Here is a 144,179-nt window from a genome sequence, read left to right on the forward strand (position 1 = left end):
AGATTTACAAGATGACCATAGCTTGCTTCATACCGACAATCTCCGTGGGATCGACCCTTACTCACGTAAGGTTTATTACTTGGACGACCCAGTTCACTTGCTGGTTAGTTGTGCGAAGTTGTGAAGAAGAACTAAGATTATCAACGTGCGTATTAAGTCGTTACCAAGGAATGAACAATCACGATTCGTGCACCACCCACCCCGCATAACGGCGGGCTGGCGGGCCGGCGGATTAAGCCTGCCAAATAACCTCTTTTTTTTTCTTTTTTTACTTTTAACTATTAAATAATATATATAAAGGCATAAAAAATCTCTTCTATTTAACTATTATAATTTTCAAAAGTATAAACAAATTATAATTTTTATATTCACAAACATTAAAGTCTTTGTAATTATAAATATCTAATAAATATAATTATAAACCAAGTTTTCATCCAAAACATAATTATAAATATTGTTCCCAAAGCAAAATAAACATAATCCAAAATATAATTATAAATATTGTCTCTAAAACAAAATAAATATAATCCAAAATAGTCAATTTTCATCTTCATTCTCTTGTAAGTTGGGTTGGGGGAAGTTGGGTTTCGGTAAAAAAATTGTAAAAATATCCCTTGCTAAAAAAATTCTAAGCCCGGCGGGGAAGCCCGCCCCGCCCCGCCAAAGCCTGCGGTTTAAGCGGTGCGGGTTAGGCGAGCTTTTACTATTTGGCGGTCCCAATTTTTCAGCCCAGCCCGCCTTTTTTGGCGGGTTACGCGAGCCGATCCGGCGGGTTTAGGCCCGTTTGCCACCCCTAGATATACCTAATTACAAACATTTTTTTGTAATCCTCAATGTATTTACCTGTTTTATATTGTCAAAAATGCCCCTACCTTAATAAAGGAATAACCCTTGATCTTCAGTAATGAAAAATTAACCCTTGATCTTCCTCCCTTTTCACTGAGGCAAAAGAAACCCTTCCTCTTCACCCCATCTCAGTTTCTGATTGTTCGATAACACATTTGCATTCCACCATTGTGTGATCGAGGTTTGTTATTGTCTTTCGTGGCCTCCTTTATCGAAGGAGCTGCTGTCGTCGTTGTTGCAAAGGTACGAGTTACACTTTTTTACACTTTTTTCCATTCTTCATTCTTCCAAAAGTTGCCGAACGTTATGGCGTTAAAGTCCTTAGCATTGTTGGTGATGTTTGATTAGGGGATGACTAATCAGCATTTTTCGTTTTTTGTTGTGTAGCAATGGGAGAATCAGAGTTCACAATAGAGCTCCATCACGGAGAAAAATTTATTGACACGGGACATGGACTAGAATATTTAGGTGGGTTAGTTGTGGAAGACTTGCATTATGAACTAGATGAATGGTCTCTGCAAGAGATAGTGAGTTTGCTGAAGGGTCTAGGCTACAAGGGTTATGCGAAGCTATGGTGGAACGAACTTGGAATGGAGTTGAAGTTAGGTCTCACAGAGTTGAAATCAGATGGGGATGCCGTTAGAATGGCTAGGGCTTTAGTTACTGATTCTGTGAATCATGGTATAATGTATGTTGTTGATGGTTACAGAGAAGGTAATGGGGTTGAAATCACATCAATGGATCCATATTATGTCCCAGATGAAGGCGAAGATAGTGGACTGATAGAAGTAGAAGTCGATGCTGAGTCAGAACCCTCTACTGAGGAGGATAGGTTTGATGACAGTGCTAATGATAGTGAATATGAGGATTACTTTGGGTTCGATGTAGAGGATGGTGTTGATGGTGGACAATCAAATGCGTTTGGTGGGTTCAATGGCCTGCTAAATTAAGAAGGCACAACAGATAAGGGTGCTGACAATAATGAAGCTGCTGGAGAGATGGATGAACAAATTGGAGATATTTTGGATGGTTATGAAACTAAAGACATAGATAGTTACGAGAGAGATTCTAATGACATGATTAAGAAAAAAAGGTTTTCTAAGTATGATGAGGCAGAAATGTGTAGAGAGTATGAGTTTAAGATTGGGTTGAAGTTCAAAACACTGTCCCAGTTTAAAAATGCAATTAAGGAGCATGCCTTATTGAATGGGAGAGCCGTTAGGTACAAGAAGAACAACAAGTTGAGGTGTAGAGTAGTGTGTAAGGGACAAAAAGGAAGGTGCAAGTGGATTTGCTTTGCAAGTAAGGTAGGAGGATCTGATTGTTTTAGGATAAAAACCTTGAAGGGCAAGCATACCTGTGAAGAAGTTATAGTGGTAGGCTTGCTTCTAGTGAGTGGATATCAAAAAAGATTGGGAGCGAAGAATGAATCTGCTCAAGGAGAAAAATAGAGACTGTTATGATAAACTGATGGGAGTGGACCCAAAGTTGTGGACAAAGAGCCATTTCACGTTTATGGAAAAGAGTGATATGCTAATGAATAACATATCAGAGGCTTTCAATGGCAGGATTCTTGAGGCAAGAGACAAGCCCATTCTGACGATGTTTGAGTGGATCAGATGCTACTGGATGTCAAGATTTACAGAAAAGAAGAAGAAGGATGAGAAGTATGAAGGATCCATTCTGCCTAAACCAAAAAAGAGGTTGGATGTCATTGCAACCAGAAGTATGGAATGGCAAGCTAGATGGGCAGGTGAGCTGAAGTTTGAGGTACATCACAAAAATAGGATGATCATGGAAAGGTTTGTGGTGGATCTGTTAGCTGGTACTTGCAGTTGTCGATTTTGGGGTTTGAGTGGTATGCCATGTCCACATGCGTGCAGTGCCATCTTTGAAAAGGGTGATAATCTTGAAGAGTATTGTAGCAACTACTATAGTCCAGCAGCATACCTTGCAACATATGGGAACTCAATTGCTCCAATTAATGGAGAGAACATGTGGCCGAAAGTGAACTGTGATACCATCATACCCCCAATTTTCAGGGTTAAACCTGGTCGACCAAGAATGGTGCATATTAGAGAACCGGATGAAAATAGATCTCAAACGAAGTACAGAAGAACGGGTACCTCTGTGACTTGCAGCAATTGCGGCCAGTATGGACACAACAGGAGGCACTGCCCAAATCCTATTGTCTCAGGTACATCTTATTTTGTTGTTGTTTCATAATTGTTGATTGCACCAGTTCCTTTCTGTAATGTTGCCTCGATTCAATTGAACTTGCATTAGCTCCTGAACCCGCTGCTGCTGCATCTGATGTTGCAACTGACTCAGCTGCACCTGAAAATAGTGCACATGATGCTGGAGCTGCTGTAAGGGGGAGAGGCGGAGGAAGGGGTGCGGGACTGGATAGAGGAAGGGGCAAAGGAAGAGGAACTGTTGTCACAGGTAATTCTAGAATTTGTTGCTACATACTAGACGATTGAAAATGTTCTATTATGAAATGTGTTAACCATTATACTTTTGTTCCATCAGCCTCGGCACCAATTACTACTGCTGCTGAATCTGCTGCTACGAATGGCACTGCTGCTGCTGGATCTGGGGGGAGAGGCAGAGGGAGGGGTGTGGGACTTAGTAGAGGAAAAGCAACTAGTTTCACAAGTATAACTATATTTTGCTATTTCATACTCCATAATTGAAAGGGTTTAGTGATGGAATGTTTTAAAAATTTGGCTGTTGTTGCATCAGCCCCTGCACCAAATACTCTTGCTGCTGAATTTGGATCTACAACTGTGTCATCCCTTACTGGATCTGGTTCTGAAAATGGCTCACCCCTTGCTGGATCTGGTTCACCTGCTACTGGAGTTTGTGCAAATCCTCCTCATACACCAGCAACTCAACCAACTCCCTTTATTGAACCACTCATTCAGCAAACTCCACAAGTAGCACCAGTTACACAGCCTTTGCCTAAGACTAAGACTTTTGGGATGAGAAGAAGTGAAAGATTGAAGATGGGGATAAGAAAGGGAGCAGCCAATTCTGCTGAACACATAGACCTCACATATGTTTGAAGTTTTTAGGGTTATGTAGCTCCTCCTACTGTGGATTTATGTAGGGCTTTTTTGTGTATTATAGTATACTGTGGATGTATTTTAGTATTGGGAACATCACTTTTTTTGTTTATTTTGCTTTGTGGTGGACCACTTTTGATAGTACATTTTAGGTGGAGCATTTATCTTGTGACTAGTGCAAGTTGGATCCACTGAACTTATCTAATGTGTGGAATATGTTAAGGACCACTTTTGTGAATTATATTATTCTAATGATGCATCTGTGATAGGCTGATAGCAGTTGTTTTTAGTTGTGTACATTTTCATTCAATATCACAACATTATATTTATAGCAGCAATAAAAAAAAGTTTCATCCATTCAATCTAAATAACATAACATACACTTTTTATAACTGCTCTGTTTAAAACCAACAATGACCACTTCATCAATAAATGTTACCACATAGCACTGCAACTATTAGGATTACAAAACAAAAAAATAACATCATCTACATCTTGCTCTGCTTCTTCATGTTTTCTTCCAACTTTCGAAGTTCCCTCTGGACCAAATTCAATTCTACACAGATTCTTCCAACACAATCATCAACTTCTCCAATCTCCACCTTTAACCTCTCCGTGTCAATACTAAGTCTATCAACCCTCTTTTCTTGTGCATTTTCACCCCTAATTTCACCCTCTACCTGACCAGAGTGATACTGTGAAGATAATAAGCAAACATCGCCAACCTTCTTTTCTTCATCAACCCATTCAAAAAATTTGCATCTTCTACTTGGGCAAGACATAAACCTTCTATTTGGATTCTTGGGTGTATTAGAACTTTTCAGAATCAGAGAGTCTCCACAGAAGCAACGACTTCCTCCTCTCCTTCTGCTTCAACCACTCACCTTTCGTATCATCTTCATTATCAATCCACTCAAAAAAACTACACCTTAACACTCGTCCACAAGCTACATACCTCCTTCCATGGCTGGCCACCTCAGAAGAAGACAGAACAACAACTGCCTCCCCACAATAACACAAATGTCTTCTCTTGTTGAGACTTCTTGAACTCGAAATTCTCGAAGAATGTTGGGTGGAATCCATGCAAGATGAAAAAATTTCAGCAACAAATAAGAAGAAAGGGAGAAAAGGAGAACGACGAACAGAATAGGGTTCTGGAGTTTTAGGATGAGGGCAAGGATTATGTAGGGTTATACACATGGGTATTTTGGTAAATTTACCACAGGTCAACGTTTTATTTAACGTTGACTGCGAATAGGGACCCAATTAAAACAAAAAAATTGGTATAGGGACTCAATTAAAAGGAAAAAAAACTATAGGGACCTAATTAAAAATTTGGCCAAACTATAGGGACTAACAGAGTAATTAAACCTTTTTTTATCATACAAAATTTATGTTATAGAAATAGTTTGTTTAGTAGTTAATTTTTTATTTTATTTTAGTTAAGTCTACTTTAGTTAATTTTTTATTTTAATTGTTTAGTTAAATTTGTTTTTCTTATTCTACAAGGTTTATGTGCTAGGAGTAGTTAGTTAATTAATGGCATTAATGTTATGTTTTGAAAGTATTGTTTACGATAAATTCTAGGGTGTATTTTTTCGTATGATTTCTAAGTAATAATGTTATCATTGAGCGTGTTTTTAGGAGAACTTGTTTTTATTATGTTTGTATGTCTAAATGGGTTTTGTTACAAAAAAAAAAGTAAGTCATACAATTTTATAGAGACTTAGGTGTTTCAATTGAGGCGGATTAGCCACACCATGGCACCTCTCAAGACTATATTGTCATACTTCAAGGAGGCCGACTTCAAGCATGTGACATAGCTTAAGGATTTTTTCTTTGACAGCACCCTGATCTCTGCCATTGTCGAGAAATGGTGCCCAAAGGCATACATATTCCACCTACCCTTAAGGGTACTGTACGTTCGCACGCTAAGATGTGACATATCACTTATGGTTGCGTACAGATGGAGATCTGGTTGGTAGATGCTTGAGGAATTTTCAGACCTACCATTAGCATCTTTAGTAGTGATTCCCTACTCTTTTCTATGGCTACAAGGAGATGTTGTGATAACTTTGCTAAACGGCACCTTACAATACTGGAATGGATATTGAAAGGTTAGCTTGGATGATAGGCATGATGACTCTACTTATCATCGTGCTATCTAGCTGGGCATGATCTGCAGACATCATTGGTGCCAGACAAGTATGAGACCCACCGAACTTACGAACGTCCCTGAAGTACAACATCATTATGAACATGTAAGTTATTTCTAAAATTCAAATTTCATATTTAACAAAAAGATAAAGGGAGACTAATCACTTACCAATAGCCAAGATTTTATCTCAATGAGACTTGTATGCTCAAAGGACACCCAGCTAAGCTTTGCTTGTATTGACAATAATACTTCAGATAATTAGACTCTACAATCTTGTACTCCACATCTTGTCGAATACTATAATACTTTACCTTATATAGTGATATGTGTGTGATACAAATAAAGAAAGTCTTTCTTAAGATAAAGATAGATAAACCATTATTTATAATAAGTTTAAGTATTATTTTGGCTTTTATGGTTGTGAGTGAAAATCAAAATCGTCCTTTACATTTAAATTATTTTTAATATTAATTTAGACAAATTACCTCTGATACAAATGATTATAAAATAAAAAAATTGCTCCCTACCTAAACCCCCAAAACTCATCGCTCTCATCCCCAACCCCTAGCAACATTCATCTTCAACCCTAAACCTACAACAATAATTTTATTACACCCACCAACACCAATCAAATCATTCTTAACACTACCAAAATTTCTCCTCCACTATCACTACCTTCAACAATAGATAATTAATTTCTTTTGGTGTACGAAAAAAGCAAAGAAAGAACAAAGAGAAAGCAAAAAAAAAGAACACCCTAAACGAAGAGGAAAGAGAGAGAGAAAGAGATTGAGGATGGTGATGGTGATGGTGTTGAGGATGAAGATAAAAGGATAGATGATTGGAAATGTGATAGTGCTAGTTTATGATCTGATGCTGGGATGTGATATTTTTTTTTTATAATTATAACAAACTTTTTGGCTAAGAATTTATATTTGGAGGAGATAAAGAAGGATGTCTCTCACCTTGTTGTGACTTGGGTGAGGAACAGAGTAGATTGTACTAAAGGGGAATAGTTATTTTGTTTCTTGCATATCATAACTATCTTCGTTCTTAGTTCTGAGGTTGATTTGTTATTTTAACTTTGGAGTTGTGCTTCTTTAGTGATAAGTAGCTACTATTGTTGTAATCGTCGTATGTTATTACTCTTTTCTCATCATGTAGTTTGGACTTGTGAGTGATAAATCATAAAAAAAATTATAATTATTATTTTTGTTAGGGAAAACCTTGTGAAAACAATAATATTTTTAACTAGAAGGTCATTTTAATAGTTTATAATGACCTTAGGGATAATTTTAAAAACAAAAAACGTTAAGGATCATTTAGACTTTCACCTACAACCATAATAAAGACTAAAATAGTACTTAACTCTTTATAATATCATAACTTATAGAAACTGTAACAAGAAAATGATACCTCATTAGAAAAATTGAGCAGCTAACACCTCAAAACCACTATGGAGCTTTTTTCCTGTTATAGCAACATCTTAACTAGAGATTTCAATTCATCATTTCTTGTTGAATCAAACTAACCTTATCTAGGAATGGTATGTAAGTATATGTACATGTAGAATCAATTAACATTATTCCAAGGTATAGATGTTTTCAATACTAATGAAGTTGAAAGCATATATAATATATAGGATGGATCATAATTATATGAATGGTATTTGAGATATTATCTAAAAGAAAAGTAGTATATTGTTCAGTACTAACTACTTGGCATAAGTAGGGGTTGATCTTTAAGGAGACCAAGTTTTCCAATCAGCTACAATTTATGAGCTGAATGTAGGATGGTAGTTACAAAGGACTCCAATGATTAAGTCGGTGGTCATCCAAGAGGTATAAGGAATAGAAACAAAATAATATATCTTAGGGTAGTCATTCCACATTGTATTTATAATGTGTCCATATGAATTTGGGATGGTTTTGAGATGGATTCTTGCCAAATTTGGCGAATATGATCTGAGTTGAGTATCTTATAGTCCAATTATACCCCTAGAAGATGAGTTTATATTGAGAGGGTGCCTTAGTCCCAGTTGATTTCTAGTGCATTCAATTAATAATGAATATTTTCTTGGATATTTTATCAAATACAAAATTTCAATAAAACCATTAATATGCATATGGATAGTTTTTTAACTAATTTTAAGGAGTGAACTACCATTTCTATTCATGAAAGTTTTAAATACTGAAAAATCTACCCATGAAAAAAAGAAATTAAAATTGTACCCATGAAAAATGGGTTCTGTATGACAAAAATTCTCCAAACACAAAAAAATTACCAAAAAATAATAAATTACCCTTTTCCTAACCCTAATCTCAACTCCATCTCCCAAATCACAACCCTTCATTCGTTGTTTTCATGGATTTTACCACCTCATTCACCACCACCACCACTACCACCACCACCACCAATCGTTACCACAACCATGAACATTAACAATTGCAAGCAATCAAACCACAAAATTATTGTGATTTTCTTTTTTAGAAGAAAGAAATAAAAGAATAACTCCATTTGGGTTTAGGGTCCAGGGAGCAATAAGTGTTCTGAGAAGAAAAGAAGAAAGAAGAGTTATGGAAGCAAAGAGAAGCATTGCGAGAGGGCCTCTAATCCAACCAAGCTGCATTATGCTCCATGGGAGTGAGAGCACTCCTGAGCCTATGACACCTGTCACTATGTGCGCCATTGCTATCCACGCTATCCCTGTTCCTTTTAGTTCCGATTCCACATTTTGGGTTTGCAACAAAGGTGTGTTGTTGTTTGATGCACAGTCCTTTGCCCTGGCGTTTGATGTTATTAGTTAGAACTGATTATTGATGATTGAATCAAAATGGGTGGTATGGGATTATGGAATTGGTGGATTTTTGTGGATTGGAAGCAGAAAAATCAATTAGTTTATTCCAATGGGTGAATGAAGGATGTAGATCACGAAGAACGCCGACAATAATCCCATCGGTTCGACGGTGGAGCTGTGGCAATTTCGATTTCTCAGGAGGTGGTGGATTTAGATTTTGATATGGCTGGTTCTACAAAACTCTAACCCTCTCAGCTCATGTTTTGAGGAAGAAGATGATTCCAAACCAAGATGAAGAAGAAGGTCAAGTGAAACAAGTGTTGTTTTGTCGTCGCCATGCTCGATCATCACTGCCATGTTTTCTTCTGTCCTTTTTTCTTTAAAGAAAATATGAATGCTTGTGATTTGATTGCTTGCAGTTGTTGTTGTTGTTGTTGTTACAATGGAAACAAAGAAAGATGAGGCTGATAGTTGGTGGTGGTAGTGGTGGTGAATGAGGTGGTGAAATCCATGAAAAGAACAATGGGAGGGTTGAGATTTCAGGGAGGGGATTGAGATTAAGGTCAGGAAAAGGGTAATTTGGAATTTTTGGTGATTTTTGTCGTAGGAAGCCTGTCTTTCATGGGTATAACTTTACTTTTTTTTTTCACAGGTAGATTTGTCAGCATTTAAAACTTTCATAGGTAAAAAATGATAGTTTACTCAATTTTAAGATATTTAGAAACCTAAAAAAATTGTTATAAGATAAATTAATCCTTTTTAGCAACGATCTGTCTCTGCATTCTTACAAACCACGCTATCACGTTTTGAGAAAGAGACATTTGTCTTTGTTTTAACATGTGACAAATAACAGACATGTTAGCAAATTGACTGTAACGTGTGATGACATAATTCTGCTAGTTGTCAGCAGAAAGGATTAATGAAAAGACATTCATCAAATATATAGAAACAATCATTGTGGATGTGCTTAGAAGACATTGAGTTTTGTGAAGACCTAAATATTCTGTTATAAATTATTTAAAACTAATTTATGATGTTACTCAAAATTTACATGCTATATTCTAGTGACTTTTAGGTTTAAATAATAGAAATATGTTTTATGAAGAGTAAAATTAGGTGAAAAGTAAAGATTTTTACTAAATTTATAAAAAAATATGTGCATTGTACATTATAAAATTTGTCTAGTAGGCTTTTTCGTTACCAACACTTCACTGTTCATCATATAGTTAATACTCAAATGGCTCCAGAAAATGGACTCTTGATTTAATTTCGCCTCTATCCCCTAATTTCCAATTGACCAAAATTGTATCCTGAAACTTTAAGGCATGGGTCAAGTTAGCCCTTCTATTCATCTCCATCACTGGAGAGCTAACGTGGCATGTTTAGTTGACACCTGGTAATTTCAACGGTCATATGACGTGGCCAAAATATTTTAGGCATTAATTTAGCCCTCAACAACTTGAACTTAAAAACCTAGCAAGAGCCCTAAATCTCCCAAATCAAAGTCGTTTCTGGTGAGTTGGGAAGAATATTGGGGAGCAGTAGCCAAGCTTTTAGGAGCTCCAATAGATCTCATTCACATGGTTGTTGGGTGAGGAATGCACATCGTACTAGAGGTGAGAAGGTTCTGTATTGGTGCGGTTGTAGGATGTAACCCATTCTCTATTGGTCTAGGACGGATACAAATCTAAATAGACTATTTTATGGATATCCTAACTATAATATGAGTTGAGTAAATGCTTGCTACTTGATTCTACGCCTTATTTCCCTAGTGCTTCTTGATTTTGTAATTGTTCTTCCTCTTATTTTTTTTGGATTTTTGGTGTTAGAGACTGTTGATAAGAGATGGTGTGATTTTTTTTTGTATGGACAGATGTTAAAGAAGAAGGAATGGTTGGAAGAAATGAAACTCCAATTAGTGAAGATCATTAGAAGATCAATCTAGGATAGAGGATTAGTGCGGTTGAAGCTAAACTTAGAGTTTTAAGAATATGGAATATTGTCCTGTTTGTGATTATTGTTCTGTTTGGATTTGTAATTATAGGTTATCGACTAGGTGGGAGAAAGTAGTGAATGAAACATGTGAATATATGTAATGTTCTATTTATTTTTTGCAATAAATTGGAAGTTGATGACAAATTGTAAATTAGAATTGTGAAGTTGATGAAGTATGCAAATTACATTATAAAATGAAGTATAAAATGTCAAAGCTGTATTTTTTATATGGATCAACAATGTATAAAATGAAGTATGCAAAATTACATTATGTAAAATAAAAGTTATACTTAAATTTAGTAATTCATAGTAATTAATCATTATCATCATAATAAGCAGTAGTAGCAGCAACTGCTAACTGATGTCTAGAGTATCATCAACTACAAACAATTACAAACACATCGAAAATTATCCAAACCAAAATACAACCCTACATAATAGAGTCTCAAAATAACATACTTTCAAAAGCTTTCTGCAAAATATGTCCTACATAATATATTCCCGTTAACATTCAAAATTATAATCTATTTCTTTCTTGGTGGTCTGAAGTTTGGGGTGGGGGCAAATTTCATAAATTCTATGCAACTATCCCAAAACTTGCTCCTTGCCACATGCTATGGAGGTGGTGGGTCTAATGGAGGCACCTAAGAATAACTTGCATACCACAGTAGGCATATCAACATGTAAAATTACAAATTTTATGTTTAATATTACATGTTCCTGAATTTCTAACTGTGAATAAGAAGATTAGGTGAGTTCAATCTCTGAAGCTTGTGCATCATCACCAATTTGTATGAGTGCATCTAAAGCATTAGGCACATTATTAACATCACCATATTGTGTGTCAATAATAGCAGCAATAGGGTTGACAACGAGTCACCATGGGGTCGGGGACATGCCCCTACCCCACCCTCAAAAACCATTCCCGTCCTCGCCCCATCCACATGACGGGTAACGAGGACCCCATACCCGCCGGATATTCAGATCTCTGTGGTTATCTGCAAATTTTGAAAAAAGAAAAAATATTGACAAAAATTATAAATGAAAGAAAAATGAGACACAAATCATTCAACTCACACAATAAAGTACAAGGAATGAATAGAAAATAATTGAAGGCGTACCTAACAATTGAAATTTGAAACTCTGTATGCAGCAATACCAGCCAATAAGAGTAGTGTAAGCAACATGCAAATCAAGTAAATCATCTTATGTTTAACTTAGAATTTGAATTGAAAATAAAAGTACTACAAAACAACCCTCGGCCCTCACTCCCAAAAAAAAAAAAAAAACAAAATAGCAAGCCAATGATAATAGAAAGTTCCTATGCATTGCCAGGAAAAACTTATCGACAATAAGAACCAAATTACCTATCTATCATAGGGAATAACTTATGCACCTAATTTCTATACTTATCCAATTCCATTTTAGATAGACAATAAATAAATACTTTACAAACATTGTCAATTTTCGTCTTCCTTTTTATTAAACAGAGAAACAGACTCAGAGGATCTACCAGAAGGAATGATGACGAAGATTCTGTTGGCAACTGTGAGGAATCTGTAGGACACTGGACATATAGACACTGCTGCTAGAGGACAAGAATCTACTGGTGGCAGTGAGGTGACCGCAAGATAAGACGCATAACAGTGACACCACGGGGAGTCCATTGACGAGGAATTCGCAGGATGCGGCGACATTACTGCTGGAGGAGAAGAAACTGCTTGTGGTGGCGAGATGACCGCAAGACACAATGCCAAACAGCGACACAATAGGGAGTCTGCCGGCACAGAATCTTTAGGGCACGGCGATGCTACTACTAGAGGAGAAGATTCTGCTGGTGGCGGCAAGGTGGCCACACGACGCAGCGCCGAACATCGACGCGATGGAAAATCTGTCGGCGAGGAATCTGTAGGACATGGTGACGCTGCTACTGGAGGAGAAGATTCTGCTGGTGGCGGCGATGTGACTGCAAGATGCGGCAACGAACAAGGACGCGATGGGAAAACTAGCGACGAACAAGAACGACGATGAAGGAGAACAAGGGCGTGATAGAGAATGGCAGTGAGAGTGAGTCAAGGAGGCAGTGGCTGGCGGTAACCTCATAGATATCTGCCCCATTGGAAAAAATTGCCTTCCCTAAGCAGCATTGACACCTTTTGATTTTGCAACAACAGCTGCTACTGCAGCAGCAAGAGCACTAGCAACATCATCTGGCTTTCTCCTAATTTTGGATGCAAGAGGCCTATTGTATTGAGATTTCTCCCAAAGATCATGCCTTGGTATTGGATTCAGAAAGTGCATATATCCATAGTCAACCAATGATGACAATAATCCTCAGGATTTTTGTTAACCCTAAAAATGGCTGCACATGCATGTTTTGATGGACATATGGCATGCTTACAAAGACAAATCCTAATTAGTGATAATACAACATACACAACGAAATATACCAAACTCAAAATTATTTAAAAAAATATTACCTATTATTTGTCAAAATCTACAAGTATAAATGCTCTTTCCTAAGTCAACAACTATGTTGGTAGGCTAGCCATGAATCTTAAATCTCTAATACTGTTCATCTCCACACTAGACTGGTGTCTATTTTTGGGATTCTTTTTCAGTCTTCTGTAATTTATTGTACTATATTGGTGGGAGCGTACCAACATGATGAGAGTCATGGGAGTTACTGCTACTGCTGCCTTCAAGGCCACTATCATGGATTTCCATCACTTTGCCTGCTAATCTTGCAGATAAATGACTTGATTGTGGTAGGAGTTGATTTGGTTGAAGTGGGTTTAGGTGAAGTAAGTTTAGATGTAATGGACAATGTTTTGGTTGTAGACTTGGATGGTGGTTTGGGTATGGACTTGATGGTGGTTTGGGTTTGAATTTGGGTGTCGGCTTGGATGGGGGTTTAGGTGTGGATTTGGGAGCAGATTGGGTCGGGGGTTTGGGTGTGAAATTGGCAACAACCAACTCAATATTATTTTTACTATCGAATAGTATTGCTATTAATATTCTCATACCCAAAACATCACTAACTGTTGATCATAGCTCAAATACATAAAAAAATTTAAACCCTAGCATACAAGAACCCTAACACTATCAACTAATGTAATCAACCCAAGTCCTCGAACAATTTACCGATCAAATAGAGCAAAAAAACTATGAACAGCAAACCTTAACCAACAAAAGCTAACAAAACAGAGCATTGAAGGTTGAGAGTGATGGTTTTATTACTGACACATTCTTGAAAAAATGGTGGTTCCCAAGTTTTTCGTCTTTACTATAGGCAAACTAAACAAGTGCGAATAGCTTGCAACTTGGCCTACAACAACAACATTGGTTCGTCCTTATCAGAGCATACAAAAAAGGAGGAAGAATAGTGAATTTGGGTTCTCTCTAACCCCCTTGAAGTGTCACAACTCACATGATGTCATTTTGCAAAAGTTTAGGCACCAACAGCAAAATGACGTCGTCTAATTAGTACCATACATCAACTAAACGTGTCACGTCAGTTTTTTGGTAACGAAGATAGATAAATGATATTTATTGGGATAGTTTTTCGGTAACCAAACTGTCCCTAATCATGTGCTTGTGGCGTGAAGGTGTCAAGTTAAAAGCTTGAGACTGAGCGGTTAAAGTCGAGGTCTAAAGCAAAAATAGAGTGTGCTTAAGAATCCTAGATACCTCTAATTGGGGACTTTAGCAAAGCTGAGTCACAATCTAAAAAGGTTCACCCAATTATGTGTCTGTGGCATTTATGTATCCGGTGGTAATACTGAAAAACAAAGTGCTTAGGGCCACGGCCAAAACTCATAAAGTAGCTGTGTTCAAGAATCAACATACTGAACTAGGAGAATTAATAACACTATCTGAATTCGGAGTTCCTATAGATTCCAATCATTCTGAACTTCAAGGGATGAAGTGAGATGCCAAAACTGTTCAGAGGCAAAAAGCTACTAGTCCCGCTCATTTAGTTGGAGCTAAGTTTCATTGATATTTTGGAGTTTATGGTATACTCTCTCCTTTTTATCCTATTTGATTTTCAGTTGCTTGGGGACAAGCAACAATTTAAGTTTGGTGTTGTGATGAGCGGATAATTTATACGCTTTTTGGCATTGCTTTTAGGTAGTTTTTAGTATGATTTGGTTAGTTTTTACTATATTTTTATTAGTTTTTATTCAAAATTCACATTTCTGAACTTCACTATGAGTTTGTGTGTTTTTCTGTGATTTCAGGCATTTTCTGGCTGAAATTGAGGGACCTAAGAAAAATCTGATTCAGAGGCTGAAAAAGGACTGCAGATGCTGTTGGATTCTGACCTCCCTGCACTCGGAATGGATTTTCTGGAGCTACAAAAACTCAAATGATGCGATCTTAATTGCGTTGGAAAGTAGACATCTAGGGCTTTCCAGCAATATATAATAGTTTATACTTTTCTTAAAGATAAATGACATAAACTGGCGTTCAACGCCAGTTCCATGTTGCATTCTGGCGTTAAACACCAGAGACAGGTTACAAGTTGGAGTTAAACGCCCAAAACAGGCTACAACCTGGCGTTTAACTCCAAAACAGCGTAGGCACGTGTAAAGCTCAAGTCTCAGCCCCAGCACATACCAAGTGGGCCCCGGAAGTGGATTTCTGCACTATCTATCGTAGTTTACTCATTTTCTGTAAACCTAAGTTACTAGTTTAGTATTTAAACAACTTTTAGAGATTTATTTTGTATCTCATGACATTTTAGAACTGAACTTTGTATCTTTGACGGTATGAGTCTCTAAACTCCATTGTTGGGGGTGAGGAGCTCTGCTGTGTCTTGATGAATTAATGCAATTATTTCTGTTTTCTATTCAAACACGCTTGTTTCTATCTAAGATATTCATTCGCACTTCAATATTATGAATGTGTTGATCTGTGACACTCATCACCATTCTCAACCTATGAACGCGTGCCTGACAACCACCTCTGTTCTACCTTAGATTGAATGAGTATCTCTTGGGTTCCTGGTTCATGAGTCTGAGCGCCTCTCCTGACAACAGAACTTTCAGATCCATGAGACCAGAGTCTTCGTGGTATAAGCTAGAATCCATTGGCAGCATTCTTGAGATCTGAAAAGTCTAAACCTTGTCTGTGGTATTCCGAGTAGGATCCGGGAAGGGATGACTGTAACGAGCTTCAAACTCGCGAGTGCTGGGCGTAGTGACAGACGCAAAAGGATCAATGGATCCTATTCCATCACAAGTGAGAACTGATAGATGATTAGCCATGTACATGGACCTTTTTCACTGACAGGACGGATGGTAGCCATTGACAACGGTGATCCACCAACATACAGCTTGCCATGGAAGGAGCCTTGCGTGCGTGAAGAAGATGACAGTAGGAAAACAGAGATTCAGAAGACAAATCATCTCCAAAACTCCAACATATTCTCCATTACTGCATAACAAGTATTTATTTCATGCTCTTTTATTTTTCGCAATTCCAACTGATAATCATAATTGATATCCTGACTAAGAGTTACAAGATAACCATAGCTTGCTTCAAACCGACAATCTCCATGGGATTCGACCCTTACTCATGTAAGGTATTACTTGGACGACCCAGTGCACTTGTTGGTTAGTGGTACGAATTGTAAAAAGTGTGATTTACAATTTCATGCACCATTTAGTGTTCTCTTTTTAGGGATAAAAAAAAGAAAAATAAAAAATAAACATTATCTTATGGCATATGTAAATTTTTACTCGAATATAAATTTATTAAGATATTATTATAGCTTTTTTGCACTTTATCCACTTCGATGTGTTTATAAATAGATTCAGTTTTCCTTGATTTAATCACAGCTGTCTAAGTTCTTTTTACTTCCTTGGTGTTGTTAATTTAAAAAGTTTGTTATTGTTTTAGTAATAGTTAGTTTACCAATTCTCTTTGTCCCTTAACTTAGACGAGAACATACATACCAAAAATGAAAACATATTATTCTTTTAAGTAAAAAAATTACTACCTTGAATTTCAGTTGCCTAATAATTTTTTAATAAGCAATGACGTGATCTTTTATTATTTCATTCACTATTGTCATTATAAACTTTTTTTTTGTCTGGTTTGTGTTTTCGTATGTTAATTGGTAGGTGAAAAAAAGTTTTCAATTATTTTTACCTCAATATTAATTGCTGGAGGTTGAGGTGAGTTTCATTATTTTTTAGTTTTTTATTTTTTCCAAAATTTGATTCTGTTTAGGTGGGAGCAAATTTCTAATTTTTGACTTTTGCATATCTCTGAATTTTATTTTATTATTTGATAAATAAAATCTTGTGAGAGTTTGCTTTGATTGAATTTTTGGTATGGTGGTGTTATTTATTTTATTTTTATTTATGATGCTAAATTAGTTTTTCATCTTTGAATTATTGATGCCCTATTTCTTTTTGGGTCTTTAACTAAATAAATAATTAGTGTTGCTGTTCAGCTTTTTTTTTTCACCATTTGCTTCGCACTGGAACTCTTAACTCTTTTGTTTTAACTCTTAAAATTATATATTTTTAGACATTTAATTTTAAAAAGCTTCTATGGTAAAAGGTGAAAATTTCTATAAAATTCAATCCAATGCACTTTCTCTCTATTGAATCTAACCATCAAGGATCTCATCTTTGCCTTTCCATCTACTCCTTTCATATCACTTACATATTCTGTTTTCCTCTTTTTTGAATTAAAATTAGTGAGAAGCTTATCCTTATTTGTATTATTATACACCACTTGAATTGAACTTGCATGTTATTTAGATTTAGTTATTTATTTTTTGTAATTTTTGGTACAATTGATTGAGTTATTTAGATTTAGCTTTTAGTTTTAGAATTATTGATGTCGTATTTATTCTTGTGTATTTAACTAGATAAAAGATTAGCTTGTGTGCATTTTCATTAGAAATATGATATATTTTTCATTGGAAATCTAAATATATTTGAAGCTTACTAAAATAATGATATCTAAACTAAAAGGTGTGCTCATTGCATGAGTTTACCATTCCTGGATCTAGGCATAGGCTTTTTTCTTATTCTGGTTATTGCATTTCCCTTAGTGTCACCTCATGTTTTTGTTAACTTCCACTTCCCTCTCATTTTATTCTCTTTCTATTCTCTTTCTTACTCATCTATATTGCTGCTAGCTTAGGATCTATAGAAAAAATTACTGATAGGGGCGGCTGTTTACTACATATCTCTAGATTTATATCTATTGTTCTTAGTTTAGTATCTATAGAGAAGATTATTTATTGGGGGCCGTGAATATCTTTCGCTAGATGTCTAGATATCTGAGGTCACTAATTATCTTTTAAATTTCCATGTTACTTACTTCGTCCCCCCCACCCCAAAGTAAAGATTCTATGTATTTCAAAATTCAAATCTCTTAATTGATATATGTTTATACATAGAGCCATAACCCATATGTTGATTCATAGTTTTTTCACATTTGTTTGGCCTATTGTATTACTTTTTTACAGAGTTTGTTTTATTAACTGAAATCTATTTTTTCTTTCACCCTTTTAAATGTATATCTTTTTTTCTTTTGAGCTCAATTTTTGAACTTTATTGATGGCCACTTCGTTTTTGGTATTTCATTACATAGATAGATAATTATCTTGTGTGTATCTTCATTGAGAATATGATATATTTGTCATTGGAAATATAATTATATAGGAAGACTAATCAAATAATGATATCTATACCAAAAGGTGTCATCATCTAAGCCTACCACTCCTAAATCTATGCATAGGTTTTCTTTTTATTTTTAGTTCTCGCTTTTCTCTAGGTGTTAGCTCATATTGTCTTTGTTATTTGTCTCTTCTCTCTCATCCTCTTCTCATCTCATCCTCTCTTCTCCTATTAACTTACAATTTATATAGAAGATAACTTAGGGTTAATATAGCTTACCATTTATACACCTTATTTGTGTTTTAATTGTTGTTAGCTTAGGTCCTATATATAGGATTATTTAGTGGGGCCCGCAAATATCTTTTGATTGATATCTAAGGTCATTCAACACCAATATCTTTCAAATGTCCATCTTGCTTTTTTTTTTCCTCCCAAAATAAGGGTTCTATAGATTTCGAAATTCAAATTACTCAATTGATTTATGTTTATAAATAAAGGCAGAATCCATTGATCATGGCAGATTTTTCTCACATTCATGTTGCTGTTGCATGTGTTTCTTAGTTGCTGTTTGATTGACTGAAATCTGTTTTCTCTTTCATCCCTTTAATTGCATTTCAATATGACAACTGCCATGGATATGGTTAATAAGATTAATCCTGAGAAAGAAGCACGGAACCTCAAAGTTAAGGTGATTAGGCTTTGGACTGTTCCAACTTTCACGGGTCAGCTTCTCCCAAATTCCATGGAGATGATTTTGGTTGATGAATCTGTGAGTTATAGTGGTCTAAATCTATTAAAATTTTTTGGCTGTTTATTTTTTGTATTTAAATGTGTTTCTCCTTGCCTTTTTTATATCGAGGTCTAAAATTTTGTTTCATTTAAATTTGTTTTTCTCTGTATTCGATTTGTCATTTATCGGATTTTTAGTATAATTTATGTTAATTGGAAGGGGTGGAAGATACAAGCTATTGTTCAGAAGACTATGATTTACAGGTTCAAACAACTTCTCTTCGAGGGTCGAGTATATGTAATGAAGCTCTTCTCTGTTGTGCCAAACCAAGGATCTTATAGGGCCACTAGGCATCAGTTTAAGTTGATTTTTCAATTCAGGACCATTGTTAGGGATGCTATCTGCGATTTTATTCCAAAATCTGCTCTTACAATCTCTCCATTCACTGAACTTTTGGAAACCAAAGAGGATTCCAATTTCTTAGTTGGTATGTTGTGCTATTTGCTCATACTTTTTTTGTCTGGAATGATTGCAGTCTTGTTTCTTTGTGATTTGTAGAATGTTGCTTTGTTGTCATTATTTCCTTATAGTTTTTTTAATATATATTTCAGATGTGGTGGTGATGAGCGGATAATTTATACGCTTTTTGGCATTATTTTTAGGTAGTTTTTAGTATGTTTCAGTTAATTTTTATTATATTTTTATTCAAAAATCACATTTCTTGACTTTACTATGATTTTGTGTGTTTTTCTGTGATTTCAGGTATTTTCTGGTGGAAATTGAGGGACCTGAGCAAAAATCTGATTCAGAGGCTGAAAAAAGGACTGCAGATGCTCTTGGATTCTGACCTCCCTGTACTCGAAGTGGATTTTCTGGAGCTACAGAAGCCCAATTGGCACACTCTCAATTGCGTTGGAAAGTAGATATCCTGGGCTTTCCAGCAATATATAATAGTTTATACTTTACCCGAGTTTTGATAACGCAAACTGGCGTTTAAACGCCAACTTTCTACCCTATTCTGGCGTTAAACGCCAGAACTAGCAAAAAAGCTGAAGTTAAATGCCCAAACTGGCACAAAAGCTGGCATTTAACTCCAAGAAAAGTCTCTACATGTGAAAGCTTCAATGCTCAGACCAAGCACACACCAAGTGGGCCTGGAAGTGGATTTCTACATCATTTACTCATTTTTGTAAACCCTAGGCTACTAGTTCATTATAAATAGGACCTCTTACTATTGTATTTTTGTCTTGGTCATTCTGGTTCCCCCTATAGGGCCGAAGCCAATGAACACCATTATCACTTATGTATTTTCAACGGTGGAGTTTCTATACCCATAGAAAAAGGTGTGGAGCTCTGCTGTTCCTCATGAATTAATGCAAAGTACTATTGTTTTTCTATTCAATTCAAGCTTATTCTTATTCCAAGATATTCACTCGCACTTTAACCTGATCAATGTGATGATCCGTGACACTCATCACCATTCTCACCTATGAACGCGTGCCTGACAACCACTTCTGTTCTATTTGCAATAGCTTGAGTGTATATATCTTAGCCTCCTAGTTCACTACACATGGTTGCCTCTCCTGAAAACAGAACCCTTCATTCCGTGAGATCAGAGTCTTTGTGGTTTAAGCTAGAATTGATTGGCGGTCATTCTTGAGATCCGGAAAGTCTAAACCTTGTCTGTGGTATTCCGAGTAGGATCTGGGATGGGATGACTGTGACGAGCTGCAAACTCGCGAGTGTTGGGTGTAGTGACAGACGTAAAAGGATCAATGTATCCTATTCCAACATGAGTGAGAACCGACAGATGATTAGCCGTGCGGTGACAGTGCATTTGGACCATTTTCACTGAGAGGACGGACGGTAGCCATTGACAACGGTGATCCCCCAACATACAGCTTGCCATGGAAAGGAGTATGAATGATTGGATGAAGGCAATAGGAAAGCAGAGGTTCAGAAGGAACAAAGCATCTTCATACGCTTATCTGAAACCACTACCAATGAATTACATAAGTACCTCTATCTTTATTTTACGTTTATTTATCTTTTAATTATCTAAACTCCATAACCATTTGAATCCGCCTGACTGAGATTTACAAGATGACCATAGCTTGCTTCAAGCCGACAATCTCCGTGGGATCGACCCTTACTCACGTAAGGTATTACTTGGATGACCCAGTACACTTGCTGGTCAACTACACGGAGTTGTGTGAAAAGTGTGCGATCACGATTTTGTGTACCATATTTTTGGCGCTGTTGCCGGGGATTATTCGAGTTTGGACAACTGACGGTTCATCTTGTCACTACAAGAAAATGAAATATTTGTAACAAAAAATTTGTATCAAATTTAAAATTGTTACAAATTATGATTTTTTTGTAACAATAATTAGTTATTGTTACAAAATAAGAATATTTTGTAACAACAAAAAAAATTGTTACAAAACATTTCAATATTTTGTAACAACGTGATTCTTTTTGTTACAAATTATGTTGGCTTTCGTATCGAATCGTTGTTTTGTTGCAAATTGTTATAATGTTTTGTAACAAAAGATTATATTGTTGCAAAAATTTAAAATATTTTGTAACAAGAAGTTAATTTGTCACAAAATACAGTATTTTTGTAACAAGTTATTTATTTGTCACAAAATTCAAAGATTTTATAATTAATAAAATTTTTGTTTCAACATATTAAAAGTAAGATTTCGAATTTTTAAAAATTAACATAATGAGTTATTAATGATTTATTATATTTATTTAAGATTTTATATTTAAAAATTTATTTTACTAAAAATATTTAAGTTAAATTAATGATACTTTGAGTTTAAAAATATTTTAAAAATTAAATAATAAATTATTTATAATTTATTATATTTATTCAAAATAAATTTTTAGATATTTTTATATTAAACGGGATATTTTTTATTTATAATTTAAAATGTTAATATTTTAAAAAATATAAAAATTTTATATAATTTAATTTAAATATTTAAAATTTTTGAATTCAATACTTTAATTTTTATAAATAAAAAAATTTAATTTGATTATCTCTAATTTTATCTTAATTAATATTTATTTAAAAAAATTTATAAATTAATAACAAAATAATAGTTTAAAAATAATTAATTTAATTTTCTCTAATTCTTAAAATTAGTGTATTTATTTAAAAATACTTTGAGATTTTATAGTTAAATAATATTTTTATATAATTATTATTAAATTAAAATTAATTTTTTAATTACTATACTACCCCCATTTTTATTAAAAATACTTAAATTATCTAAACATTAACCCTAATACAACTCTCTCTCACTCCACCCCCTAAACCTAGCCGCCAACCCCCCTTCCCAAAACACATTTCCCCAGCGAAAAGGAAAGTAAGAGAAAGGGAAACAGAAATAGGGGAAACTGGAAAAGAGAAAGAAGAGAAGGAGAGGGGGAAGGAGGGGAGGACGACGCCGGCGGACATCACTGTCGCTGTGCCGTCGTGTCACACCCAGAGGAGAGAAGGCGCCGTCGGGCAAGTGCCAAGGAGAGAGAGAGAGAGAGCGTCGTGCCTGTCGCGAGCCTGCTGTTAGAGGAGTCGTCGTCGCGCCCAGCCATAATCGTCGCTGTTCAAGCCGCCAGACTGCCGCATGCAAGGAGCTTTCCGTTTCGCCGCTGTCTTGCCGAGTCAGGGGAGAGAGCGCCGTTGAGAGATGAGACACTGTAATAGAGAAACCGTGCCGCGAAGGATGAGACCGTTGTCGCCGAGGCTCCGCCACCACCCAACCGTCGTCGCCGAAGCCGTGATGCCGTCTCTGCGCCAGCAGGGAGAAGCAGCCTTTGAGTGTGTAAACCTAATAACCCTTCCTTTTCCATTTTAATATCAAGTTTCTTATTATTTTTAATTTTTGGGGATGAAATTTCTTTTGTGATTTAAAGACCATAACTTTGATTTCTTTTGAACTTTTTGGCTGCAAGCTCTAATTCATGCCATTCTGAAGAATGAGTTTATTACTGATGATGAATAGTGAACATTATTGAAGATTATTAAACTGTTATTATTATGAGTAATGATTTTTTTAGGTTTTTCTGTTATGAGTAATTTAGATTATTTTATTGTACAGTAATTATGGAACTGTTCTTGTTGTTCACATGTTGTATTTTTTTTATTTAATTATGAAATTATTCTTGTTGTGTTTATTCAGTATTGTGTTTATTTAATTATTTAGTGTTGTGTTTAGCTTGATCAGATTTGGCCTAGTGCATCTGTGCGTGTAGGAAGTGAGCTATTATCTTGTTGTCAGAGTTTTTCTTTTTCTTTTGTCCTAACTCTAAAGATGATCTTGAATTTCAAATTTATTATTAAATTACTGGATAAGTAATCAACATATATTATATATTGTTATAATTGTGAGATGATCGATTTTGTTGTCATCACATGTCAAATCTGTCTTATGAAACTTTATAGTATGATTCTGTAAAAATATGAGAAGAATCAAATTTTGTGGTTCATCTTATTCTTATTTCCATTCTCATTTATGTTTCTGTCAACTATCCCACTTTGGCTGCTTTGCACCAAGTGATAAAGAGTTTTTGTTTGAGGGAGGGGGATGATTTACATTATTTGTTTACCTGAAAGGACTTTGATATTGCAAACATGTTGACTTATGTGTTTCTTAGCTTTCTTTTCCTTTATTAAGTGTGCACTATGAAGCTTTGCATCTTGTCCCTATATTATGCTGCTTTATGATAAATAATTGTTACTGAGAATAACATGTTATTTTTCTTTTGATAGTTTGTAATATTATCTTTCACATCTTGTCCCTAATTTATCTACATATTTTTAACTTTGAATAAAGTCTAGTATATATATTTTGTTTTGCATGAAAAACTCAGTACAAGGGAAAAGTTGGCTAGACTTGACATCATTTTGGAAGAGTTTTCAATTTGTGTTTTGTGTGGAGAGGTCATAAAAACTGTCCACTGTCTCTTTTTTCAGATGTAAGATTTCATAGAGTATTTTGGGAGCAGCGTTGAAGGAGAAAAAGTCTGGTGTGGCTATGGTTAGGGAATGCTTTGTCATGTTTTGAAACATGGCTAGAACTAAAAATGCCAAATAAAGTAAAAGAGATATGGTGCTTTGTCTTTTATGCTATAATTTGGTGTTTTGACATGAATCTCACTTTCTTTATATGGAACTTTGTGAGTGTAAAAGCATGAAAAGCATTATTAGAGTTTACATTATGTTATTTTGCATATTTGATCTTGTGTTCATGGTGTCATGGAGCAGACTTTTGTAATGTTATGATTGGATTTATCTATTTTTTTGGGAAAAAAAATGTTGGACTGGGTTTCTTGAGGGATAAATTACTGCAATATGCGGTATATGGGAGTTTATAGGGAGGGGAGTTAAAGGATAGGATATAAGCTTGATACTATATTGAATTTTCTGTTGGTGCAGCATAGATTGAGATTGGGGAAGTACAAGAGAGATTTGCATTCTTTGCAAAAGGAAAGGAAAAACTTGTAGGCTGTGTGGAGCCCTGAAGGCAAATTAATCACCATTCCTGTAAGTTAGTGGAAAAAACTTAGTGAAAAAATTATAATTAGTGTTATATCTTGTTTCTAACTTTTTTGTTTCGGTTTTTCATATTTACAGGAGTGCTGAAATGGTGACCATATGCTACCTTGAGGGCTCAAGAATGTTTTGATGCATAGAGACACTAATCTATGTTAGAACTTTTATGTTTTGGTTGAACTTTTATGTTAGAACTTTTATGTTTTGGTTGAACTAATCAATGTACTCACTAGTTAATGTTATTTTGTTTCAAGCAATTTTAGCTAAAAGGATCTTGTTTGACTTATGTATGTTTTTGCATATTATATACATGTAAACTTGTTTATTAAAATCATTAATATATTAGTTAATTTAAAAAACAATTTAGCAAATTATGCATGTAATTTGTAATAAAAAAAGTTACAAAATAATTAATTTGCTTTCGTAACTAAAGAAAAAAATGTTACAAAATCATGTTACATTTTGTAACAAAATTTTTTGATAGGAAAAAAATTGACTGTCACGAAAAATACCTTCAAAATCAAAATTTGTTATTACTTTTGTAACGGTTTCTGGATTTTTGTATCAGAAAAAAATATTACAAAATATGGTACTGAATTGTAATAATTCCATTTTTCGTTACAAAAACTTTTTGTAACGGGACTTACTGCAATGGACCCTTTTTTTGTTACAAAAAACTTTTGTTTCAAAATTTTGACGTTTTGTAACAATATTTTTTGTTACAAATACGCATTTTTCTTGTAGTGTGTTGCTTAGATTGGATAATTTTATTTTATGTTTAAACTTTTTATTTTTAATTTCAAAAAATTCAAAAAAAAAATTAAATATATTTTTCTTCAAAATTTTTAAATGACTTCTAGAGTTTCATGATGATCTGTTGAAATCTGGCTGGCTGTGAAGCTATGTCTAATCTTTTGGACCGAGGTTTCAACTTATCATCACAAGAGCTTGTTGATTTCTATCAATCTTGCTGTTGAATGTAATGACCTGCTAATGCTTGGCTGGCCATTGGCCATGTCTAGTGTTTTGGACCGAAGCTTTCACTAAAAGCTTGGCTGGTGATGACAAGTCATCTGAACCCATTTTAGCTAGTCTTTTTCTTTAGTTTTCATTAGAATTGTGCACTTTCTTGAGCTACAAGCAAGCTAATTGAGTAGATTTTCATGTTTCCCTTGATTGAACCAACCATATGTGAATTCATGCCATTTCATGAGGTTCTGAGCTATAATTGTTGCATATTGTGGAAGATTGAATACCTCATGATTTTGAGCAAAGCTTTGATTAGTTTGGTTGATCAATGATAGGTGAAGAAGGCTTGGAGAAAGGTTGAAGCAAAGAGGAATGGCTAGAAGTGAAGAATGAAAGTTGAAATTGAACTTGGAGGCTTGAAGTTAGCCCCAACGTTAGCCCCCTAACTTGGAGGCTAACGTTGGGCATGAAGTACTCCCTGGGCTCCCACGTTTGAGCCAACGTTAGCCCCCTAACTTGGAGGCTAACGTTGGCAAGAGAAACTTCATCCCTGGGCCACCAACGTTGGCACTTAAATCACAATGGGGGAGTAGGCAACGTTTGCGCCAACGTTAGCCCCCTAACGTGGAGGCTAACGTTGGCGCCAATCACACCAAGCAAGGCCAACGTTAGGGTCAAAGTTAGACCCCTAACGTTGGCGCCAACGTCCACACCAGAAGGATGTGGTTTGCTGATATGAAAAGTTGGGGTCAAAGTTAGACCCCTAACTTTGGCCCTAACGTTGAAGACCAACGTTGGCTAACTCCATTTCCGGTTCAATTGGTTCACTTCGGTTCTTCTTCAATCTTCAAGAGCAATCAACCAAGGCCTCTTTCAACCCAATTCCACCAAGAACAAAGGCCCAACTCAAGGCTTGAAGATCATTTTGGAAAGTGTATAAATAGGATAGAATTCAATTTGTTTAGAGAGCTTTTTCGGGAGAGTTTTCTTTTAGAGCTTTCCTTTTAGAATTTTCATAAGAGTTTTTGGGAAGCTTTTGTCACTGAGTGAACTTTAATTTCTTGTTTTCATTTGCTTTCAATTTCATTTTACTTTTGTCTTGGATCTTGGATTGGAGAATTGAAGAAATTCTGTTTCAATCTCAATCTTGGATCTCTCTGTTTATTTACTGCTTAATTGAATTTCCGTTTCTGTTACTTACTTCATCTATTCTCTTTGCAATTTACAATTTCCTTGCTATTGTTCTTGTTGGATCTAGGAAGGCATTGAGATCTAGACTTGGTTTTCTAGTCTCTGGGTCCTGAGATCTGAATTTCTCATTTCAATTCCCTGCTTATTGCTTTTTCTGTTCATTTACTTTACTGTTTCAAGATCCGGTTTAATCCCAATTCCCTTTCCCTCTTCTGTTTGATGCAATTTAGTTTTTCCTTGTTTAAATTCTGCAAATCCATTCCCCAATTCCCTTTACATTTCAAGCAATTTATATTCCTTGCACTTTAAGATTCCGCAATTTACATTTCTTGCACTTTAAGTTTCTGCCATTTAATTTCTTGTTCTTTAAGATTCAGCAATTTAATTCCCTGCTTTCTTTAATTTCATGCAATTTACATTCTGCAAGTCACAAATCACTCAACCAACACTTGATTCGCTTGACTAAATCAACCACTAAACTAAAATTGCTCAATCCTTCAATCCTTGTGGGATCGACCTCACTCCCGTGAGTTTTTATTACTTGATGCGACCCGGTGCACTTGCCGGTTAGATTTGTGGTGTTTTGGGAGAGATTCGTTTCTCATCAAAATATCTCATCAAGTTTTTGGCGCCGTTGCCGGGGATTGATTAGATTGACAATGATTAAGTGAGGTGGTAATCTAGATCAAGCACTTTTTCTTTATTTTTCTTTAACCTTTGATTAACCCACTAACTGTTTGAATTTTTGCTTAAGCTAACTAAAACTTCATTCTAGCAGTAGATTGAAGTATCACTGGTTTGTGTGCTCTTATGTTCTGCTTGTATGTCAGGTACACAAAGAGCCATACCCAATTTTCATGAACAAGACGAAAGAACTCTCAGGAGGTTAAGAAGAGCCGAAAGAGGGAAAAGTATTGTTGGAGAAGAAGAATCTGAGGAAGAATACCACGAGATGGAAGGAGATACATCTAATCCAGGAGAAGGAGTTAATAATCCACCACAACAGAGGAGAGTATTGGCTTCCTATACTTTTGCAAATGCTAGACATTGTGGAAGCAGCATTCTCACCCCTAATGTCAATGCAAATAACTTTGAACTGAAGCCACAACTCATCACATTGGTCCAGAATAACTGCTCATTTGGAGGAGGACCATTGGAGGATCCAAATCAACATCTATCTACCTTCTTGAGGATCTGTGACACTGTCAAATCCAATGGTGTGAATCCTGAGACTTACAAGCTTCTGCTGTTCCCGTTCTCATTAAGGGATAAGGCTGCACAATGGCTTGAAACTTTTCCCCAAGCAAGTATCACTAGTTGGGATGACTTGGTGGCTAAATTTCTAGCCAAATTCTATCCACCCCAGAGAGTCATCAGGCTGAAAACTGAGGTGCAGACATTCACACAATTAGATGCTGAATCCTTGTATGAAGCATGGGAGAGGTACAAAGCCTTAATCAGAAAGTGCCCTCCAGAGATGTTCAATGAATGGGATGTGCTGCAAAATTTCTATGAAGGCCTGACATTGAAATCTCAGGAGGCATTAGATCATTCTGCTGGAGGTTCACTACAACTAATGAAAACTGCTGAGGAAGCTCAGAATCTTGTGGACATGGTGGCCAACAATCAATATTTCTTTGCTCATCAAAGAAGCCGCCAACCATCACAAAGAAGAGGAGTAATGGAACTAGACGGAGTGGATTCAATCCTAGCTCAAAACAAGATGATGCAGCAGCAATTTCAACAACAATTTGAGCAAATGGCTAAGAGGATTGACAGTCTCCAAGTTGCAGCAGTCAACACTAGCCAGCCATCAACCACATGGGGTCAGAGTGAAGAGACTCAAGAGGAGCAACAACAAGAACAAGTCCAGTACATGCACAACCAAAATTCTGGGCCAAATGAAGTATATGGTGACACTTACAACCCTTCTTGGAAGAACCACCCAAACCTTAGGTGGGGAGACAATCACAACCAAAATCAACAACCATGGCAGAGAAACTCAAACCAAAACACTTTAAGAAACAACCAAAACCACAACCAGCAGCAAACCAACCAAAACCCCTACAGAAAACCTCAAAACAACTACTCCAACCCCAACCATTACCAATCTAATAACCAACCCACCAACCAAAATGTCTACCATCCACCATCCACATTTCACAACCCACCACAAGCATCACCTGAATCTCACAGACTCACCAACTTGGAAACCTTGATAGACAAAATGTGGAAACACCAAGAAATGACAACCAAGAACCATGAAGCCTCCATGAAGAGCCTAGAGAGGCAAATTGGGCAAATCTCCAAACAGATTTCTGTTGAGAAATCTTCAAGCTCACTGCCAAGTGACACAATCCCAAATTCTAAGGAAGAATGCAAGGCAATACAATTGAGGAGTGGAAAAGTCTTGGTGAAAAATGAAGAAGCAACCAAGAAGCCAAAGGAAAGTGACAAGAAACAAGCTGAAGAAGAGAAAGTCAATGACAAGAAGGAGGCAGCAAGCAAGCCAACTCAGGATCAAGCTCAAGAAAAAGAAGATCAGCCACAAAAATCAAGAAAGGGAAAGGAAGTAATTGAAGAGCCAACTGAGGACCAAAGGCAGGGAAATAACTTCACTCCTCCCTTGCCATATCCTCAAAGGTTTAACAAGGAAACTAAGGACCAACACTTCCCAAAATTTCTTGAAATCTTCAAGAAGTTAGAAATCAATATTCCCTTAACTGAAGCACTTGAGCAAATGCCCCTGTACGCAAAGTTCTTGAAGGAACTTATCAACAAGAAGAGGAGTTGGCAAGTTAATGAAACTGTACTGCTCACTGAGGAATGCAGAGCACTAATCCAGAAGGGACTTCCTCCCAAACTTGAGGACCCTGGGAGTTTCTTTCTACCCTGCGCCATTGGCAGTATGACTATCAAGAAGGCGATGTGTGACTTGGGAGCTAGTATCAATCTGATGCCTGCTTCTCTAGTGAAAAAGTTAGGCATAAAAGAGGTAAAACCGGTACAGATGTCTCTAGAATTGGTGGACAAATCAGTGATATGCCCCAGTGGTATAATTGAGAACCTTCTAGTCAAAGTAGACAGATTCATCTTCCCAGCAGATTTTGTGATCCTGGATTCGAATCAGGATGAGGGCGATTCCATTATACTGGGAAGACCGTTTTTAGCCACTGCTAGGGCCATCATAGACATAGAGCAAGGAGAATTAACCCTCAGGATGCATAATGAAAGTATCACTCTGAGTGTACTACCAGAAACACCGAACAGTAATGAAAAGAAGGATGGTACAGAAACAGACAAGGAGAATCTGCAGTGGAGGGAGGAAATCAACAAGACAAACAACAACTGCCCTCCCAAGCAAGAGATAGACGATACAGCAGGCCAAAAAGAGAAAGAGACTGTGCAAAGTAATGAAGAAGCTCAAGGGAACATTGTAGTATTGGCAACTAAGAAAAGGAATTTCAAAAGGGAGCCTGTTTTCAAAGAAGAAGAATTAACAAAAGGAAGGAAGAAAAACAAAAACAGAATCAAAAAGGGGTGGAAGAACAAAAAAATCCCAACAGAAGGGCTCTTCAAAGGTGACAAAGTGCAGTTAGTCTATCAACAACTGGGAACAGACCAACAGACTAACGATTACTACACTGTGAGCAAAATATTATCACTAGAACATGCTGAGATAGAGCACCAAGGAACAAAGAAGAAGCTCACGATCAGAGGGGACAAGTTGAGGCACTACAGTCATCAACCACCATAAAAGAAAGCTTCAATGTCAAGCTAGTGACAATAAAAGAGCGCTTGTTGGGAGGCAACCCAACCGGAGGTACTTTTCTTTCATAGTTAGTTCAATAAAAAGGTTAAATGAGTAGTATGTATTGCAAGGAGCTAAGTTTGGTGTTTCACACCAAAACATATTAAGGGAGAATGAAGGATTCTAAGTTTGGTGTTCCACCAAAATCTTACTTAAAAGCACATTCTCACTTTCTATATAAAGAGCTACCAGCTCCAAGCAATCTGACAAATCATTTAAGCATTGTCTGTTTCTAGTTTTCAATTTTATTACCTTTAGCGAAGATTTAAGCTTTCACATATGGTTATGGATAAGAAACATGGCAAGAGACTGAGTTTGGTGTTCACACACCAAAGTAAGTTCAAACGCCTACAAGAAAGTCTTGCACACTAACAAATCACATAAGGGCTTGAGAAACAAGCAACTTCCATTAACACTGCAGAAAATCAATCACTCTTATGGGAGGACTACTCACCATTAGCTGAGATGAAAGAAGAAGGAGCCACCAAGAGGTTGTATTGTCATTTAACTCCATCAGTATTGAATTGCTCAAATTTGGAAGTATGAATATGCCCATTTTAACAGAAACTGTTAGTGTAGTATGCATCAATTATGTTTTTGTAGGCTGGTTTTTTATGTGTTGGCTTGTGTGTTCATTTTCACTTAACAAGAAGTATGTGTTGTCCCCTGCATCTTTAAATTTAATAAAAGAACAGTTTGAATGTGAAGTGAAATGGTCTCTGTTAGTTAGAAGTGGAATAAAAGTAAGTGGTGGTGTGTGTGATTGCATTATAACTCACTTTAGTGAATAAAGAGCTAAGATATCTCCTTCTAAGTAGAGAGTGGCCTATTGTCTATGAATCTCAATTGAATAGAATTCCTTGGTTAGAAAGAAAAACAAAAAAAAAGAAAGAAAGAACAAAGAAAGCTAAAAGGTGGCAAAACAAAAGAAAAACAAAAAGAAATAAAGCTGGACACCAATAGCTTGAACTCTGAAATATATGCCTGTGATGTTTTTGTACTAGGATCTGCTTGGATTAGTAAGCTCTTAGGAGTGCCTCAACACTTGGTGACTTGGGTTAACTAACCCGGGATCATCAGCTGAAAATCCACTATCAAGAGCAACCTAACTACAAAGCATTTAGTAGCCCAAAGAGGTGCTGGGCATCAATGTTTTAAGAAGGAATGTGAGCCAAGTGTCTATGGTGAATAATGTGTCAAGTATAAAAAGAAAATGAACTTGCTACACATGACACTCAAATAAAGCTTTTGAATAAAGTAATAGCCAAGGATAAAGGAATAATGAGAGGTCATAGCAGTATGTCACTTGAAACTTGAAGGAAACTTTCTAGGCCTAGGAGTCAATAAGAAGTGAGCATTTGCATATCCACATAAAACCCCATGAACTATCAATAACACTTTGCTAGCATGAACTTCCTCTTCCATTTCATTCTTTCTTCTTAATAAATTTATTTCTTGCTTGGGGACAAGCAAGCTTTAAGTTTGGTGTTGTGATGACAAGTCATCTGAACCCATTTTAGCTAGTCTTTTTCTTTAGTTTTCATTAGAATTGTGCACTTTCTTGAGCTACAAGCAAGCTAATTGAGTAGATTTTCATGTTTCCCTTGATTGAACCAACCATATGTGAATTCATGCCATTTCATGAGGTTCTGAGCTATAATTGTTGCATATTGTGGAAGATTGAATACCTCATGATTTTGAGCAAAGCTTTGATTAGTTTGGTTGATCAATGATAGGTGAAGAAGGCTTGGAGAAAGGTTGAAGCAAAGAGGAATGGCTAGAAGTGAAGAATGAAAGTTGAAATTGAACTTGGAGGCTTGAAGTTAGCCCCAACGTTAGCCCCCTAACTTGGAGGCTAACGTTGGGCATGAAGTACTCCCTGGGCTCCCACGTTTGAGCCAACGTTAGCCCCCTAACTTGGAGGCTAACGTTGGCAAGAGAAACTTCATCCCTGGGCCACCAACGTTGGCACTTAAATCACAATGGGGGAGTAGGCAACGTTTGCGCCAACGTTAGCCCCCTAACGTGGAGGCTAACGTTGGCGCCAATCACACCAAGCAAGGCCAACGTTAGGGTCAAAGTTAGACCCCTAACGTTGGCGCCAACGTCCACACCAGAAGGATGTGGTTTGCTGATATGAAAAGTTGGGGTCAAAGTTAGACCCCTAACTTTGGCCCTAACGTTGAAGACCAACGTTGGCTAACTCCATTTCCGGTTCAATTGGTTCACTTCGGTTCTTCTTCAATCTTCAAGAGCAATCAACCAAGGCCTCTTTCAACCCAATTCCACCAAGAACAAAGGCCCAACTCAAGGCTTGAAGATCATTTTGGAAAGTGTATAAATAGGATAGAATTCAATTTGTTTAGAGAGCTTTTTCGGGAGAGTTTTCTTTTAGAGCTTTCCTTTTAGAATTTTCATAAGAGTTTTTGGGAAGCTTTTGTCACTGAGTGAACTTTAATTTCTTGTTTTCATTTGCTTTCAATTTCATTTTACTTTTGTCTTGGATCTTGGATTGGAGAATTGAAGAAATTCTGTTTCAATCTCAATCTTGGATCTCTCTGTTTATTTACTGCTTAATTGAATTTCCGTTTCTGTTACTTACTTCATCTATTCTCTTTGCAATTTACAATTTCCTTGCTATTGTTCTTGTTGGATCTAGGAAGGCATTGAGATCTAGACTTGGTTTTCTAGTCTCTGGGTCCTGAGATCTGAATTTCTCATTTCAATTCCCTGCTTATTGCTTTTTCTGTTCATTTACTTTACTGTTTCAAGATCCGGTTTAATCCCAATTCCCTTTCCCTCTTCTGTTTGATGCAATTTAGTTTTTCCTTGTTTAAATTCTGCAAATCCATTCCCCAATTCCCTTTACATTTCAAGCAATTTATATTCCTTGCACTTTAAGATTCCGCAATTTACATTTCTTGCACTTTAAGTTTCTGCCATTTAATTTCTTGTTCTTTAAGATTCAGCAATTTAATTCCCTGCTTTCTTTAATTTCATGCAATTTACATTCTGCAAGTCACAAATCACTCAACCAACACTTGATTCGCTTGACTAAATCAACCACTAAACTAAAATTGCTCAATCCTTCAATCCTTGTGGGATCGACCTCACTCCCGTGAGTTTTTATTACTTGATGCGACCCGGTGCACTTGCCGGTTAGATTTGTGGTGTTTTGGGAGAGATTCGTTTCTCATCAAAATATCTCATCAGCTGGCTAGTAAGCTATGTCTAATTCATGGACCGGAGTTTTAGACTAACATTGCATGATTCCTGGAATTCTCATTAAGAATTTTGAATTCCTTATTTTCTTTTTCCAAATAATTTTCGAAAAATACCAAAAAATTTTTAAAATCATAAAAACCAAAAAATTTTTGTGTTTCTTGTTTGAGTCTAGTGTCAATTTCTAAGTTTGGTGTCCTGCGTGTCTCTATTTTCTTGAAAATCTTCAAAAATATATTCCTGATGTTCATCATGTTCTTCAAAGTGTTCTTGATGTTCATCTTGACATTCAAGATGTTCTTGCACGCATTATCTGTTCTGATCTTGATTTTTCATGTTCTATCTTTTTTCGTTGTTTTTCTTTCTCATCATTAAAAATTCAATTTTTTTTTTCAAAATTATGCCTTTTTCAAGTCAATAGTACAGAGAATTGAAGATTCGGAACATACAGCAGAGGAATCACAGAGAAAAAGATGGGCGTTCAAAACGCCCAGTGAAGAAGGAAATGCATTTAAACGCCAGCCAGGGTACCTGGCTGGGCGTTAAATGACCAAAAGGGTAGTATTTTGGGCATTAAACGCCTAGAATGGTATCCATTCTAGGCGTTTAACGCCAGGACAACACAAAGGAGGTAAGTTAGTTTTTAATTCAAATCTTTTTCAAATTTTCAAAATCTTTCAAAATCAAATCTTTTTCAAATCATATCTTTTTCAATCATATCTTTTTCAAAATCAAATCTTTTTCTAATTTTTTTACTATTTTCGAAAATCCTTGCTAACAATTAATGATTTGGTTCAAAAATTTCAAGTTTGTTGCTTCCTTGTTAAGAAAGGTTCAATATTTGAATTTTAGAATCATATCTTTTAAATTTCTTGTTAGCCAAGTCATTAATTTTAAAATTCAAATCTTTTTAAATTGTTTTTCAATCATATCTTCTCAATCACATCTTTTTCAAAATAATTTTCAATCATATCTTTTTGATTGCTAATTTCAAAATCTTTTTCAAAATAACTTAACCACTTTCTCAATTTTAATTTTCGAAAACCATCAACCACTTTTTCGAAAATCTTTTTAATTATTTTCGAAAACCATCACCTCCTTCTATTTAAGGACTAACACTCCTCCTCAATTAGCAATTCGGACTCTCTCCTTCTTTATATGTTCGAATTCTTCTTTATCTACCTCATCCCTCTGTTCCTATTTCCTCTGACACCTCAAGGAATCTCTATACTGTGACATAGAGGATTCCATACTTTCTTGTTCTCTTCTCTTTCATATGAGCAGGAACAAGGACAAGGGCATTATTGTTGAAGCTGATCCTGAACCTGAAAGGACCTTGAAGAGGAAGGTAAGAGAAGCTAAAGCACAACTCTCTGGAGAGGACCTAACAGAAATTTTCGGAAAAGAAGAAGACATGGTAGCCGAAAATAACAACAATGCCAACAATGCAAGGAAGGTGCTTGGTGACTTTACTGCACTTACTCCCAACTTCTATGGGAGAAGCATCTCTATTCCTGCCATTGGAGCAAACAACTTTGAGCTTAAGCCTCAATTAGTTTCTCTGATGCAACAGAATTGCAAGTTTTATGGACTTCCATTGGAAGATCCTCATCAGTTTTTGGTTGAATTTTTGTAAATCTGTGACACTGTTAAGACCAATGGAGTTGATCCCGAGGTCTACAGGCTATTGCTTTTCCCCTTTGCTGTAAGAGACAGAGCTAGAATATGGTTGGACTCACAACCTAAAAAAGCCTGAACTCTTGGGAAAAGCTGGTCAGTGCTTTTCTGGCCAAATTCTTTCCACCTCAAACGTTGAGCAAGCTTAGAGTGGAAATCCAAACCTTCAGACAGAAGGAAGGTGAATCCCTCTATGAAGCTTGGGAAAGATACAAGCAATTGATCAGAAGGTGTCCTTCTGACATGCTTTCAGAATGGAGCATCATAGGCATATTTTATGATGGTCTGTCTGAACTGTCCAAGATGTCATTGGACAGCTCTGCTGGAGGCTCTCTTCATCTGAAGAAGACGCCTGCAGAAGCTCAGGAACTCATGGAAATGGTTGCAAATAACCAGTTCATGTACACTTCTGAAAGAAATCCTGTGAACAATGGGGCAACTCAGAAGAAAGGAGTTCTTGAAATCGATACTCTGAATGCCATATTGGCTCAGAACAAAATATTGACTCAGCAAGTCAATATGATTTCTTAGAGTCTGTTGGAATGCAAGCTACAACAGGCAGTACTAAAGAAGCTTCATCTGAAGAAGAAGCTTATAATCCTGAGAACCCAGCAATGGAAGAGGTGAATTACATGGGAGAACCCTATGGAAACACCTATAATCCTTCATGGAGAAATCATCCAAATCTCTCATGGAAGGACCAACAGAAGCCTCAACAAGGCTTCAACAACAATAATGGTGGAAAAAATAGGTTTATCAATAGAAAACCTTTTCCATCATCTTCTCAGCAACAAACAGAGAACTCTGAGCAGAGTCGTTCTGGCTTAGCAACAATAGTCTCTGATCTATTTAAAACCACACTAAGTTTCATGAATGAAACTGATGACAAGTCATCTTAGCCTAGTTTTACTAGTCTTTTTCCTTTGTTTTTAATAAGTTTTATATACTTTCTTGAGTTACAAGTAAGCCATTTAGGTAGAAATTCATGTGCAATTGGATTCAATCAACCATGAGTAAATTGATGCATTTTCATGAGAATTATACTAGAATTGTGTGTATATTAAGAATGATTAGAATTCTCATGACTTTAGCAAGGCTTTGATGCATTTGTTGATTGATGATAGGTGACCAAAAGGCTTGGAGGAAGGTTGAAGAAAGGGGATGGCAGGAATGGAAATAAAGGCAGCATTGAGAAGATCACGTTTGAGTTCACGTTTGCCTCAAACGTGAACTCAAACGTGGATAATAGCACAGCCACCCTAGAGGAGCTCAACGTTTGCGCCAACGTTTGCCTCAAACGTGAGGTCAAAGATTGGCTTTAACGAATACCCTGGAGGACTCAAAATTTGCGCCAACGTTTGCCTCAAACGTGAGGTCAAACGTTGGCTTAAGAACCACCCTAGAGGAGCCATGTTTGCGCCAACGTTTGCCTCAAACGTGAGGTCAAACGCTGGCTGAAAATTTGCCTTGGGAAGGATCACGTTTGAGCTCACATTTGACCTCAAACGTAAACTAAAACGTGAACTCAAACGTGAGTGACAGCAAGCAGCCGTTCTACATGATGCCATTACACGCAAACGTTTGAGTCAACGTTTGCCTCAAACGTTGACTCAAACGTAGATGATTCCAAAGTCCATAGTGCAAACGGATTTCTTCTCAAGACCAAGAGCAATCAACAGAGGCTATCTTGAACCCAATTCCATCAAGGCCAAGGGCCCAAATTCAAGGCTTAATGATCATTAGAAGGAAGTGTATAAATAGAAGCTAGTTTGATTTAGGGAAAGACCTTTTTCTTCTTTTAGAATTTTGAGTTGTAATTTTGAGAGTTTTGGATCTCGGAGAATTTGGAAGGAGAATTGATCTCTCTTCTTTCATGTTCTTGTTTCTTCATTCTTTACTCTTAGTCTTGAGTCTTGGGTGTTGAGAATTGAGGAAATTCTGTCTCAATCTCACCTTGAGATCTCTTTGTTTCTTTCTCTGCATAATTCAAGATTTGGTGATTTGAATTCAAGTTTCTTTACTGTCTTGATCTTTAATTTGTTTGCAATTGTTCTTTGAGTTGGATCAAGGAAGGCAATTGTTCTTTGAGTTGGATCAAGGAAGGCAGTGAGATCTAGACTTGGATTTCTAGTCTCTTGACCCCTGAGATCTGCATTTTCATTTTAGTTCATCTGCTGAATGCTTCTTCAAGCTAATTTACTTTTCTATTTGAGATCTACTTCAATTCAACTCATCTTCTACTCTTCTGCTTGTTGCAATTCACTTGTGATTGTTAAATTTCTGTACTCCCAGTCCCCAAATCCTTTTATTATTCAAGCCATTTACATTTCTTGCATTTTAAGTTTCATTTATTTACATTTCTTGCAATTTAAGTTTCTGCAATTAATATTACTTGCACTTTAAGATTCAGCTCTTTTAATTCTTCTGCACTTTAGATTCTTGTCAATTATCCCTCCCCCTTTAAATTTCATGCAATTTAGCTTCTGTTGGATACAAATCACTCAAATCAACTCCTGTTTGCTTGACTAAATCAACCACTAAACTAAAATTGCTCAATCCTTCAATCCTTGTGGGATCGACCTCACTCACGTGAGTTATTATTACTTGATGCGACCCGGTAGACTTGCCAGTGAGTTTTGTGTTGGATTGCTTTCCATACATCAAGTTTTTGGCGCTGTTGCCGGGGATTGATTAGATTGACAATGATTAAGTAAGGTGATAGTCTAGATTAAGCACTTTTTTCTTTGTTTTTCTTTATTTCTTACCAAGCACATTAACTGTTTGACACATTGTATCACCTAACCCTCTAACCACATTCCAGCATAAGAATGTCCAGCTTTTATTTTGTTTGTTTATGATTTTTGCAAGTCATGGAGGCTGAGGTGCGTAAAGAGGGAGTGAGCAACAATGCTCAACCTTCAAGAAGGGTGTTGGCTTCTTACACTATCCCCAATCCCAGACATTATGGAAGCAGCATCCTCACCCCAAATGTTCATGCAAATGACTTTGAGTTGAAGCCTCAACTAATCACTTTGGTGCAGAACAATTGTGCTTATGGAGGTGGCCCTCTTGAAGATCCCAACCAACATTTGTCTATTTTCTTGAGGATTTGTGAAACTCTCATGACAAATGGTGTGCATCCCGATACTTACAAGCTGCTGTTATTTCCATTTTCCCTTAGAGACAAAGCTACCCAATGGTTGGAGGCATTTCCAAGAGAAAGCATCAACAATTGGGAGGATCTAGTGAACAAGTTCCTAGCCAAGTTCTATCCTCCCCAAAGGATCATCAAGCTGAAAACAGAAGTGCAAACATTCATTGAATCGGATGGAGAGTCACTGTATGATACCTGGGAGAGATACAAAGCTTTAATTAGGAAGTGCCCACCAAAAATGTTTATTGAATGGGATAGACTCCAAAACTTCTATGAAGGATTGACACTGAGAGCTCAAGAAGCTTTAGATTATTCAGCAGGAGGTTCATTGCAACTTATGAAGACAGCTGAAGAAGCCCAAAACCTCATAGGCACAGTAGCAAACAATCAATATTTCTATGCTCATCAAAGACAACGCCAATCAGCTCAAAGGAAAGGAGTATTGGAATTTGAAGGTGTTGACACTATCTTGGCACAAAACAAACAGATGCACCAACAACTTCAACAACAAATAGAGAATATGGCCAAGAAAATTGATGGACTGCAAAGTGCTGCAGTAAACACACAAAGCCAATCTCAAACCACACATAGGTGGAATCAATCTGAAGAAAGTTTTGGGACATTCAATTATGAGCAACAAAGCCCTGAGCAGGTGCAATACATGAACAACACCTCAAGTTCATTCCAACACAACTTCCATGGTGATGCACACAAGACACCCTGGAGGACTCATTCTAATTTAAGGTGGGGTGAGCATCAGAATCAAGGACAAAGGGACTTCAACTCTGGCAGCCTCAGCAACACAAACAACCAAAGCCATTCATCCAATAATACTAACCAATTCAAAAACCCACAAAACACATACCACCAACCCCATAACAACTCACAAAACCACCAAAATAACTCTTCCACATCCACATTCCACCCACAAAATATTCCCATAGATAATTCAAACAACCTTCAGCAACAACCATCTCATCTCACACAACCACAACCAAATCCAGACTCTCAGAGAATCTTTAGTTTAGAGATATTAATGGAGAAACTCATCAAAACTCAAGAGATGGCCAGACAAGATCAAGAAGCAACAAGAAAAGATCAAGCCATAACAAGCAAAAACCAAGAAGCTTCAATCAGAAATCTTGAGAGGCATATAGAGCAAATGGCTAAATGAATTGCAGAGATGAGTGAGAAGCAATCAAATGCATCCCCTAGTGCCACTCGAGACCACCCAAGGGACAAAGGAAAAGCTACAAAGTGAGAGGAGTGCAAGGCAATCATAGTTGGAAGTGAGGAGACTGGGGAGAAGGAAGCCATCAATCAGAAAGAACACAACAGAGAAGTTCCATAAGGAGAGATAGAGGGGAGAATTGAAGAGGATCAGAAAACGAAGAAGGCACAAATTTCAAAGGGAGACAAGAACATCCTCGAGCCACAACTACAAGAGAAGAAGGAAGGGGTGAAGCCATATGTCCCCAAACTCCCATACCCTCAGAGGTTCAAAAAAGAAAATGAGGATAAGCAATACTCAAAGTTCCTGGACATATTCAAGACACTCAGCATCAATATTCCTTTCTTAGAAGCACTTGAACAGATGCCATTGTATGCCAAGTTTATGAAGGAAGTGCTGACAAAGAAAAAGTCCCTAAAAGAAGGACAAATTATTGAGATGACAATGGAATGTAGTGCTATTCTCTAAAGAGAGTTGCCAGAGAAGAAAGATGATCCTGGGAGTTTTTATATACCTTGCACCATAGGAAACATAACAATTGAGAAGTCATTATGTGACCTTGGTGCAAGCATAAACTTGATGCCTTTGTCTCTAATGAGGAAACTCCAGATTTTCGAGCTGAAATCCACACGAATACTTCTTCAAATGGCTAACAAGTCCATTCAGCAAGCACTTAGAGTTGTAGAGAATGTGCTGGTGAAAGTGGGGAAATTCCTTCTCCCAACTGATTTTGTCATCCTGGATATGGAGAAAGACCATAACACTCCCATCATTCTGGGGAGGCCTTTTCTGGCTACGGGCAGAGCATTGATAGATGTTGAAAAAGGGAAATTGTTGCTGAGAGTGCATGATGAGCACCTAGCATTCCATGTTTTTAAAACCCTGCTTGAGCCCACTTAAGAAGAATGTATGAAGGATAAGGCCAGAGATCAAAGCTTGAAGGAGGCATTTAATGAGTTAACTCTAAGACTTCTAAATCCATGCTTGAAAGAAGTAGAGATGGTGCAACAGACCAAAGAAATCAAGGAGAAACTAGATCTAAAACCTCCAGATAAAGAACCACCAAGGCATGAATTATCTCCTGAGAAAGAAGAAAAGAAGAAGAGGCCAAAAGGGTGGAGAAACAAGAAAATCCCCACTGAAGGCTTCTCACCAGGGGATAAAGTGATGTTGAACACCCAACCAATGAAGGTGTCTTCACAATTATCTGAGTACTATACTGTGAACCGGATCCTTTCACTTGAACACCTAGAAATCATCAAAGAGAAAACCTGAAGGAAGTTCACAGTAAGAGGAGAAAAGTTAAGGCACTATGCTTTTCAGCCTCCATGATCAAAGAACAAGATGTCAAGCTAGTGACAATAAAGAAGCACTTGTTGGGAGGCAACCCAACTTGAGGTAATTTTCTTTTCATAGCTAATTTAATAAAAAGGTTGAGTGGTTTATCTGTATTGCAAGGAGCTAAGTTTGGTGTTGCACACCAAAACAATTTAAGGGAGAATGAAGGATGCTAAGTTTGGTGTTCCACCAAAAGCCTCATTTGAAAACACATTTTCATCTTATACATAAATAGTTGCTAGCTCCAAGCAATCAGAGAAACTACTTAGCCATTGTCTATTTTCTAGTTTTCTTAGTTTTGTGACCTTCAGCAAAGACAAAAGGATTTCACATATGGTTAACTTGATGCATCAGAAACTTTAGCAAGGGACTAAGTTTGGTGTTCACACACCAAAGTAAGTTCAAAAGCCCAGAAATAAGTCATGCATACTAACCAGTTGCCTAAGGGCTTGAGAAACAAGCAACTTTTGAGGATTTTGCAGGAAAACATTCAAGTGAAGGGCATTTGCATCATTGTCCAAAGGAAGTGCAATAAAGAGAAATAATGATGACAGAAGGAAAAGCTGAGAGACAATCTCCACAGGTTGTATTGACATTTAATCCTGGTTGCTTTGAAGTATTTTAATTTGGAAATTCCTTTATATCTGGCTAAAGTGTTCATTTAGTTGCAAGTGGAAGTATTTGCTAAAGAATGCTATCTGCATAATCTTGTCATCCTTCATTAGTTTGAATATTTTGTTTTGTTCCCCAGCTGCCTGAATAAAAAAAATTTTTGATTTAGAAAAGTGATTGTTCAATGTTGCAGAAGTTAGGATGAAAGTTAGTGGTGGTATTTGTTTGATCCAATTGTTAGCTCATAAAATAAATGCTGCATAATAACATGTTCCTTGAAGCATGAGCTAATTTGCTGCTATAATCTTTCAATTAATTAAAGCCCCTTGAGAATGAATCAAAACAAAAAGAAAAAGAAAAGGAAAAGCCAAGAATTGGCAAAGAAACAAACAATAAGGCTAGACACCAATAGCTTGGACCCTAGGACACATGCCTGTGGTGTTTTTGTACTAGGATATGCTTGGACAAGTAAGTTCTGAGGAGTATTTCAAAACTTGGCCACTTAGATCAACTGATTTGGGATTGCCAACTGAAAGTCCACAATAAAGAGCAACCTAGCCACAAAACATTTAGTTATCCAAAGAGATGCTGGGCATCAATGATCCTAGGAAGAAAAGGGTGAGCCATGTGTCTGTGGTGAAGGAATGTTGAGCAAAATTAAGCCAAAGGCTGCAGCAACATTTGCCACCAAGCCTTTAAAAAATAATAAGCTCTCTGAGCAAAACAAAGAAGGAAAATTTAGCAAGGGAACAAGCAAAAGTAAAGCCTTATAGCAGCAAACTTAGTAAACCTTTGAGGAAACACCTCTTATGTAACAGCAAGCAATAAATGAACCACCATTGTCTGCATAAAAACCCCATGAACTAAATTCAACTATATGCTCAATAAGGATATGCACACTTCTCTGTTTCATGTCATTCTCTCTTATGTTTGATGCTTGCTTGGGGACAAGCAAGGTTTAAGTTTCGTGTTGTGATGACAAGTCATCTTAGCCTAGTTTTACTAGTCTTTTTCCTTTGTTTTTAATAAGTTTTATACACTTTCTTGAGTTACAAGTAAGCCATTTGGGTAGAAATTCATGTGCAATTGGATTCAATCAACCATGAGTAAATTGATGCATTTTCATGAGAATTATGCTAGAATTGTGTGTATATTAAGAATGATTAGAATTCTCATGACTTTAGCAAGGCTTTGATGCATTTGTTGATTGATGATAGGTGACCAAAAGGCTTGGAGGAAGGTTGAAGAAAGGGGATGGCAGGAATGGAAATAAAGGCAGCATTGAGAAGATCACGTTTGAGTTCACGTTTGCCTCAAACGTGAACTCAAACGTGGATAATAGCACAGCCACCCTAGAGGAGCTCAACGTTTGCGCCAACGTTTGCCTCAAACGTGAGGTCAAACGTTGGGTTAAAGGAATACCCTGGAGGACTCAACGTTTGCGCCAACGTTTGCCTCAAATGTGAGGTCAAACGTTGGCTTAAGAACCACCCTAGAGGAGCCACGTTTGCGCCAACGTTTGGCTCAAACGTGAGGTCAAATGCTGGCAGAAAATTTGCCTTGGGAATGATCACGTTTGAGCTCACGTTTGACCTCAAACGTGAACTCAATCGTGAGTGACAGCAAGCAGTCGTTCTACATGATGCCATTACACGCAAACGTTTGAGTCAACGTTTGCCTCAAACGTTGACTCAAATGTAGATGATTCCAAAGTCCATAGTGCAAACGGATTTCTTCTCAAGACCAAGAGCAATCAACAGAGGCTATCTTGAACCCAATTCCATCAAGGCCAAGGGCCCAAATTCAAGGCTTAATGATCATTAGAAGGAAGTGTATAAATAGAAGCTAGTTTGATTTAGGGAAAGACCTTTTTCTTCTTTTAGAATTTTGAGTTGTAATTTTGAGAGTTTTGGATCTCGGAGAATTTGGAAGGATAATTGATCTCTCTTCTTTCTTGTTCTTGTTTCTTCATTCTTTACTCTTAGTCTTGAGTCTTGGGTGTTGAGAATTGAGGAAATTCTGTCTCAATCTCACCTTGAGATCTTTTTGTTTCTTTCTCTGCATAATTCAAGATTTGGTGATTTGAATTCAAGTTTCTTTACTGTCTTGATCTTTAATTTGTTTGCAATTGTTCTTTGAGTTGGATCAAGGAAGGCAATTGTTCTTTGAGTTGGATCAAGGAAGGCAGTGAGATCTAGACTTGGATTTCTAGTCTCTTGACCCCTGAGATCTGCATTTTCATTTTAGTTCATCTGCTGAATGCTTCTTCAAGCTAATTTACTTTTCTATTTGAGATCTACTTCAATTCAACTCATCTTCTACTCTTCTGCTTGTTGCAATTCACTTGTGATTGTTAAATTTCTGTACTCCCAGTCCCCAAATCCTTTTATTATTCAAGCCATTTACATTTCTTGCATTTTAAGTTTCAGTTATTTACATTTCTTGCAATTTAAGTTTCTGCAATTTATATTACTTGCACTTTAAGATTCAGCTTTTTTAATTCTTCTGCACTTTAGATTCTTGTCAATTATCCCTCTCCCTTTAAATTTCATGCAATTTAGCTTCGGTTGGATACAAATCACTCAAATCAACTCCTGTTTGATTGACTAAATCAACCACTAAACTAAAATTGCTCAATCCTTCAATCCTTGTGGGATCGACCTCACTCACGTGAGTTATTATTACTTGATGCGACCCGGTACACTTGCCAGTGAGTTTTGTGTTGGATTACTTTCCATACATCAAGTTTTTGGCGCTGTTGCCGGGGATTGATTAGATTGAAAATGATTAAGTAAGGTGGTGGTCTAGATTAAACACTTTTTGCTTTGTTTTTCTTTTTTTCTACTAAGCACATTAACTGTTTGACACATTATATCACCTAACCCTCTAACCACATTCCAGCATAAGAATGTCCATGTTTTATTTGGTTTGTTTATGATTTTTGCAAGTCATGGAGGCTGAGGTGCGTGAAGAGGGAGTTAGCAACAATGCTCAACCTGCAAGAAGGGTGTTGGCTTCTTACACTATCCCCAATCCCAGACATTTTGGAAGCATCATCCTCACCCCAAATATTCATGCAAATGACTTTGAGTTGAAGCCTCAACTAATCACTTTGGTGCAGAACAATTGTGCTTATAGAGGTGGCCCTCTTGAAGATCCCAACCAACATTTGTCTATTTTCTTGAGGATTTGTGAAACTGTCAAGACAAATGGTGTGTATCCCGACACTTACAAGCTGCTGTTATTTCCATTTTCCCTGAGAGACAAAGCTACCCAATGGTTGGAGGCATTTCCAAGAGAAAGCATCAACAATTGGGAGGATCTAGTGAACAAGTTCCTAGCCAAGTTCTATCCTCCCCAAAGGATCATCAAGCTGAAAACAGAAGTGCAAACATTCATTCAATTGGATGGAGAGTCACTGTATGATACCTGGGAGAGATACAAAGCTTTAATTAGGAAGTGCCCACCAGAAATGTTTAGTGAATGGGATAGACTCCAAAACTTCTATGAAGGATTGACACTGAGAGCTCAAGAAGCTTTAGATTATTCAGCAGGAGGTTCATTGCAACTTATGAAGACAGCTGAAGAAGCCCAAAACCTCATAGGCACAGTGGCAAACAATCAATATTTCTATGCTCATCAAAGACAACGCCAATCAGCTCAAAGGAAAGGAGTATTGGAATTTGAAGGTGTTGACACTATCTTGGCACAAAACAAACAGATGCATGACAAACGCCATTTGTAGGATTTATCTTGTATTGATTTTTGGGGATTTTATCACCTTTTACCCATATTTATTCAAGAAATAGCATGGTTTTGTATATTCTCCTTTAATTGTGCTTGAATGTGAAAACATGCTTTTTAGGACTCAAAATAGCTAAATTTAGTTCACCTTGATTCTATTAAATGCCTTGATATGTTTGTTAGGTGATTTAAGGTTTAGGAGGCAAAGATTGGATCAAGGGAATGAAGAAAGAAAGCATGAAAAGTTGGAGAACTCATGAAGAAATGAAAGAACCGGAAAGCTGTCAAGCCGACCTCTTTGCACTTAAACGACCATAACTTGAGCTACAGAGATCCAATTGATGCGGTTCCAGTTGGGTTGGAAAGCTAACATCCGGGGCTTCGAAACGATATAAGATTTGCCATAGTTGCATCACGCATAGGGGCGCGCACGCGCACGGTACGCGGACGCGTCGATGGTGGCACATGACCCACTTAATGCAAACTTGGCCAGCGATTTTAGAAGCCTTGTGGGCCAAATCCAACTCATTTCTGATGCTATTTAAGCCAAGGATTGAAAGGGAATCAACATACTTTTACATACTTTTCATACTTTAGAAGTTAGTTACTATTAGTTTAGTTTTAGCTTAGTTTTAGTAGTGAGAATTAGTTTCTAGAGAGAGAGAAGCTCTCACTTCTTTCTAGAATTAGGATTAGGTTTAGTTCAATAATCTTAGATCTAGATTTTAATTCATGCTTTCATCTCCTTCTACCTCTCAATTCTTTGTTGTTACATTCATTCTTCTTCCATTCTTTTGTTGTAATTTCCTTTATGTTGTTCTTATGTTTTGTTGTAGATCTACTATTGTTCATTCCATTTTCTTTCAATTCAATAAGAGGTAATTCATGTAGATCTTGTTTCCTTTAATTGTTGTTGTTAATTCTTTACATTTGATTGTAGTTAGAATTAATTCTTGTTGTTGATTTACTATGTTTTTCTTTTGTGCCTTCCAAGTGTTTGATGAAATGCTTGGTTGGATTTTAGAGTAGAGTTTTATGTTCTTGGCTTGGAAAGGTAACTTAGGAACTCTTGAGTTACTAATGTCCAAGTAATTGATGATTGGGATTCATTGACTCTAGTTCTCACTAATTGAATTAGTGGAGAGTTAGGACTTATGGACTAGGATTGATATAGCTCATTTGACTTTCCTTTACTACTAGTTAGAGGATGATTTAATGAGATTAATCCTTGCCAATTCTCATATTGTGGTTAGTGATTAGGATAGAGATCTTTGACCACCAACCCTTGCCAAGACCTTTTTAGCCATTAGTTTACTTTCTTACCATTTATCTTTCATGCTTCATATCAAAACCCCAAATATAACTCACAACCGATAACAAGACACTTCATTACAATTCCTAGGGAGAACGACCCGAGGTTTGAATACTTCGGTTTATAAATTTTAGAGGTTTGTTTTAGTGACAAACAACTTTTTGTATGAAAGGATTAGTGATTGGTTTAGAAACTATACTTGCAACGAGATTTCATTTGTGAAATTCTAAACCATCAAAAATCCATTCGTCAAAATGGCGCCGTTGCCGGGGAGTTGCAATGGTGTTATGTTATTGGTTATTGTATATATGTGAATATTGTGAATAGCTTGATTTTTGGATTGCTTGTTAGTTTTGCTTGTTCTAGGACTTTGTTTCATTATTTCTTGTTAGCTTTTGTTTCTTATTTTTACTTTTACTATGAATTCTCACTTTGGCTATGAGTGTGATTACAACTATGTTGTAGGAAATGGGAACTTCAATGAAGATGTGCATCAAGGATGGGATGACCAAAGGTGGGTGGAGCCATATACATATGATCAATCTTCATGGCAACAACCTCCACCAATGCACTATGAAGAAGAGCCATTCTATGATGCATACCAACCCAATGGCTATGGTGAATCTCCTTGTGACTTTCAAGAACCACCACCATATGCCTATGAGTCATATCCTCAACATGAACCTCAACCACACTCACAAGCCTATTTTCACCAAATACCTCCATATGACCCTAATTCTTATCCACCATACCAACCACCTTATGAACCATATGAACCATACATGGAACCACCACCATTCCAACATCAATATTTTCAAGAGCCACCTCCTCCACATTATTACCAAGATGAACCACCTCCAATATATGAAAATTTTCAACCACAAGATGAATACTACTTTCCACCACAACCTCCCATGGAAGAATACTCATATCCATTGATCCAAGAGCCACATGATCCTAATCATACTATCCAAGAGGAACAAGAGTCAAGGAATCATCTCAAGGAAGCATTGGATCAATTTCAAGCAACCATGGAGTGTGTTGTGCAACAAGTGGAAAGAATGGAAAACATAGAACCACCACAACTCTATCAAGAAGATCCACCTTCCTACTATGAACCTTCCCCCCAATTTAATGAACCCTTCCACCCACCCCAATCTCTAATGGATAACATCCTTGGTGTTCTTGTTCAAGGGCAAGAAGAGATGAAAAGGGATGTGCAAAATTTCATGGCCACCTTGGATACGGTAACAAATCAATTAGCCTCCCAATGCTTGAACACTCAAGGAACTCCCATGGCTACATGTGGAGAATCAAATGAAGAACATAGCATGAAGGAGAGATTGGAAACTCCGGTGGGAAATGAAGGAAGTTGCTTTGTATTGGAACAATTGGAGGAAGCTTTAATTGTTGAAGACAAGGAAGAAGTAGTAGAAGACTTAGGAGATGCGGAGCCTCCATGGGAACATAGAGTTGATGAAAACCCCTCCAAGATGATTGAAATTGATGCTAGAGAGGAAAGTACACACCTTCCAAGGCATATTCCATATGAAGACTTGGATGGGATAGAGCAAGAATTGAGTTCCCATGGCAATGAAGAGCAAGCATCAAGTCCTAGTGGTGGAGAACCCTTTGAACTTGAAGAACCTTTTCCCGGTGCATTTGAAAATGTTGCGGAGGTAAACTTCTTTCACCCTCCCAATTATAGTTTGATTAAGGGAAAAGGCTTAGATAGTATTAATGAACAAAGGATTGAATTAGAGAGATCTTGTGAAGAGGTGGAAGTCCTTAGAAATAGAAGGATGGGAGTGGAATACGCTTTGTCAAGATCTTTGGGAGCATCTTTGCCTAGGTTGTCATCTAACCCTTCACTTAAGTGGGTAAAATTCATTTCTATTAGCTTCATTATCCCACTTGAGTATGGCTTGCTCGAAACGGATGGTCAACTTAGGATGCTTTGTGGGATGAAGCGTAAGCAAAAGATGTTTCGTGGTTGGCGTTGTAAATCAAGGCTCATTTTGGTTGACACTTCAAGAGTTGAATACAAAGGTGGGAATAGTGCTCAAATAGATGGGTCTAGGAGGATTGTTGGGCATTTCATAGAGAATTCATCTTGTTCACCACCCGGATGGATTAATAATGATGATCAACTTCAAGACGGGTGTGAAAATAAAGTGTGGGATCCCGGATTACAAGAAGAGGATCAACTTTGGGAGCCCCAAGCTTGTGAAGAACTCCATCAAGACTTGGCTCAATCCATGAAGAATCTTGGGGCACAATGGAGAACCAAGCATTGGTGGGAGTTCCAAGATGAATACAAGCACAAGCCACCTTGATGAGGAGCTCCCCATAAGTCCAACTTAAGGACAATAAACAAAAGTGCTAGGTGGGAGACAACCCACTATGGTAAAATCCTTTCATTTTCTCTTTTGTACATATTGATAGAATTAGTTTAATTTCATGTTTTGTTTAGATAGTTGAGTTTAATTGGTAGTTTAGTATGTTAAATAAGGTTTTAGGGTATTTTGGTAGATGCTTGGAGGTTTAGAATGCTGAGGTTGGTGCAAAAAAAAAAAAAAAAAAACGGCCATCGGCGCGTTAGCACGCTGTGCGCGCGCGCGCACATTGCACTTCCGCAACTTCTGGTACAAAAACCAGAGAGTTGTGCACGCGTTGTGCCAGCATTGTGCTGGGAGCACAAGCTCATCCACGCGTAAGCGCGCTGTGCGCGCGCGCGCAGATCGTCCTTGCTGCATCCACGCGTGAGCGCGCTGTGCGCGCGCGCGCAGATTTGCACCCTGCTTTTCTCCCTCCTCCTTTCTCCTTCTTTCCTCTTCTCTTCTTCTTTCTTTCTAATTTTTTTTTCTTCTTCCTCTCTTAGAAATTTTTTTTCCTTTTAATATAAATGAAAATTTTTTTTAAAATAATAATAATAATAATAATAATAATAATATAATAATAATAAATAAATAAATAAATATAATACTAAAAAATAATAAAAAAAAAAAACAAAAAAAATTTTTTTTCCTTTCTTTTCCTCCATTTTCTTTTATTGCATTTGCTTATTTTCATTCATTGCATTTTAATTTTGTTTTTTTTACCTTGTTCTCATTTTACTTTCTAAGTTTTCCATTTTAATAATGGTGATTGAACTTTCCTACTCAATTGTTGAGACTTTCTTACATTATTTTGGTGCTTCTTGACTTGTTTGATATTGTTGGGTGATGAAACTTTTAAATCATCTTGTATGACTTTTGTGTCTTTGTGCATTGATATGACCTCATATTGTCTTTCATGACCCACTTCTTCTCATTTGAACTTGATGCTCAACACACTCTTCATACTTTAACTTTACTCTTGCATCGAGCTTAATGATATGCCTTAGCTTACATTGTTTTCTCACTCACATGCTTAGCTAACATGTAGTAGGAAATCATATTCTTATTTGGCATTAGCCCCGCCTATGTTCTAATTGCCTTGTTATCTTTGTTATAGGCTTAATTTTCTTTCCTTTTCTTTCCTTTTAGGTTGGCCACCAAAAAAGGAGGAAACAGAAAAGCTTTTAAATGGGGCAACGAACAAGTCCTCCGCGCAACCTTGTGAAGAAGCTCATCAATTGTAGCAACCCGTCCACCTTGCTCTTCTTTGCATGCATCGAGGACGGTGCCATCTTCAAGTGTGGGGAGGTCGTCTGACCGATCTCCATGGGTAGAAATTTCCTTTTCAACACCAAATTTTTTATTTTCTTTGATTAGATTAGCTATTGCATTGAATGATAGGTTGCATGTTAGTTAGAATTTGTACATATTTTTACCACTTCTTTGTTATTAGGACTACTTGGTTAGGGTGATGATTTTCTTTCCAAGAAACCGTTTTAGGGTAACCTATCAATTTGAAAATTTTTGTTGAACTTTCTTGAAAGAATTTATTTTGGAACATGGTTTTGAGCTAAGAACACAAGCTTGTGAGATTTGAGCCTAATGGTGTGGTTACATCTTATAACCACTTATTTTCCTTCTTGCGTGTAATTGTTCTCTTTCTATGATTGTAATCTTTGATTTGTTTGAATCTATATGTCCCATTATTCCTTGTATTCATGCATTTATATGATTGAGGCCATCATTTCATTAGCTCACTCACCCAAATGGCCTTACCCTCTATCTTCCTTTGTTAGCCAAATTTGAGCCTACGATTAACCCACTTTGTTCTTAATTTAGCACATTACAAGCCTTAAAGCGGAAAACAATAAAAGTCCTTATTTGGATCTTTGATTAGCTTAGGCTAGTGTGTGTGAGTATCATTCAAGTGTGGGAACCTTGGGACATTGGGTGAATAAAAGGGTATTTTGTATTATTATTGAAAATATTGGGAATTGGGTACATACTCATGTATTGATCAAATGTAAAACCTTATGCATTGACGCTCTTGTATATAGAAAAATAAAATGAGAAAAACAAAAGAAAAAGAAAACAATATGGAAAAGAAAAGAAAAAAAATAGAAAAAGAAAGAAAAGAAAAAAAAAAAGAAGAGGAAAAATAATAAAAGGGGACAAAATGCCCCAAAGTGAAGCTCAAGAGGAATCAATGCATAAGTATTGTGAAACGAAAAGAAAATGCATAAGTATGTGGAAAAGTGAGGAATGGGTAGTTAGATTAGTACTTAATTGTATAGGTCATTATATAGGTTAGGTGGAAAAGTTTAAGTTAATCAAAGATTCAAATCCTAAGTCCACTAGCCATATATGATCCTACCTTGACCCTAGCCCCATTACAACCTAAAGAAAAGACCTCATGATACATGTATGCATGCATTGAATAATTGTTGATTGTTAGAAGAAAAACAAATCTTGGAAAGCATGATTAGGGGAGAATTGAGAGAATCAACCCCAAACACCGAGCGACTAGAGTGCAAACACTTCCGGTGAGGGTTCGATGCTCAATTCCTTGATTCCCGGCTTTCATGAGCGTTCTTCTTGCAAGTCTACTTGAACTTCATTTTGATATTCGAATTGGTAGGATTCATGAATCGTTATATGATCTTGACCCTACTTGTACATGTATGACTTGGAGGATTGATTTATTTTTAACCAAGTAGGTAAAACCATTTTGCATTTAGTTGCATCCATTTAGATAATTGCATATAGTTTAGGTTGCATATAGTTTATTTACATTGAATAAATGTTGATACCCTTTGTTTCTCTCTTGGCTTAAGCATGAGGACATGCTTGGTTTAAGTGTGGGGAGGTTGACAAACCCCATTTGTAGGATTTATCTTGTATTGATTTTTGGGGATTTTATCACCTTTTACCCATATTTATTCAAGAAATAGCATGGTTTTGTATATTCTCCTTTAATTGTGCTTGAATGTGAAAACATGCTTTTTAGGACTCAAAATAGCTAAATTTAGTTCACCTTGATTCTATTAGATGCCTTGATATGTTTGTTAGGTGATTTAAGGTTTAGGAGGCAAAGATTGGATCAAGGGAATGAAGAAAGAAAGCATGAAAAGTTGGAGAACTCATGAAGAAATGAAAGAACCGGAAAGCTGTCAAGCCGACCTCTTTGCACTTAAACGACCATAACTTGAGCTACAGAGGTCCAATTGATGCGGTTCCAGTTGGGTTGGAAAGCTAACATCCGGGGCTTCGAAACGATATAAGATTTGCCATAGTTGCATCGCGCATAGGGGCGCGCATGTGCACAGTACGCGGACGCGCCGATGGTGGCACATGACCCACTTAATGCAAACGTGGCCAGCGATTTTAGAAGCCTTGTGGGCCCAATCCAACTCATTTCTGATGCTATTTAAGCCAAGGATTGAAAGGGAATCAACATACTTTTACATACTTTTCATACTTTAGAAGTTAGTTACCATTAGTTTAGTTTTAGCTTAGTTTTAGTAGTGAGAATTAGTTTCTAGAGAGAGAAGCTCTCACTTCTCTCTAGAATTAGGATTAGGTTTAGTTCAATAATCTTAGATCTAGATTTTAATTTATGCTTTCATCTCCTTCTACCTCTCAATTCTTTGTTGTTACATTCATTCTTCCTCCATTCTTTTGTTGTAATTTCCTTTATGTTGTTCTTATGTTTTGTTGTAGATCTACTATTGTTCATTCCATTTTCTTTCAATTCAATAAGAGATAATTCATGTAGATCTTGTTTTCTTTAATTGTTGTTGTTAATTCTTTACATTTGATTGTAGTTAGAATTAATTCTTGTTGTTGATTTACTATGTTTTTCTTTTGTGCCTTCCAAGTGTTTGATGAAATGCTTGGTTGGATTTTAGAGTAGAGTTTTATGTTCTTGGCTTGGAAAGGTAACTTAGGAACTCTTGAGTTACTAATGTCCAAGTAATTGATGATTGGGATTCATTGACTCTAGTTCTCACTAATTGAATTAGTGGAGAGTTAGGACTTATGGACTAGGATTGATATAGCTCATTTGACTTTCCTTTACTACTAGTTAGAGGATGATTTAATGAGATTAATCCTTGCCAATTCTCATATTGTGGTTAGTGATTAGGATAGAGATCTTTGACCACCAACCCTTGCCAAGACCTTTTTAGCCATTAGTTTACTTTCTTACCATTTATCTTTCATGCTTCATATCAAAACCCCAAATATAACTCACAACCGATAACAAGACACTTCATTACAATTCCTAGGGAGAACGACCCGAGGTTTGAATACTTCGGTTTATAAATTTTAGAGGTTTGTTTTAGTGACAAACAACTTTTTGTATGAAAGGATTAGTGATTGGTTTAGAAACTATACTTGCAACGAGATTTCATTTGTGAAATTCTAAACCATCAAAAATCCATTCGTCAATGCACCAACAACTTCAACAACAAATAGAGAATATGGCCAAGAAAATTGATGGACTGCAAAGTGCTACAGTAAACACACAAAGCCAATCTCAAACCACACATAGGTGGAATCAATCTGAAGAAAGTTTTGGGACATTCAATTATGAGCAACAAAGCCTTGAGCAGGTGCAATACATGAACAACACCTCAAGTTCATTCCAACACAACTTCCATGGTGATGCACACAAGACACCCTGGAGGACTCATTCTAATTTAAGGTGGGGTGAGCATCAGAATCAAGGACAAAGGGACTTCAACTCTGGCAGCCTCAGCAACACAAACAACCAAAGCCATTCATCCAATAATACTAACCAATTCAAAAACCCACAAAACACATACCACCAACCCCATAACAACTCATAAAACCACCAAAATAACTCTTCCACATCCACATTCCACCCACAAAATATTTCCGTAGATAATTCAAACAACCTTCAGCAACAACCATCTCATCTCACACAACCACAACCAAATCTAGACTCTCAAAGAATCTTTAGTTTAGAGATATTAATGGAGAAACTCATCAAAACTCAAGAGATGGCCAGACAAGATCAAGAAGCAGCAAGAAAAGATCAAGCCATAACAAGCAAAAACCAAGAAGCTTCAATCAGAAATCTTGAGAGGCATATAGAGCAAATGGCTAAATGAATTGCAGAGATGAGTGAGAAGCAATCAAATGCATCCCCTAGTGCCACTCGAGACCACCCAAGGGACAAAGGAAAAGCTACAAAGTGGGAGGAGTGCAAGGCAATCATAGTTGGAAGTGAGGAGACTGGGGAGAAGGAAGCCATCAATCAAAAAGAACACAACAGAGAAGTTCCATAAGGAGAGATAGAGGGGAGAAGTGAAGAGGATCAGAAAACCAAGAAGGCACAAATTTCAAAGGGAGACAAGAACGTCCACGAGCCACAACTACAAGAGAAGAAGGAAGGGGTGAAGCCATATGTCCCCAAACTCCCATACCCTCAGAGGTTCAAAAAAGAAAATGAGGATAAGCAATACTCAAAGTTCCTGGACATATTCAAGACACTCAGCATCAATATTCCTTTCTTAGAAGCACTTGAACAGATGCCATTGTATGCCAAGTTTATGAAGGAAGTGCTGACAAAGAAAAAGTCCCTAAAAGAAGGACAAATTATTGAGATGACAATGGAATGTAGTGCTATTCTCCAAAGAGAGTTGCCAGAGAAGAAAGATGATCCTGGGAGTTTTTATATACCTTGCACCATAGGAAACATAACAATTGAGAAGTCATTATGTGATCTTGGTGCAAGCATAAACTTGATGCCTTTGTCTCTAATGAGGAAACTCCAGATTTTCGAGCTGAAATCCACACGAATACTTCTTCAAATGGCTGACAAGTCCATTCAGCAAGCACTTAGAGTTGTAGAGAATGTGCTGGTGAAAGTGGGGAAATTTCTTCTCCCAACTGATTTTGTCATCCTGGATTTGGATAAAGACCATAACACTCCTATCATTCTGGGGAGGCCTTTCCTGGCTACGGGCAGAGCATTGATAGACGTTTAAAAAGGGGAATTGTTACTGAGAGTGCATGATGAGCACCTAGCATTCCATGTTTTTAAAACCCTGCTTGAGCCCACTCAAGAAGAATGTATGAAGGATAAGGCCAGAGATCAAAGCTTGAAGGAGGCATTCAATGAGTTAACTCCAAGACTTCTAAATCCATGCTTGAAAGAAGTAGAGATGGTGCAACAGACCAAAGAAATCAAGGAGAAACTAGATCCAAAACCTCCAGATAAAGAACCACCAAAGCATGAATTATCTCCTGAGAAAGAAGAAAGGAAGAAGAGGCCAAAAGGGTGGAGAAACAAGAAAATCCCCACTGAAGGTTTTTCACCAGGGGATAAAGTGATGTTGAACACCCAACCAATGAAGGTGTCTCCAAAATTATCTGAGTACTATACTGTGAACCAGATCCTTTCACTTGAACACCTAGAAATCATCAAAGAGAAAACCTGAAGGAAGTTCACAGTAAGAGGAGAAAAGCTAAGGCACTATGCTTTTCAGCCTCCATGATCAAAGAACAAGATGTCAAGCTAGTGACAATAAAGAAGCACTTGTTGGGAGGTAACCCAACCTGAGGTAATTTTTTTTATAGCTAATTTAATAAAAAGGTTGAGTGGTTTATCTGTATTGCAAGGAGCTAAGTTTGGTGTTGCACACCAAAATAATTTAAGGGAGAATGAAGGATGCTAAGTTTGGTGTTCCACCAAAAGTCTCATTTGAAAACACATTTTCATCTTATGCATAAATAGTTGCTAGCTCCAAGCAATCAGAGAAACTACTTAGCCATTGTCTGTTTTCTAGTTTTCTTAGTTTTGTGACCTTCAGCAAAGACAAAAGGATTTCACATATGGTTAACTTGATGCATCAGAAACTTTAGCAAGGGACTAAGTTTGGTGTTCACACACCAAAGTAAGTTCAAAAGCCCACAAATAAGTCACATACTAACCAATTGCCTAAGGGCTTGAGAAACAAGCAACTTTTGAGGATTTTGTAGGAAAACATTCAAGTGAAGGGAATTTGCATCATTGTCCAAAGGAAGTGCAATAAAGAGAAATAATGATGACAGAAGAAAAAGCTGAGAGACAATCTCCACAGGTTGTATTGACATTTAATCCTGGTTGCTTTGAAGTATTTTAATTTGGTAATTCCTTTATATCTGGCTAAAGTGTTCATTTAGTTGCAAGTGGATGTATTTATTAAAGACTGCTATCTGCATAATCTTGTCATCCTTCATTATTTTGAATATTTTATTTTGTTCCCCAGTTGCCTGAATAAAAAAAATGTTTGATTTGGAAAAGTGATTGTTCAATGTTGCAGAAGTTAGGATGAAAGTTAGTGGTGGTATTTGTTTGATCCAATTGTTAGCTCATAAAATAAATGCTGCATAATGACATGTTCTTTGAAGCATGAGCTAGTTTGCTGCTATAATCTTTCAATTAATGAAAGCCCCTTGAGAATGAATCAAAACAAAAAGAAAAAGAAAAAGAAAAGCCAAGAATTGGCAAAGAAACAAACAATAAGGCTAGACACCAATAGCTTGGACCCTAGGACACATGCCTGTGGTGTTTTTGTACTAGGATATGCTTGGACAAGTAAGTTCTGAGGAGTATTTCAAAACTTGGCCACTTAGATCAACTGATTTGGGATTGCCAACTGAAAGTCCACAATAAAGAGCAACCTAGCCACAAAACATTTAGTTATCCAAAGAGATGCTGGGCATCAATGATCCTAGGAAGAAAAGGGTGAGCCATGTGTCTGTGGTGAAGGAATGTTGAGCAAAATTAAGCCAAAGGCTGCTGCAACATTTGCCACCAAGCCTTTAAAAAATAATAAGCTCTCTGAGCAAAACAAAGAAGGAAAAGTTAGCAAGGGAACAAGCAAAAGTAAAGCCTTATAGCAGCAAACTTAGTAAACCTTTGAGGAAACACCTCTTATGTAACAGCAAGTAATAAATGAACCACCATTGTCTGCATAAAATCCCCATGAACTAAATTCAACTATATGCTCAATAAGGATATGCACACTTCTCTGTTTCGTGTCATTCTCTCTTATGTTTGATGCTTGCTTGGGGACAAGCAAGGTTTAAGTTTCGTGTTATGATGACAAGTCATCTTAGCCTAGTTTTACTAGTCTTTTTCCTTTGTTTTTAATAAGTTTTATACACTTTCTTGAGTTACAAGTAAGCCATTTGGGTAGAAATTCATGTGCAATTGGATTCAATCAACCATGAGTAAATTGATGCATTTTCATGAGAATTATGCTAGAATTGTGTGTATATTAAGAATGATTAGAATTCTCATGACTTTAGCAAGGCTTTGATGCATTTGTTGATTGATGATAGGTGACCAAAAGGCTTGGAGGAAGGTTGAAGAATGGGGATGGCAGGAATGGAAATAAAGGCAGCATTGAGAAGATCACGTTTGAGTTCACGTTTGCCTCAAACGTGAACTCAAACGTGGATAATAGCACAGCCACCCTAGAGGAGCTCAACGTTTGCGCCAATGTTTGCCTCAAACGTGAGGTCAAACGTTGGCTTAAAGGAATACCCTGGAGGACTCAACGTTTGCGCCAATGTTTGCCTCAAACGTGAGGTCAAACATTGGCTTAAGAACCACCCTAGAGGAGCCACGTTTGCGCCAACATTTGCCTCAAACGTGAGGTCAAACGCTGGCTGAAAATTTGCCTTGGGAAGGATCACGTTTGAGCTCACGTTTGACCTCAAACGTGAACTCAAACGTGAGTGACAGCAAGCAGCCGTTCTACATGATGCCATTACACGCAAATGTTTGAGTCAACGTTTGCCTCAAACGTTGACTCAAACCTAGATGATTCCAAAGTCCATAGTGCAAATGGATTTCTTCTCAAGACCAAGAGCAATCAACAGAGGCTATCTTGAACCCAATTCCATCAAGGCCAAGGGCCCAAATTCAAGGCTTAATGATCATTAGAAGGAAGTGTATAAATAGAAGCTAGTTTGATTTAGGGAAAGACCTTTTTCTTCTTTTAGAATTTTGAGTTGTAATTTTGAGAGTTTTGGATCTCGGAGAATTTGGAAGGAGAATTGATCTCTCTTCTTTCTTGTTCTTGTTTCTTCATTCTTTACTCTTAGTCTTGAGTCTTGGGTGTTGAGAATTGAGGAAATTCTATCTCAATCTCACCTTGAGATCTCTTTGTTTCTTTCTCTGCATAATTCAAGATTTGGTGATTTGAATTCAAGTTTCTTTACTGTCTTGATCTTTAATTTGTTTGCAATTGTTCTTTGAATTGGATCAAGGAAGGCAATTGTTCTTTGAGTTGGATCAAGGAAGGCAGTGAGATCTAGACTTGGATTTCTAGTTTCTTGACCCCTGAGATCTGCATTTTCATTTTAGTTCATCTGCTGAATGCTTCTTCAAGCTAATTTACTTTTCTATTTGAGATCTACTTCAATTCAACTCATCTTCTACTCTTCTGCTTGTTGCAATTCACTTGTGATTGTTAAATTTCTGTACTCCCAGTCCACAAATCCTTTTATTATTCAAGCCATTTATATTTCTTGCATTTTAAGTTTCAGTTATTTACATTTCTTGCAATTTAAGTTTCTGCAATTTATATTACTTGCACTTTAAGATTCAGCTCTTTTAATTCTTCTACACTTTAGATTCTTGTCAATTATCCCTCTCCCTTTAAATTTCATGCAATTTAGCTTCTGTTGGATACAAATCACTCAAATCAACTCCTTTTTGCTTGACTAAATCAACCACTAAACTAAAATTGCTCAATCCTTCAATCCTTGTGGGATCGACCTCACTCACGCGAGTTATTATTACTTGATGCGACCCGGTACACTTGCTAGTGAGTTTTGTGTTGGATTGCTTTCCATACATCAAGTTTTTGGCGCTGTTGCCGGGGATTGATTAGATTGAAAATGATTAAGTAAGGTGGTGGTCTAGATTAAGCACTTTTTTCTTTGTTTTTCTTTATTTCTTACTAAGCACATTAACTGTTTGACACATTGTATCACCTAACCCTCTAACCACATTCCAGCATAAGAATGTCCAGGTTTTATTTGGTTTTTTTATGATTTTTGCAAGTCATGGAGGCTGAGGTGCGTGAAGAGGAAGTGAGCAACAATGCTCAACCTGCAAGAAGGGTGTTGGCTTCTTACACTATCCCCAATCCCAGACATTTTGGAAGCAGCATCCTCACCCCAAATGTTTATGCAAATGACTTTGAGTTGAAGCCTCAACTAATCACTTTGGTGCAGAACAATTGTGCTTATGGATGTGGCCCTCTTGAAGATCCCAACCAACATTTGTCTATTTTCATGAGGATTTGTGAAACTGTCAAGACAAATGGTGTGCATCCCGACACTTACAAGCTGCTGTTATTTCCATTTTCCCTGAGAGACAAAGCTACCCAGTGGTTGGAGGCATTTTCAAGAGAAAGCATCAACAATTGGGAGGATCTAGTGAACAAGTTCCTAGCCAAGTTCTATCCTCCCCAAAGGATCATCAAGCTGAAAACAGAAGTGCAAACATTCATTCAATTGGATGGAGAGTCACTGTATGATACCTGGGAGAGATACAAAGCTTTAATTAGGAAGTGCCCACCAAAAATATTTAGTGAATGGGATAGACTCCAAAACTTCTATGAAGGATTGACACTGAGAGCTCAAGAAGCTTTAGATTATTCAGCAGGAGGTTCATTGCAACTTATGAAGACAGCTGAAGTAGCCCAAAACCTCATAGGCACAGTGGCAAACAATCAATATTTCTATGCTCATCAAAGGCAACGCCAATCAGCTCAAAGGAATGGAGTATTGGAATTTGAAGTTGTTGACACTATCTTGGCACAAAACAAACAGATGCACCAACAACTTCAACAACAAATAGAGAATATGGCCAAGAAAATTGATGGACTGCAAAGTGCTGCAGTAAACACACAAAGCCAATCTCAAACCACACATAGGTGGAATCAATCTGAAGAAAGTTTTGGGACATTCAATTATGAGCAACAAAGCCCTGAGCAGGTGCAATACATGAACAACACCTCAAGTTCATTCCAACACAACTTCCATGGTGATACACACAAGACACCCTGGAGGACTCATTATAATTTAAGGTGGGGTGAGCATCAGAATCAAGGACAAAGGGACTTCAACTCTGGCAGCCTCAACAACACAAATAACCAAAGCCATTCATCCAATAATACTAACCAATTCAAAAACCCACAAAACACATACCACCAACCCCATAACAACTCACAAAACCACCAAAATAACTCTTCCACATCTACATTCCACCCACAAAATATTCCCGTAGATAATTCAAACAACCTTCAGCAACAACCATCTCATCTCACATAACCACAACCAAATTCAGACTCTCAAAGAATCTTTAGTTTAGAGATATTAATGGAGAAACTCATCAAAACTCAAGAGATGGCTAGACAAGATCAAGAAGCAGCAAGAAAAGATCAAGCCATAACAAGCAAAAACCAAGAAGCTTCAATCAGAAATCTTGAGAGGCATATAGAGCAAATGGCTAAATGAATTGCAGAGATGAGTGAGAAGCAATCAGATGCATCCCCTAGTGCCACTCGAGACCACCCAAGGGACAAAGGAAAAACTACAAAGTGGGAGGAGTGCAAGGCAATCATAGTTGGAAGTGAGGAGAGGGGAGAAGGAAGCCATCAATCAGAAAGAACAAAACAGAGAAGTTCCATAAGGACAGATAGAGGGGAGAAGTGAAGAGGATCAGAAAACTAAGAAGGCACAAATTTCAAAGGGAGACAAGAACATCCTCGAGCCACAACTACAAGAGAAGAAGGAAGGGGTGAAGCCATATGTCCCCAAACTCCCATACCCTCAGAGGTTCAAAAAAGAAATTGAGGATAAGCAATACTCAAAGTTCCTGGACATATTCAAGACACTCAGCATCAATATTCCTTTCTTAGAAGCACTTGAACAGTTGCCATTGTATGCCAAGTTTATGAAGAAAGTGCTGACAAAGAAAAAGTCCCTTAAAGAAGGACAAATTATTAAGATGACAATGGAATGTAGTGCTATTCTCCAAAGAGAGTTTCCAGAGAAGAAAGATGATCCTGGGAGTTTTTATATACCTTGCACCATAGGAAACATAACAATTGCGAAGTCATTCTGTGATCTTGGTGCAAGCATAAACTTGATGCCTTTGTCTCTAATGAGGAAACTCCAGATTTTCGAGCTGAAATCCACACGAATACTTCTTCAAATGGCTGGCAAGTCCATTCAGCAAGCACTTAGAGTTGTAGAGAATGTGCTGGTGAAAGTGGAGAAATTCCTTCTCCCAACTGATTTTGTCATCCTGGATATGGAGAAAGACCATAACACTCCCATCATTCTGGGGAGGCCTTTCCTGGCTACAGGCAGAGCATTGATAGACGTTGAAAAATGGGAATTGTTGCTGAGAGTGCATGATGAGCACCTAGCATTCCATGTTTTAAAACCCTGCTTGAGCCCACTCAAGAAGAATATATGAAGGATAAGGCCAGAGATCAAAGCTTGAAGGAGGCATTCAATGAGTTAACTCCAAGACTTCTAAATCTATGCTTGAAAGAAGTAGAGATGGTGTAACAGACCAAAGAAATCAAGGAGAAACTAGATCCAAAACCTCCAGATAAAGAACCACTAAGGCATGAATTATCTCCTGAGAAAGAAAAAAAGAAGAAGAGGCCAAAAGGGTGGAGAAACAAGAAAATCCCCACTGAAGGCTTCTCACCAGGGGATAAAGTGATGTTGAACACCCAACCAATGAAGGTGTCTCCACAATTATCTGAGTACTATACTGTGAACCGGATCCTTTCACTTGAACACCTAGAAATCATCAAAGAGAAAACCTGAAGGAAGTTCACAGTAAGAGGAGAAAAGCTAAGGCACTATGCTTTTCAGCCTCCATGATCAAAGAACAAGATGTCAAGCTAGTGACAATAAAGAACCACTTGTTGGGAGGCAACCCAACCTGAGGTAATTTTCTTTTCACAGCTAATTTAATAAAAAGGTTGAGTGGTTTATCTGTATTGCAAAGAGCTAAGTTTGGTGTTGCACACCAAAACAATTTAAGGGAGAATGAAGGATGCTAAGTTTGGTGTTCCACCAAAAGTCTCATTTGAAAACACATTTTCATCTTATGCATAAATAGTTGCTAGCTCCAAGCAATCAAAGAAACTACTTAGCCATTGTCTGTTTTCTAGTTTTCTTAGTTTTGTGACCTTCAGCAAAGACAAAAGGATTTCACATATGGTTAACTTGATGCATCAGAAACTTTAGCAAGGGACTAAGTTTGGTGTTCACACACCAAAGTAAGTTCAAAAGCCCACAAATAAGTCATGCATACTAACCAGTTGCCTAAGGGCTTGAGAAACAAGCAACTTTTGAGAATTTTGCAGGAAAATATTCAAGTGAAGGGAATTTGCATCATTGTCCAAAGGAAGTGCAATAAAGAGAAATAATGATGACAGAAGGAAAAGGTGAGAGACAATCTCCACAGGTTGTATTGACATTTAATCCTGGTTGCTTTGAAGTATTTTAATTTGGAAATTCCTTTATATCTGGCTAAAGTGTTCATTTGGTTGCAAGTGGAAGTATTTGCTAAAGAATGCTATCTGCATAATCTTGTCATCCTTCATTAGTTTGAATATTTTGTTTTGTTCCCCAGCTGCCTGAATAAAAAAAAATGTTTGATTTAGAAAAGTGATTGTTCAATGTTGCAGAAGTTAGGATGAAAGTTAGTGGTGGTATTTGTTTGATCCAATTGTTAGCTCATAAAATAAATGCTGCATAATGACATGTTCCTTGAAGCATGAGCTAGTTTGCTGCTATAATCTTTCAATTAATGAAAGCCCCTTGAGAATGAATCAAAACAAAAAGAAAAAGAAAAACAAAAGCCAAGAATTGGCAAAGAAACAAACAATAAGGCTAGACACCAATAGCTTGGACCCTAGGACACATGCTTGTGGTGTTTTTGTACTAGGATATGCTTGGACAAGTAAGTTCTGAGGAGTATTTCAAAACTTGGCCACTTAGATCAACTGATTTGGGATTGCCAACTGAAAGTCCACAATAAAGAGCAACCTATCCACAAAACATTTAGTTATCCAAAGAGATGCTGGGCATCAATGATCCTAGGAAGAAAAGGGTGAGCCATGTGTCTGTGGTGAATGAATGTTGAGAAAAATTAAGCCAAAGGCTACTGCAACATTTGCCACCAAGCCTCTAAAAAATAAGAAGCTCTCTGAGCAAAACAAAGAAGGAAAAGTTAGCAAGGGAACAAGCAAAAGTAAAGCCTTATAGCAGCAAACTTAGTAAACCTTTGAGGAAACACCTCTTATGTAACAGCAAGCAATAAATGAACCACCATTGTCTGCATAAAAATCCCATGAACTAAATTCAACTATATGCTCAATAAGGATATGCACACTTCTCTGTTTCATGTCATTCTCTCTTATGTTTGATGCTTGCTTGGGGACAAGCAAGGTTTAAGTTTCGTGTTGTGATGACAAGTCATCTTAGCCTAGTTTTACTAGTCTTTTTCCTTTGTTTTTAATAAGTTTTATACACTTTCTTGAGTTACAAGTAAGCCATTTGGGTAGAAATTCATGTGCAATTGGATTCAATCAACCATGAGTAAATTGATGCATTTTCATGAGAATTATGCTAGAATTGTGTGTATATTAAGAATGATTAGAATTCTCATGACTTTAGCAAGGCTTTGATGCATTTGTTGATTGATGATAGGTGACCAAAAGGCTTGGAGAAAGGTTGAAGAAAGGGGATGGCAGGAATGAAAATAAAGGCAGCATTGAGAAGATCACGTTTGAGTTCATGTTTGCCTCAAACGTGAACTCAAATGTGGATAATAGCACAGCCACCCTAGAGGAGCTCAACGTTTGCGCCAACGTTTGCCTCAAACGTTAGGTCAAACGTTGGCTTAAAGGAATACCCTGGAGGACTCAACGTTTGCGCCAACGTTTGCCTCAAACGTGAGGTCAAACGTTGGCTTAAGAACCACCCTAGAGGAGCCACGTTTGCGCCAACGTTTGCCTCAAACGTGAGGTCAAACGCTGGCTGAAAATTTTCCTTGGGAAGGATCACGTTTGAGCTCACGTTTGACCTCAAACGTGAACTCAAACGTGAGTGACAGCAAGCAGCCGTTCTACATGATGCCATTACACGCAAACGTTTGAGTCAACGTTTGCCTCAAACGTTGACTCAAACCTAGATGATTCCAAAGTCCATAGCGCAAATGGATTTCTTCTCAAGACCAAGAGCAATCAACAGAGGCTATCTTGAACCCAATTCCATCAAGGCCAAGGGCCCAAATTCAAGGCTTAATGATCATTAGAAGGAAGTGTATAAATAGAAGCTAGTTTGATTTAGGAAAAGGCCTTTTTCTTCTTTTAGAATTTTGAGTTGTAATTTTGAGAGTTTTGGATCTCGGAGAATTTGGAAGGAGAATTGATCTCTCTTCTTTCTTGTTCTTGTTTCTTCATTCTTTACTCTTAGTCTTGAGTCTTGGGTGTTGAGAATTGAGGAAATTCTGTCTCAATCTCACCTTGAGATCTCTTTTTTTCTTTCTCTGCATAATTCAAGATTTGGTGATTTGAATTCAAGTTTCTTTACTGTCTTGATCTTTAATTTGTTTGCAATTGTTCTTTGAGTTGGATCAAGGAAGGCAATTGTTCTTTGAGTTGGATCAAGGAAGGCAGTGAGATCTAGACTTGGATTTCTAGTCTCTTGACCCCTGAGATCTGCATTTTCATTTTAGTTCATCTGCTGAATGCTTCTTCAAGCTAATTTACTTTTCTATTTGAGATCTACTTCAATTCAACTCATCTTCTACTCTTCTGCTTGTTGCAATTCACTTGTGATTGTTAAATTTCTGTACTCCCAGTCCCCAAATCCTTTTATTATTCAAGCCATTTACATTTCTTGCATTTTAAGTTTCATTTATTTACATTTCTTGCAATTTAAGTTTCTGCAATTAATATTACTTGCACTTTAAGATTCAGCTCTTTTAATTCTTCTGCACTTTAGATTCTTGTCAATTATCCCTCCCCCTTTAAATTTCATGCAATTTAGCTTCTGTTGGATACAAATCACTCAAATCAACTCCTGTTTGCTTGACTAAATCAACCACTAAACTAAAATTTCTCAATCCTTCAATCCTTGTGGGATCGACCTCACTCACGTGAGTTATTATTACTTGATGCGACCCGGTAGACTTGCCAGTGAGTTTTGTGTTGGATTGCTTTCCATACATCAAGTTTTTGGCGCTGTTGCCGGGGATTGATTAGATTGACAATGATTAAGTAAGGTGATAGTCTAGATTAAGCACTTTTTTCTTTGTTTTTCTTTATTTCTTACTAAGCACATTAACTGTTTGACACATTGTATCACCTAACCCTCTAACCACATTCCAGCATAAGAATGTCCAGCTTTTATTTTGTTTGTTTATGATTTTTGCAAGTCATGGAGGCTGAGGTGCGTAAAGAGGGAGTGTGCAACAATGCTCAACCTTCAAGAAGGGTGTTGGCTTCTTACACTATCCCCAATCCCAGACATTATGGAAGCAGCATCCTCACCCCAAATGTTCATGCAAATGACTTTGAGTTGAAGCCTCAACTAATCACTTTGGTGCAGAACAATTGTGCTTATGGAGGTGGCCCTCTTGAAGATCCCAACCAACATTTGTCTATTTTCTTGAGGATTTGTGAAACTGTCAAGACAAATGGTGTGCATCCCGATACTTACAAGCTGCTGTTATTTCCATTTTCCCTGAGAGACAAAGCTACCCAATGGTTGGAGGCATTTCCAAGAGAAAGCATCAACAATTGGGAGGATCTAGTGAACAAGTTCCTAGCCAAGTTCTATCCTCCCCAAAGGATCATCAAGCTGAAAACAGAAGTGCAAACATTCATTGAATCGGATGGAGAGTCACTGTATGATACCTGGGAGAGATACAAAGCTTTAATTAGGAAGTGCCCACCAAAAATGTTTAGTGAATGGGATAGACTCCAAAACTTCTATGAAGGATTGACACTGAGAGCTCAAGAAGCTTTAGATTATTCAGCAGGAGGTTCATTGCAACTTATGAAGACAGCTGAAGAAGCCCAAAACCTCATAGGCACAGTAGCAAACAATCAATATTTCTATGCTCATCAAAGACAACGCCAATCAGCTCAAAGGAAAGGAGTATTGGAATTTGAAGGTGTTGACACTATCTTGGCACAAAACAAATAGAGAATATGGCCAAGAAAATTGATGGACTGCAAAGTGCTGCAGTAAACACACAAAGCCAATCTCAAACCACACATAGGTGGAATCAATCTGAAGAAAGTTTTGGGACATTCAATTATGAGCAACAAAGCCCTGAGCAGGTGCAATACATGAACAACACCTCAAGTTCATTCCAACACAACTTCCATGGTGATGCACACAAGACACCCTGGAGGACTCATTCTAATTTAAGGTGGGGTGAGCATCAGAATCAAGGACAAAGGGACTTCAACTCTGGCAGCCTCAGCAACACAAACAACCAAAGCCATTCATCCAATAATACTAACCAATTCAAAAACCCACAAAACACATACCACCAACCCCATAACAACTCACAAAACCACCAAAATAACTCTTCCACATCCACATTCCACCCATAAAATATTCCCGTAGATAATTCAAACAACCTTCAGCAACAACCATCTCATCTCACACAACCACAACCAAATCCAGACTCTCAAAGAATCTTTAGTTTAGAGATATTAATGGAGAAACTCATCAAAACTCAAGAGATGGCCAGACAAGATCAAGAAGCAGCAAGAAAAGATCAAGCCATAACAAGCAAAAACCAAGAAGCTTCAATCAGAAATCTTGAGAGGCATATAGAGCAAATGGCTAAATGAATTACAGAGATAAGTGAGAAGCAATCAAATGCATCCCCTAGTGCCACTCGAGACCACCCAAGGGACAAAGGAAAAGCTACAAAGTGGGAGGAGTGCAAGGCAATCATAGTTGGAAGTGAGGAGACTGGGGAGAAGGAAGCCATCAATCAGAAAGAACACAACAGAGAAGTTCCATAAGGAGAGATAGAGGGGAGAAGTGAAGAGGATCAGAAAACTAAGAAGGCACAAATTTCAAAGGGAGACAAGAACATCCTCGAGCCACAACTACAAGAGAAGAAGGAAGGGGTAAAGCCATATGTCCTCAAACTCCCATACCCTCAGAGGTTCAAAAAAGAAAATGAGGATAAGCAATACTCAAAGTTCCTGGACATATTCAAGACACTCAGCATCAATATTCCTTTCTTAGAAGCACTTGAACAGATGCCATTGTATGCCAAGTTTATGAAGGAATTGCTGACAAAGAAAAAGTCCCTAAAAGAAGGACAAATTATTGAGATGACAATGGAATGTAGTGCTATTTTCCAAAGAGAGTTGCCAGAGAAGAAAGATGATCCTGGGAGTTTTTAGATACCTTGCACCATAGGAAACATAACAATTGAGAAGTCATTCTGTGATCTTGGTGCAAGCATAAACTTGATGCCTTTGTCTCTAATGAGGAAACTCCAGATTTTCGAGCTGAAATCCACACGAATACTTCTTCAAATGGCTGACAAGTCCATTCAGCAAGCACTTAGAGTTGTAGAGAATGTGCTGGTGAAAGTAGGGAAATTTCTTCTCCCAACTGATTTTGTCGTCCTGGATATGGAGAAAGACCATAACACTCCCATCATTCTGGGGAGGCCTTTCCTGGCTACGGGCAGAGCATTGATAGACGTTGAAAAAGGGGAATTATTGCTGAGAGTGCATGATGAACACCTAGCATTCCATGTTTTTAAAACCCTGCTTGAGCCCACTCAAGAAGAATGTATGAAGGATAAGACCAGAGATCAAAGCTTGAAGGAGGCATTCAATGAGTTAACTCCAAGACTTCTAAATCCATGCTTGAAAGAAGTAGAGATGGTGCAACAGACCAAAGAAATCAAGGAGGAACTAGATCTAAAACCTCCAGATAAAGAACCACCAAGGCATGAATTATCTCCTGAGAAAGAAGAAAAGAAGAAGAGGCCAAAAGGGTGGAGAAACAAGAAAATCCCCACTGAAGGCTTCTCACCAGGGGATAAAGTGATGTTGAACACCCAACCAATGAAGGTGTCTCCATAGTTATCTGAGTACTATACTGTGAACTGGATCCTTTCACTTGAACACCTAGAAATCATCATAGAGAAAACCTGAAGGAAGTTCACAGTAAGAGGAGAAAAGCTAAGGCACTATGCTTTTCAGCCTCCATGATCAAAGAACAAGATGTCAAGCTAGTGACAATAAAGAAGCACTTGTTGGGAGGCAACCCAACCTGAGGTAATTTTCTTTTCATAGCTAATTTAATAAAAAGGTTGAGTGGTTTATCTGTATTGCAAGGAGCTAAGTTCGGTGTTGCACACCAAAACAATTTAAGGGAGAATGAAGGATGCTAAGTTTGGTGTTCCACCAAAAGTCTCATTTGAAAACACATTTTCATCTTATGCATAAATAGTTGCTAGCTCCAAGTAATCAGAGAAACTATTTAGCCATTGTCTGTTTTCTAGTTTTCTTAGTTTTGTGACCTTCAGCAAAGATAAAAGGATTTCACATATGGTTAACTTGATGCATCAGAAACTTTAGCAAGGGACTAAGTTTGGTGTTCACACACCAAAGTAAGTTCAAAAGCCCACAAATAAGTCATGCATACTGGTGCACGAATTATGAATCACACTCTTCCCAACTCGTACCACTAACCAGCAAGTGCACTGGGTCGTCCAAGTAATACCTTGCGTGAGTAAGGGTCGAATCCCACGGAGATTGTTGGTTTGAAGCAATCTATGGTTATCTTGTAAATCTTAGTCAGGAAGTCAAATATGTTTATCAGTTGAATTGTGAATAACCAAGAGAGCATAAATTAAAGGTTACTTGATGTGCAGTAATGGAGAATATGTTGGAGTTTTGGAGATGCTTTGTCTTCTGAATATCTGCTTTCCTCTGTCTTCTAATTCACGCACGCACGTCCTCCTATGGCAAGCTGTATGTAGGGGATCACCATCGTCAATGGCTACATCCCATCCTCTCAGTGAAGAATATGCTCACATGCTCTGTCACAGCACGGCTAATCATCTGTCGGTTCTCGATCATGCTGAAATAGGATTCACCTTCCTTTTACGTCTGTCACTACGCCCAGCACTCGCGAGTTTGAAGCTCGTCACAGCCATTCAATCCCTGAATCCTACTCGGAATACCACAGACAAGGTTTAGACTTTCTGGATTCTCATGAATGCCGCCATCAGTTCTAGCTTATACCACGGAGATTCTGATTAAGGAATCTAAGAGATACTCATTCAATCGGGTATAGAACGGAGGTGGTTGTCAGGCACACGTTCATGGTTTGAGGAAAGTGATGAATGTCACGGATCATCACCTTCATCACAGTTAAGCGCGAATGAACATCTTAGATAGGAACAAGCGTGTTTGAATGGAAAACAGAAATACTTGCATTAATTCATCGAGACACAGCAGAGCTCCTCACCCCCAATAATGGGGTTTAGAGACTCATGCCATCAAAGAGTACAAAATTTAGATCTAAAATGTCATGAGATGCAAAATAAGTCTCTAAAAGTTGTTTAAATACTAAACTAGTAGCCTAGGTTTACAAAAAATGAGTAAACTATGATGGATGATGCAGAGATCCACTTATGGGGCCCACTTGGTGTGTGCTGGGCTGAGATTTAAGCAATCCACGTGCAGAGGCCATTTGTGGAGTTGAACGCCAGTTTTTGTGCCAGTTTGGGCGTTCAACTCCAGCTTTTGATCCTTTTCTGGCGCTAGACGCCAGAATTGGGCAGAGAACTGGCGTTGAACGCCAGTTTACATTGTCTATCCTTGTGCAAAGTATGGACTATTATATATTTCTGGAAAGCCCTGGATGTCTACTTTCCAACGCAATTGGAAGCATGCCATTTCGAGTTCTGTAGCTCCAGAAAATCCACTTTGAGGGCAGGGAGGTCAGAATCCAACAGCATCAGTAGTCCTTTTTCAGCCTGAATCAGATTTTTGCTCAGCTCCTTCAATTTCAGTCAGAAAAATACCTGAAATTACAGAAAAACACACAACTCATAGTAAAGTCCAAAAATATGAATTTTTCCTAAAAACTAATGAAAATAGACTAAAAACTAACTAAAACATACTCAAAACTATATGAAATTAACCCCAAAAAGCGTATAAAATATCTGCTCATCATAACACCAAACTTAAACTGTTGCTTGTCCTCAAGCAACTAGACAAATAAAATAGAAGACTAATAGGTTGAGAAGCAATAATATCTCAGAGTTTTTGATTGAAGCTCAGATTCTAATTAGATGAGCGGGACTAGTAGCTTTTTGCTTCTGAACAGTTTTGGCATCTCACTTTATCCATTGAAGCTCAGAGTGATTGGCATCTATAGGAACTTAGAATTCAGATAGTGTTATTGATTCTCCTATTTCAGTGTGATGATTCTTGAACACAGCTTCTTTATGAGTCTTGGCCGTGGCCCTAAGCACTTTGTTTTCCAGTATTACCACCGGATACATAAATGCCACAGACACATAACTGGGTGAACCCTTTCAGATTGTGACTCGGCTTTGATAAAGTCCCCAATTAGAGGTGTCCAGAGTTCTTAAGCACACTCTTCTTTTTGCTTTGGACCTTGACTTTAACCGCTCAGTCTCAAGTTTTCACTTGACACCTTCACGCCACAAGCACATGGTTAGGGACAGCTTGGTTTAGCCGCTTAGACCAGGATTTTATTCCTTTAGGCCCTCCTATCCACTGATGCTCAAAGCCTTGGGATCCTTTTTATTTGCCCTTGCCTTTTGGTTTTAAGGATTATTGGCTTTTTTGCTCTTGCCTCTTGGTTTTAAGAGCTTATGGCTTTTTCTTCTTGCTTTTTCTTTTTCTTTCTATTTTTTTTTCTGCAAGCTTTGTTCTTTGCTGCTTTTTCTTGCTTCAAGAATCATTTTTATGATTTTTCAGATTATCAATAACATGTCTCATGTCCATCATTCTTTCAAGAGCCAACATATTTAACAGTCTTAAACAACAAATTCAAAAGACATATGCACTGTTCAAGCATTCATTCAGAAGACAGAAAGCATTGCCACAACATGTTACTAATTAGAATTTTTCTTATTAAAAACTCGAAATTTTATTGCCTCTTATTCAAAAGATCTACTATTTTATTCATGTTTGCTAATGATGAGAAAAATAAACTATAGCTTAATTGGAGATAAAATCAAAATAGATACTAATCACTACTATATGATCATGTAATGAAGACACAAACATAGATAAGCACTTAACATAGAGAAAACGAAAAACAGAGAAAGTAAGAACAAGGAACGAGTCCACCTTAGTGATGATAGCATTTCCTTCTTGAGGAACCAATGATGTCCTTTGAGCTCTTTTATGTCTCTTCCTTGCCTTTGTGGCTTGATTCCTAGTGATTTTTGGTATTTCTATCCTCAGTTGCTTCCAATAATTATGTGGAGGGAAGTGCATCCCCTGAGGTATCTCAGGGATCTCTTGATTTGCAGCCACATGTTCTACCACTGAGCTATAGATCCTTCACATAATTGTTTTACCACACCAAACTTAGAATGTTGCTCGCCCTCGAGCAAAAGAAGAAGGAATAGATGAAGAAGAAGATGTGGAAAAAAAACTAGGATTATGAGGAGGGAAGGTGGGGATCCTGTAGGGTCCACAGATCTTGAAATGATCCTGTGAGGTCCACAGATCTTGAGGTGTCAAGGCATTTACATCCCTGCACCAATTTAGGCATGCAAAATGCCCTTGCACACAACTCTGGGCGTTTAGCGCCAGGTTGGTGCCCATTTTGGGCGTTCAACGCCCATTTACTAGCCATTTCTGGCGTTGAACGCCAGAACCATGCTTGTTCTGGGCGTTCAGCGCCAGGATGTTGCCCATTTTGGGCGTTCAGTGCCAGAACCATGCTCTGTTCTGGCGTTGAACGCCAGACAGGTGCTTCCTCCAGGGTGTGATTTTTCTTCTGCTGTTTTTGATTCCGTTTTCAATTTTTAATATTTATTTTGTGACTCCACATGATCATGAACCTAATAAAACATGAAAAACCATGAAAATAAATAAAAATTGGGTTGCCTCCCAACAAGCGCTTCTTTAATGTCCTTAGCTGGACCTTGCTGAGCTTTTAATCTAGCTTCAACCTTGAGCACTCTTGCTCAACATTGCCTTCAAGATAGTGCTTGATTCTCTGTCCATTAACAATGAACTTCTTGTCAGAGTCAATATCTTGAAGCTCTACATAACCATATGGTGATACGCTTGTAATCATGTATGGTCCCCTCCACCGGGATTTCAATTTCCCGGGGAATAGCCTGAGTCTAGAGTTGAACAGCAGAACCTTCTGTCCTGGTTCAAAGATTCTAGATGACAGCTTTCTGTCATGCCACTTTTTTTATTTCTCTTTATAAAGCTTGGCGTTTTCGAAAGCTGTGAATCTGAACTCCTCTAGCTCATTTAGCTGGAGCAATCTTTTTTCTCCTGCTAATTTGGCATCAAAGTTTAGGAATCTGGTTGCCCAGTAGGCCTTATGTTCCAGTTCTACGGGCAGGTGACATGCCTTACCATACACCAGTTGGTATGGAGAGGTCCCTATAGGGGTCTTGAATGCTGTTCTGTAAGCCCACAGAGCATCATCCAAGCTCCGTGCCCAATCCTTTCTACGGGTATTTACTGTCCGTTCTAAGATTCTCTTTAATTCTCTGTTAGAGACTTCAGCTTGCCCATTAGTTTGTGGATGATATGGAGTAGCCACCTTGTGGCGAATTCCATACCAAACCATGGCAGAGTGAAGCTGTTTATTGCAGAAGTGAGTGCCCCCATCACTGATTAGTACTCTAGGGACACCAAATCTGCTAAAGATATGTTTCTGGAGGAACTTCAGCACTGTCTTAGTATCATTGGTGGGTGTGGCAATGGCCTCAACCCATTTTGATACATAGTCAACTGCCACCAGAATATAAGTGTTTGAGTATGATGGTGGGAAAGGTCCCATGAAGTCAATTCCCCATACGTCAAACAACTCAATTTCCAAGATTCCTTGTTGAGGCATGGCGTAACCATGAGGCAGATTACCAGCTCTTTGGCAACTGTCACAGTTACGTACAAACTCTCGGGAATCTTTATAGAGTGTGGGCCAATAGAAGCCACATTGGAGGACCTTGGTTGCTGTTCGCTCACCTCCGAAATGGCCTCCATATTGAGATCCATGGCAATGCCATAGGATCCTCTGCGCCTCTTCTCTAGGCACACACCTACGGATTATTCCGTCTGTACATCTCTTAAAGAGATAGGGTTCATCCCACAAGTAGTACTTTGCATCAGTAATTAATTTCTTCTTTTGTATCCTGTTGTACTCCTTGGGTATGAACCTTGCAGCTTTATAGTTTGCAATATCGGCAAACCATGGTGCTTCCTGAATGGCAAATAAATGCTCATCCGGAAACGTCTCAGAGATCTCAAGAGAGGGGAGGGACGTCCCTTCTACTGGCTCTATCCGGGACAAATGATCAGCCCCTTGGTTCTCTGTCCCTTTTCTGTCTCTTATTTCTATATCAAACTCTTGCAGAAGCAACACCCATCTGATGAGCCGGGGTTTTGAATCCTGCTTTGTGAGTAGATATTTAAGAACAACATGATCAGTATACACAATCACTTTTGATCCTACTAAGTATGATCTGAACTTGTCAATGGTGTAAACCACTGCAAGTAATTCTTTTTCTGTGGTTGTGTAGTTTTTCTGGGCATCATTTAAAACGCGACTAGCATAATAAATGACATGCAGAAGCTTGTCATGCCTCTATCCCAATACTGCACCAATGGCGTGATCACTAGCATCACACATTAGCTCAAATGGTAACGTCCAGTCTGGTGCGGAAATGACTGGTGCTGTGACCAGCTTAGCTTTCAGCGTTTCAAACGCCTGCAGGCACTCTGTGTCAAACACGAATGGCATGTCAGCAGCTAGCAGATTGCTTAGAGGTTTTGCGATTTTTGAAAAATCCTTTATAAACCTCCTATAGAATCCTGCATGCCCCAGAAAGCTTCTGATTGCCTTAACATTGGCAGGTGGTGGTAATTTTTCAATTACCTCTATTTTTGCTTGATCCACCTCTATTCCCTTGTTTGAGATTTTATGCCCAAGGACAATTCCTTCAGTCACCATGAAGTGACACTTTTCCCAGTTTAAAACTAGGTTGGTCTCTTGGCATCTTTTCAGAACAAGTTTCAGGTGATCAAGACAGGAGCTGAATGAGTCTCCATATACTGAGAAGTCATCCATGAAGACTTCCAAAAATTTTTCCACCATATCAGAGAAAATAGAGAGCATGCATCTCTGGAAGGTTGCAGGCGCATTACACAACCCAAATGGCATCCTTCTATAAGCAAACACTCCAGATGGACATGTGAATGTTGTTTTCTCTTGATCTTGGGGATCTACTGCAATCTGGTTATAGCCTGAGTAGCCATCCAAAAAACAGTAATAATCATGACCTGCCAGTCTTTCCAGCATCTGGTCTATGAATGGTAAAGGAAAATGATCCTTTCTGGTGGATGTATTGAGCCTTCTGTAGTCAATACACATGCGCCACCCTGTAACTGTTCTCGTAGGAACCAGTTCATTATTTTCATTATGAATCACTGTCATGCCTCCTTTTTTGGGACGACTTGGACAGGGCTCACCCAGGGGCTATCAGAAATAGGATAAATAATCCCAGCCTCTAGTAGTTTGGTGACCTCTTTCTGCACCACTTCCTTCATGGCTGGATTTAGCCGCCTCTGTGGTTGAACCACTGGTTTGGCATTATCCTCCAATAAGATTTTGTGCATGCATCTAGCTGGGCTTATGCCCTTAAGGTCACCTATGGACCACCCAAGAGCTGTCTTGTGTGTCCTTAGCACTTGAATAAGTGCTTCCTCTTCCTGTGAATTTAAAGCCGAGCTTATGATCACTGGAAAAGTATCACCTTCTCCTAGAAATGCATATTTCAAGGATGGTGGTAATGGCTTGAGCTCGGGTTTAGGAGGTTTTTTCTCTTTCAGAAGAAATTTCAGGGGCTCTTTCATGTCCTCTGAATCCTCCAAATCAGGTTGAACATCTTTAAAGATGTCTTCTAACTCTGATTCAAGACTCTCAGCCATGTTGATCTCTTCTACCAAAGAGTCAATAAGATCAACTTTCATGCAGTCTGTTGATGTGTCTGGATGCTGCATGGCTTTGACAGCGTTCAACTTGAACTCATCATCATTGACTCTCAGGGTTATTTCCCCCTGTTGGACGTCAATGAGGGATCGTCCAGTTGCTAGGAAGGGTCTTCCTAGAATGAGAGTAGCACTCTTGTGTTCCTCCATTTCCAGCACAACAAAGTCAATGGGAAAGACGAATGGCCCAACCCTGACAATCATGTCTTCAATCACGCCTGATGGGTATTTAGTGGAGCCATCAGCAAGTTGGAGACATATCCGGGTCGGTTTAACTTCGTCAGTTAAGCCAAGCTTTCTGATAGTGGATGCAGGTATTAAGTTGATGCTTGCCCCAAGATCGCATAAAGATGTCTTGGTGCAATTACCTTCTAATATGCATGGTATCAGAAAACTCCCGGGGTCTTTAAGCTTTTCAGGAAAGCTCTTCAGAATGACTGCACTGCATTCTTCAGTGAGGAGAACTCTTTCTGTTTCTCTCCAATCCTTTTTATGACTCAAGATCTCTTTCATGAACTTGGCATAAGAAGGTATTTGCTCAAGTGCTTCTGCAAATGGAATCTTTATTTCAAGAGTCCTGAGATAATCTGCAAAGCGAGCAAATTGCTTATCCTGCTCCTCTTTCCGGAGTTTTTGAGGATAAGGTATCTTGGCTTTATATTCCTCAACCTTAGTTGCTGCAGGTTTATTGCCTACAGAAGTGGTTGAAGAAGCCTTTTTAGAGGGGTTGTTATCAGCATTTGTGTGTGTCTGATCCCTCACTGGCAATTGAGTTCCAGAGTTAGAAGCTGGAGTGACGTTAGACGCCAGCTCCTTGTCTGTTCCTGGCGTCTGAACACCAGAAATGTGCCCATTTTGGGCGTTCAACGCTGGATCCTGCCCTATTTGGCCGTTCAACGCCAGATTCTTGCCCATTTCTGGCGTTGAACGCCAATCCTGCCTTGTTTCTGGCGTTGAACGCCAGTTTTGGGCATTGTCTGGGCGTTCAGCGCCAACCTTCCACCAATTTTCTGGCGTTTTAGCGCCAGAATTATTTTTTCCTGGGCTCTTACTGTCCTCAGGTGAATCTTTGGTGGGTTGCTCATTTCTTGGCTTTTTGATGCCTTGAGGTGGGGTATTTAATGTCTTCCCACTTCTTAATTGAACTGCTTGGCATTCTTCTGTTATTTGCCTTGACAGCTGCTGCTTTGTTTGCTTAAACTGTTCCTCCATATGTATATTAGCCATCCTTGTCTCTTGTAGTCTATCTTTGAATTCGGCTAACTGCTTTGTTAGGAAGTCCAATTGCTGATTGAATTCAGCAGCTTGTTCTACAGGACTGAGTTCAGCAGTTGCTGTTTTATCCTCTTCTTTCACGGAAGGGTCACTGCTTAGGTACAGATGTTGATTCCTGGCAACTGTATCAATGAGCTCTTGAGCCTCTTCAATTATCTTTCTCATGTGGATAGATCCACCAGCTGAGTAATCTAGAGACATCTGAGCTCCTTCTGCAAGCCCATAGTAGAAGATGTCTAACTGAACCCACTCTGAAAACATTTTAGAGGGGCATTTTCGTAGCATCTCTCTGTATCTTTTCCAGGCATCATAAAGAGATTCATTATCTCCTTGTTTAAAGCCTTGGATGTCCAGCCTTAGCTGTGTCATCCGTTTTGGGGGAAAGTACTGATTCAGGAATTTTTCTGTCAGCTGTTTCCATGTCCTTATGCTGGCCTTAGGTTGGTTATTTAGCCACCTCTTAGCTTGATCTTTTACAGCAAATGGAAACAGTAATAGTCTGTAGACATCCTGATCTATTTCTTTATCATGTACTGTGTCAGCAATCTGTAGAAACTGTGCCAAAAATTCTGTAGGTTCTTCCTGTGGAAGACCGAAATACTGGCAACTTTGCTGCACCATGATAATGGGCTGAGGATTCAACTCAAAGCTACTGACTCCAATGGAGGGTATGCAGATACTACTCCCATATGAAGCAGTAGAGGGGTTAGAATATGACCCCAGAGTCCTCCTGGACTGTTCATTTCCGCTTAGGTCCATGACGGATAAAGGGAGATGATGTAAAATAGAGAAAATATTTTATTTATTTATTTATTTATTTCGAAAATAAAATAAATTAATAAAATAAATAAGAATAGGTGAAGATTTTCGAAAAAATGAGGGAAGAGAAAGTGGTAAGGAAGTTTTGAAAAAGATATGATTTGGAAAAAAATTTAAATTTAAAAAAAAATCTGAATTTTTTTTTCTTAAAAAAATTAATTTTTGAAAATTTGTTTTAAAATTAGAGAGAAAAGATATTTTTGAATTTAGTGAGGAGAGAGAAAAACAATAAAATAGCACAAGATTTAAAATTTTTAGATCTAATGCTCCTTGTTTTCGAAAAATTTGGAGAGAAAACACCAAGGAACACCAAACTTAAAAATTTTAAGATCAAGACACAAGGAAAACTCAAGAACACCTTGAAGACTCACAAGAACACAAGAACATGAAGAAGGAACACCAAACTTAAAATTTTTAGAAAACCAAACCAAAATTTTCGAAAATCAAGGGAAATTAACAGGAAAACACCAAACTTAAAGTTTGGCACAAGATTTAATAGAGAAAATATTATTTTTGAAAAAGATTTTAAAAAGAGTGTACCAAACTGCCCCGGGCTTAGACTAACGCTCTAGCCAATTGGACAGTAAATGTAACACTTGTTTTAAAGAAGGATATTTTTAACCAAGAACAATAATAAGAGACTCTAAACCAAAAAGAAAAATTTTCCTAATCTAAGCATCAAAATAATCCGTCAGTTGTTCAAACACGAACAATCCCCGGCAACGGCGCCAAAAACTTGGTGCACGAATTGTGAATCACACTCTTATGAAAGATTATGAAAATTAAAGACTTAAGAACTTAAGAAATTAAAGATCACTCAATATCCAAAGCTCTCCGAAAACTATTATGAAAATTCAAAGGGAAAGCTCTCCGAAGAACTTGAATTCTATCCTATTTATACACTTTCTTCAAATGATCTTCAAGCCTTGAGTTGGGCCTTTGCTCTTGGTGGAATTGGGTTGAAAGAGGCCTTGGTTGATTGCTCTTGGAGTTTGGAGAAGAACCAAAGTGAACCAAATGAACCGGGTTGGAGTTTTGCAAAAGTTGGAGTAAAAGTTTGAGCAAAAGTTAGGGGCTAACTTTTGCTCCAACTTTTCATATCAGCCACCATAACTTGCTGCTATCCACGTTGGGACAAAAGTTAGGGGTCTAACTTTTGCTCCAACGTTGGCCTCCTAATGTGTACTTATGGCGCCAATGTTAGCCCAAAAGTTAGAGGCTAACGTTGGCGCAAACTTTTGCTCCTCCCCTTGTATTTTTCATGTGCCAACGTTAGCCCAAAAGTTAGGGGCTAACGTTAGCGCAAACTTTTGGTGGCCAGGGAGGTTTTTCTTATGCCAACGTTAGCCACCAAGTTAGGGGCTAACGTTGGCGCAAACTTTTGGTGCCCAGGGGTGATTTTCATGTGCCAACGTTAGCCCAAAAGTTAGGGGCTAACGTTGGCGCAAACTTTTGGTGCCCAGGGGTTGATTTTCAAGTTCTAACGTTAGCCCAAAAGTTAGGGGCTAACGTTGGGGCTAACTTTTCACCCAAAAGTTTGTGCAAAAGTTTGAGACTAACTTTAGGTCCAGCTTTTTGCTTCCTGGTTCAATTTCACTTATTCCATTGTCCTCTCTTTACTCCTAGCTATTCCTTCTTGCTTCAACCTTTCTCCAAGCTTTCTTCACCTATCATTAATCAACCAAACACATCAAAGCTATGCTCAAAATCATGAGATATTCATTCTTTCATAATATGTGACAATTATAGTATAAAACCTCATGAAATAGCATGAATTCATACATGGTTGATTAAATCAAAGGAAGCATGAAAATCTACCTAATTGACTTGCTTGTAGCTCAAGAAGGTGCACAATTCAAGTGAAAACAAAAGAAAAAGACTAGTGAAACTAGGCTAAGATGACTTGTCATCACAACACCAAACTTAAAGCTTGCTTGTCCCCAAGCAAGAAATGAATTATGCTCATAGGTTCTTTCACTTAAGACGGATTGAAGAACAACTTGTCAGGTCCTGTGAGTGAAGTGATCAAGTGTCAATGGGGTGAACTCTAAATCATATGCTCTTGCAAGGGCTTCAGTGCTCACTAGTCCTCACATATTGGGGGTCTTAGGTCTTAGGATTTTCATCCAAATGGTATCATGGAGATCTCTTTATATGTAGTCACCTTGAAGCAGCTTATAGTTTCTTTGCTTTGGCCTTGACTCTAAGTGTCATGTCTCAAAGCGGCTCTTTAGATAAGCTTTCAATCAATACTCCTAAACCAGTTGGTTTTAAGGTATTAGGTGTTAAAGCACCCCTAAGGATTTACTTGCTCAAGCCTCTTTCCTTGACACAACTCAACCACAAGCATTTACTAGGCTAACAACTCTTTGAGTCATTGTTTCTTCTTTCTTTTCTGCCTAGTAATTGATGCTCAGAGCCTTGGGCCATGTTCTTTTTGCTTTTGTATTTTCTTTATTTTCTTTTGTTTTGTTTGCTGCTTTTTGGATCAATAGATTTTTGAGAATATCCACAATACTTCTTTGAACTTCATGTCCTGCCTATGAGCTCCCATGCAAGTTTTCACAAGCATGCAACCTCAATACATATTCATACAACTAGAACCGCCACTTCTCCTAATCTTTTTCTTGCCTCAAAATTGTTTAATTCCTCAATCCTTCTTTTCAAAGAACTTTCATGTGATGCATTTTTGAACATTGAGTGCAAACAAGTTTTGAAGAGAAAAATGTTGTGAATGATCAAGCATATTGCTTATTGAATTACAGAAAAACTATGCTATGCAGATAGATAATCAGGGAAACTAAACCATTCTCAATCATAGCAGTGTTTGATGTAAGATAATCACTTAACAATACAACCTTTTGGAGTTCGCTTGCTTCACTCCTCATCATCATCATCACTGATCCACACATTCCTCTTTCATTTTTTTGTTGATGATGCTTAAACCTCCCAAAGGCTTGTATGATGCTCTGCAATGATATTGAAAGTTGCTTGTTCCCCAAGCACTTGAAAGAAGAAATGGTTAGCTTACATGATTTATTTATGGTCTTTTGAACTTACTTTGGTGTGGGAACACCAAACTTAGTACCTTGCCAATGGTTCTCATGCATTGAATTAACCATGTGTAAAACTCTTTTTCTTTTTCAAAAGTGACAAAACTGAAAACTAAAGAATAGCAAAATAGTTAACTAGTTTATCTAGCTGCTTGAAGCTAGCATTATGCAGAAGGTGAGAATATGTTTTAAATGAGATTTTGGTGGAACACCAAACTTAGAATCCTTCATTCTCCCTTATATTGTTTTGGTGTGCAACACCAAACTTAGCTTCTTGCAATATAGATAAAACTAATTAACCTTTTTATTAAAATAGCTATGAAAAGAAAACTACCTCAGGTTGGGTTGCCTCCCAACAAGCGCTCTTTTATTGTCACTAGCTTGACATCTTGCTCTTTGATTATGGAGGCTGGAAATCATAATGCCTCAGTTTTTCTCCTCTTGCTGTAGGATTCCTTTCCTCCATGACCTGCACAATCACAAACAATCCCAATGAAAATTGGATATTCTCATGCCAGAATGTAGTCAGAGGATTAGTTGACACCATGTGTCAAACAGTTGGTAAACTTGAGAGATTAATGAACGAAAATCACTTCTCTCGTTTATTTATCAAGCTATGAGAATCATATTCAGCAAGATAAACCAAGAAAACTTCACTCTATTGCTAAAGTGAGGTTTCAATTAGCTCAGGCAAAAATTCAAACAGTTAGTGTGTCAGTCAAAAATTAAAGAAAAAGTGCTTGATCTAGATTACCACCTCACTTAATCATTGTCAATCTAATCAATCCCCGGCAACGGCGCCAAAAACTTGATGAGTATTTTGGTGGAAAAATGAATTTCTCCCAAAACACACAAATCTAACCGGCAAGTGTACCGGGTCGCATCAAGTAATAAAAACTCACGGGAGTGAGGTCGATCCCACAGGGATTGAAGGATTGAGCAATTTTAGCTTAGTGGTTAATTTAGTCAAGCGAATCAAGATTTGGTTGAGTGTTTTGTGATTTGCAGAAATTAAATTGCATGGAATTAAAGAGAACAGGAAATAAATTGCTGAATCTTAAAGAACAAGAAATTAAATGGCAGAAACTTAGAATGCAAGAAATGTAAATTACGGAATCTTAAAGTGCAAGAAATGTAAATGACTTGAATTGTAAAGGGGATTAGGACTTGGATTTGCAGAAATTAAACAAGGAAAAGTAAATTTGCATCAAGCAGAGAAGTAGAAGAGGGTTTGGGTTAAATCGGATCTTGAAGCAGAAAAGTAAATGAACATGAAAACAGTAAACAGAGAATTAGAAATTGAAAGTTCAGATCTCAGGACCCAGAGACTAGAAAACCGAGTCTAGATCTCAATGCCTTCCTAGATCCAACAAGAACAATTGCAAGGGAATTGTAAATTGCAAGGAAAGTAGATGAAGAGCAATTAACAGAAATTAAATTCAATCAAGCAGTAAATAAAGCAGAGAGATCCAAGGATGAGATTGAAACAGAATTTCTTCAATTCTCCAACCCAAGATCCAAGACAATTGTAATTGAAATTGAAAGCAATAAAACTAAGAGGAAGAGAAGTGAATTCTCCTTCCCCAAGACTTAAGAAATTAAAGATCACTCAATATCCAAAGCTCTCTGAAAACTATTATGAAAATTCAAAGGGAAAGCTCTCCGAAGAACTTGAATTCTATCCTATTTATACACTTTCTTCAAATGATCTTCAAGCCTTGAGTTAGGCCTTTGCTCTTGGTGGAATTGGGTTGAAAGAGGCCTTGGTTGATTGCTCTTGGAGTTTGGAGAAGAACCAAAGTGAACCAAATGAACCGGGTTGGAGTTTTGCAAAAGTTGGAGTAAAAGTTTGAGCAAAAGTTAGGGGCTAACTTTTGCTCCAACTTTTCATATCAGCCACCATCACTTGCTGCTATCCACGTTGGGACAAAAGTTAGGGGTCTAACTTTTGCTCCAACGTTGGCCTCCTAATGTGTACTTATGGCGCCAACGTTAGCCCAAAAGTTAGAGGCTAACGTTGGCGCAAACTTTTGCTCCTCCCCTTGTATTTTTCATGTGCCAACGTTAGCCCAAAAGTTAGGGGCTAACGTTGGCGCAAACTTTTGGTGGCCAGGGAGGTTTTTCTTATGCCAACGTTAGCCACCAAGTTAGGGGCTAACGTTGGCGCAAACTTTTGGTGCCCAGGGGTAATTTTCATGTGCCAACATTAGTCCAAAAGTTAGGGGCTAACGTTGGCTCAAACTTTTGGTGCCCAGGGGTTGATTTTCAAGTTCCAACGTTAGCCCAAAAGTTAGGGGCTAACGTTGGGGCTAACTTTTCACCCAAAAGTTTGTGCAAAAGTTTGAGGCTAACTTTAGGTCTAGCTTTTTGCTTCCTGGTTCAATTTCACTTATTCCATTGTCCTCTCTTTACTCCTAGCTATTCCTTCTTGCTTCAACCTTTCTCCAATCTTTCTTCACCTATCATTAATCAACCAAACACATCAAAGCTATGCTCAAAATCATGAGATATTCATTCTTTCATAATATGTGATAATTGTAGTATAAAACCTCATGAAATAGCATGAATTCATACATGGTTGATTAAATCAAAGGAAGCATGAAAATCTACCTAATTGACTTGCTTGTAGCTCAAGAAGGTGCACAATTCAAGTGAAAACAAAAGAAAAAGACTAGTGAAACTAAGCTAAGATGACTTGTCATCACCCACTTGGTGTGTGCTGGGCTGAGATTTAAGTAATCCACGTGCAGAGGCCATTTGTGGAGTTGAACGCCAGTTTTTGTGCCAGTTTGGGCGTTCAACTCCAGCTTTTGATCCTTTTCTAGCGCTGGACGCCAGAATTGGGCAGAGAACTGGCATTCGTCATCTATCCTTGTGCAAAGTATGGACTATTATATATTGCTGGAAAGCCCTGGATGTCTACTTTCCAACGCAATTGGAAGCATGCCATTTCAAGTTCTGTAGCTCCAGAAAATCTACTTTGAGTGCAGGGAGGTCAGAATCCAATAGCATCAGCAGTCCTTTTTCAGCCTGAATCAGATTTTTGCTCAGCTCCTTCAATTTCAGTCAGAAAAATACCTAAAATTACAGAAAAACACACAACTCATAGTAAAGTCCAGAAATATGAATTTTTCCTAAAAACTAATGAAAATAGACTAAAAACTAACTAAAACATACTCAAAACTATATGAAATTAACCCCAAAAAGCGTATAAAATATCCGCTCATCACATACTAACCAGTTGCCTAAGGGCTTGAGAAACAAGCAACTTTTGAGAATTTTGCAGGAAAATATTCAAGTGAAGGGAATTTGCATCATTGTCCAAAGGAAGTGCAATAAAGAGAAATAATGATGATAGAAGGAAAAGCTGAGAGACAATCTCCACAGGTTGTATTGACATTTAATCCTGGTTGCTTTGAAGTTTTTTAATTTGGAAATTCCTTTATATCTGGCTAAAGTGTTCATTTGGTTGCAAGTGGAAGAATTTGCTAAAGAATGCTATCTGCATAATCTTGTCATCCTTCATTAGAAAAGTGATTGTTCAATGTTGCAGAAGTTAGGATGAAAGTTAGTGGTGGTATTTGTTTGATCCAATTGTTAGCTCATAAAATAAATGCTGCATAATGACATGTTCCTTGAAGCATGAGCTAGTTTGCTGCTATAATCTTTCAATTAATGAAAGCCCCTTGAGAATGAATCAAAACAAAAAGAAAAAGAAAAAGAAAAGCCAAGAATTGACAAAGAAACAAACAATAAGGCTAGACACCAATAGCCTGGACCCTAGGACACATGCCTGTGGTGTTTTTGTACTAGGATATGCTTGGACAAGTAAGTTCTGAGGAGTATTTCAAAACTTGGCCACTTAGATCAACTGATTTGGGATTGCCAACTGAAAGTCCACAATAAAGAGCAACCTAGCCACAAAATATTTAGTTATCCAAAGAGATGCTGGGCATCAATGATCCTAGGAAGAAAAGGGTGAGCCATGTGTCTGTGGTGAAGGAATGTTGAGCAAAATTAAGCCAAAGGCTGCTGCAACATTTGCCACCAAGCCTTTAAAAAATAATAAGCTCTCTGAGCAAAACAAAGAAGGAAAAGTTAGCAAGGGAACAAGCAAAAGTAAAGCCTTATAGCAGCAAACTTAGTAAACCTTTGAGGAAACACCTCTTATGTAACAGCAAGCAATAAATGAACCACCATTGTCTGCATAAAAACCCCATGAACTAAATTCAACTATATGCTCAATAAGGATATGCACACTTCTCTGTTTCATGTCATTCTCTCTTATGTTTGATGCTTGCTTGGGGACAAGCAAGGTTTAAGTTTCGTGTTGTGATGACAAGTCATCTTAGCCTAGTTTTACTAGTCTTTTTCCTTTGTTTTTAATAAGTTTTATACACTTTCTTGAGTTACAAGTAAGCCATTTGGGTAGAAATTCATGTGCAATTGGATTAAATCAACCATGAGTAAATTGATGCATTTTCATGAGAATTATGCTAGAATTGTGTGTATATTAAGAATGATTAGAATTCTCATGACTTTAGCAAGGCTTTGATGCATTTGTTGATTGATGATAGGTGACCAAAAGGTTTGGAGGAAGGTTGAAGAAAGGGGATGGCAGGAATGGAAATAAAGGCAGCATTGAGAAAATCACGTTTGAGTTCACGTTTGCCTCAAACGTGAACTCAAACGTGGATAATAGCACAGCCACCCTAGAGGAGCTCAACGTTTGCGCCAACGTTTGCCTCAAACGTGAGGTCAAACGTTGGCTTAAAGGAATACCCTGGAGGACTCAACGTTTGCACCAACGTTTGCCTCAAACGTGAGGTCAAACGTTGGCTTAAGAACCACCCTAGAGGAGCCACGTTTGCACCAACGTTTGCCTCAAACGTGAGGTCAAACGCTGGCTGAAAATTTTCCTTGGGAAGGATCACGCTTGAGCTCACGTTTGACCTCAAACGTGAACTCAAACGTGAGTGACAGCAAGCAGCCGTTCTACATGATGCTATTACACGCAAACGTTTGAGTCAACGTTTGCCTCAAATGTTGACTCAAACGTAGATGATTCTAAAGTCCATAGTGCAAACGGATTTCTTCTCAAGACCAAGAGCAATCAACAGAGGCTATCTTCAACCCAATTCCATCAAGGCCAAGGGCCCAAATTCAAGGCTTAATGATCATTAGAAGGAAGTGTATAAATAGAAGCTAGTTTGATTTAGGGAAAGACCTTTTTTCTTCTTTTAGAATCTTGAGTTGTAATTTTGAGAGTTTTGGATCTCGGAGAATTTGGAAGGAGAATTGATCTCTCTTCTTTCTTGTTCTTGTTTCTGCATTCTTTACTCTTAGTCTTGAGTCTTGGGTGTTGAGAATTGAGGAAATTCTGTCTCAATCTCACCTTGAGATCTCTTTGTTTTTTTCTCTGCATAATTCAAGATTTGGTGATTTGAATTCAAGTTTCTTTACTGTCTTGATCTTTAATTTGTTTGCAATTATTCTTTGAGTTGGATCAAGGAAGGCAATTGTTCTTTGAGTTGGATCAAGGAAGGCAGTGAGATCTAGACTTGGATTTCTAGTCTCTTGACCCCTGAGATCTGCATTTTCATTTTAGTTCATCTGCTGAATGCCTCTTCAAGCTAATTTAGTTTTCTATTTGAGATCTACTTCAATTCAACTCATCTTCTACTCTTCTGCTTGTTGCAATTCACTTGTGATTGTTAAATTTCTGTACTCCCAGTCCCCAAATCCTTTTATTATTCAAGCCATTTACATTTCTTGCATTTTAAGTTTCAGTTATTTATATTTCTTGCAATTTAAGTTTCTGCAATTTATATTACTTGCACTTTAAGATTCAGCTCTTTTAATTCTTCTGCACTTTAGATTCTTGTCAATTATCCCTCTCCCTTTAAATTTCATGCAATTTAGCTTCTGTTGGATACAAATCACTCAAATCAACTCCTGTTTTCTTGACTAAATCAACCACTAAACTAAAATTGCTCAATCCTTCAATCCCTGTGGGATCGACCTCACTCACGTGAGTTATTATTACTTGATGCGACCCGGTAGACTTGCCAATGAGTTTTGTGTTGGATTGCTTTCCATACATCAAGTTTTTGGCACTGTTGCCGGGGATTGATTAGATTGACAATGATTAAGTAAGGTGGTGGTCTAGATTAAGCACTTTTTTCTTTGTTTTTCTTTATTTCTTACTAAGCACATTAACTGTTTGACACATTGTATCACCTAACCCTCTAACCACATTCCAGCATAAGAATGTCCAGGTTTTATTTGGTTTGTTTATGATTTTTGCAAGTCATGGAGGCTGAGGTGCGTGAAGATGGAGTGAGCAACAATGCTCAACCTGCAAGAAGGGTGTTGGCTTCTTACACTATCCCCAATCCCAGACATTATGGAAGCAGCATCCTTACCCCAAATGTTCATGCAAATTACTTTGAGTTGAAGCCTCAACTAATCACTTTGGTGCAGAACAATTCTGCTTATGGAGGTAGCCCTCTGAAGATCCCAACCAACATTTGTCTATTTTCTTGAGGATTTGTGAAACTGTCAAGACAAATGGTGTGCATCCCGACACTTACAAGCTGCTGTTATTTCCATTTTCCCTGAGAGACAAAGCTACCCAATGGTTGGAGGCATTTCCAAGAGAAATCATCAACAATTGGGAGGATCTAGTGAACAAGTTCCTAGCCAAGTTCTATCCTCCCCAAAGGATCATCAAGCTGAAAACAGAAGTGCAAACATTCATTCAATTGGATGGAGAGTCACTGTATGATACCTGGGAGAGATACAAAGCTTTAATTAGGAAGTGCAACCAAAAATATTTAGTGAATGGGATAGACTCCAAAACTTCTATGAAGGATTGACACTGAGAGCTCAAGAAGCTTTAGATTATTCAGCAGGAGGTTCATTGCAACTTATGAAGACAGCTGAAGAAGCCCAAAACCTTATAGGCACAGTGGCAAATAATCAATATTTCTATGCTCATCAAAGACAATGCCAATCAGCTGAAAGGAAAGGAGTATTGGAATTTGAAGGTGTTGACACTATCTTGGCACAAAACAAACAGATGCACCAACAACTTCAACAACAAATAGAGAATATGGCCAAGAAAATTGATGGACTGCAAAGTGCTGCAGTAAACACACAAAGCCAATCTCAAACCACACATAGGTGGAATCAATCTGAAGAAAGTTTTGGGACATTCAATTATGAGCAACAAAGCCCTGAGCAGGTGCAATACATGAACAACACCTCAAGTTCATTCCAACACAACTTCCATGGTGATGCACACAAGACACCCTGGAGGACTCATTCTAATTTAAGGTGGGGTGAGCATCAGAATCAAGGACAAAGGGACTTCAACTCTGGCAGCCTCAGCAACACAAACAACCAAAGCCATTCATCCAATAATACTAACCAATTCAAAATCCCACAAAACACATACCACCAACCCCATAACAACTCACAAAACCACCAAAATAACTCTTCCACATCCACATTCCACCCACAAAATATTCCCGTAGATAATTCAAACAACCTTCAGCAACAACCATCTCATCTCACACAACCACAACCAAATCCAGACTCTCAAAGAATCTTTAGTTTAGAGATATTAATGGAGAAACTCATCAAAACTCAAGAGATGGCCAGACAAGATCAAGAAGCAGCAAGAAAAGATCAAGCCATAACAAGCAAAAACCAAGAAGCTTCAATCAGAAATCTTGAGAGGCATATAGAGCAAATGGCTAAATGAATTGCAGAGATGAGTGAGAAGCAATCAAATGCATCCCCTAGTGCCACTCGAGACCACCCAAGGGACAAAGGAAAAGCTACAAAGTGGGAGGAGTGCAAGGCAATCATAGTTGGAAGTGAGGAGACTGGGGAGAAGGAAGTCATCAATCAGAAAGAACACAACAGAGAAGTTCCATAAGGAGAGATAGAGGGGAGAAGTGAAGAGGATCAGAAAACCAAGAAGGCACAAATTTCAAAGGGAGACAAGAACATCTTCGAGCCACAACTACAAGAGAAGAAGGAAGGGGTGAAGCCATATGTCCCCAAACTCCCATACCCTCAGAGGTTCAAAAAAGAAAATGAGGATAAGCAATACTCAAAGTTCCTGGACATATTCAAGACACTCAGCATCAATATTCCTTTCTTAGAAGAACTTGAACAGATGCCATTGTATGCCAAGTTTATGAAGGAAGTGCTGACAAAGAAAAAGTCCCTAAAAGAAGGACAAATTATTGAGATGACAATGGAATGTAGTGCTATTCTCCAAAGAGAGTTGCCAGAGAAGAAAGATGATCCTGGGAGTTTTTATATACCTTGCACCATAGGAAACATAACAATTGAGAAGTCATTCTGTGATCTTGGTGCAAGCATAAACTTGATGCCTTTATCTCTAATGAGGAAACTCCAGATTTTCGAGCTGAAATCCACACGAATACTTCTTCAAATGGCTGACAAGTCCATTCAGCAAGCACTTAGAGTTGTAGAGAATGTGCTGGTGAAAGTGGGAAAATTCCTTCTCCCAACTGATTTTGTCATCCTGGATATGGAGAAAGACCATAACACTCCCATCATTCTGGGGAGGCCTTTCCTGGCTACGGGCAGAGCATTGATAGACGTTGAAAAAGGGGAATTGTTGCTGAGAGTGCATGATGAGCACCTAGCATTCCATGTTTTTAAAACCCTGCTTCAGCCCACTCAAGAAGAATGTATGAAGGATAAGACCAGAGATCAAAGCTTGAAGGAGGCATTCAATGAGTTAACTCCAAGACTTCTAAATCCATGCTTGAAAGAAGTAGAGATGGTGCAACAGACCAAAGAAATCAAGGAGGAACTAGATCCAAAACCTCCAGATAAAGAACCACCAAGGCATGAATTATCTCCTGAGAAAGAAGAAAAGAAGAAGAGGCCAAAAGGGTGGAGAAACAAGAAAATCCCCACTGAAGGATTCTCACCAGGGGATAAAGTGATGTTGAACACCCAACCAATGAAGGTGTCTCCACAATTATCTGAGTACTATACTGTGAACCGGATCCTTTCACTTGAACACCTAGAAATCATCAAAGAGAAAACCTGAAGGAAGTTCACAGTAAGAAGAGAAAAGCTAAGGCACTATGCTTTTCAGCCTCCATGATCAAAGAACAAGATGTCAAGCTAGTGACAATAAAGAAGCACTTGTTGGGAGGCAACCCAACCTGAGGTAATTTTCTTTTCATAGCTAATTTAATAAAAAGGTTGAGTGGTTTATCTGTATTGCAAGGAGCTAAGTTTGGTGTTGCACACTAAAATAATTTAAGGGAGAATGAAGAATGCTAAGTTTGGTGTTCCACCAAAAGTCTCATTTGAAAACACATTTTCATCTTATGCATAAATAGTTGCTAGCTCCAAGCAATCAGAGAAACTACTTAGCCATTGTCTGTTTTCTAGTTTTCTTAGTTTTGTGACCTTCAGCAAAGACAAAAGGATTTCACATATGGTTAACTTGATGCATCAGAAACTTTAGCAAGGGACTAAGTTTGGTGTTCACACACCAAAGTAAGTTCAAAAGCCCACAAATAAGTCATGCATACTAACCAGTTGCCTAAGGGCTTGAGAAATAAGCAACTTTTGAGGATTTTGCAGGAAAATATTCAAGTGAAGGGAATTTGCATAATTGTCCAAAGGAAGTGCAATAAAGAGAAATAATGATGTCAGAAGGAAAAGCTGAGAGACAATCTCCACAGGTTGTATTGACATTTAATCCTGGTTGCTTTGAAGTATTTTAATTTGGAAATTCTTTTATATCTGGCTAAAGTGTTCATTTAGTTGCAAGTGAAAGTATTTGCTAAAGAATTCTATCTGCATAATCTTGTCATCCTTCATTAGTTTGAATATTTTGTTTTGTTCCCCAGCTGCCTGAATAAAAAAAATGTTTGATTTAGAAAAGTGATTGTTCAATGTTGCAGAAGTTAGGATGAAAGTTAGTGGTGGTATTTGTTTGATACAATTGTTAGCTCATAAAATAAATGCTGCATAATGACATGTTCCTTGAAGCATGACCTAGTTTGCTGCTATAATCTTTCAATTAATGAAAGCCCCTTGAGAATGAATCAAAACAAAAAGAAAAAGAAAAAGAAAAGCCAAGAATTGGCAAAGAAACAAACAATAAGGCTAGACACCAATAGCTTGGACCCTAGGACACATGCCTGTGGTGTTTTTGTACTAGGATATGCTTGGACAAGTAAGTTCTGAGGAGTATTTCAAAACTTGGCCAATTAGATCAACTGATTTGGGATTGCCAACTGAAAGTCCACAATAAAGAGCAACCTAGCCACAAAACATTTAGTTATCCAAAGAGATGCTGGGCATCAATGATCCTAGGAAGAAAAGGGTGAGCCATGTGTCTGTGATAAAGGAATGTTGAGCAAAATTAAGCCAAAGGCTGCTGCAACATTTTCCACCAAGCCTTTAAAAAACAATAAGCTCTCTGAGCAAAACAAAGAAGGAAAAGTTAGCAAGGGAACAAGCAAAAGTAAAGCCTTATAGCAGCAAACTTAGTAAACCTTTGAGGAAACACCTCTTATGTAACAGCAAGCAATAAATGAACCACCATTGTCTGCATAAATACCCCATGAACTAAATTCAACTATATGCTCAATAAGGATATGCACACTTCTCTGTTTCATGTCATTCTCCCTTATGTTTGATGCTTGCTTGGGGACAAGCAAGGTTTAAGTTTCGTGTTGTGATGACAAGTCATCTTAGCCTAGTTTTACTAGTCTTTTTTCTTTGTTTTTAATAAGTTTTATACACTTTCTTGAGTTACAAGTAAGCCATTTGGGTAGAAATTCATGTGCAATTGGATTCAATCAACCATGAGTAAATTGATGCATTTTCATGAGAATTATGCTAGAATTGTGTGTATATTAAGAATGATTAGAATTCTCATGACTTTAGCAAGGCTTTGATGCATTTGTTGATTGATGATAGGTGACCAAAAGGCTTGGAGGAAGGTTGAAGAAAGGGGATGGCAGGAATGGAAATAAAGGCAGCATTGAGAAGATCATGTTTGAGTTCACGTTTGCCTCAAACGTGAACTCAAACGTGGATAAGAGCACAGCCACCCTAGAGGAGCTCAACGTTTGCGCCAACGTTTGCCTCAAACATGAGGTCAAACGTTGGCTTAAAGGAATACCCTGGAGGACTCAACGTTTGCGCCAACGTTTGCCTCAAACGTGAGGTCAAACGTTGGCTTAAGAACCACCCTAGAGGAGCCACGTTTGTGCCAACGTTTGCCTCAAACGTGAGGTCAAACGCTGGCTGAAAATTTGCCTTGGGAAGGATCACGTTTGAGCTCACGTTTGACCTCAAACGTGAACTCAAACGTGAGTGACAACAAGCAGCCGTTCTACATGATGCCATTACACGCAAACGTTTGAGTCAACGTTTACCTCAAACGTTGACTCAAACGTAGATGATTCCAAAGTCCATAGTGCAAACGGATTTCTTCTCAAGACCAAGAGCAATCAATAGAGGCTATCTTCAACCTAATTCCATCAAGGCCAAGGGCCCAAATTCAAGGCTTAATGATCATTAGAAGGAAGTGTATAAATAGAAGCTAGTTTGATTTAGGGAAAGACCTTTTTTCTTCTTTTAGAATTTTGAGTTGTAATTTTGAGAGTTTTGAATCTCGGAGAATTTGGAAGGAGAATTGATCTCTCTTCTTTCTTGTTCTTGTTTCTGCATTCTTTACTCTTAGTCTTGAGTCTTGGGTGTTGAGAATTGAGAAAATTCTGTCTCAATCTCACCTTGAGATCTCTTTGTTTCTTTCTCTGCATAATTCAAGATTTGGTGATTTGAATTCAAGTTTCTTTACTGTCTTGATCTTTAATTTGTTTGCAATTGTTCTTTGAGTTGGATCAAGGAAGGCAGTAAGATCTAGACTTGGATTTCTAGTCTCTTGACCCCTGAGATCTGCATTTTCATTTTAGTTCATCTACTGAATGCTTCTTCAAGCTAATTTACTTTTCTATTTGAGATCTACTTCAATTCAACTCATCTTCTACTCTTCTGCTTGTTGCAATTCACTTGTGATTGTTAAATTTCTGTACTCTCAGTCCCCAAATCCTTTTATTATTCAAGCTATTTATATTTTTTGCATTTTAAGTTTCAGTTATTTACATTTCTTGCATTTTAAGTTTCTGCAATTTATATTACTTGTACTTTAAGATTCAGCTCTTTTAATTCTTCTGCACTTTAGATTCTTGTCAATTATCCCTCTCCCTTTAAATTTCATGCAATTTAGCTTCTGTTGGATAAAAATCACTCAAATCAACTCCTGTTTGCTTGACTAAATCAACCACTAAACTAAAATTGCTCAATCCTTCAATCCCTGTGGGATCGACCTCACTCACGTGAGTTATTATTACTTGATGCGACCCAGTACACTTGCCGGTGAGTTTTGTGTTGGATTGCTTTCCACACATCAGAAACAAGGTCCTCCATTAGAAATTTGGAGGCACAAGTGGGTCAGCTGAGTAAGTGAATTACTGAAACTCCTCCTAGCACTCTCCCAAGCAACACAGAAGAAAATCTCAAGAGAGAGTGCAAAGCCATAACCAATACCAACATGGACGAACCTAGAGAGAGTGAAAAGGACGTGATTCCCAGTGAGAAGAACCTCATGGGATGTCCTCTGAATGAAAAGAAGTTCCCCTTTGAGGAACCATGAGAATCTGAGTCTCATATAGAGACCATAGAGATTCCATTGAATCTGCTTCTGCCATTCATGAGCTCTGATGAGTATTCTTCCTCTAAAAAGGATAAAGATATTACTGAAGAGCAAGTTGCTAAATACCTTGGAGAAATCATGAAGCTAAATGCCAAGTTATTTGGTAATGAGACTTGGGAGGATGAACCCCCCTTGCTCACCAAAGAACTGAATGACTTGACTAGGTAGACATTACCTCCGAAGAAACCGGATCCCGGAAAGTTCTCAATACCTTGTACCATAGGCACCATGACCTTTGAGAAGGCTCTGTGTGACCTAGGGTCAAGTATAAACCTCATGCCACTCTCTGTAATGGAGAAACTAGGGACCCTTAAGGTGCAAGCTGCAAGAATCTCATTAGAGATGGCAGACAATTCAAGAAAACAGGCTTATGGACTTGTAGAGGATGTTTTGGTGAAGGTTAAAGGCCTGTACATCCCTGCTGACTTCATTATCCTAGACACTGGAAAGAGTAGGGATGAATCCATCATCCTTGGCAGACCCTTCCTAGCCACAGCAAAAGTTGTGATTGATGTTGACAGAGGAGAGTTGGTCCTTCAAGTGAATGAGGACTACCTTGTGTTTAAGGCTTAAGGATCTCCTTCTGCACACATGGAGAAGAAGCATGAAGATCTTTTCTCAATACAGAGTCAACAAGAGCCCCCACATTCAACTTATAAGTTTGGTGTTGGGAGGCCCCAACCATGCTCTGAATATCTGTGAAGCTCCATGAGAGCTCACTGTCAAGCTATTGACATTAAAGAAGCGCTTGTTGGGAGGTAACCCAATGTTATTTAATTATAATTATTTATTTTCCATTGTTATTTTATGTTTTCTTTAGGTTGATGATCATATGGAGTCACAAAAACAACTACAAAAATCAAAGCAAATTCAAAAAAATAGCATTAAAAACAGCACACCCTGGAGGAGGAGCTTACTGGCGTTTAAACGCCAGTAAGGGTAGCAGAATGGGCGTTAAACGCCCAGTCTGGCCCCATTCTAGGCGTTTAACGCCAGAAAAGGGCACCAGACTGGTGTTTAACGCCAGAAAAGGGCAACTAGTTGGCGTTTAACGCCAGAAAGGGAAGAAAAGCTGGTGTTAAATGCCAGAAATGGGCAGCAACTTGGCGTTTAATGCCAGGATTGGCACTCAAAGGGGCGTTTACATGCCAACATGGTGCAGGGATGAGAAACCCTTGACACCTCAGGATCTGTGGACCCCACAGGATCCCCACCTACCTCAACTCTCTCTCTCTTCTTCTCTCCTCTTCACACCTTTCCATAACACTCTTCTCCACCTACCATTGACCAATCACCTCAATACCTCTTTCCCAAAAACCCCTCACCTATCAAATCTTACCCTCTTCTCTATAATCTCTTCACCAACCCACATCCATCCATCTTAAAACCCCACCTACCTCACCATTCAAATTCAAACCACTTCCGTTCCAAACCCACCCACACATGGTCGAAAACCCTCTCTCTTACCCTATAAATACCCCTCTTCACCACCTTCATTTTCACACAACATACACACTTCTCTCCAACTTGGCCGAACCTACACCAACCCTCCATCTTCCCCATTTATTCTTCTTCTACTTTTTTCTTTCTTCTTTTGCTCGAAGATGAGCAACCATTCTAAGTTTGGTGTGGGAAAAGCTAAAGCTTTTTGTTTTCCATAACCACTAATGGCACCTAAGGCTGGAAAAACCTCTAGAAAGAGGAAAGGGAAGGCAATTGCCTCCACCTCTGACTCATAGAAGATGGAGAGATTCATCTCAAAGGTGCATCAAGACCACTCCTATGAAGTTGTGGCCAAGAAGAAGGTGATCCCCGAGGTCCCCTTTAAGCTCAAAAAGAGTGAATATCCGGAGATCCGACATGAGATTCGAAGAAGAGGTTGAGAAATTCTCACCAATTCCATTCAACAGGTTGGGATCTTAATGGTTCAAGAGTTCTATGCCAATGCATGGATCACCAAAAACCATGATCAAAGTGTGAAATCGGACCCAAAGAATTGGCTTTCAATGGTCCGGGAGAAATACTTAGATTTCAATCCGGAAAATGTAAGGTTGGCATTCAACTTGCCAATGATGCAAGGAGATGCACACCCCTACACTAGAAGGGTCAACTTTGATCAAAGGTTGGACCAAGTCCTTATGGACATTTGTGTGGAAGGCGCTCAATGGAAAAGAGATTCAAGAGGAAAGCCAGTTCAACTAAAAAGGCTTAACCTCAAGCCAGTGGCTAGGGGATAGTTGGAGTTCATCCAACGCTCAATTATTCCTACTAGCAACCGGTCTGAAGTTACTATAGACCAGGCTATCATGATCCATAGCATCATGATTGGGGAGGAAGTAGAAGTTCATGAGGTTATATCCCTAGAACTCTACAAGGTGGCAGACAAGTCCTCTACTTTGGCAAGGTTAGCCTTCCCTCATCTCATTTGTCACCTCTGCAATTCAGCTGGAATTGACATAGAGGAAGACACCCTCATTGATGAGGACAAACCCATCACTAAGAAAAGGATGGAGCAAACAAGAGAGCCCACTCATGGACTTCAACAAGAGCATGAGGAAATTCCTCATCATGAAATCCATGAGATGCCTCAAGGGATGCACTTTCCTTCATAAAACTATTGGGAGCAAAGTAACACCTCCCTAGGAGAATTAAGTTCCAATATGGGACAACTAAGGGTGGAGCACCAAGAGCATTCCATTCTCCTCCATGAAATTAGAGAAGACCAAAGAGCCATGAGGGAGGAGCAACAAAGGCAAGGAAGAGACATTGAGGAGCTCAAGCACTCCATAAGATCTTCAAGAGGAAGAACAAGCCGCCATAACTAAGGTGGATCCGTTCTTTAATTTTTTTGTTCTTATTTTTCTGTTTTTCAAAAATTATGCTTCCTGTTTTATTTATGTTTGTATCTTATTACATGATCACTAGTGTCTAAGTGTCTATGCCTTAAAGCTATGAATGTCCTATGAAGCCTTCACCTTTCTTAAATGAAAAATGTCTTAATTGAAAAAGAACAAGAAGTACATGAATTTCAAATTTTAAAATAGTTTAATTATTTTGATGTGGTGGCAATACTTTTTGTTTTCTGAATGTATGCTTGAACAGTGCATATTTATTATATTGTTGGTTATGAATGTTAAAATTGTTGGTCTTGAAAGAATAATGAAAAATGAGAAATGTTATTGAGGATCTGAAAAATCATAAAATTGATTCTTGAAGCAAGAAAAAGCAGTGAATAAAAAAAAGAAAAAGAAAAAGAAAAAAGCAAGCAGAAAAAGCCAATAACCCTTTAAACCAAAAGGCAAGGGTAAAAAGGACCCAAGGCTTTGAGAATTAATGGATAGGAGGGCCTAAAGGAATAACATCCTGGCCTAAGCGGCTAAACCAAGCTGTCCCTAACCATGTGCTTGTGGCGTGAAGGTGTCAAGTGAAAAGCTTGAGACTGAGCGGTTAAAGTCATGGTTCAAAGAAAAAAGAGTGTGCTTAAGAGCTCTGGACACCTCTAATTGGGGACTCTTGCAAAGCTGAGTCATAATCTGAAAAGGTTCACCCAATTATGTGTCTGTGGCATTTATGTATCCGGTGGTAATATTGGAAAACAAAGTGCTTAGGGCCACGGCCAAGACTCATAAAGTAGTTGTGTTCAAGAATCAACATACTGAACTAGGAGAATCAATAACACTATCTGAATTCTGAGTTCCTATAGATGCCAATCATTCTGAACCTCAAAGGATAAAGTGAGATGTCAAAACTGTTCGGAAGCAAGAAAAAGCTAATAGCCCCGCTCATCTAATTAAGACCGATCTTCATAGATGCTTTCGGAATTTATTGTATATTCTCTTCTTTTATCCTATTTTGTTTTTAGTTTCTTGGGGAGAAGCAACAATTTAAATTTGGTGTTGTGATGAGCGGATAATTTATACGCTTTTTGGCATTGTTTTTAGGTAGTTTTTAGTATGTTTCAGTTAATTTTTATTATATTTTTATTAGTTTTTATTCAAAAATCACATTTCTGGACTTTACTATGAGTTTGTGTATTTTTCTATGATTTCAGGTATTTTCTGGCTGAAATTGAGGGACCTGAGCAAAAATCTGATTCAGAGGCTGAAAAAGGACTGCAGATGCTGTTGGATTCTGACCTCCCTGCACTCAAAGTGGATTTTCTGGAGCTACAGAAGCCCAATTTGCACGCTCTCAATTGCGTTGGAAAGTGGACATCCTGGGCTTTCCAGAAATATATAATAGTCTATACTTTTTCTGAGTTTTGATAATGCAAACTGGCGTTTAAATGCCAACTTTCTACCCTATTATGGCGTTAAACGCCAGAACTAGCATAAAAGCTGGAGTTAAACGCCCAAACTGGCACAAAATCTGGCGTTTAACTCCAAGAAAAGTCTCTACATGTGAAAGCTTCAATGCTCAGCCCAAGCACACACCAAGTGGGCCCGGAAGTGGATTTCTACCTCATTTACTCATTTCTGTAAACCCTAGGCTACTAGTTCATTATAAATAGGACCTCTTACTATTGTATTTTCGTCTTGGTCATTCTGGTTCCCCCTCTGGGGCCGAAGCCAATAAACACCATTATCACTTATATATTTTCAACGGTGGAGTTTCTTCACCCCATAGATTAAGGTGTGGAGCTCTACTGTTCCTCATGAATTAATGCAAAGTACTATTGTTTTTCTATTCAATTCAAGCTTATTTTTATTCCAAGATATACACTCGCACTTCAACCTGATGAATGTGATGATCCGTGACACTCATCACCATTCTCACCTATGAACGCGTGCCTGACAACCACTTCCGTTCTATTTGCAATAGCTTGAGTGTATATCTCTTAGCCTCCTAGTTCACGACGCATGGTTACCTCTCCTGACAACAGAGCCCTCCATTCCATGAGATCAGAGTCTTCGTGGTATAAGCTAGAATCAATTGGCAGCATTCTTGAGATCCGGAAAGTCTAAACCTTGTTTGTGATATTCCGAGTAGGATCTGGGATGGGATGACTATGACGAGCTTCAAACTCACGAGTGTTGGGCGTAGTGACAGACACAAAAAGATCAATGGATCCTATTCCAAGATGAGTGAGAATTGACAGATGATTAGCCGTGCGGTGACAGCGCATTTGGACCATTTTCACTGAGAGGACAGACGGTAGTCATTGACAACGGTGATCCCCCAACATACAGCTTGCCATGGAAAAGGAGTATGAATGATTGGATGAAGGCAATAGGAAAGCAGAGGTTCAGAAGGAACAAAGCATCTTCATACGCTTATTTGAAACCCCTACCAATGAATTACATAAGTACCTCTATCTTTATTTTACGTTTATTTATCTTTTAATTATCAAAACTCCATAACCATTTGAATCCGCCTGACTGAGATTTATAAGATGACCATAGCTTGCTTCAAGCCGACAATCTCCGTGAGATCGATCCTTACTCACGTAAGGTATTACTTGGACGACCCAGTGCACTTGCTGATCAGCTGCACAGAGTTGTGTGAAAAGTGTGCGATCACGATTTCGTATACCAGGTGGGTCTGTTGGTCTCTGTGTTGGAAGAGAAAAAATATGATAAAGATGGAAAGAAGATGAAGATGGTTGTGATGGAACTTGCTAAAAATGAGTTAGCGTTCTTTAATTTTTACCTCTTCCTCTTATTGAGATTCTTTTTTTGTTTTCGGTGTGTTTGTATAGTCAAGTTTCTAATAGTGTAGGTGATTTTGTTGGTTGTTTTCAGTCACAGGATTCGGTGTGCCTTATTTGGTGAATATGTTGATGAACTTAATCAATTTCTGTCTTCTGGGTATGCTGAACAGCCAGTTGTGGTTTTACAGCTTGCCAAAGTTAAGGTTCTAGAGGTTTGTATCATGTAAATTTTATTTCAGGTGTGTCAGTTATCCACGTTCACTTGTATATATATATAGGTAGAGTTGGACTTCAGAATGTTATGTTTGCATTAAAGCTTGGATTTAATCTTGACATCCCAGAGGTGGCCGCTTTTCGAAAAAGGTATTTTTGTACATGTAGTTTCTGTTGTGTTTTTTGTTGTTGTTGCTATCATTGTTTACTTATTTAAATTGGTGCTATATTTGTTAACAGTTCTATTTCACATGGAGTTAGTGCATCCCAACCCATTGGCATTGTTGGATCTGGAAAAAAAATATCGGAATAGAAGAAGTTTTTATGAAGCTCAAACCTAGGTGCACTGTGAAGTCGCTTGATGATAACAACCGGGTTAGAACCAGTTTAATTTTTTTTATCATGTTTACTCTTGATAATTTGTGTTAAATTTTCTTTTTTTATTCCTTAGTAAATACTGCTTTGTTTTGGAACGATATTAAGCTTTTGTCCTCCTTTATACTTGAAAATACTATGCTGTTAGTATTTATTTTAGTTTTTCAGCTTTTGTTTGTATTACAACTATCTTTGGTTATAATGTCTTAACATTTATAGACCTGGTCTTATATTTTTAGGCTGGAACTTTTGTTGTACTAGCGAAGATAGCTGAAATAGTTGAGGATGGTCCTTGGTGGTACTCTGCTTGTGTGTGTGGCAGAGGTGTTCAGGCAGAATCTGGGATTTACTTTTGTCAATTTTGCAACATCCATGTTACAAATGTGACTCCTAGGTATAAATATTTTACAATGCTTCCGTTGTGCTTTGTTAAATAGTGAATTATTTCTGCGTAGTTGTTAACCTTAGGCCAGTATTTATGTGCATCTTAAAAAAATCCAGGTTTAGAGTGAAGGTGTTGGTTGAGGATTCCACTGGTGTTTGTATTTTTGTCCTCTTTGATCATGAGGCAAGTTACCTACTGAATAAGACTTGTGCCCAGTTGTTTGAACAACATCTTAAGGATGTTGATGTAAGTCACTCGAATGCTATATTCTTTTTATGTGCTGATTTTATTGTTAAAGAGTTTTCTTATCCTTTGGTTTCTACCGATTCATTTTTTCTGTTGTGTCTATTTTATATTGTTCGTAGGTTGTGTTTGGCACACAGTCTCCTATATTCCAAGAAATTGTTGGAAAAACTATGCTGTTCAAGGTTCTTAGTAGGCCTGTTGGGATGGAAAAATTCAAAGGGACTTATCCAGTGAGGCGTGTTTGTGATGATGCTGCAATACTTGAAATGTTTGAGCTCTTTGGTTCAGATTTGAGTCTTGAAAAGGTATAAAACGAAGTTCGCACCTATTGTTTCATTTTAATAAATTCTTTCTTAAATTTTTTATTTTTTGGTTGTTCCACCTTTATTCATGTCTTATATCGGATATGCTTTGTATTATCCAAAGCTGGGTTTATACCAAAAGGAGAGGGATCATTTGGGGAACCCTCTAAGGTTACCAAATCACCGAATTTGGGATTGACTCCTTCCAGCTGCTCTGAGCTCTTTGCTAGTTTGCCTCAATGTACCCAAAAGGAATCAAGTGTTGTTGACTTGGGAGCTGGTGAAGATGCTAAGGTTCCATGCTTCCAGTTTCTTCTATTATTTTTCTGTATTACTTTTCACCCTTTTTTGAGTTGTGTTTAAATTGAACCTAATATGTTGTGTCATTTAATAGTGTCCTCTCCTCAAGAGAAAGTCTGCTGATGTTGTGGTGGATAAGTTAAATGAAGTGGATAGTTCTGAAAATTCATGTGATGAAGTTGATGAGAGTGAAGAGGTGAGTAGTGTTGCCAATTTTTTTGATAGGGCGCTTAATTTTATGATCAAGTTTCTTTGACTAGAACTCATTAATTATCCCTCTAATTAGTTTTATATTTTCATGTAATTGTTTACACTAGGAGTTTGTGGTTGGCGTTAATAGAGACTCTGTTGATGATGAGAAAGATGTGAAGCCTTCGTTGAAGAGGTTGAGAAGATCCTTGAGGCTGCAATTTGATGAAGCTGATGAGTCTCATGGCTTGGGGAATGATGGCTCCTCTGGACATGGGGTTAATTGAGGTGGCTGCCCATGGCAATTAACTAGAGCTACTGATTAGGACTAATCTAAGGCATTAGGTATTTTGGTTGTGTCCATATAATAGCATTTGATGCATTGGATTGTAGTGTATGAGAATATTTGTGTGTTTTCATGTTGTATAAGTTGTTTGGATTATTTTTTTGGCATCTTTCTCATGTAATAGATTAAGTGCTAGGGTGTGGACACAATATCATTACCCACTAGGCAAATTAGCTATTTAGCCCTTTATGTTTGTACTTATTTCTTTGAAATTCAATAAAATGCAGTAGCTCTTTTATGATATAAAAATATCTCCTTCCACAATTTAGTTTATTCCTTAACTTATGTGATTTTGCCAAGTGAATGCTTTATGGTATTTAGATGACTGAATATTCATGTGTTGTTGAATTGATTTGTACTTTCTTGATATATCTATATTGAACAGGTTGGAAGTGATCTTTTGGCCATTTCTTTTGTTTGGTGGATTTCTTAGGTGCATTTTGCTTAGAATGACTAATGTAGCTTATGTATTAAAAAAGGTTCATTCTTTTTTATCCATCACAAGTTGGAAGTGATCTTTCGGTCATTTCTTTTGTTTGATGGATTTTATGGATGCATTTTTCCTAGAATGGTTAATGTAGCTTAGGTATTAGAAAAGTACATTTTTTTTATCTATCACATCTCATGCTCCTAAAGTAGGATTTTTTTTAATTAAAATTGATAGACTATAATTGCTATTAGGCAAAGAGGTCTACTTGCTAAAATGCCCTATTCAACTAGGGTAGTCTATTTCTCTTTCTTATAAAACCAAAGGTTGTTCTTTTTTTATTTTGTTTGGACATTCTATTTAGTTATTGTTCCTTGTGTTATTCTTTACCAAACAATACTATGAGTGAATCATCTAAAGATGCTAGAAAGAGAAGAAAATTGGCAATGAAGAGGAAAAAAGATGAGACACTTGGAATAAGAAATGGTTAGTTTGATTCTTTTGTCAATTACTGTTTCTTTAACAAATGATGTATTACTTAGCTAGGGTATCTCACATATTTTTTTATTTTTCTTTCTATATTTTTCTTATATAGCTCAACCGGCATTTTTTATCTCAGAGTATTCTATCTTGTGTTGGATCAATATATACTAATGAAGGTATATACATATGTGTAAGCAAGTATTTTCAGTATGTTGTTATAAATAGTTGTTTATAATAAATGAGTATTGATATTATTTTATTCTTTAAGCTATTTTTTTATGACTACATAAATTTTCTTTGTTAGATGAAGGTGTTATGCATGATATCCTCGATGATGTATTCACAAGCTTTGTTGATATTAATGACCATGTATTGTTTGCATCAAGTGAGACGAAAGGTTTGTATTTGGTCTTAGTAAATAATGCCAATACTTTTTCTTTCTTCTCTGTGTTAATCGGTAAATTTTTTTTCCTTCAACATATAATAGAACATTGATGTTCATTATTTTATAAATAGGATCTTGGACCATGGTGATTGTAATTACACTTGCACATGGTGTGGTGCGGGCTTTTGGTATGATGAACGTGTTAGCAGAGAATCTAAAGTTAGTCAACCAGTATTTTCAATGTGTTGCCTTAAAGAAAAAGTGCAATTGCCATTGTTGAAGGAGCCACCTGAATTGTTGGTTTCGCTTTTGAGTGAAAATGATCCAAAGAGTAAACATTTTTTTAAAGAACATTTGGGCATATAATAATTTGTTTTGTTTTACTTCTATTGGTGGAAAGGTTGACACGTCTCTTAGTAATGGATCAGGTCTGCCGCAATTTATTCTCTGTGACCAGAATTACCATAGAATTGGTAGTTTACTCCCCATGCCTGGGCAGCAACCGAAATTTGCTCAGTTGTATATTTTTGACACTGAGAATGAGCTAGCAAATAGAGAGGGAATTTTTTGGCATGATATGAGTATGGTTGATGAAATCCCAATTGTTGTATTTTCATATTTGTTTTTTATTAGTTTTTATATGTTTCTACTTGACAATTATTTTTATATGTTGCTTTAGCAGTCGTACGGGTTCTTTGGATTCAACATTAATTGAAGATTTATTAAAGATGGGCTTGATGAGAATAATGTCGTTGCAAAATCTTTTCGAATGGCGAAAGAGTTCTATCAGCAACGTCCTACTGAGGCTTTTTCCATTCGTTTGTTTAGACATCGAGCAGCAGACCCTCGAGTGTATAATGAGCCCACAGTTTCTGAAATTGCTGGTCTTATTATTGGGGATTTTGATGGATCGGATACTGCACATGATATTATTGTTCAGTGGAGGAATGGAGACTTTAAAATGCATTCATGATACACATACGTTGTACTGGCCGTTGCAATATCCTTTGCTATTCTCGTATGGTGAAGATGGATACCAGGAAGATATACCATACCGTTGTGTTAGAAGTAGAGAAAATATACCAAAAAGACAAAGAGTTTCTCTACGGAAATTTATTTGATTTCGAATCCAAGAACGAGAAAATTAGTTTGGGACGATACTCAAGTTAGAAGGTTATTTCAACAATTTATTGTTGATTCATTTAGTATGGTTGAATCACAGCGTCTTATGTATATTAGATTTGACCAGAAGAATATAAGATCTCATATATTGCAAGGGGTTGAAGAAGCCATGGAACGAGGAGATGTTGATGCGTGTTCCATTGGAACCAGGATTGTGTTATCGTTTTCTTTTACTGGGGGCAGAAGATATATGTTTAATAATTGTCAAGATGCTATGTCTATTTGCAAACAATATGGTTATCCTGATTTATTTATTACTATAACTTGCAACCCGAGTTGGCTGGAGTTTCAAAGATACACTGAACGCTCACATATTGCTATATCTGATCGGCCTGATCTTGCAGTAGGTTGTTTGAGTTGAAAATTCAATCTTTTATGACTGATTTGAAAGATGGAGTCTTCGTTGGACCTGTGAATGCCGGTAAGTTTTAAGTGGTTATTTCTGCTTATTTAATAATGAGTTATATATGCAAAATTAAATTTTTCTTTTGTTTAGGGATGTATACAATTGAATTTCAAAAAAGGGGTTTGCCACATGCACATATTTTGGTTTGGCTTCAAAATGTGGGTAGGTTACAAACAACTGAAATCATGGATGAGGTTATATCAGCTGAGTTACCGGATCCAGTTAGATTTCCAAATTTGTATAGTGTTGTTACCAAATATATGATTCATGGTCCTTGTGGTAAATTAAGACCTTCTTCTCCTTGCATGAGAAATGGTGGCTGATCTAAATTCTATCCCAAGAAATTTGTTGATACAACACATTTTGATAAAGATGGTTATCCAATATATAGAAGGCAAAATATGGGGATGACTTATAAAATAAATGGTGTGGATGTGGATAATCAATTTGTTGTTCCTTATAATCCTATGCTCCTTATGAAATATCGAGCTCATATCAATTTGGAGTTTTGTAACAAGTCAAATGTAATCAAGTATTTGTTTAAATACATAAACAAGGGGCTAGACCGCGTCACTGCGTCAATTAAAAATGTACAAACTCAGAAACACGGTGGTCAAGAGGTTGATGAGATTAAGCAATTCTATGATTGTCGCTATCTAGCGCCTTGTGAATCAACTTGGAGACTATTTGCATTTGATATTCATCATAAGTGGCCATCTGTTCAGCGGTTGATATTCCATTTGCCTGGAAAACAAAATCTATTATTCACTGATCATGATAAGATTCCTCAAATTGTTGAGAAGAACAAGTATAAGGATACAATGTTTACTGCGTGGATGCGAGCTAATCTTAAGTTCCCGCATGGTAATCAGTTTTTATATTCTGAATTTTCAAATCATTTTGTTTACTTGCGTGATTCTCAAGAATGGGTTCCAAGGCAGAGAGGGTTCTCAATTGGAAGGCTAACTTTTATCCATGTTGGTTCGGGTGAGATACTTTATCTGCGTTTGCTGCTCAATGTTCAAAGGGGTTGTAAAAGTTTTAAAAGCATCCACACTATTGATGGTGTTGTATATGATTCTTTCAAGGCTGCATGCAATGCTCTTGGTTTATTGAGTGATGATCAGGAGTTCATTAAGCTATTAAAGAAACTGCAGAATTGTCATCTGATTTTTAGTTGCGTTAATTGTTTGTTACACTGTTAACATCTAATTCAATGAACAAACCAGAGTTGGTTTGGAGAGACACTTGGAGATTGTTAGCTGATGAAATTTTATATTATAGAAGACGGGAGTTGCAATTGCAAGGTATTTTTTCAGAGTCTTATTCTATTTATTATTATTCAGTAAGTTTATTTGTAGATGGTTATATCATGATAAGTTTACCTTTTATTTGTAATTCATGTGCCTTTTTTTTCTCACTTACTTCGTAGAGCTCTGATAAACCCCATTTTTAGGGTTTATCTTGTGTTGAATTTAGAGAGTTTTGTCAACTTTTCTCCCATGTATCTGATGAAATAGCATAGTTTTATAACTTCTCCTTTAATTGTACTTAAGAGTGAAAACATGCTTTGTAGGACTTAAAATAACTAAATTTAATTCACCTTGATTCCATTAGATACCTTGATATGTTTGTTAAGTGATTTCAGATTTAGGAGGCAAGGATTGGATTGAGCGAATGAAGTAAAAAGCATGTAGAAATGGAGAACTCATGAAGAAATGAAGGAATCGCAAAGCTGTCAAGCCGACCTCTTCGTACTTAATCGATCATAACTTGAGCTACAGAGGTCCAAATGACGCGATTTTAGTTGTGTTGGAAAGCTAACATCCGGAGCTTCAAAATGATATAAAATTTGCCATAGTTGCATCGCGTATAAGGATGCGTACGCACACTGTACGCGTAGGCACCGATGTTGCACGTGATTCATTTAATGCAACTCATGGCCAACAATTTTGGGAGCATTGTTGGGCCCAATCCAACTTATTTCTGATGCTATTTAACCCAAGAATTGAAGAGGGATGAGACACTTAGAGTTTAGTTTAGTTTTAGTTTAAGTGAGAGCTTCTCTCTAGAATTAGGATTAGGTTAGATCTAGATTAGAATTTCTTAGATCTAGGTTAATTTCATACTTTGATTTACTTTTCATTTTGTAATTCCTCTTCTTCTACCTTTCCTCTCTCTAGTTTAGCTTTTAATTCTTGTACTTCTCTACTTTTATGTTGATGCACTTTTGTTCTTCCCTTTTTCTTTTAATGCAATGCATGTTTTGAATTCCTTTATTGTTCATTTGATTTGTTGTTGTTTAATTCCTTGAAATTGAGTAGTGTAGATTTACTTTTCTTGCAATTTTACTATACTTTCCTTTTATGCCTTCCAAGTGTTTGATAAAATTCTTTGTTGGATTTTAGAGTAAAATTTTATGTTCTTGGCTTGGGAAGGTAACTTAGGAACCCTTGAGTTACTAATGTCCAAGTAATTGATTACTGGGAGCCACTGACTCTAGTTCTCATTAATTCAATTAGTGGAGAGCTAGGACTTATGGACTTGGATTGATATAGCTCATTTGACTTTTCTTTACTAGTTAGAGGATGACTTAATGGGATTGATCCTTGCCAATTCTCATGTTGTGGTTAGTGATAAGGATAGAGATCCTTGACCACCAAACCCTTGCCAAGACCTTTTTAGCCATTAGTTTATTTTATTGCCATTTACATTTCATGTCTCTTATCTCAAAAACCCCAAAACATACCTCATAACCAATAACAAGACACTTTATCGCAATTCTTAGGGAGAACGACCCGAGGTTCCAATACTTCGGTTATTAATTTTAGGGGTTTGTTTTAGTGACAAACAATCTTTTGTATGAAAGAATTATTTGTTGGTTTAGAAACTATACTTGCAACGAGATTTCATTTGTGAATTTCTATACCATCAAAAATCTATTCATCAAGCTCGTGATGACAGAAGAGGAACTTGAAGTCCTTTGTTTGATTGAAGTTGAAAAATTATTGCAAATGAATGGCAGAATCTTGAAAGATTATTCTCAAATGCCTTTTCCTAATCAGGATTTGGTTTCCCATTTTCAAATTCTATGATTATGAATGAGATGAATTATGATGTAGATCAACTTCGCGAAGAACATGATGTAAATTTAGACAAATTGACAGATGAGCAAAAACTGATCTATGAGAGCATAATTGATACAGTTGCCAATAAAAGACCTAGATTCTTTTTTGTGTATGGATTTGGTGGAACTGGAAAAACATTTCTGTGGAGATTATTGTCTTTCCGTCTTCAATCAGAACAGAGAATTGTTTTAAATGTTGCTTCTAGTGGTATTGCATCTTTATTGCTCCCTAATGGGAGGACTGCACACTCATTGTTTTGCATCCCCATTGAGCTGAATGAGGAATTTGTTGTATTAAGAAAGATAGTCAGCGAGCGGAACTCATCCGTCATGCTTCTCTAATAATATGGGATGAGGCACCCATGACGAACAAGTTGGCGTTTGAAGCGCTTGGTAGAACTTTCCGTGACCTAATGAGTTCAAATGTTGCTTCGGCTCGTGATATTCCGTTTGGTGGAAAAGTTATTGTTCTTGGTGGTGATTTTAGACAAGTGTTGCCAATTATTCCGAAAGAAACTCGTGCTGAAATAGTTATGACTTCAATTAATTCGTCAATTCTTTGGAAGCATTGTAAGGTAATGTGGTTGAGAAAAAATCTTAGGTTGGGAAAGAACTCTGTTTTGTCAAATTTGGATGAAATAAAGGAATTCTCAGACTGGATTTTAAAGATTGGTGAAGGTTCTTGTGGGAATCAAAAGGAGGATGAAATAATTGTTGATATTCCAAGTGATTTACTTATTCCTCCAACTGACAATCCTATCAGGATATTGTTTCAGCTATATATTCAAATATTCATGATAACTATGGTAATGTTTCTTATTTTCAAGAACGTGCTATACTTGCTCCTACTATTGAAATTGTGCAACAGATAAATGACTTTGTTGTTGACAGTTTTCCTGGGCCTGAGAAGGTTTATTTGAGTTCTAACTTTATTTGTCGCAGTGATTGTCAAGATGGGATTGACACTGATTGGTTGACAACTGAGTTTTTGAACCAGATTACATGTTCTGGGATACCAAAACATGCTCTTAAATTAAAGAAAGGTGTTCCCATTATTTTGTTACGAAACATAGATCAAGAAAATGGATTGTGTAATGGACTCGACTCATTGTTCAAGATCTTGGAGAGAACATTATTGGGGATGAAATTGTGTCCGGAAGTAACATTGGTGACAAAGTTTTTATTCCTCGGATGAATTTAATACCCAGTGATCCTGGAATCCCGTTTAAATTTCAGCGTTGACAGTTTCTAGTTAGTCCTTGTTTTGCAATGACTATTAATAAGAGTCAAGGGCAAACATTAGCTCTGGTTGGTATATATCTTCGAAGAGCAGTTTTTTCTCATGGTCAGTTGTATGTTGCAATATCCAGAGTGACAACAAGGTCAGGATTCTAGATATTATTATCTAATGAAGATGATGAAATGTGTAACCTCACATCAAATGTTGTTTACAAAGAAGTTTTTCAAAAAATATAATTTGGTAAGTAGTTTCTTTTCTGTGCTATATGAATTATTTGTTGAAAAAGTTGAGGTTTGTTTTAGAAGTATTTTTTTTCTGTTTATTTTTTATTTTATTTGGGGTCTATATTTTATTTTTTGTTCAAAATTTTGTTAAATTCATAGAGGAGCAAAAGATGTAGGAAAATTATACAATTCTTCTGTATAAAAAAATGATTTATTTTATGCTTAAAACTTATTTGCTAAAAACTCTTTAATTGTTATATACGTTTTTTAAAGAGGCTTTTATTGTTAGGCTTTTTTTGTGTCGAATAATATCTATTAGCTACTTTTTTAAAATGTTCATTATATATTTCTATAATATCTTTTTTTTAATGAGTTGATGATTTTTTATTCATTAGTAAATAATTTATTTTTTTGTAAGAGTTAGTTGTAAATTTTTCATTAATATATTTAAAATTTAAGTTTTATTCAAAAACATTTTCTTATAGTTTTATGTTATAGATTTATGATCTAAGTTACTTAAATATTTTTTTTGTTTAAATTGTATCGTATCTATTTGTTTTTTGTATATAAAAAAAATTAACTCTTAAAGAATGGTGCACACATACTGAAATTTAAGTTATTTAAATTTTTAGATGTGTTTAGATTATTAGATGTAACAAATACTCTTAAGAAAAATTATTTCGTAAAAACTGGTGTACACCTACTTTTAAAAAAATTAACTCTTAAAATTTTTAGATGTGTTTAAATAATTTCATATTGTTTAATAAATAAATATATTTATTATTTAAAAATTATATGATATTAATAAAAGATGAAGTTATTTGTTAAAAAATTTTAATTTATTTTATAAATATTTTAAATACTGAAATTTAATTTAAACCTAAAATTTTATTAATTCGTTTTATCATTAAATTTTATTTTATTTCCAATTGAAATATAAGTTATCCAAAGATGCAATTCAATTCTATATAACGAATAGAAGGTTAGACTATTCTTTTTTATTTTTCTGTAATATTTTAGTTTTGATTGAATAGAGAAAAGTTGATGTGATAGAAAAATCTCTCTTCCAAGATAAAATCATTATGTGAAATCCTCACCCATTCTCGATATCCTTCCAATTTGCCTCATCCCTATAAACACCTTTTCCACAGCTATCCTATTTTACTTTTTCTTATCCCATACCCTATAAACCCCTTTTCACTCCGGTTCCTATTTCAATTTTAGGAGTCTTTTCCACAGGGCATGATGGCATTCGCGTTTTTCTCCTTCCCAGGCTCTCCATTTCATGTCACTCAACATCTCTTTTGTAGACCTGGAAAAGCTACCCACTATATGAAGGGAGCGCTAGCTGTCCATTTCATGTCACTCAACAGGTCTTCCCAAGCTCTCCATTCCATGTCGCTCAAAGACCATATATTTCCCTGCTGCAGTGTTTCTTGGGTTCCCATGATGGCGGCGATGAAGAGCTTCTCTTTCCCATATGATGGTGACATGGTGAAGATCTTCTGTCAGAACATGCATAGGGATTTCCATTGATTTGACGAATGTTTCCGGTTAGCAATCACAGGGCACAGTAGGATTCACTACACAGGTACTCTATTTAGATTTGTAGTTGCCTATCAAATCGGTAATTGTAACTACTTCTACTTCTTTACCGTGATTTTGTATCTAACTGAGTCATTTTTTTTATGTGGAAGTGACTGATGGATTCGAATAGCTATTCCTTAGGGTTGCTGTTGATCATGATGATTCTAATATCTACTGGCTGTACTAACGTTAGGATTTTTTACCAGTAAAGAATTTTATAAAAACAGTTGCGTTGTAGATATAGTTTCTAAACCAACAGAAATCCCTTCGTACAAACGTTTTGGTTGTCACAAGTAACAAACCCCTTAAAAATTGATAACCGAAGTATTTAAACCTCGGGTCGTCTTCTCAAGGAACTGCAGGGAAGTATGTTCTTATTATTGGTTATGGAGATTGTAAATCGGGGTTTTGAAGATGAGGAACAAGTAATTTAAATTGTAATTAAAATAAGTAAAAGACTGTAAAATAAATAAATGACTGTAAAATAAACCTTTGGCAAGGTATGAGAAATTAGAAATCCTATCCTAGTTATCCTTATCAAGGATGATGAAGATTGAATCTTAATTCCACTTAGTTAGCCTTTACTTAAAGTAAAGAAAGGTCAAGTGACTAATTAATTTGATCTTCCAATCCTAGTTAATCCCTGAGGAAAGATTGGGATTATTGAAGTTCAATTCAATTAGCAAAGATAACAATTATCAATCATGTTGAGTTTGATAACTCCTGAGTTACTGATTTCTTAACCAAGACCAAAAGGGAAAAAGTAAATCTACTGGAATAAAAATGTCTTCAGATTGGAAGCAACAGTAACATAAATAAAAGAAAGCAATAATAAACTGAAATACCTCAAATAACATTAATTCAAAGAATAATCTGTAACATAGAAGAATTCATAAATTAAATTGAGAAGCTAAATCAAAAGGAATGTTGAACCTGATAAAAAGAGATAATCCTGAAAGCGAATAAAATCCTAAATCTAAATCCTAATCCTAAAGAGAGAGGAGAGAACCTCCCTCAAAACTAAATCTAAATCATGAAAAGTAACTAAATTGGAGACTCCCTTCTGAATGGATGCATTCCCTCACTTCATAACCTCTGATCTGTGCCTTCTGGACTTGGATTTGGGCCAAAAAGGGCTTCAGAAATCGCTGGGAGCGTTTTCTGTAATTTCTAGTGCGTGGCCTCTGTCACGCATCCGCGTGGATCACGCGGTCGCGTCATTTGGAGTTTTCCTTGCCACGCGGTCGCTTCAATCATGCGTCTGCGTCATATGCATTTCACTTAAGGCACGCGATCGCGTCAATAACGCGATCGCGTCACTGCCAGTTTCTTCAAAAACTCCATTTTATGCTTTCCTTCCAATTTTGTATGTTTCCTTTCCATACTTTAAGTCATTCCTGCCTTAGAAGATCTGAAGCTACTCAACACACGAATCACGGCATCGAATGGAAATAAAGGGTAATTAAAATAATTACTTTTAAAGCATAGGAAACATGTTTTTCACATACATCACATAATAAGGAAGGGAAAGTAAAACCATGCAATTTATATGAATAAGTGAGTGAAGGATTGAATAAATCACTTAAATTAGGCACAAAATATATCATAAAATATGGGTTTATCATGTACTTTAGTCGAAATTCTTTTGGAATAGATGTATTAGGGTTTTCATTTCATTGATTTTGAATGTTATTGGAATTAGTTTTTTCTGATTTTTTAAATTGCTTTATTGGTCTCAGAAAAAGAGTTTTCTTTTGTATGCTCTTTCTTGTCTGAATTATTATTCAACATTGGGTATATCCTTTCATTTCTTGTGTTGGTTCTGGCGATGGATGCAGCAATTGAGATTTGTATGGTGTCAAATGATTCACAACAATGCCTTTGTAACATCACTCCTTGGAAGGAGTATTGGAAAATAACCGGTAGGGTAATCAGGATGTGGAGTTTATGTGATCCCAGAAAGGAGACTGACGAACCTGCTTTTCTTCATATTGTGGTCATGGATAAATCAGTGAGTTGTTCTATATGTTTTGAGGCATTTTTTAATCCGAGAGTTATTATATATGTTTTTAGAATTTTGTTTAATTTTTCAAGTTTACTCTCTGCTGCAGATTCAGTCTATTTAATTTTGTTTTGTTTTGAGTTGAATCAGATATTTCAATAGAAGGTTTTTCATCATTAGAAGAAGCTATGTGAAATGTGAAAAATTATAATTCACAGTTTTATGATTCCAATTTTTTTTTTTGTTGTTGTTATTGGTAGGAGGTCTTTCTTAATTGTTTGGTATGCATAATCTTATGTGTGTAAATTAATGCATGAATATTGCTTGATAGAATGTCTATGTGAATAATTTGAAAGCTAAATTTAATGCTATATATCTGTCGCATTAGTACACAGTTCCATCCTTGGCAAATTTTCTGTGACTTTATTCATTTGTCATTCTTTCAAACATGTTATTTAATACAAAGACATGGATATGTTGATCACTTGCTTTGTTTAACTTGTGTTGGTCTTTGGAATCTATTGATAATTGAAATTTTGCTATTTATTACTTTATTTTTTTATTATACAAGGGCATGGATTCAAGAGAACTAGACAATCAATCATGGTGGTTTAGTTTTAATGTGTTCTTTGGATAGGACAATGCTTATTTAATGTGTTCTTACTTGAGTTGAATTTTCGTTTAACTTGTGTGTCACTCTAGAATATGCCAATGCTTGAGATGTTGTTCATTTGAAGGAAAACAGTTAAACAATACACAATTTCTATCTTAAGCTAACCAAGGATTCAACTTGGAATTTTTTTTTTCTGCTTAAGGCTAGTAATGTGGTTATAAAACAAGAGGGGAATTAAAGGCTCAAAGGGGCTAACAAGGGTGATGTAAAAGGTAGGCTAATTTGGGAATAGTGAGCTAGAATCAAACAATGGCCTCAATCACTTTCTTAGTATGTATCTATATTCTATAATCGGACATATAGATTAAAACAAAGTAAAGAACATCAGAATAAAAAAGAATAGCGAAACACATAGGAATAAGAATTATGGTTTGAATGTAACCATACAATTAAGCTCAAAACTCACAGGCTGCTCTCTAACTCAAAAATCATATATCAATTATATATGTCATGCAAGTAAAAATTAAGAGTTCCCATTATTCTCAATGTAAATCTTAAGGTGGCTTTAAAGTTCTAGTGTTTCTCCTTGATGAAATGTTGTTAACTAACTAACATGTAATGCTATATATACAAGGTGTGGGTTATTTTTATTCTGTTAAAGTCTCTAGTTTACTTCCTTTTTATATTTTTAATTTAAACTAAGTTATCTTGTGCTAAAAAGGGTAAACTATACTAATTAATCCACATTTTCTATAACTAATAAGTTAGAATTGTAACTAAACTAAATGGCTGAAATATGAACTAAAGTGTAACATGTAGAAATATAGTAAAAATACATGAAAATAGCAATGTATAAATACTGGGAAAATAAAAATAAAAAGAAAAAATACAGAAAAGTAACAAAATAAAGTAAAAGAGTCTGTAGTGGTTCACCAAAAAAATACGCCAGAGATGGCGACCTCCCCACACTTAAAATGAAGCATCGTCCCTGATGCTCACTCAAGCAGGGTGTGAAGAGGTGTCATCACTGGAAGGACGGGTAGCTAGGGTCTCTGTGGTGGTGGTCTGAGGATCTGCCTGCTGCAGAGGAGGTGCAGACTGAATAGGAACCTCTGGGTCTGCAGCCTGAATCTAAGGCGGGGCCTCCTACTGTGATGCAACCTATTCTGTGCCTGCCTGCGCAGCCTCACTCTATGGATGGGTCTCTGCCTCGTGATCATCTGCCTCCTCCTCAGATGGCTCTGATGGGGTGTCAGGCTCGGAGGGGATGTCGCTACCAGAACGAATCATCAGCTTCAGGTGATCATAGCGTCGCTTGCTGCGACGCTCAGATCTCTCATATCGCCGCCGGTTGCGGTGCTCCATCTGGTCTAGCTGCCAAAACAGGCGGTGCACTAAGTGATAAACTGGCTCTTAGGCAGGTGGAGGTGCAGTGGTGGTAGCAGGGGTAGCTGTAGAGGAAGAGGGGCCGGCAGATGGTGTGGCTGTCTCATCAGTAGGAGTGAGGAATGGAGGTCTGTAGCCCAAAGCCAGAAAGTTCCTGCTGTGAGGGATAATTTTCTTGCATTCTGCAGCAGGTGGCTTCTCATCAGCATCCTCCCAAGGCACGTCAGCTCGACGGCCAAGCTGTGTAATCAGATATGGAAAGGGGAGAGTGCCTCGGACGTGGACCTTGGCCATGTAGTACCTAATGAAGCGTGGCAGGTACAGGTCTTTACCCTCCGTCACACACCATAGGAGGGTGATCATAGCGGCAGGTAGCTCCGTCTCGTGAGTACTCGGCATAATAAAGTTGCTTAAGATCTGATGCCATAGCAGAGCCTCATCATTCAAGTATGCCCTCTTGATTCCCTTAGGCATGGTGGTGTTCTGACCCATGACCCATGGAACAGTCGGGTCAAGGGCTATTCGTGCCTTTACGGCATCCCAGTCAAACTTCATGAAGCGCATGTCCTCCTCAGCCTGTTGATAACCATCTGGCTGATCGGATTTAGGCAGGAGCTTCAGAACATCCTCTATGGCCTCTTCAGTGACTAGAATCTGCTTCCCTCTTAGGTTTACTGCATCTAGGGAAGTTTTGAAGTAATTGCAGTAAAATTCCCTTATCCAAGATGCATTGACCTCAGTCAGGTTTCTCTCCAGGAAGAACCAGCCTCTTTGTTTGATCTGCTTAGAGGTGTATTGCTGGAGTTCTTCTGGGATCTTCAGAGTCCTTTCCATGTACAGGTTCCTGGAGGTTGCAAATACCAGATACTTCAGCTCACAGTATCGGTTTGCAAACTTAATGGGATCAGTAGCAGGGAGTAGCTGGTCAGCCTTCTCCTGCGGGGTAAAGTGTTTCTCCCGCCAGGAGTCATCATGCATGATGTCCATGATGGACATGGAGGATTCTCTTCTCTTTCATTTGCCAGTTGTCGCCTTTCCTTTTCCTTTTCTTTGGGTGTCAGACATCCTGAAAAACAGAAAACCAGGATAGAATAAAAACAGAAAAACAAGTAGACAGATCACAAAATAAGCATATAGTGGCAACGGAGCAGTGAAGTAATGAAAATGAGTTAAGTAAATGTGCATTAAGGATTGTATAGGAGTTAAAAGTCCGAGGAGAAAGATTAACAAACCAAAATGTATTAGAAAGCATGTTAATTAGGAAAAATTAGCATCATGCCTTGCTTAGAAGGTAAAAGAGAATAGTGAAAAAAAATAGAAGAGATGTTTTGAAAGGTTAGGTTGGTTAGGAAGGAAAAAAGAGTTTAGGAGGTTAAAATTAGTGAATTAGTAAAAAGTGGGTTAGAGTAAGTGGCATGATGATTCTTATCTAAGTAACAAGCATTCTCAATTAGAAGCTACAGTTAACTCATATCCAAACAAGGGAATCAGGTTGATGAGGAATCAAAAAGTGGAAGCTAAACATCAAAAATGCAGATTATGAACCAGGAAATCAAAAAGAATAAGAAATCTTGCCCTGGTATTCATGAATTAGTTTGGTAAAAGTAGAGTAAAGCAGAGTTCAAAGTGCCAAAACCAAGACATGAATGGAGACAAAACAGTTTATAGAAAATTGGGCAGCATTCCGGCTAAATTTGGATGTTCCTGGAAAATAAACAGTAAGCAGGACAGTTCATATGAATTAAAACAAACTGCAATTAGGTATGAACAAGAAATAACATTCATAATAGCAGCATGAACAGTACGAACAGCATATGAACAAAACTAATATCACAGCAACAGCAGAATTGCGAAAATTATAAAACAAGAAGCACGAATAGCGCAATTAAACAGGCCTAAATCCACTAACCACATCCTAGGCTACCTAACCACCTAGAATCCACTACAACATGCATATCTAACTAGCCTAAATATGAACATAAACAAAAAAATGTAATTAACTAGGAATTGAAAGAAAGGTGGCGTTTGGCAGAACCTAGAAGGCGTATGAAAGAAGGTGGGGCAGAGAGGTGGCTAGGGGATGGTGGTGGTGGCAGCTGACGCGGTGGTTGATGGTGGTTGTGCGGCGGTGAGGGCTGTTCGGAGGCAGGGGGTTTGGGGGGTAATGTGGGTAGGGGGAAGGAAGGGAAGGGGGCGTTGGTGGCGGTTGGAGGCGCGGCGGTGACGGCGGCGCGGTGGGTGTGGCGGTCGCGGAGGGGGGCAAGTGGTGGTAGAGGGAAGAAGAGGAAAGAAGAAGAAGAGAAGAAAGAGAGGGAAGGGAGAAGGGGGTGGCGCGGCGGCGGTGTCTGGGTGGTGGATGGTGGAGCGGCGGCGTAGGGGGGCGCGGCGGCGAAGGGCAGAGAGGGAGGGAGGGGTTTGGCAGAGAGGAGGAAGAAGAAAGGGGTTGGGGGGGCGATGGGGTAGGGTTCGCGTCACAGGGGGTTAATAAATTTAAATCCACGCGATCGCGTGGGGCACGCGGTCGCGTGGCTGGGGTGGAATGGGGGTCGACGCGATCGCGTGAGTGATGCGATCGCATGGAATGGGTAAATAATGAATGACGCGAGCGTGTGAGGCAGGCAATCGCGTCGCTGAAAATCGTGCAAAACGCACAATTCCAGCGTCGTTTCAGCGCAACTCTTTGTCTCCTCTGGGGTGTTGTGCAATCCATGCGACGCGATCGCGTCGCTCACGCTGTCGCGTGGGATTGGTGTTGTGCAAGTGACGCGATCGCGTCAGGGACGCAATCACGTGGGTCATTTTGTGCGAAACGCACAACAGCCGCACGATTTCAGCCCAACTTTCTGGGCGTTGGATCCTTACGCCGATTTCCAGGTTACGCGGCCGCGTGAATGACGCAGATGCGTGGGAAGTGTTTTTCGCAACTGACGCGATCGCATGAATGATGCGGTCGCGTCGCACGCCCTTTCTCTTTTTTTTTTTTTTATTTTATATGCAGGTATGCAGTTATGCAGTATGCAATGCGAATGAATAATATTCAGGTTCAATTGAAAAGGAAAATAAAAATAAATAACACAAGATAAAACTGAAAAAGAAACGACCATACCATGGTGGGTTGTTTCCCACCTAGCATTTTTAGTTAAAGTCCTTAAGTTGGACATTGGATGAGCTTCCTGTTATGGCGGCTTGCGCTTAAATTCGTCCAGAAATCTCCACCAATGTTTGGAATGCCAACAGCCTCTGGGGTCCCAAACTAGGCATGTAAAGCTTCTGAGCAGCTTCAAACAGATTCTCAGGCTCCCGGGGTGACGAATGTCAGAATAGATTCCAGGATCCTAAACTTTGCTTTTAAATCCGCCTTCGTCTTGATCTTTATTTTTCCATCCGGGCGGTTTAGAAATTAGATTCTCACCAAGGTGACCAAAACGTTTTCCAAGATCCATTCGATTGATCATGATTCCAATCCGTATACTTTGAATTGAAGCGTGGAACCTTATTGAACCTTGTGCACCAGCTTTGAGTGCGAGCCACTTCCCTCTTACTCTTAAAGCCGCAGAGAGCTCTAAGCTGGCCATCTGTTTCAAGCAACCCATATTCAAGTGGAAAAATAAAGCTAAGGGTTAAGGATTGTACCCACTTGAAGCTTGTATTGGGTGGTAATGGCCTTGGGATAGGTGTTTCCAGAGGTTCTGTAAGTTCTACTCCCTGGTGCTCTGTGGTGAATTTCTTCACTTCCTTGCAGACTTCTTCAATTGCATCCATGTCCTGATCAAAGCCTTCTATGTCTTCCTCGTCACTTAAGTCATAAACAGGAGGTTGAGAGAAATCTACCTCCGCATCATCTTCGTATTCACTTGGGGAAGATTCTTCGATCTCAGAGAATTCACTTGCTGATGCAAGTTCATTACTGAGAGAACTTGACTTGAGATTATCATCATCAAGGAAATTTACTTCTTGGATTATTCCGTCTAGTTCTTCATAAAAGACTTGCTTTGGGAGTTGTGCACTATCCTCCTTAGCATCAATTGTAACATTTTTGACATAATTCACCATAACTCTGGATTCCCATGGAAGTTCAGCGTCTCCTAAGTCTTCAACCAACTCTTCTTCGTTTACAATGACAGCTTCCTCTACTTGTTCCAGTACGAAGTCATGCCCTGTTCTGTCCACTGGAGTTTCTAGCATCTCCTTCATGCTACGTTCTTCTTTAGGTTGTCCACATGGGGCTGTGGGAGGTCCTTGAATGTTCGAACGTCTAGAAGATAATAAACTTACTGCCTGCTCCAGTTGATGAAGGGTTGTTTGAAGTTGATCTACTGTTTCCTTGAGGCGAACCTCTGATTCTTGGGGTGATAAAGTTGGACGTGGTATATGGGGAAGTGGTGGTATTTGGGAGTAATTGGATTGGAATTTGGGTAGATGAGGATCATATGGTAGTGAATGGTGAAAAGGAGCCTGTGAGTGTGGTGGTGCGAAGTTATGTTGAGAGGATGGTCTATAAGCATAGGGTGGGGCTTGTTGGTAACTACAAGGTTGTCCACCATGTATATTGGCTTGGTATGCATTGTAGAATGGTCTTTGTCCATGATATCTTGGAGGGTGTTGTTGCCTAAAGGGTTGATCAGATCCTCTTGGCTCCATCCATCTTCGATTGCTCTGACCTTGATGCATGTTCCTGTTATAACTTACTCCTTTCAACAATATTAGAACCAAACTCAAAGCGAGAGGGGTGAGAATTCATAGTAGCTAATAAAAATAAAAGGGGAAAATAAAGACAAATAAACAAGTAAAAGAAAAGTATTTACAATAACCAATAATAAGGCACACAATTGCAGTTCCCCGGCAACGGCGCCATTTTGACGTTAGGATTTTTTGCCAGTAAAGAATTTTATAAAATTAGTAGCGTTGTAGATATAGTTTCTAAACCAACAGAAATCCCTTCGTACAAACGTTTTGGTTGTTACAAGTAACAAACCCCTTAAAATTGATAACCGAAGTATTTAAACCTCGGGTCGTCTTCTCAAGGAACTGCAGGGAAGTATGTTCTTATTATTGGTTATGGAGATTGTAAATCGGGGTTTTGAAGATGAGGAACAAGTAATTTAAATTGTAATTAAAATAAGTAAAAGACTGTAAAATAAATAAATGACTATAAAATAAACTTTTGGCAAGGTATGAGAAATTAGAAATCCTATCCTAGTTATCCTTATCATTGATGATGAAGATTGAATCTTAATTCCACTTAGTTAGCCTTTATTTAAAGTAAAGAAAGGTCAAGTGACTAATTAATTTGATCTTCCAATCCTAGTTAATCCCTGAGGAAAGATTGGAATTATTGAAGTTCAATTCAATTAGCAAAGATAACAATTATCAATCATGTTGAGTTTGATAACTCCTGAGTTACTGATTTCTTAACCAAGACCAAAAGGGAAAAAGTAAATCTACTGGAATAAAAATGTCTTCAGATTGAAAGCAACAGTAACATAAATAAAAGAAAGCAATAATAAACTGAAATACCTCAAATAACATTAATTCAAAGAATAATCTGTAACATAGAAGAATTCATAAATTAAATTGAGAAGCTAAATAAAAAGGAATGTTGAACCTGATAAAAAGAGATAATCCTGAAAGCGAATAAAATCCTAAATCTAAATCCTAATCCTAAAGAGAGAGGAGAGAACCTCCCTCAAAACTAAATCTAAATCATGAAAAGTAACTAAATTGGAGACTCCCTTCTGAATGGATGCATTCCCTCACTTCATAACCTCTGATCTGTGCCTTCTAGACTTGGATTTGGGCCAAAAAGGGCTTCAGAAAATCGCTGGGAGCGTTTTCTGTAATTTCAGGTGCGTGGCCTCTGTCACGCGGTCGCGTCATTTGGAGTTTTCCTTGCCACGCAGTCGCTTCAATCATGCGTCCGCGTCATATGCATTTCGCTTAAGGCGCGCGATCGCGTCAATGACGCGGTCGCGTCACTACCATTTCGCGCTGGCATGCGGCCGCGTCGTCCATGCGATCGCGTCACTGCCAGTTTCTTCAAAAACTCCGTTTTATGCTTTCCTTCCAATTTTGTATTTTTTCTTTCCATCCTTTAAGTTATTCCTGCCTTAGAAGATCTGAAACTACTCAACACACGAATCACGGCATCGAATGGAAATAAAGGGTAATTAAAATAATTACTTTTAAAGCATAGGAAACATGTTTTTCACATACATCACATAATAACGAAGGGAAAGTAAAACCATGTAATTTATATGAATAAGTGAGTGAAAGATTGAATAAATCACTTAAATTAGGCACAAAATATATCATAAAATATGGGTTTATCATGTACTTTAGTCGAAATTCTTTTGGAGTAGGTGTATTAGGATTTTCATTTCATTGATTTTGAATGTTATTGGAATTAGTTTTTTCTGATTTTTCAAATTGCTTTATTGGTCTCAGAAAAAGAGTTTCCTTTTGTATGCTCTTTCTTGTCTGAATTATTATTCAACATTGGGTATATCCTTTCATTTCTTGTGCTAGTTCTGGCGATGGATGCAGTAAATGAGATTTGTATGGTGTCAACTGATTCACAACAATGCCTTTGTAACATCACTCCTTGGAAGGAGTATTGGAAAATAACCGTTAGGGTGATCAGGATGTGGAGTTTATGTGATCCCAAAGAGGAGACTGACGAACCTGCTTTTCTTCATATTGTGGTCATGGATAAATCAGTGAGTTATTCTATATGTTTTGAGGCATTTTTTAATCCGAGAGTTATTATATATGTTTTTAGAATTTTGTTTAATTTTTCAAGTTTACTCTCTGCTGCAGATTCAGTCTATTTAATTTTGTTTTGTTTTGAGTTGAATCAGATATTTCAATAGAAGGTTTTTCATCATTAGAATAAGCTATGTGAAATGTGAAAAATTATAATTCACAGTTTTATGATTCCAATTTTTTTTTGTTGTTGTTATTGGTAGGAGGTCTTTCTTAATTGTTTGGTATGCATAATCTTATGTGTGTAAATTAATGCGTGAATACTGCTTGATAGAATGTCTATGTGAATAATTTGAAAGCTAAATTTAATGCTATATATCTGTCGCATTAGTACACAGTTCCATCCTTGGCAATTTTTCTGTGACTTTATTCATTTGTCATTCTTTCAAACATGTTATTTAATACAAAGACATGGATATGTTGATCACTTGCTTTGTTTAACTTGTGTTGGTCTTTGGAATCTGTTGATAATTGAAATTTTGCTATTTATTACTTTATTTTTTTTATTCTACAAGGGCATGGATTCAAGAGAACTAGACAATCAATCATGGTGGTTTAGTTTTAATGTGTTCTTTGGATAGGACAGTGCTTATTTAATGTGTTCTTACTTGAGTTGAATTTTCGTTTAACTTGTGTGTCACTCTAGAATATGCCAATGCTTGAGATGTTGTTCCTTTGAAGGAAAACAGTTTTTAGAATGAGTAGAATCAGAACTTCAACAGAAATGCTAAGTTTTGCAAACTTTGCTTTATGAATCCAATGACAGAGCACAAGCTTGATTGTGCAAATTTTGCTCATGATTCATGATCTAGATTGGTTCAAGTCTGTGGTTAAAATGGTTAGAAAGAAAGTTTAGTAATCTAAAGCTGAGCAAATGGGTCATGTATGATTTTAATCCTTACAATTTCATCAATCAAAAGGCAGCCATTGATGGAATATATAGTCAGTCAAAAAGTAATAGTTATATGAAGCAAACAAATCAGTCTTTTTTCTATCTAGCAAGTTATTTTGTTGCTTGAGCTTTTTCTAAGCCCTTAAGGGTATTTTTAATTGTGGGATAAAAATGAAGTCAAAATTTTCATAAATAAACTTAATGCATAAAATATACAGAATTCTCCACCCAATTTTACCCCCAACCAAGCAAAGCCTAAACATGAATATATCTTAGATCTTCCCCACAGGAAAGCAGAGTTTGATTCTGAATTTCTAAGCTCAATTTATCAAACTTCAACATTTACACCAATGAGACTTTGGCCAAATATTTTTTCTATACTACAGAGTGATACTTCTAAATAAATATCTTCATAAAGCTTTGGTTGAAATTGTCAGAGCTTATTGAATACAAGTTGGAGTGTATACTATGGAATCCTTGTGCTTCAACACTGACTAACTAACAACCATAGAGGATGAACTAAACTGCCTATGAAACATCTAAGAAAAGTGTTACAAAGATTTTAAAAACTAATTCAAGGAATTCTACTTTGATTACAAATGTAAAAGCAAGATTAGAGCAAAATCTATCTGCATCTAAGCCTACAAATCTCAATCAATAGTTAGGACAAATGCTCTCCACAACCTTGCTACAAAACCTGAAGGATTGATAATTTGATATGTCAATTATCCTCCTAAGCACAAACTTTAGCAAATTCAAAAGAACAAAACTAATGTACACATAGGAAATAATTACTGACAAAAACGATATAGTCTTGATTGCTATGCAACTGCTAGGATCGAATGAACAGCACAACCACTCTCAACTTCAGGAGTATTAGTGCCTAATAACTTGCTACATAATTCTTTGAAGTGCCATGTTTATTAGATTTGTCCATGTGTTTAAATTTGTTTGCATTAGCGGTGCACGAAATTGTGATCATCAATGGCGCCAACAACTTGGTACGCACAATTGTAATCTCAACTTTTTTTATCACAACTCCACACAACTAACCAGCAAGTGCACTGGGTCGTCCAAGTAATAAACCTTACGCGAGTAAGGGTCGATCCCACGGAGATTGTCGGCTTGAAGCAAGCTATGGTCATCTTGTAAATCTCAGTCAGGCGGATTCAAATGGTTATGGAGAATTGATAATTAAAAGATAAATAAAATATATAATAAAGATAGAGATACTTATGTAATTCATTGGTGAGAATTTCAGATAAGCGTATGAAGATGCTTTGTTCCTCCTGAACCTCTGCTTTCCCATTGCCTTCTTCCAATCATTCATACTCCCTTCCATGGCAAGCTTATGTTGGGATTCACCGTTGTCAATGGCTACCTCCCGTCCTCTCAGTGAAAATGGTCCTGATGCACTGTCACCACATCGGCTAATCAGCTGTTGGTTCTCGATCATGTCGGAATAGGATCCATTGATCCTTTTGCGTCTGTCACACGCCCCACACTCGCGAGTTTGAAGCTCGTCACAGTCATCCCATCCCAGTTCCTACTCGGAATACCACAGACAAGGTTTAGATTTTCCGGATCTCAAGAATGCTGCCAATTGATTCTCGCCTATACCACGAAGACTCTAATTTCATGGAATGGAGGACTCGGTTGTCAGGCGAGGCAACCATGCGTCATGAACCAGAAGGCTAAAAGATAAACATTCAAGCTTGATTGCATGTAGAACGGAGGTGGTTGTCAGGCACGCGTTCATAGGGAAGAATAGTGATGAGTGTCACATAATCATCACATTCATCATGTTCTTGGGTACGAATGAATATCTTAGAACAAGAAGTAGGCGTGAATTGAATAGAAAACAGTAGTAATTGCATTAATTCTTGAAGAACAGCAGAGCTCCACACCTTAATCTATGGTGTGTAGAAACTCCACCATTGAAAATACATAAGAACAAAAGGGTCTAGGCATGGCCGTGAGGCCAGCCCTCAAACGTGAAAAGGTCTATCAAAAGTATGAAAATACAATAGCAAAAGGTCCTATTTATAGAAAACTAGTAGCCTAGGATTACAGAAATAAGTAATTAATGCAGAAATCTTCTTTCGGGCCCATTTGGTGTGTTCTTGGGCTGAGCATTGAAGCTTCCGTGTGTAGAGACTTTTCTTGGATTTAAACGCCAGCTTTTGTGCCAGTTTGGGCGTTTAACTCTAGCTTTTTTGCTAGTTCTGGCGTTTTGACGCCAGAATTCTTAAAGTGACTTGGAACGCCTATTTGAGCCATCAAATCTTGGACAAAGTATGAACTATTATATATTGCTGGAAAGCCCAGGATGTCTACTTTCCAACGCAATTGAGAGCGCATCAATTGGGCTTCTGTAGCTCCATAAAATCCACTTCGAGTGAAGGGAGGTCAGAATCCAACAGCATCTGCAGTCCTTTTTCAGCCTCTGAATCAGATTTTTGCTCAGGTCCCTCAATTTCAGCCAAAAAATACCTAAAATCACAGAAAAATATAGAAACTCATAGTAAAGTCCAGAAATGTGAATTTTATTTAAAAACTAATAAAAATATAATAAAAACTAACTAAAATATACTAAAAACATACTAAAAACAATAAAAGCGTATAAATTATCCGCTCATCACAACACTGGTGCGGTATTTTACAACCACACTTACTAACCGGCAAGTGCACCAGGTCGTACCAAGTAATACCTTACGTGAGTAAGGGTCGATCCCACGAGGATTGATGGATTAAGCAACAATAGCGTTTGATAGGATTAGTTAGACAAGCAGAAAATAGTGTTTGAGATGCAGTATAAAAGACATTAAACAATATCAAAAATATTGAAGAAGGGCAAGTAATTAAGTTGGGAATAATATATGGAGAAGACAGTTAAGGTTTTAGAGTTATCTATTTTCCTGATTGACTTTTCTTATTAACTATTTTAATCATGCAAGATTTAATTCATGGCAAACTATTTGTGACTAGACCCTAATCCCTTAGACCTTCCTAGTCTCCTCTAAAATTCATCAACTGCCAATTCCTTGTCAATTAATTCCAATTAGAGGGTGATGATCAAATTCTAGTTTATATGCCACAAGAATCCTAATTATCCAAAAATAAAGGGATTATATGTCACGTATCCCGTTAAATACAAACAATTAGAAATTCAGGATAATATGTTTTCAAGCTATTATTCAAGTAAAGAGCTTTTCCAAGTTTTACAAGAATTCAAATAGAACATGGGTCATACTTCCGTTCCACCCAGATTCATAAGATAAAGAACGAAAACAATTATTGAAATATAAATCAAAACATGAATTAAAATAGAAAAATAATATTATCAATCCATACAATAGACAGAGCTCCTAACCTTAACAGTGGAGGATTAGTTGCTCATGGAATACGGAATATAAATTTGTATGGAATAATGTTGTGGAATCTCCCTCTGGACCTCTCCAAAGGAAGGAAAGTTTCTCCCTTTTTATAACTAATCCTAATAAATTTAAAATCTAATATCTAAAACTAAAAATTAAAATAATATCTTTTCCTAGAATTAAAATTTGAATTTAAATTTGAATTAATTTAAATAATCAAATCTTCAATGGATGGATGGGGACCACTTGAATTGTCCATTATGCAGATTCTAATCTGTTTTTTCGGGGCTGAAAATTGAGTTAAAACAGCCCAGAAATTGACCTAGCATTTTCTATCAATTCTGCAGATCGCTCATGTGACGCGTCCGCGTCGTCCACGCGTTCGCGTCATTTGTGCAGATTCCAGTCCACGTGATCGTGTCAGGCACGCGATCGCGTCATTGCGATTTCCTCCATTCCGCGCGGTCGCGTGAGCCATGCGTCCGCGTCGGTATTCGCTGGTCATCTCCTTGGCTTCTTCTCTTTCTCTGCAGAAACTCCATCAAATTCCGCCAAATGCTACCTAAAATAAATAGTATTGTACAAAACTCAAAATAGCATCCATAGTGGCTAAAATATAATTAATTCTTAATTAAATTCAACAATTTAGATGCAAATTCACTAGGAAAAGATAGACAAGATGCTCACGTATCACAACACCAAACTTAAACTGTTGCTTGTCCTCAAGCAACCAAAACTAATATAAGCTTAGGATGTGAATTTGCATGAGAATGAGAGTTCGATTAAGCCCATGTCTTCTCTTATAGTGGGGTTTACAACTGCAATCCTGAACAGTTTTGGCATCTCACTTTATCCTTTGAAGTTCAGAATGATTGGCATCCATAGGAACTCAGAATTCAGATAGTGTTATTGACTCTCCTAGTTCAGTATGTTGATTATTGAACACAGCTACTTTATGAGTCTTGGCTGTGATCCTAAACATTTTGTTTTCCAGTATTACCACCGGATACAAAAATGCCACAAACACATAACTGGGTGAACCTTTTCAGATTGTGACTCAGCTTTGCTGGAGTCCCCAGTTAGAGGTGCCCAGAGTTCTTAAGCACACTCTTTTTGCTTTGGATCACGACTTTAACCGTTCAGTCTCAAGCTTTTCACTTGACACCTTCACGCCACAAGCACATGGTTAGGGACAGCTTGATTTAGCCGCTTAGGCCAGGATTTTATTCCTTAGGGCCCTCCTATCCATTAATGCTCAAAGTCTTGGATCCTTTTTTACCCTTTGCCTTTAGTTTAAAGGGTTATTGTTTTTTTTCTGCTTGCTTTTTCTTTTTCTTTTTTTTTTCTGCTTGCTTCTCTTTTTTTTTCGCAAGCTTTGTGTTTTTCGCTGCTTTTTCTTGCTTCAAGAATCAATTTTATGATTTTTCAGATTATCAATAACATTTCTCTTTGTCATCATTCTTTTAAGAGCCAACAATTTTAACATTCATAAACTTCATTATCAAAATTATGCACTGTTCAAGCATGCGTTCAGAAAAAAAAAATACCACCACATCTCAGTAAATCAAACTATTCTTAAAATTAACTCAATTTCTCATGCAACACATCACTTCTTTTTCTTTTCTTTTTAGAATCAAGTTCAGTGAGTGGTACATGAAACATCTTTTCAGTCATTAAAGCAATTAAAAGAAAACTAAACTAGTCCTAGGATTCTAACTAATAAAGGATCATGCAACAAACAAAGCAAAATAATAGGAAACCGGAACATAACATAGAAAAAGAGGGGAGGAATAAAAAATGAAAGGAACTCAACCACCTTAATTATCCGCTTTATTCTTCAGGTTGTGCTCCTTCGCGAAGATGATTCGCCTCCCTTTTGTACTAGAAAACCTATAGCGCAGCGTCAACACCAAACTTTAGAGGTTTGCTTGTCCTCAAGCAAAGAAGAACTGAAAATAGAAGAGACAAATATTAAAATGAAAGAAAAAAATAAAAGGATAAGAGAATAAGAGAGAATTATGATTGGGAGAGAGAGAGAAAGAAAACTGGGCGGTGCAAGCGACGCGTTCGCGTGCAGCACGCGATCGCGTACGTCGCGCATTCTTCATAATGACGCGATAGCGTCAGGCACGCGTTCGCGTGACCAAATTTGTGCTTTTAGCACACTTCTTGCCCCAAGCTGGCACAACTCTCTGCCCAAACGCTCTTTTACGTCGAATTTGCAGGTCACGCGATCGCGTCGGTGACGCGACCGCGTGAATGACAAAAATCACAAACGACGCAAACGCGTGAGGTACGCGATTGCGTGGGATTGTTTGTGCGAAAGGCTCTATTCTGGCGCCACTCTCGCGCAACTCTCTGTAACTTTTTATTTTTTTCTTGCACCCCTAGATGACGTGTTCGCGTCAGCGACGCTGGCGCGTCGGATGCTTTTTTTTTTTTAATTATAGCTTGAGGTGTTCGGTTCCTGGAAGAACATAGCTGCATGATCAGAAAATTAGTAAGAACTCAAAAAAAAATAAATAAATAAAATAACTAAGAAAACTACTACTACGAAAAATAGCTAAGGATACGAATTTATCGGGTTGCCTCCCGACAAGCGCTTCTTTATCGTCACTAGCTTGACGGTCAGCTCCTCTAAGGAGGAGGATCATAGGGGCTCAGCTCTTCACCCCTTACTTTGAACTTCTTTCCTGTGTCTCCATAACTTAGCTCAATATGCTCCAGAGAGAGGATTTTGATTACTGTATAAACCCATGCTGGATTGCTGGTCAACACCACCTTCATTCCTGGGGAGAAACCTTCAGTGGGGATCTTTTTGTTTCTCCATCCTCTGGGTATTTTTTTCTTTTTGGGGACCTCCTCTTTGGTGGATGATGCAGTTTCAACACCAAACTTAGGTTTGATATCAGGCGGAATTTTATCGGCTGTCACCACAGGAGGTTTGAGTTGCGAATTCTGCTGTGCATCATCAGGGAGTTCTTGAAGGTTTGGATCAATAAGCTCAGCCTGCATGCACCTCTCTTCTTCACCTGTTGAATGTACATCTTTGAAGACATGAAAGACCAGTTGCTCATTATGCACTCTAAGCACTAATTCACCCACTTCTACATCAATCAGAGCTCTTCCAGTGGCTAGGAATGGTCTTCCTAGAATTATAGAGGCATTCTCATCCTCCCCTGTATCAAGAATCACAAAATCTGCTGGGAGGAAGAACTTACCCACTTTGACCAAGATATTCTCCACTAATCCGTATGCCGGCTTCATAGATTTGTCCGCCATCTGTAATGCTATCTTTGTGGGTTGTGCCTCTTGGATCTGCAGCTTCTTCATCACAGACAAGGGCATTAAATTGATGCTTGCTCCCAAATCACATAAAGCTTTCTCAAAGGTTGTGCTCCCAATAGTGCATGGAATTTGAAAGCTCCCTGGATCTGGCATCTTTCTTGGTAAGTTATTCTGAATTACAGCACTACATTCCTTAGTCAAGACTACTGTTTTATCTCCCTTTAAACGCTTTTTCTTTGACAACAGCTCCTTCATGAACTTGACATAGATAGGCATTTGCTCCAAAACCTCAGCAAAAGGAATATTGATTTGTAACTTTCTGAAGATTTCCAAGAACTTTGAGAACTGTTTGTCCTTGGTCTCCTTTTGAAGTCTCTGAGGATATGGCATTTTAGGCTTGTATTCAGGAGCCTTTGGCAAAGTAGGATAAGTGTCAAGAGAGTCTGGGAATGGGTTGTCCGCACGCTTTGGAGGGGCGTGTTCTACTTCTTCCTTCTTCTCCTCTGGAGCTTCCTTTTCAACTAGCTCTTCATTGGCCTTGGTCTCAGAGCCAGCTACTTTACCACTTCTTAATTGAATACCCTTGCAATCTTCTCCTGGGTTCACCACTGTATCACCTTGAACTATACTTGCAGACCTCTCAAGTATTTGCTTGCTTAGTTGGCCCACTAGCACCTCTAAGTTTCTAATGGAGGCCTTGGTTTCCTGCATAAATTGTGCTTCCGCACTTGCCACTTGTTCACTTATTATGGTGATAGCCTTGCATTCCTCTCTTGGATTTGGAATTGTGTTACCAGGAAGGCTATTAGTGGTCCTCTGATCAATTTCATTGACCTTTGTGGCTAATTGACCCATTTGAATTTCCAGGTTCTTGATGGATGCTCTGGTTTCCTGTCTAAAACCTGTCAATATTGCTTCCAAATCATTGTTCTGCTGGAAACCGTCCTGAGAACTATTGTTGACGTTCTGAGGTCTTTGAGGTTGGTCCCTCCATCCAAAATTTGGGTAATTCCTCCATCCCTGGTTGTATGTCTTAGAATATGGATCATTGTTGGGATTTCTAGGACCACTCCCCATGTAATTCACCTGTTCAGAAGAAGGTTGAGCATAATCATAATTATCATTTTGCATAAAGTTACCTGCCATGTCATAGGAGACTTCCTGTGGTGGATTTTGGGTGTTGATAGCTGAGACTTGCATGCCATCCATCTGTTGAGTAAGTAGATTTATTTACTGAGACATCAGCTTATTCTGAGCAAGAAGAGCATTAACAGCTTCTACTTCCAACACACCTCTCTTTTGAGAGGTCTCAGAGTTCACAGGATTCCTGTTAGATGAGTAGAGATATTGGTTGCTTGCAACTAATTCAATCAGCTCAATAGTCTCCTCTGGTGTCTTCTTCTTGTGCAATGAACCGCCTGCAGAGGTATCTAAGCTCATCTTTGACATCTCTCCTAAGCCTTCATAAAAAATATCCAGTTGGGTCCACTTGGAGAACATGTCAAGAGGGCATTGCCTAGTCAGTAGCTTGTATCTCTCCCAAGCTTCATAAAGAGTTTCACCCTCCTTCTGCTTGAAGGTCTGAACCTCCAACCTAAGCTTAGTCAGCTTCTTTGGTGGAAAAAATTTAGTGAGAAACTCTGTAACAACCTTTTCCCAAGTATTCAAACTCTCTTTTAGTTGGGAATCTAGCCATAGCTTTGTTTTATCCCTCAAAGCAAATGGGAAAAGCATGAGTTTGTACACCTCTAGGTTTACTCCATTTGTCTTCACAGTATCACATATCTGTAGAAAATCAGAAATAAATTGATTTGGATCTTCATGAGGAAGTCCATGATACTGGCAGTTTTGTTGCACCAGGGTGACCAATTGTGGCTTCAACTCAAAGTTGTTTGCAGTTATAAGAGGCACCACAATGCTTTTTCCATAGAGATCCGCAGTAGGGGCAGAATAAGAGCCAAGCACTCTCCTCTGTTGATCATCCCCATTCGGATTTACCACATTGGCATTAGCATTATTTGCCATAGTGAATTCTGCAGCCTTGCAAAGTCTTGCTTGTTGTAAACGTTGCCTGAAAGTTCTTTCAGGTTCAGGATCAAAGTCTAAGAGCTGTTCTTTGTCTCTATTCCTGCGCATACACAAGCAGAAAACAAGAAAAAAACGGGACTCTCTACGTCAGAGTGCAGAGAAGTCCTTGTGAGGTAACCTGTGTAAAATAATAAAATAAAAATACTAAATAAATAACAAAAAAATTCGAAAATTTAAAAAAAAATTAAACAGAAAAATTAAAATAACATTAACTGAGTAACACCAAACTTAAATTCAGAAATTAAGAAAAGAAAAATATTAATACTAAAATATTATTTATTTATTTATTTTTATTTATTTATTTTTTTATAATAAAAATAAAATAATAAAAAAAGGATGAAAAACGAAACAGGGGAGTGGGGGTATAAACGAGAAGAAAAAAAGAGTAAATAACGTAAAGGAAAAAAAAATTAACGTAAAAGAGAAAAGCAAAAGAAAAAAATTAACGTAAAGTGAAAAGAAAAATAATGTAAAAAAAATGCAAAATAAAATTTAATAATAAAATAAAAATTTATATAATAAAAATTATCTAATCTAAGCAATCAAGTAACTAATAGTTGTTAATCATAGTCAATCCCCGGCAACGGCGCCAAAAATTTGGTGCGGTATTTTACAACCACACTTACTAAGCGGCAAGTGCACCAGGTCGTACCAAGTAATACCTTACGTGAGTAAGGGTCGATCCCACGAGGATTGATGGATTAAGCAACAATAGCGTTTGATAGGATTAGTTAGACAAGTAGAAAATAGTGTTTGAGATGCAGTATAAAAGACATTAAACAATATCAAAAATATTGAAGAAGGGCAAGTAATTAAGTTGGGAATAATATATGGAGAAGACAGTTAAGGTTTTAGAGTTATCTATTTTCCTGATTGACTTTTCTTATTAACTATTTTAATCATACAAGATTTAATTCATGGCAAACTATTTGTGACTAGACCCTAATTCCTTAGACCTTCCTAGTCTCCTCTAAAATTCATCAACTGCCAATTCCTTGGTCAATTAATTCCAATTAGAGGGTGATGATCAAATTCTAGTTTATATGCCACAAGAATCCTAATTATCCAAAAATAAAGGGATTATATGTCACTTATCCCGTTAAATACAAACAATTAGAAATTCAGGATAATATGTTTTTAAGCTATTATTCAAGTAAAGAGTTTTTCCAAGTTTTACAAGAATTCAAATAGAACATGGGTCATACTTCCGTTCCACCCAGATTCATAAGATAAAGAACGAAAACAATTATTGAAATATAAATCAAAACATGAATTAAAATAGAAAAATAATATTATCAATCCATACAATAGACAGAGCTCCTAACCTTAACAGTGGAGGATTAGTTGCTCATGGAATACGGAATATAAATTTGTATGGAATAATGTTGTGGAATCTCCCTCTGGACCTCTCCAAAGGAAGGAAAGTTTCTCCCTTTTTATAACTAATCCTAATAAATTTAAAATCTAATATCTAAAACTAAAAATTAAAATTATATCTTTTCCTAGAATTAAAATTTGAATTAATTTAAATAATCAAATCTTCAATGGATGGATGGGGACCACTTGAATTGTCCATTATGCAGATTCTAATCTGTGTTTTCGGGGCTGAAAATTGAGTTAAAACAGCCCAGAAATTGACCCCAGCGTTTTCTATCAATTCTGCAGATTGCTCATGTGACGCGTCTGCGTCGTCTACGCATTCGCGTCATTTGTGCAGATTCCAGTCCACGCGATCGTGTCAGGCACGCGATCGCGTCATTGCGATTTCCTCCATTCTGCATGGTCGCGTGAGCCATGTGTCCGCGTCAGTATTCGCTGGTCATCTCCTTGGCTTCTTCTCTTTCTCTGCAGAAACTCCATCAAATTCCGCTAAATGCTACCTAAAATAAACAGTATTGTACAAAACTCAAAATAGCATCCATAGTGGCTAAAATATAATTAATTCTTAATTAAATTCAACAATTTAGATGCAAATTCACTAGGAAAAGATAGACAAGATGCTCACGCATCAAACACCAAACTTAAATTGTTGCTTATCCCCAAGAAACTAAAAATCAAATAGGATAAAAAGAAGAGAATATACAATGAATTCCAAAAACATCTATGAAGATCAGTCTTAATTAGATGAGCGGGGCTTTTAGCTTTATGCTTCTGAACAGTTTTGGCATCTCACTTTATCCCTTGAAGTTCAGAATGATTGGCATCTATAGGAACTCAGAATTCAGATAGTGTTATTGCTTCTCCTAGTTAAGTATGTTGATTCTTGAACACAGCTACTTTATGAGTCTTGGCCGTGACCCTAAGCATTTTGTTTTCCAGTATTACCACCGGATACATAAATGCCACAGACACATAATTGGGTGAACCTTTTCAGATTGTGACTCAGCTTTGCTAGAGTCCCCAATTAGAGGTGTCCAGAGCTCTTAAGCACACTCTTTCTTTCTTTCTTTCTTTCTTTCTTTTTTTTTTCTTTGGACCACGACTTTAACCGCTCAGTCTCAAGTTTTCACTTGACACCTTCACGCCACAAGCACATGGTTAGGGACAGCTTGGTTTAGCCACTTAGGCCAGGATTTTATTCTTGTGGACCCTCCTATGCACTGATGCTCAAAGCCTTGGATCCTTTTTATTTTACCCTTGCCTTTTGGTTTAAAGGGCTATTGGCTTTTTCTGCTTGCTTTTTCTTTTTCTTACTCTCTTTTTTTTTGTGAGCTTTTCACTGCTTTTTTCTTGCTTCAAGAATCAATTTTATGATTTTCAAATCATCAAATAACATTTCTCCTTTTCCATCATTCTTTCAAGAGCCAACAGTTTTAACATTCATAAACAACAAATTCAAAAATATGCACTGTTCAAGCATTCATTCAGAAGACAAGAATTATTGCCACCACATCAGAATAATTAAACTGTTTTAAAATTTGAAATTCATGCACTTCTTTTCCTTTTCAATTAAAACACTCTTTATTTAAGAAAGGTGATGGATTCATATGACATTCATAACTTTAAGGCATAGACACTAAGACACTAATGATCATGTAATAAAGATACAAACATAGATAAACATAAAGCATAAAAATTCGAAAAACAGAAAGTAAAGAACAAGGAAATTAAAGAATGGATCCACCTTAGTGATGGCGGCTTGTTCTTCCTCTTGAAGATCTTATGGAGTGCTTGAGCTCCTCAATGTCTCTTCCTTGCCTTTGTTGCTCCTCTCTCATAACTCTTTGGTCTTCCCTAATTTCATGGAGGAGGATAGAATGCTCTTGGTGCTCCACCCTTAGTTGTCCCATATTGGAACTCACTTCTCCTAGGGAGGTGTTGATTTGCTCCCAATAGTTTTGTGGAAGAAAATGCATCTCTTGAGGCATCTCAGAAATTTCATGAGTGGGATCTCTTGTTTGCTCCATCCTTTTCTTAGTGATGGGCTTGTGATGAGAGAACTTTTGCGTGGTCTAGAAATTTGCGGATAAATCCTCGTTGCAAGTATAGTTTCTAAACCTTCAAAAGTCCTTTCATACAAACGTTTTGGGTGTCACAAGTAACAAACCCCTTCTAAAATTGTTAACCGAGTATTCAAACTTCGGGTCGTCTTCTCAAGGAACTGCAAGGAAGTATGTTCTTATTATTGGCTATAAAGGTTGTAATCGGGGTTTAGAAGGTGAGAAGCAGGTGATTTGAATGACAAGTAAAGTAAATAGCAATTAAAATAAATAAATACTGTAAAGCAACTTTTGGCAAGGTAAGAGAAATTAGAAGTCCAACTTAGTTATCTCTCTCAACAATAATGAAAGTTGAATCTAAATTCCACTTAGTTAACCTTTACTAAAGTAAAGGAAAGTCAAGGGACTAATTAGTTTGACCTTCGAATCCTATTTATTTCCTAAGAAAAAGTTGGGATTATTGAAGTTCAGTTCAATTAGTAAGATAACGATTATCAATTATGCTGAGTTTAATAATGTTGAGTTACTGATTTCTTAACCAAGACCAAAAAGGGAAAAGTAAAATTGTTGGAATAAAAATGTCCTTAGATGGAAAGCAATGGTAACACAGATTAAGGAGAAAGCAATCAATAACTGAAATACCTCAAATAATCATTAATTCAAATCTTAACATGGAAAGGGTTCATAAGTCAAGTTGGCAACATTTATAGGTACGAATAAAAGCATTAAAGTAAATATTAAACCTGGATCGAGAGTTACTCTTACAAACTAAGAGAAGTCCTAAATCCTAAATCCTAATCCTAAGAGAGAGAGGAGAGAACCTCTCTCAAACTAAATCTAAATCATGGAAAGTGAAAATTGGCAAGCTCTCTCTGAATGGATGCATTCCCCCACTTCAAAACCTCTGGTCTATGCCTTCTGGACTTGGATTTGTGCCAAAAAGGGCTTCAGAATTCGCTATGAGTGTTTTCTGCAATTTCTGGTGCGTGGCCTCTGTCACGCGTCCGCGTGGGTCACGCGGTCGCGTCATTTGGAGCATTTCCTTGCCACGCGGTCGCGTCAGTCATGTGACCGCGTCAGTCATGCGGCCACGTCGCTGCTGATTCGCGCTTGGCACACGATCGCTTCATCCATGCGATCGCGTGGATGCCAGTTTCTTCAGAAGCTCTGTTTTGTGCTTTCCTTCCATTTTTGTATGTTTCTTTTTCCATCCTTTAAGTCATTCTGCCTTAGAAAATCTGAAACTACTCAACACACTAATCACGGCATCGAATGGAAATAAAGGTAATTAAAATAATTAATATTAAAGCTTAGGAAACATGTTTTTCACATACATTACATAATAAGGAAGGGAAAGTAAAACCATGCAATTAATATGAATAAGTGGGTGAAGGATTGAATAAATCACTCAAACTAAGCATAAAATAACTCATGAAATATGGGTTTATCAGCTTGTCCTCATCAATGAGGGTGTCTTCCTCTATGTCAATTCCAGCCGAATTGCAAAGGTGACAAATGAGATGAGGGAAGGCTAACCTTGCCAAAGTGGAGGACTTGTCCGCCACCTTGTAGAGTTCTTGGGATATAACCTCATGAACTTCTACTTCCTCTTCAATCATGATGCTATGGATCATGATCGCCCGGTCTATAGTAACTTCAGACCGGTTGTTAGTGGGAATGATTGAGCGTTGGATGAACTCCAACCATCCCCTAGCCATGGGCTTGAGGTCATGCCTTCTTAGTTGAACCGGCTTTCCTCTTGAATCTCTCTTCCATTGAGCGCCCTCTTCACAAATGTCTATGAGGATTTGGTCCAACCTTTGATCAAAGTTGACCCTTCTAGTGTAGGGGTGTGCATCTCCTTGCATCATGGGCAAGTTGAATGCCAACCTTACATTCTCCGGATTAAAATCTAAGCATTTCCCCCGAACCATTGTAAGCCAATTCTTTGGGTCTGGGTTCACACTTTGATCATGGTTCTTGGTGATCCATGCATTGGCATAGAACTCTTGAACCATTAAGATTCCGACTTGTTAAATGGGGTTGGTGAGAACTTCCCAACCTCTTCTTCGAATCTCATATCGGATCTCCGGATATTCACCCTTTTTGAGTTTGAAAGGGACCTCGGGGATCACCTTCTTCTTGGCCACGACTTCATAGAAGTGGTCTTGATGCACCCTTGAGATGAATCTTTCCATCTCCCATGACTCGGAGGTGGAAGCTTTTGCCTTCCGTTTTCTCTTTCTAGAGGTTTCTCCGGCCTTTGGTGCCATAAATTGTTATGGAAAAACAAAAAGCAACACTTTTACCACACCAAACTTAGAAGGGTTGCTCGTCCTCGAGCAAAAGAAGAAAGAAGGGAGTAGAAGAAGAAGTAAATGGAGGAGATGGAGAAGTGGGAGTGATTCGTCCAAGGGGGGAGAAGTAGTGTTGAAGATGTGTGAAAAAGAGGGAGTGAAGATGGGTTTATATAGGAGTGGAGGGAGGGTTATGGTTCGGCCATATAGGGTGGGTTTGGGAGGGAAAGTGGTTTGAATTTGAATGGTGAGGTAGGTGGGGTTTTATGATGGATGGATGTGGATTGGTGAAGGGTTTATGGAGAAGAGGGTAGGATTTGATAGGTGAGGGGTTTTTGGGGAAGAGGTATTGAGGTGATTGGTGAATGGGTGAAGAAGAGAGAGAGAGAGGTGGGGTAGGTGGGGATCCTGTGGGGTCCACAGATCCTGAGGTGTCAAGGATTTTTCATCCCTGCACCAAGTGGCGTGCAAAATGCCCTTTTCTGCCAATCCTGGCGTTAAACGCTAGGTTGCTGCCCATTTCTGGCGTTTAACGCCAGCTTCTTGCCCTTTTCTGGCGTTAAACGCCAGCTCTGTGCCCTTTTCTGGCGTTAAATGCCCAGAATGGTGCCAGACTGGACGTTTAACGCCCATTCTGCTGCCCTTACTGGCGTTTAAACGCCAGTAGCTTTCTCCTCCAGGGTGTGCTATTTTTCATTTTGTTTTTCAGTTTGTTTTCTCTTTTTCAATTGTTTTTGTGACTTCACATGATCATCAACCTACAGAAAACATAAAATAACAATAGAAATTTAACATAGATAAGTAAAATTGGGTTGCCTCCCAACAAGCGCTTCTTTAATGTCAGTAGCTTGACAGTGGGCTCTCATGGAGCCTCACAGATACTCAGAGCATGATGATGGCCTCTCAACACCAAACTTAGAGTTTGGTTGTGGCCTCTCAACACCAAACTTAGAGTTTGGTTGTGGCCTCCCAACACCAAACTTAGAGTTTGAATGTGGGGGCTTTGTTTGACTTTGTATTGAGAGAAGCTTTTCATGCTTCCTCTCCATGGTTACAGAGAGAGATCCTTGAGCCTTAAACACAAGGGAGTCCTCATTCACTTGAAGGACCAATTCTCCTCTGTCAACATCAATCACAGCTTTTGCTGTGGCTAGGAAGGGTCTGCCAAGGATGATGGATTCATCCATACACTTCCCAGTCTCTAAGATTATGAAATCAGCAGGGATGTAATGGTCTTCAACCTTTTACCAAGACATCCTCTACAAGTCCATAAGCTTGTTTCCTTGAATTGTCTGCCATCTCTAATGAGATTCTTGCAGCTTGCACCTTAAAAATTCCTAGTTTCTCCATTACAGAGAGAGGCATGAGGTTTATGCTTGACTCTAGGTCACACAGAGCCTTTTCAAAGGTCATGGTGCCTATGGTGCAAGGTATTGAAAACTTTCCAGGATCTTGTCTCTTTTGGGGTAATCTCTGCCTAGTCAAGTCATCCAGTTCTTTGGTGAGCAAGGGGGGTTCATCCTCCCAAGTCTCATTACCAAATAACTTGGCATTTAGTTTCATGATTGCTCTAAGGTACTTAGCAACTTGCTCTTCAGTAACATCTTCATCCTCTTCAGAGGAAGAATACTCATCAGGGCTCATGAATGGCAGAAGTAAATTCAATGGAATTTTTATGGTCTCAGTGTGAGCCTCAGATTCCCATGGTTCCTCATGAGGGAACTCCTTGGAGGCCAGTGGATGTCCAGTGAGATCTTTCTTAGTGGAGATCACTGCCTCTTCCTCCTCTCCAGATTCGGCCGTGTGGGTCATGGTGATGGCCTTGCACTCTCCTTTTGGATTCTCTTCTGTATTGCTTGGAAGAGTACTAGGAGGGAGTTCAGTAACTTTCTTACTCACCTGACCCACTTATGCCTCCAAATTTCTAATGGAGGACCTTGTTTCAGTCATGAAACTTTGAGTGGTTTTAATTAGATCAGAGACTACAGTTGCTAATTCATAGTGGCTCTGCTTAGAATTCTCTGTCTGTTGCTGAGAAGATGATGGAAAAGGTTTGCTATTGCTAAACCTGTTTCTTCCACCATTATTGTTATTGAAGCCTTGTTGAGGCCTCTGTTGGTCCTTCTATGAGAGATTTGGATGATTTCTCCATGAAGGATTATAGGTGTTTCCATAGGGTTCTCCCATATAATTCACCTCTTCCATTGCTGGGTTCTCAGGATCATAAGCTTCTTCTTCAGATGAAGCTTCCTTAGTACTGCCTGGTGCAGCTTGCATTCCAGACAAACTTTGAGAAATCATATTGACTTGCTGAGTCAATATTTTATTCTGAGCCAGTATGGCATTCAAAGTATCAATCTCAAGAACTCCTTTATTCTGATTTGTCCCATTATTCACAGGGTTCCTTTCAGAAGTGTACATGAATTGGTTATTTGCAACCATCTCAATGAGTTCCTGAGCTTCTGCAGGCGTCTTCTTCAGATGAAGAGAACCTCCAGCATAGCTATCCAATGACATCTTGGACAGTTCAGACAGACCATCATAGAAGATACCTATGATGCTCCATTCTGAAAGCATGTCAGAAGGGCACCTTCTGATTAATTGCTTGTATCTTTCCCAAGCTTCATAGAGGGATTCACCTTCCTTCTGTCTAAAGGTTTGGACTTCCACTCTAAGCTTACTCAATTTTTGAGGTGGAAAGAACTTTGCCAAGAAGGCATTGACTAGCTTTTTCCAAGAGTTCAGGCTTTCTTTAGGTTGTGAATCCAACCATGTTCTAGCTATGTCTCTTACAGCAAAGGGAAAAAGCATAAGTCTATAGACCTTGGGATCAACCCCATTGGTCTTGACAGTGTCACAGATTTGTAAGAATTCAGCTAAGAACTGATGAGGATCTTCCAATGGAAGTCCATGAAACTTGCAATTCTGTTGCATTAGAGAAACTAATTGAGGCTTAAGCTCAAAGTTGTTTGCTCCAATGGCAGGGATTGAGATGCTTCTCCCATAGAAGTCAGGAGTAGGTGCAGTAAAGTCACCAAGCACCTTCCTTGCATTGTTGACATTGTTGTTATTTTTGGCTGCCATGTCTTTTTCTTGTTTGAAAAGTTCTGTTAGGTCCTCTATAGAGAGTTGTACTTTAGCTTCTCTTAGCTTTCTCTTCAAGGTCCTTTCAGGTTCAGGATCAGCTTCAACAAGAATGCCTTTGTCCTTGCTTCTGCTCATATGAAAAGAGAAGAAGAAAGTATATAATCCTCTATGTCACAGTATAGAGATTCCTTGAAGTGTCAGAGGAAAAGAAGAATAGAAGGAGAAGGTAGAAAGAGAAGAATTCGAACTTATCAAGAGGGATAGAGTTGGAATTGTTGATAGTGGAGGAGTGTTAGTCCTTTAAATAGAAGGATGTGAGAAGAGGGGAAGAATTTTCGAAATTAAAGTAAAAGATTTTGAAATAATTAAAAGAAATTTTGAAAATTTGATTGATGATTTTCGAGAATTAAAGTTGGGAAAGAAATTAAGTGATTTTTGAAAAAGATTTTTGAAATTAGAAATAAAAAAGATATGATTGAAAATTATTTTGAAAAAGATGTGATTAAGAAGATATGATTGAAAAGATATGATTTTTAAAAAGATATGATTGAAAGGATATAATTGAAAAACAATTTAAAAAGATTTGATTTTAAAATTAATGACTTGGCTAATAAGAAATTTAAAAGATATGATTCAGATATTAAACCTTTCTTAACAAGAAAGCAACATACTTGAAATTTTTGAATCAAATCATTAATTGTTAGCAAGTATTTTCGAAAATAGTAAAAAAAATGGAAAGAAATTTATTTTGAAAAGATACGATTGAAAAGATATGATTTGAAAAAGATTTGATTTTGAAAACTTATGAAAACTTGAAAAAAATTTGAATTAAAAACAAAATCTTCCCTCTTATGTCATCCTGGCGTTAAACGCCCAGAATGGTATCCATTCTGGCGTTTAACGCCCAAAATGCTACCCTTTTGGACGTTTAACGCCCAACCAAGTACCTTGGCTGGCGTTTAAACGCCAGTTTTCCTTCTTCACTGGGTGTTTTGAACGCCCAGCTTTTTCTGTGTAATTCCTCTGCTGCATGTTCTGAATCTTCAATTCTCTGTATTATTGACTTGAAAAGACATAATTTTGAAAATTTTTTGGATTTTTAAATGATGAGGAACAATCAAAATGCAATTTAAACATGGAAAACTAAGATCAAATACATAATGCATGCAAGGCACCAAACTTAAAAGTTTGTATACTAAGGACTATAACAATTTGAAAAATGCATGTGAGAAACAACTAAACACACAAAACAAGAGAATTTAAAGATCAGAGCAAGGAAATCATCAAGAACATCTTGAAGATCAATGACGAACATAATGCATGTAATTTTCGAAAATTAGAAGAATAGAGACATGCAATTGACACCAAACTTAAAATTAGACATTAGACTTAAACAAGAAACATAGAATATTTTTTATTTTTTATGGTTTTATAAAATTTTTTTTGTGATTTTTCGAAAATTGAGTGGATTCAAAATTTTTAATAAGAATTCCAGGAATCATTGCAATGCTAGTCTAAGACTCCGGTCTAGGAATTAGACATACCTTACTAGCCAGCCAAGCTTTCAAAGAAAGCTCCGGTCCAAAACACTAGACATGGCCAATGGCCAACCAAGCTTTAGCAGATCATTGCTCACAACAGCAAAATTGATAGAAATCAATAAGCTCTTGTGATGATAAGTTGAAACCTCGGTCCAATAAGATTAGACATGGCTTCACAGCCAGCCATATTTCAACAGATCATCATGAAACTCTAGAATTCATTCTTAAAAACTCTGAAGAACAAATAGAAAAATTTTTTGTATTTTTTAAAAAAAAATTTTGAAAATAAAAAGTAAAAAGCTTAAACATAAAATAAAATTACCTAATCTAAGCAACAAGATGAACCGTCAGTTGTCCAAACTCGAACAATCCCTGGCAACAGCGCCAAAAACTTGGTGCACGAAATTGTGATCATCAATGGCGCCAACAACTTGGTACGCACAATTGTAATCTCAATTTTTTATCACAACTTCGCACAACTAACCAGCAAGTGCACTGGGTCGTCCAAGTAATAAACCTTACGCGAGTAAGGGTCGATCCCACGGAGATTGTCGGCTTGAAGCAAGCTATGGTCATCTTGTAAATCTCAGTCAGGCGGATTCAAATGGTTATGGAGAATTGATAATTAAAATATAAATAAAATATATAATAAAGATAGAGATACTTATGTAATTCATTGGTGAGAATTTCAGATAAGCGTATGAAGATGCTTTGTTCCTCCTGAACCTCTGCTTTCCCATTGCCTTCTTCCAATCATTCATACTCTCTTCCATGGCAAGCTTATGTTGAGTTTCACCGTTGTCAATGGCTACCTCCCGTCCTCTCAGTGAAAATGGTCCTAATGCGCTGTCACCACATCGGCTAATCAGCTGTTGGTTCTCGATCATGTCGGAATAGGATCCATTGATCCTTTTGCGTCTGTCACATGCCCCACACTCGCGAGTTTGAAGCTCGTCACAGTCATCCCATCCCAGATCCTACTCGGAATACCACAGATAAGGTTTAGACTTTTTGGATCTCAAGAATGCTGCCAATTGATTCTCACCTATACCACGAAGACTCTGATTTCATGGAATGGAAGACTCGATTGTCAGGCGAGGCAACCATGCGTCATGAACCAGAAGGCTAAGAGATAAACATTCAAGCTTGATTGCATGTAGAACGGAGGTGGTTGTCAGGCACGCGTTCATAGGGGAGAATGGTGATGAGTGTCACATAATCATCACATTCATCATGTTCTTGGGTACGAATGAATATCTTAGAACAAGAAGTAGGCGTGAATTGAATAGAAAACAGTAGTAATTGCATTAATTCGTGAAGAACAGCAGAGCTCCACACCTTAATCTATGGTGTGTAAAAACTCCACCATTGAAAATACATAAGAACAAAAGGGTCTAGGCATGGCCGTGAGGCCAGCCCCCAAACGTGAAAAGGTCTATCAAAAGTATGAAAATACAATAGCAAAAGGTCCTATTTATAGAAAACTAGTAGCCTAGGGTTACAGAAATAAGTAATTAATGCAGAAATCTTCTTCTGGGCCCATTTGGTGTGTGCTTAGGCTGAGCATTGAAGCTTCCATGTGTAAAGACTTTTCTTGGAGTTAAACGCCAGCTTTTGTGCCAGTTTGGGCGTTTAACTCCAGCTCTTGTGCCAGTTCTGGCGTTTTGACGCCAGAATTCTTAAGCTGACTTGGAACGCCTGTTTGGGCCGTCAAATCTCGGGCAAAATATGGACTATTATATATTGCTGGAAAGCCCAGGATGTCTACTTTCCAACGCAATTGAGAGCGCGCCAATTGGGTTTCTGTAGCTCCAGAAAATTCACTTTGAGTGCAGGGAGGTCAGAATCCAACAGCATCTGTAGTCCTTTTTCAGATTCTGAACCAGATTTTTACTCAGGTCCCTCAATTTCAGCCAGAAAATACCTGAAATCACAAAAAAATACACAAACTCATAGTAAAGTCCAGAAATATGATTTTTATTTAAAAACTAATAAAAACATAATAAAAACTAACTAAGATATACTAAAAACATACTAAAAACAATGCCAAAAAGTGTATAAATTATCCGCTCATCAATTAGCTTGCTTGAATTGTAACAGGTTCAAGAATTTGTTTCTTTGAAATTTGTATGTCTAGCTCCTAATATACTTCTTCAACGCCCACTGCACCATCAAATGATTTGTTCTTATTATCACTAAATCTTCAATGCTTTCAATTTCAGCTTCTATTAAGTTTGCTTTATTAATAACTTCAGACAAGAAGCACACTAATATATTTTCAGCATTTATAAGAAGATCTTTCACTCAGGTTACATTTTTATCATTGATGAATTCTGCATATAACACCAATAAATTCTATTTTCTTTTCTCCCTTGACCCCATCTTCCATCTTCCGACTTTTCTTTACAATTTTCTTAGCTCCTACACTTGATTGTTTGCACCTCTTTCATTCCTTTCAATAGTAATAATTTCTTCCCAAACTTCATTATCCTGTATTTGTTTATCTTCAAAGAGTTTTTGGTTCCTGATTCTCCAAATAATCCAAATTATAGTAAATCATAGATTAATCCACCGTCTTTTTTCGCATCTAACCACAATTTGGCGGCACCATGCCTAAAAAAAAC

General features: G+C 37.6%; 6 protein-coding genes and 3 non-coding genes across 9 annotated transcripts; 7 read left to right on the forward strand and 2 right to left on the reverse strand.

Moving 5' to 3' along the window:
- Positions 1-19,489: 19,489 nt before the first annotated feature.
- LOC107627163 (uncharacterized) lies at positions 19,490-99,839 on the forward strand. The gene is made up of 5 exons (XM_088505817.1): positions 19,490-19,724; positions 19,849-19,853; positions 99,251-99,342; positions 99,457-99,577; positions 99,819-99,839. Exons 1-5 carry the CDS (start codon positions 19,490-19,492, stop codon positions 99,837-99,839), a joined length of 474 nt encoding a protein of 157 aa, XP_088361943.1.
- On the reverse strand, positions 35,812-35,919 carry LOC148573675 (small nucleolar RNA R71). The gene has a single exon (XR_015906851.1). It is a non-coding gene; the product is annotated as a small nucleolar RNA R71 (small nucleolar RNA).
- Positions 46,561-49,397, forward strand: LOC148573676 (uncharacterized). The gene is made up of 2 exons (XM_088504408.1): positions 46,561-46,627; positions 47,527-49,397. Exons 1-2 carry the CDS (start codon positions 46,561-46,563, stop codon positions 49,395-49,397), a joined length of 1,938 nt encoding a protein of 645 aa, XP_088360534.1.
- A 63-nt stretch (positions 99,840-99,902) lies between the features above and the next one.
- On the forward strand, positions 99,903-101,662 carry LOC107628291 (uncharacterized). The gene is made up of 7 exons (XM_088505818.1): positions 99,903-99,953; positions 100,193-100,347; positions 100,455-100,584; positions 100,704-100,827; positions 100,903-101,180; positions 101,281-101,382; positions 101,507-101,662. Exons 1-7 carry the CDS (start codon positions 99,903-99,905, stop codon positions 101,660-101,662), a joined length of 996 nt encoding a protein of 331 aa, XP_088361944.1.
- Positions 101,663-105,005: 3,343 nt separating this feature from the next.
- Positions 105,006-108,073, forward strand: LOC148573677 (uncharacterized). Its single transcript, XM_088505819.1, has 3 exons — positions 105,006-105,711; positions 105,834-105,911; positions 107,670-108,073. The coding sequence occupies exons 1-3, from the start codon at positions 105,006-105,008 to the stop codon at positions 108,071-108,073; spliced, it is 1,188 nt and encodes a 395-aa protein (XP_088361945.1).
- Positions 108,074-108,093: 20 nt separating this feature from the next.
- LOC148573678 (uncharacterized) lies at positions 108,094-108,926 on the forward strand. Its single transcript, XM_088505820.1, has 2 exons — positions 108,094-108,537; positions 108,600-108,926. The coding sequence occupies exons 1-2, from the start codon at positions 108,094-108,096 to the stop codon at positions 108,924-108,926; spliced, it is 771 nt and encodes a 256-aa protein (XP_088361946.1).
- A 19,525-nt stretch (positions 108,927-128,451) lies between these two features.
- LOC148573679 (uncharacterized) lies at positions 128,452-129,957 on the reverse strand. Its single transcript, XM_088504628.1, has one exon. The coding sequence runs from the start codon at positions 129,955-129,957 to the stop codon at positions 128,452-128,454; it is 1,506 nt and encodes a 501-aa protein (XP_088360754.1).
- Positions 129,958-130,600: 643 nt separating this feature from the next.
- Positions 130,601-130,704, forward strand: LOC148573680 (small nucleolar RNA R71). Its single transcript, XR_015905864.1, has one exon. It is a non-coding gene; the product is annotated as a small nucleolar RNA R71 (small nucleolar RNA).
- An 8,794-nt stretch (positions 130,705-139,498) lies between these two features.
- Positions 139,499-139,606, forward strand: LOC148573681 (small nucleolar RNA R71). Its single transcript, XR_015906892.1, has one exon. It is a non-coding gene; the product is annotated as a small nucleolar RNA R71 (small nucleolar RNA).
- Positions 139,607-144,179: the final 4,573 nt, after the last annotated feature.

The sequence above is a fragment of the Arachis ipaensis genome, chromosome B2, assembly GCF_059453495.1.
Source record: "Arachis ipaensis isolate K30076 ecotype BB chromosome B2, ASM5945349v1, whole genome shotgun sequence".
Classification (NCBI taxonomy): domain Eukaryota; kingdom Viridiplantae; phylum Streptophyta; class Magnoliopsida; order Fabales; family Fabaceae; genus Arachis; species Arachis ipaensis.

What these genes read in the sequence shown, in the direction of transcription:
- LOC107627163 (XM_088505817.1), top strand. Translation starts at nt 19,490, where the DNA reads ATGATTTACAGGTTCAAACAACTTCTCTTCGAGGGTCGAGTATATGTA. An exon ending in ATGGAACTTGCTAAAAATGA is followed by an intron (nt 99,343 to 99,456) that starts GTTAGCGTTCTT and finishes GGTTGTTTTCAG; the next exon opens with TCACAGGATTCGGTGTGCCT. An exon ending in CCAAAGTTAAGGTTCTAGAG is followed by an intron (nt 99,578 to 99,818) that starts GTTTGTATCATG and finishes ATTTGTTAACAG; the next exon opens with TTCTATTTCACATGGAGTTA.
- LOC148573676 (XM_088504408.1), top strand. Translation starts at nt 46,561, where the DNA reads ATGTTGTTCTTATGTTTTGTTGTAGATCTACTATTGTTCATTCCATTT. An exon ending in TTCTTTCAATTCAATAAGAG is followed by an intron (nt 46,628 to 47,526) that starts GTAATTCATGTA and finishes ACTATGTTGTAG; the next exon opens with GAAATGGGAACTTCAATGAA.
- LOC107628291 (XM_088505818.1), top strand. Translation starts at nt 99,903, where the DNA reads ATGAAGCTCAAACCTAGGTGCACTGTGAAGTCGCTTGATGATAACAAC. An exon ending in GTTACAAATGTGACTCCTAG is followed by an intron (nt 100,348 to 100,454) that starts GTATAAATATTT and finishes AAAAAAATCCAG; the next exon opens with GTTTAGAGTGAAGGTGTTGG. An exon ending in GAGCTGGTGAAGATGCTAAG is followed by an intron (nt 101,181 to 101,280) that starts GTTCCATGCTTC and finishes GTCATTTAATAG; the next exon opens with TGTCCTCTCCTCAAGAGAAA.
- LOC148573677 (XM_088505819.1), top strand. Translation starts at nt 105,006, where the DNA reads ATGGGGATGACTTATAAAATAAATGGTGTGGATGTGGATAATCAATTT. An exon ending in GGCTGCATGCAATGCTCTTG is followed by an intron (nt 105,712 to 105,833) that starts GTTTATTGAGTG and finishes TGAACAAACCAG; the next exon opens with AGTTGGTTTGGAGAGACACT. An exon ending in ACGGGAGTTGCAATTGCAAG is followed by an intron (nt 105,912 to 107,669) that starts GTATTTTTTCAG and finishes TTTCCTAATCAG; the next exon opens with GATTTGGTTTCCCATTTTCA.
- LOC148573678 (XM_088505820.1), top strand. Translation starts at nt 108,094, where the DNA reads ATGACGAACAAGTTGGCGTTTGAAGCGCTTGGTAGAACTTTCCGTGAC. An exon ending in AAATATTCATGATAACTATG is followed by an intron (nt 108,538 to 108,599) that starts GTAATGTTTCTT and finishes ATTGTGCAACAG; the next exon opens with ATAAATGACTTTGTTGTTGA.
- LOC148573679 (XM_088504628.1), bottom strand. Translation starts at nt 129,957, where the DNA reads ATGGGTCAATTAGCCACAAAGGTCAATGAAATTGATCAGAGGACCACT.